The sequence below is a fragment of the Aythya fuligula genome, chromosome 14, assembly GCF_009819795.1.
Source record: "Aythya fuligula isolate bAytFul2 chromosome 14, bAytFul2.pri, whole genome shotgun sequence".
Taxonomy (NCBI): Eukaryota; Metazoa; Chordata; class Aves; order Anseriformes; family Anatidae; genus Aythya; species Aythya fuligula.
This window is the reverse complement of record NC_045572.1, coordinates 18,373,950-18,513,148: the sequence shown is the minus strand read 5'-3', so window position 1 is coordinate 18,513,148 and position 139,199 is coordinate 18,373,950. Positions and strand designations below refer to the sequence as shown.

Genomic DNA, 139,199 nt, shown 5'->3' with positions numbered 1-139,199 from the left:
AACTACTTAATTCTCCTCCTTTAAAGTCCCATTAGGAAGGTAGCAATGTTAAGGATCAGCCTTAAAGAAAAAAACTTCTTGGCATTAAGGCTTTTTCAAAACGTTCAGGTAAAACAGTATGTTCAAGTATGCAGGAGAGGTCTGCAATGAGAAATCGTGTGCAAGAGCTGAGTTTCTTCAGGAACTTGGCAAAAAATTCAAAGAGCACACTAAATTCAGACAAATTGTTCTTTCTGGGACATAAGCCAGATACACTGGCACAGCCTTCCAAACAGATTTTGTGACCTCTATTCATGTTTAGGACATACCACATGTTTCAGGCATATTATTTATGCTGAAAGACACACCTGTCAAACACAGTGCAACACCAAGGGGCAGAGATTCTGTTTGTACAACTCAAGTCATGGAATCTAATGAATTTAAAATTCTTCAAAGGGAAAACTCAGGTAGAAATGCCAAGTATTCCTCTGCTCCCCACCAAGTCAGTCTGGACTCTGCCCATCTGTAGAAACAGGAGCTGTGTATGTGACACCAAGAAACAATTGTTTGCTGCTGCCTTGTGTTCAAAAAATATTGTCGTAAATAAAAGCCTCGTTACTAAATAAAACTTAAAACAAAACAGAACAAATTCACGAAAGCAGAAAGCTTACCTCTAGTAAATAAAGAGGACTCTGGTTCTGGGGAGAGTGGAAAAAGTATCTGGCATCTTTCTAACCTTTGCATAATTAATAAATCCTCTGAGAAACAGCAGAAAACCTAGATGAGAGAAACACATTTGTCTGGTTAGGGCAGATTTTGCTTCTGCAATTAGAGAAGGAACAGTTCAACTCACTGTTACTAGCACACAGGGACCTAAGCTCCTGGGATGCGTAATTGCTGATTAAATACAGGAACTTTTCTTGTATCAATGACACCTGATCTTTCAATTTCATCCAATCTCAAAAACAAACTTTCCTTAGCCATTCACAAAACTATCGACTCCAAATGAGACCTAGTCACTTCCAAGGGAGGGGGAAAATTAAAAAAATAAAATAAAAAAGACAGTCCACAAGACCACAACTGACTCTTCCATTTAAAATACAAGAACAGACAACATCAGTAACTCTGAAGACAAGTATTGTTCTCTTCTTTTTCCCTTCTGGATGATAAAAGTGACACTGATACCAAGAATGACGACAGAAGGCTGTGGCTTATGTGTATCTTCAAAACACAAAAAGCACTCAGGAAGAGTTTGAGGCTTACATTCCAGTTTTATATCTACACGTACATATTTCAGCTGCCAGTAAAGCTGTGCTTACAAAAGCCCCTACTACACTTTACAGAGTTCTAAGCAAATATTTCCTCTTTCCCCCAGAACAAAACACTTACCTAGTACAAGGAACACCCACCAGAGCCAATACTGACCATCAAAGTAACCGGGAAAATAGGTGGAGAACTGAAAAAAAAAATAAATTACAAGTTAAAGCACATGCTAGTGTCTGAACCCAAATCTATTCTCAAGCCCTCTGCACACAAGAGAGTTTATAGAACCCTGCATCTTATTAACTACACAGACTGGAGGGAATGAACTACCTCCACAAACTTTTTTCTACACTTCTGACCAACTGTAACCAAGGGGAATGGAACAGATCCAATACTCAGCCATAAACTCTTCCAATCAGTGGAGCAGAAATACACGAGTGAGTAAATATTCCTATTCACTCCCACGTCTTTGATGCTGATAAGCCATGTTCGTAGTTTCTGAAAGGGGAGAGACCAGGTTTGCAGCAGTGCATCATGTAATTACACTGTTAGGTTGAACAGCATAGCTAACAAAAGCACAGTCAAAAGGAAATCCCATACCTGTGGAACCCTTTGACAGTAATTTCTATTGGGAGAATTGCTGCCTGTTGAATGAAAGGCACCAACACTAGTAGAGCACTTAAGTTCACTACGTCAATGGTAAATGCAATGATTTTGCTTTCTTTCTATTCTAATTTAAAAATCTAACAAATGGCAAGCTTGATACCAAAATTTAAATCAAATCTGCAGTTAAAGTCACTGGTCTCTGTCATACCTCTTAATCCAGCAAACAGTTTTTAACAGCACTGTTACAAGGATGTCCCCCAAAATCTTAAGTTTCTACAGAAAAAAAAAAATGAAGATATATTGTATTTACAAATCCAAGTCCTAGCCTAAAAATACTAGGTATGAAGTGACCATGCTAACACTAATGCTGTCTATTTCTACTCAGGCACAGCTGAGGTTTTTTTGCTTGAAATTAAAAATGTCAGCTGGGGACAGCCAGGGATATCCACATGCCATTTTCACAGCCACCATCTTTCCATGGCTCTGAATAAATCTTTTCTTATTTTTTCTCACAACCCCTCCAAAAGAGTATTTTGACTATATTCTCTCATTTCTTACAGCATCAGTACATGTATATATCATTTTTGTCTTTCTTTCCCCTAGAAATGTTTCGCTTTCTCCCCGCCTCTAAGTTTTAAAAATACTACACCAGCCTTTCTTGCTTCTGTAGGCAGAGGTCTATGCCCAGCAGGACCCTTTCTTTGGATCTGGACTCCTAAAATACAAACCAGCGCTGATCAGTCACATCCTGCCTTTATCTGTGTGATCCAGTGGAGGGGAGCAGAGAAGATCTTTTAGCAACCTAGATATGCACGCTGTTACTATGGAAAATAAATTAAAATAGAAAAGCACGCTTCTGATCACCTGCTGCTTGTGTCGCATGCACAACTCACCAGAGGGCACCAGCGAGCTTCTCTCACCCATGTGACTACGTGGTCACTGCCTCTTCCTTCAGCAAAAAAACAAAACAAACCTCACACTGCCTAGTTCTCAAGTCCCTGTTTCCCTCTTCTCACTGGTCATGCTCACACCAAACCCATATTTTAGAGAATATCGATTTTTCAAAGCAGCACCTAAAGAACTTCATCCTGGAGAGGAACATCGCTATGCTGACTGTAGGGCTGGCTTCACCTGGATAAATGTTTTATGAAGATCAGATCATTGTTACTGCTCAACACACAACCACATTTTGATCCAATACAGTGGCTCTGCCAGAGAGAGACATCCCTGGGTGTGCAATCTTTATTCTCCTTTATTAAAACAACAGTCCCAGCACATAACTACATAAATAGGACAGAATGACAAAAAAGCTCTGTCCTCGTCAAGTGAGGGGATCAAAATCCATTTCAGCATAAAAAGCTAAATTTACTACAAATAAATTCAGTATAAGTGACAAAAATGAGTTGGGGGGAGAAAAGTGGAGAAAAAAAAAAAAAAGAGTACCAGTACATGTTTCTGCACTACGCAACTTACCCTGACAATAAGGATCCACTTGATAAGAGACAGACCAAACCCAGAAATGGCCCCGTATCTTCCTGCAGCTGAAGTAGTCAGACAGAAAGACAGGAAAAATCCAATCCAGTTGAAGAGGAATGCCACTGAGAAAGCAAGAGAAAAGCAGATGATCAAGCCCTCTTTATATACCAAGGAAAAAAAAATCAAACCCTTAAAATTGGCACACACAGGTTTTTCGCAGTGCTACATAAACCTAAGTGTGAAAATAACTATTTTGGGTTCTGAAACAGTCTGGGAAAAAAATAAAGTTTCACCATGTACTTACTGAAGAAAGTTAGCATGAAAATGCCATCATTCCCTATCCTCAGCTGGTCAGTGTCGTCAAAGTCATCCCGTGTCACAAAGTCATCCTCCTGCAAATCAAAAGGAGAAAAGAATGGGTGGATTTCAGTCAGTTCAATCCCTACAGCAACCCCTCACCTGCTTCTTCCAGATAGCAAACTGCACAGCCCTCCAAAAGCAATGCACGTTGGAAGGATACAAAATGCTTAGTTGATGTTTAAGGAAAGTCCCCTCAGGGAAATATATGACTAAACATCAAAACGCTACAAATGCAAGCAGGAAAAAATCCCAAGGATAGGATGCAGGCATCATATATTAAGTCATTGGCATTATTTTTATTTATTTATTTGAAGACAGTCGAGACTGTGAGTGTTGTTATTCTCACTATAAAGAATGCCCCTGCTCAAACAGAAAAATTAAACTTTTCACCTCAGCCAGGAATTCGGCTTCTATAAAGAAGGAGTAGTGGAAATTTAATGCTATCAGGGGTGGGGGAACAGACTGAACAAGATGCAGTGTTGAAAAAAAAAGATGTTTAAAAACTAAAAAAAATAAATAAATACTGCAACAGAGGGAATGGTTTTATCATCTTTTTATCAACTAGACTGACTCCTGGGAAAGTCAACTAAGTAAGCAGCAGGAGTATCAAGAGTAGGTACATTAGATTGCTGAAAATTTAATCCTAAATCTTAAAACAAAACAAAGAAGAAAAAAAACAAAACACTGACAGTGCACAAAGCTATGGTATACTGCCTCTGTCAGCCTGCCAAACTAATCTGGATAGCAAATAGTGGCATTACTGAGATGTCTTACATCATCATTGCTGCCTAGAGGAATTTTTTTTTTAAAAAAAAGCACCACCAACAATAAACACTCACCCCTCAGAACTCTTGGGAGCATATAATATCACTGCCCTAAAAAGCTAAGTAAGAAAAGTCAGGACACTCGATAAGCAGGATTTAAACCAGAAATTCTGCACAAGCAATGTGAGGGACATACAGCCAGCCAAGTGTACTCACTCTTCCAGGAACCAAGGGAATTGTGGCTTCAGCCTTGGTTCTCTCTGCCTCATCATAACTAGGCAGTGTTGTGGCCACGTTGTAAGATGGAGGCTTAGGAAATCCTGACTCATCCTTGTAGTCAAAATAAGCTGCAATGAGAAAGTTATACAGAAGGTAACTTGTCTGCTCCTTAATAACACCATGCTGGGAAGGAGAAATATTTCAGAAGACTTCAAAAGACCCCAGTGCCCGATGCTGGTAAGGCCTCCTGTCTCCTACCCATCACCCTAGCCTCTTGCTATCCCAGAACAAGAAGCAAAAAACAAGAGAGCACTGAGAGCACTCTATCTAATACCAAGTAATAGCAGAGCACTATTTAGCATGCCTGGCTCTACTTATTTTTAAAACAATAACACATGCTGTGCCTTTCCTTCAATAACACAAAAGTAGTCACATTTTTGAATCCCAAATGGTTGGAGTTAGTCAAAGAAGAATCACTCCAAGCCTCAGGCCACTGGTGACCAGTTTTTGCAGAAAAGGATTCCAAATTGTTTTCTGATGGGGGGGGGGAAGGGATTGGAAAAAATCAAAGAGCACTTCTGACCCACAGCCTCAGAAACCCTGAGGAATGGGCACTAAAGGGGCCAGTTACAGCTGTGTGCTGAGGCAGGATGCTCAGCTCGCTGGAGAAGCACAGTATTCCAGCTTCTGTCCCAAGCCAGCTGGCTGTCTGAGAGACTGACGGTATGCTGCCTTTGATTCACAAATCTTTCAAAGTTGACTGTGAGAAAAAACGGTGAGGTTTACCTACGCCAAAACACTCTGACACACAACAGGCACACAAAAAAGCTGTTTTGTTCCAAGCTAGTAGTGAGTTATGTGACAGCACGATGAATCAGAAGTATAACCCTCATGACCAAGCCCTTAGTTATTGAAAATTGCAGAAATCATGAATTCTTTAATCCCTTTTAAGCAGCAAGTCATTTTCGGAAGGAGCACAGTATCATTCAAATGCCAAATGAGAGGAGAACCACAAATGCTCACAGCACTTTGCTTTTTCACTGTCTTCAATCTGCTAAGAACGCTGCGGAATGTAACTTGAACTCCTCCACTTGATGGAAGACTTCAGATGACCGCAGCCAAAATGCATCTCCTAAACCACAAGTAACAACAGTGCCTCTGGATCGATTCTGATCCCTTGCTGCCTCCTCCATGAGGATGCTGCAATGCTGCCTGGCAAATAAGGAGAACGATGAAGGAGGTAGGAAAGAACACCAGAGCAAAGCCAGCTGTTTCCTTTTGCACGTTTACCTGTGCTCTCCGCAGAAATGCTGCTGTAAGGCGGAGGGGCATCATTTACCACCGGTGCAGTCTCGCCTGGCTCCTCTTCATTCTGCAGCTGAAGAGACCACACACAAGAGAAGTTAACTGCGTGCCCCCCGGTGTGTGGAAGCATCCCTCTAGTTTTAGTGGCACAAGCAGCCTCTTCTGGAACAAGCCTGCTCTATGGCACGGGGCATTCGAGAGCTGCTGGCTTCCCTCCAAAGCACTCCCGCTCGAGATGAGCAGCGTGGCCTCTCAGCATTAATGTGCTTTCAAGTCGTGTCCTCGCACACCTGGGCTTTGCTGCTGGACAGCACAGCACAGCACACACTTTTCTAGTACCTTTCCATTTCCCTGGCATTCCCCAAGATTCCCCAGCTCGCCCAGCTCAGGAGCCGCAATCATGTCTGTTCGGGTTGAGGACACAGCAGGAGACACCCAACAGCAGTCTCCAGTGCTGCCCGGGGCTTTGCTGGGGAAGGTTTTTGGCCTTTTTAGTGGCTATGTAATGGCACGTGGAAGGCTGATTCTTGCCATTTCCCCTCAGCCTTTCACACCGTGTGAGTGAAGATGGTTTATTTTGTGCAGCGTGCTTCCCACAGCCTGTGTATAAATAGCCGTGCAGCTCACCAGCCGTGCAGCGTCGCTCGCGGGGAGAAGGTGCGGGGCTGGGGCTGGGATCGCAGACACTGCCAACAGCAACCCAGATGGGCTCAAAGCAGAAGGCACCAGAACAGAGCTTACAGGCTTCTGCCCTAACATCTCCCTCCACTCCTCCTCCTGCATGCTAATGCACTTGCAGCCATCTGGGACGTTTGCTTTCTTTTCTTTGGAGAGACGCTTTTGGCTTCTTCCTAAGCTGGCACTGAAGTCCTTCCCAAGCCTTCAGAGCTCGGGAGGGCTGGAGGCTCTTATTTTGCTGGTACGGCGTATCAGGGGGAAAAAATCAGCTCAGACTTGTAAATGAAGGTCTTGTTTTATACATCACTGCACAGCATCGTGGGTTTTTTTTTTTCCTTTTGATACCTGAGATCAAAGGATCACACTACATCCACGTCCGCAGCCGAAGTCAAAGCCAAAGCTTTTTCAGTTTTGGGGCCCCGCTCGCCCTTCGCCTCCCCCAGGAGGCTGCCCCTGCCCCACATCTCTGTGGGTCGCTGCTCCCTGCGCCAAGGAAGGCAGGAAGGCTTCAAACACACCTGCTGCTGAGGGAGTGGAACCTGGTAATGTTTAAATGCCTTGGGTTAGCCAGTGATGGCACGGGCAGTGCTGCCCGCAGAGCCAGGGATCAGCCAAGAGGGGAAAAGGGCAAGCAAAGGAACAGCCCCGCCGGAGGCTGAGAGGTCCAAGCAAGGGATTCATCCTCCCTCAGCCTAGGAATTCTCAGGAAATGCTCTGCCATGCTCATTCTCGCTCTGTCCACGAAAATTCAATACTTCTGAGCACGTTTTCCTGCCGCCTATCCCAGAGGCAGCCCATTAACGGAGGGAGGCTCTGGCACACTACGGGCACTGCCCGCAGGACGCCCCGTGCTCCCTGCCCTCCTGGAGGGAATCACAGCCTGAGGCTCACGAGTAGGAGAGGAAGAAAACACCCGACCTAAGGTACAACCCCAGGGACGGGGAAGGGAAGAGCTAGATGTGTGAGCACTGCAGGAAGTGAAACAGGAGAGGACGCGGACACCTGGTTCAGCATTAATTCTTACATTTAGGGTCCTTACTATGTTCTCCTTGCAATTGCATCACGCAGAAGACAGCAAGACGAGCCTCCTGCTCGCTCCAAACCACACCAATTCACGGAACAACACAACAAACGCAGCTACGTTTTAAAACTGAGCCCCAGGCTCTGCAAGGTAGGCGGTTAGAGAAAGCAGATCCTCCTTTTAATGGACAAGGCACACAACTGCCTGCCAGCCTTTTTCATGATTCCAGGCATCTAAAATTCAACTAAGTGCTTATTAGCAACGCAGCACGGCTTCATGTGACAGGAAGGATGATTCATCAGCTCTCTCACATGCCCAGCACCGCTCCGGCAGCGCTCGCCCTGCGTTCCCCAGCCCGGCGGGGCACGAACCTGGCGCAGGCACCGCGGGAGCTCCCGGCTGGGTGCGCGGCCGAGACCTCTGCGGGCTGCTGCCAAAAGGCCTCGGAGCCCGGGGGGATCTGGTTAAGGCAGGCTGAGGCTGGCAGGTATTCTCTCTTTGATTCACCAGCTGATTTTCTCTTTTAAAGCACAACTCCTGCATTTTCTGCACCAAAAATGGGCAGTATTTATAGCATTGTGTCCAGTTATCAGAACAAGACATTTGCTGAGATTGTTTTTTCACCTGATTACTGAAATGACAGAAAGTTGCCTGGCAGACCAGGGCAGGGCCCAGGGCCGTGCATTTTCCAGCAGGCAGCAGCCACCAGAGGCTGGCTGTGAGCAGCCGCTGCCTCTCCGCGTCACCTCCCGCAGCCGTGCCCACCGCACCCACGTCCAAATCTCATACAACATTTCCAAATATTTCCACCCAATTTTTAAGGCCTTTCCAATAAATACATTTGTTCCTTCTTCGAAATACTCTGAACTTAGCCCACGGGCTGCTGGCACAGCTTTGCAGGGTTGTTTTCAGCTTCCCCTCACCCCGAGTCCCCAGGCTACACGCAGCTCTTCGCAGGAACTCAGGATCCCTGCCAGCCCTGTCCTAGCAGTGCCTCGCCAGTAAGGGACCTGCCCGGCAGCACACCACCAACATTTTCTGCATTTCAGCTCGTTTCATGTGCTGGCACACGAGGCAGAGCTGCTCAGAAACCCCACGGAGGGCTCCTCGAACGCAGACGGCCCCGACCAGCCCTCGTCCTGTTGTTACTATGGTTTCTGCGAGGCTTCCCAGGCAGCTCTGTAGGTTACTAACAGAGAGAGGATCGATAGTTTTTAAAAAGGTGGCAGGATTGATTTTTTCTCAGAACAACGGAATCATAACCTCTGCAAACCCATAGGCAGAATGGTAATGCAAAAAAGATGTCATCACCAAACTAGCAAGTGCCCAGCCTGCTCCCAGCACGGCCCCTGTCCCTCCCAACACCCCGCACCCTTCTCCTTTTGCATTCCTGGCCTTCTGGAGACAAAGAAACTTTCTGCCCCGTCCAAAAGAGGGAACAGTTCTTCCCATTGCCTTACCTTGCACTGATCTGAAACCCCGACTTTGCCCAGCGCTGTTTCAGGCTCCTCTAACTTCCTAATCAGCGGGGATAATGAGCAGTATCAGACAAGGCAGCCCACGTGCACCAGCCCTCGGCAGCCTTCTCCTTGATGAGCAAATAACTGTTTTCTCCCCAAAGCTTTCAGTTCATTTAACTGCATCGCCCTGACAGCACCCAGCCGCCCGGCTGCTCCTCGCCAACCCCTGGGGGAGCAGGCAGGCAGGAAGGGCCTTCCTCCTCTTCCTCCTCCTCCTCCCGTGTCTGAGGTTTTGTACAGAAGAAGGAGGTTTCCACCTCTGAGAGCAGTAATTAAATTTCACACACTTAACGAAGCAGAAGGCCTCGCTGTAATATTTAGGATCACGCGTACGTTTTTCAGGACACGCATACATCACAGGAAGAATGAATGCTGCATGTTTCATGCACTTCAAAATAGTTTTAAAAATTTATTATCATATGAAGAATATTAAGCACCTTCAGTTTCAAAAATCCTCCTGTTCCATCTATCGAATTTGGGTATTTCAAAAGAAGAGGCAGAATCAAAACATGTATTTTAATAACGCTGTTTTCTCATTGCACCCAGGGCCAAACGCTGGGCATTCACACACAGAGGTACTGTTGGAACTTGCTGTCAGCACGGCCACTTCCAGAAGGCGCTGCCACCCCCGTGCAGGAGGCAGCACGTCTGCTGGGAGTCACTGGGCAACCTGGAGGCCCGCGGGACTGCTCCTGCATCTGCCTCCCAGACGGGGCTGCCGAGCCCCGAGGAATTGCAGGGACGAGGGAACGGCCACAAAGCGGCCCAGCTGAGAGCCCAACACAACCCTGACGCCTGAAATAACATTTAAAACTCGGAAGTTTGCCTGCAAGGCTACCTTCTGCTGTTAGACAAGCTGTGTGGTGGTACTGCTAGTGTTTCCCAAGCCATTTGAGCTTTTGGCAGCGATTGTATGTCAGTTCTGCAATCACCTTTTCACCTCACTTTTTGGTGAGCCTCCATTGCCTCTGTGCCAAGGGGCAGCTCCAGTTCTGCCCATCTGCACGCACAGAAGAAACCAGCACCACCACCCCTGGAAATTTCCTTACCGTTCTTACCAGCTACTTGCAAGTACCTTTGGGAAGCGCATCTTTGGCAAAGGGCAAACCTCGCCAAGGAAGCGATGGGCACTGACAGCATTCGTGCTATCTGCTGGCATTCAGAGACACGGCACGTTCTCAGCTTTTAGCTTTGATCTGTGCCCCTTCTCCAACTAACAATTAATACAAGCTTGAGGTAAGCACAGGGTGCCACCCGCCACCTCCCTTCCCACTTCACGTCAGTCTCCCCAGGCACTCAGCGAGCACTGCGGCCCTCCGTGGACTTAGCGTGCACTCACGTACCCTCAGCAATACATTTCTTCTACAGTTTCGCTGAAAGAAAACCAAACAAATGGAAAAATCTTTGTTCCTTATGTTTTCCATAGCCACCTCACATTACAAAATGATTCACAACCCGTTTTAGCCTTCAACGAGTGGAACCGGAAAAAAGAACCGTGTAAAAAAGGAATGTGTCTTTCTTATTTAACACACCCACCACGGCCTAGGTGGGTTTGCATTACTCATATACATCACATACAGTCCCAAACGCCTCAAGGAAAAAGCACTTAACACATAAACCTAATAAAAGCCTAAGTATTTCTTCCAGAACTACTCCTGTAAAGGAGGCTCCTTTCAATCCTAAAAACAAAACAGTTTTGTTGCTGAGCTCACCGCCAAGGGGATATGCTCAGAAGGCTTCAGGCCAGCAGTGCCCGGAGTGACCGCAGCACCGTGCCACCGCCTTCCTTCCTCCCCAGCACCTCCCAGCCCCAGCCCTGGGGGGCAGAGCCCCGGGGGGGCAGAGCCCAGCACTGCCGGAGGAGCCAACACCCGTGGGCACCCAGCCCAGGGTTTTGTCTTACCTTTGTCCTGCTCTTCCTCAGCACATTGCATCTGTGCCACACCGTTCGGAGGCACAAGCACGGGCTGTTTCTTATTAGATTGCCTAAGGCCTGAGTAAAGCACCAGGGCTAGAGGTTTGGGAAAAATGGCTTTGGAAAATGAACCACGTGCTGTAAGCACCCCTTTAACGCTGCACAGCGAACAGCCACAGATGAGTTTGCACTGCAGGAGGTGCTGGGGGATGCACAGCCCTCCGGCCTGCACGGGTCTGCAGGGCTAAGGAGCAGGGCAGGGGGAGAAACACAGGGTTGGAGCTCAATTACTGATTTCTGTTGTCCTCAGATTATCCTATCGCCTTTTTTTTTGTTTGTTTGTTTTGAAAGCACACAGAGAACTCTGAAAATACTTGGTATGGTCAGTGCACGTTCGAGCAGTGCCCACAGCTCCTCAGAGCTGCTCCCAGGCACACACGTGGATACGCAGCTGGCACCCACGGGGCCCACGCCACACAGCTCTGCCACACGCCGACAGCGCAGCACGGTCAGCCCTGGAGGAACTGCCAAACTGTGCCAACCCCCAATGCACTGCATCTCTCCCCAAAATACAAATTCTCCAGATTTCGAATGTTTGGTTCTCCTCCACTGCCTCATCACCCAGTAACTTACGGATTAAAGGAGCTCATCCTGAACGTCTACACACTACCTACATCTGCTGGATCCTGCATTTAGCCTGTTACAAGCCTCTCTTCATTGGCACAAATGACATTTACACACAATAAACTTCAACGTATGAAAAAACTGACACATCCAGCGCTGGGAGAGATTCTCCCACCTCCTCTCCACCTAAATACCAACTCCACACCTCTGGTTTCACGGCACGCAGGGATTTTTGGAGCAAGACACACATAAGGAGCCAGTAACACACTTTCCAGCAATATGGATTCCCTGTTCTGGAACGGGGCAAGGGGAAAAAAAGCAACTTCTAAATAGCTCCAAGAAATAAATACATCTGTGCATCGGTTTCTCATTCCGCACTCAATTACACCCGCCTTCTCCTAGGAGCTCGTCTTTAGCAGCACAAATCCTCAGGGGCACAGCCTGCCTTTCTAATCTCTGCTGTACCACGCAGAGCCCTGCTCTACAGTAATAACAGTGTCTGTTATGTGTCTGCCTGATGTGTGAGCAGGAGCTGGCGAAAGGACAGCTTTTCACATTCCTCTTTAAGGCAATCAGCAGAGTTCTTATCGGGCAGGTCCGGAGAGACACTAGAGAAGGAGGCAACAGAGTCCTCCAGCATTTCTGTCACCTATCGCCGCGGGCTCAGGAAGGCAGGACACGAGGCCGGGTCCCTTTGCAAAAGGCGTTTATGGAGAGCTTTGTCAGGGTCACACCAATTGTGGGACTCTGGGAGGCGATTTGTAAGGAGACCTGGTTGTTTGTATCTAACGTGGCCGAGACCAACAAGATGCGTCTGTAAGGACAGCCACGCTGCGGGGCGGGGGCACCCAAGTTTCACCTAACTTGTGTGTATCTCCCTGTAAAACCCCGGGACACGGGGATGCGATTAATGCCCTGTCCTGAGTGGGGGTCGCACCTGGTGCTCTCAGGACCCCGTCAGCTATCGCAACACCAGCAGCAAGTCGCGACACGGCGCCAGCTCCTGCCAACACCCACAGGACAGGGGGCAGGGCTGTGGGGTGCAGCATTTTCAGCCCCTGCTTCAAGCAGCGAGGCCTCAGCTCCTGCTGCGGGGCGCGGCACCCAGCGGGGCCCCCACCCGCTCCCCTCCTGCTCCCGGGGAAGGCACCCCAACCCCGCACCCACCCCGGGGAGCTCTTTAAACCCTATTTGGGGCCTGGAGAGCCCCCAGCGCTCCCCGCAGCTCCCCGCCGTGGCATTAAGGCCGGCTGCCAGGCGCTGCGGCTCCGTGCAGGGAGCGCGGCCGGCCCCACACCGCCACCCGCGGCTCCCCTCCGCTCCCCTCCGGCCTCCCCGAGCCCCTTTGCCTCCCCCTTTGCCTCCCCCTTTGCCTCCCCCTTCGCCTCCCCTCACCTGCTGGTAGCGGCCGCTGCCGGGCTCGGCGGCCGCCATGGCGCTGGGCGGGCGGGGAGCTGGGGGGGGGGGGGGGGGAGCGGGGCTGGGCCCGGCCGCCTCCCGACGGGCGCTGCTGAGGCGGAGGCGGCGGCAGCCGGGGCGCTGCGGGGCTGTGGGGCTGCGGCTCCGCTCCCGCCCCCCCGGCACGGCCCTGCCCGCTCCGCCCGCGGCTGCGGGGCCCTGGGAGAGGAGGAGAAAGGCTCGGGAAGGGCCTGGGGGTGTTGGGGGGGTGCCCGCGGCTCGCAGGGATCGGGGATGTGCCTGCTCGCAGCCCCCGAGATGCTGAGGGAAAACACGCGGAATCGGCCCAAAATGAGCCCCGAAGGTGCCCCGGGGAGCCTGTCCCGGCCCTGACGGCCTCACGGTGCCCCTGCCCTCAGCGCCCTGCCCTCACGAGCCGCTGGGCAGCCCCCCCGGGGGTGCAGAGGGGTCCTCAGGGCCCGGATGGTGCCACAGACACAAAGTCTCCTTCCAGAATAAAAGATCACAGGAAAACACACACAAAGTTTGTTTATTCGGAAATTTCTGCACTGAATTTTACACGGGCTGAGGGATTGTCCAGCCTGTATAACCCCTCTTCGTTGTCTGTGCGGTTCATCTGTAGGTGGATTTGTTCAAAAGTGCCCACATCAGTCCCTAGGGCTGATAAGACTTAAATATAAGGCTTAAATATTATCTGCTTGAGGATGAGGAGGGCTGAATCAGCCCTGCTGGGATTCCAAGCTGCCGATGCAGAGAGTTGAAGGAATTTAAACCTGAGGACACGGTCCTGAAGCGCATTACAGCTCAGTATTCGGTACCAGGACCAGGCTGGACTTTTGTTCTGTGTTCTGTCCTTGCAGGAGCAGGTAGCTCACCAAAGTTTTGATGAGGTGAATGAACATCCCCCTCCTCGTACTAAGGGAGAGGCAGAAATCATAATGGATTTTAGCCAGGAATAACCTCCAAAAGTGGCTCCTGAGAACGGGACGCAAAGAGAACGCAGGTTTCTTGCAACACAGACACCTTTGAGGAAGCTGGGACGAGAGCTGAAGGCACTGTCGTACTGTTGGCTTCACCCTTCCACGGGATCCACAGCTTGCACTGAGTCTCTTTTGCCGTAAGCAGCTGTCCTGATGACATGCGCGGATTTACTTGCCGTCGAGGTGGGATTATATCCCTAAGTATAGCTACAGCCCCACTGGTAATTAGCTGTACACTGATTGACTTGGACATCTGGGAGACTAAAATCAGACACAACCTGTGCACAACCTCAGAAAAGATGCTGGACAGTATCCCGAAGTGATGGTGAAATAGTTGGTGCCACGGTCATTAGCTGGAGGCATATCACCACCTAATTAGGCTATCTAGACTGATCAGGACTAACACAGGAGGGCTAATGGCAATTTCTTCCAGCTGCTTTCTGTGTATTTATTCAATTTTCTTCAGTAGAGAAGCTGTGTAGAAAGATAATGCTGTGGTTACAGTGCATGACTGCTTCTGCTTTCATTTCCCACATGGTTTTAGGCAAATCACTTCAAGCCTCTGCGTTTTTTGAATCTTCCTCCAGTGTCATTTCTCGCAAGAGACATTCTGAAGCTTGAAGTCTTTGCTTTTTAGTGACTTCTGTATGGGACATGCTGTGAAAGTATTTGAAAGACATTATTAGAAATGTTAGAGAGTCTTCTGAAGTCCTACTGCTCTACAAGTGTTCTTTAATCATGGCGTATGGCTGAACAACGAAGGGGGCATTTTTAATCTCCACTTTGTAATAAATATTGAACCCAAAAGCTAAATAATAATGCTCAAAGGAAGGACTTTGAAAGCTAAACATGTTTAAGCAAGAAATAAGCAGGACATTTAAACTAGCTCTTTCTGCTGATCTTTTAGTGATAAATGACCCAATTAAGAAAAAAGCAACAACAAATGTTCGCATGAGCTAATGGGTCATGTCATATTTCTGGAGCTCTCCACTTTAATAGCTTAACCATTTGCAAGCAGGCTGCAACCGGCAGGTTAAGAAAAAGTGCCAGCGAAGTGTTGTTCACTTCAAGTCTGGATTATCCACTCATTCACAACACTGGCCTCGAGGAATATGGAAACTGCATCACAAGCCTCATCCAGAGACTGCAGGGATTGAGAGAAACCTCACCGTGCTGCCCACCGAACGGCGACGCGGTGCTGTGAGCCTGGCTGCTCTCCAGTTGTGTCCCTTCATTCCAGGAGCTGTTGGCAGTGTTCCCTGGTTGTCTGTACTCTTACAGTTTTCATGGAAAAACTTTTATCACCGGCTATAAATAATGAATTGAGCCGTACACCCCCAGAGGTACGCGTCTTCATATGCAGAAGGGGAAGGCTGGAGGCTGAGCACTCAGCGTGTTGTGTCTTGCTCGCACTGCAGGCTGAAATGCGCACCAGGACATCCTGAGCTAGAGTTGTCCAATTAGGCTGAAGAGGTCTGTGGAGGGTTAACAATTGCTGTCTAACAGATGTTCCTCCCCAAAACAGCGTGAAAGATTTCTTCAGCTGTGAAAATGTGACAGAAGGGCAAAAAGCAGGAGATGGGCCTCTCATACACTGCTGCCTTCAGTATAGCTGTCAACACTTCTAGCAATCTATTGGTAGGAAATTCAATTCACACTTTGAGACCCTTTGAGATACCTCGATGCTCTTCATTTTCTTCATATTTTCTACTCAGTACCATTTTGTATTTGTATCTTCTTTTAGCTTTTTGCTAGTTCAAAGCTCTGTTGACACAATACAGCATTAGCTCTCACCTCGAGTTGCTTTAAAACCATGTTAGCTGTTGTACCTACAGCAGGTCAGGGCTTCGGTGGGTATTTCTGGTTTTACTGCCTCTTCAGAGAGATAGAATCAGGGATGACCGCAGTGCAAGCAGGCACAAACCCCAGCTTTTTCACCTGAAACCTCAGTATGCATCCACCTTCACGCTGTCCTGTCAAACAAGCTCAGTCGGGCTCTAGAAGCACGTTTGGCCCTCGGCCTGAAGCCCCACGATGGGCCCTTGGAGACCCGGCTGCACAGCACCTCACCGAGCCCTGGCAGGCTTCAGGGTTTCACTCTGATTTCACCAGTGGTCTTTGTTGCCATGTTACTTTGTCAATCTTCTGGAGAAAACACCAGTAACCGATGGCTTCTGTTACTCCTCATCTGCAAAGATGGGAAACGACCGCTCTGTGCGCCCTCCTGCACAGCCTGCTCGCGGGCTGGCTCCACTCCAGGCTGACAAAATCCCTCACTGGGATTGGGATGTGCTGGGAGAAGCCAGGCAGTGACTGAGTCTTGAAAAGGGCAGCTCCCTCTGGGTCCATGCAGCGTGGAATCTTGTTTTCTCCTTCCCTTATAAACAGGGGTGAGAAGGTAGGTGGGACGTGCGGGAGCAGGAAGCGGTGACAGATAGTGGGTATTTAAAAGATGTTTTAATTACGGGACTTGGAGAGAGGCCCTTTATGGCGATAAATTTTTAATTGTTGCTTTTTTTTTTTAGGAAAAAAAATTCCCAGTGCTCAAAGGCAGTTCCTGGAAGCAACAGCTCTGGTCTGCGCGCACTGTTGACTCTAATCACTTCAACACACAGAAAACGAAAATGCTGTGCTTGTTAGAACCTGCTGGTCAAACTTCAACTTCTTCTGCAGAGGAGAAGTACTTGCTTCCTTCCATCTGCTGCTTTTGCTAGGAAGGAAAATCAGCTTGTTCAGACACCAGGAAGTTCTTCAACATTTGAACAGCTAGCTGTGAATGCAGGAACAGTAACATGCATAAATAATCATACCTAAAAATATCCTGCATGCCAGTCACACGTATAACCCAGCCCTGGAGCGATTCCTCAGTAACATAAGGCTGCCGAAAGTATGCAGATACATGGGATGTGGGCAGAACAAGGCAGCTGTGGCAGCAGATGCACGTGCCTGGCTCTCTCATGCTGTTGTAGTTTTTTTCCTCTCATCAAAACATGTTTTGCTTTTACTGGGAGCTGCCAACTGCCTCTCATGTCTTTGTGCACTGCTCCTGTCAAAGCCGTTTGCAAAGGAGATCAAAACGAGAGCCAAGACCTTTCACAATTCACAGAGCCCCATCACACTCGAATTTAAAGCAGACACCTTTGCAAACTCCAGCACTGACCCTGGGATAGTGTTGGCAGCATGGCAGGGCAAGGCTGAGCCTCAAACACAGCAGCTCTCTGTAGCTGAGGGGTGCAAAGTGCAGTAACAGAAGGCTGTGCAGGTAGGTGGCAGGGAGCCTGAGCTGTCCGTGGCTGCTCTGAGCACAGCAAACCTGGCAGCCCGCAAATCACCGCAGAGGGGCATGTGGATGCTGCCCTGCAGCTTGTTGCTTTGGGAAATGGGCTTCCCTGCAGTCAATTCCTGTGCACTCTGCACCTCCGTATTTGCCTTCCTTTTGTGGGGGCGATGCCCGGAGAACAGCAGACACAGGATGAGAAGCGTTCAGACATCAGCCAGGTCCCCGCTGTCCCTCAGCTCAGCACAGCTCTGCCTGGCTCCAACCTGTGCTGGTGCTGCTGAAACCACGGGAGCTGTAACTGCTGCTGGTGTCTGCGGGACCGACGGGTGTATCACACCGATACGATGCCAGAGGGAAAAGAGGGAAAATCCTTTCACACAGAGCCACAGGTGGGGCAACAGCCTGTAAAAAACCCCGGGCTGTCCAGCATGGTGGGCACACGGAGGAGCCTCTGCTGTCAGCTCTTTGCCCAGCACTGCAGCCACGGAAATACCTCCCTGCCTGCCGGCTAACCACTGCTGATGGAAACACGCTGCACTTTCCATTTATTTAGTCTCTGTGGCCTAAAACTCTTTCCAAGTCCGACCGCAGGATCTGGCAGTGGCCTGTCACACCCACCCTTCCCCAGCCAAGCACGAACCAAGCCAGCAGCTCTCAGCACTCAGGGTGAGATAACATCAGGAGCACTCAGCCTTGCCAGGTCATTTACATTTTTTAAAAGGAAGGAACTGCATGGACTGGGTCCTGGGAAGGCAATTTGTATATTATCCGTTTTTCCTAATGAAAGTGAAGTGCTGCCTAACTGCGAGGAGCTTTGTGTTCCCATAAGGGACCTCTTCACTCTCACCCAGGCTGCACGGTGAGCTCGGGCACAGGTTGAAGGGAGCTGGGGCAGCAAAAAAAGGCCTTTTTGGGACACCACCACCGTCAGGAGCAGCACAAACACAGGTCCAAAAAAGCAGCTCAATACCAGCACGGCGCCTGGGCAGCTCGGAGCCGCTCAGCAGGGATGCGGGGCGGCACCGGGAGCCCCAAAACAGCACCGAGGTGCCCTGAAGGAACTCCCTGTGAAACACTCCCAGGGCAGAGGAATGAGAAGCGAGGCCCCCGTCCTTGTGGCACTGCCCTGGGGCTTGCTGAGGCCGGCCCCAGCCCGGCCCCGGGCGCCCAGCGCCGCCCGCTGAGGCGGGGCGGGCGCTAAGATGGCGGCGTAGCGGCGGGGCCGCCATGAAGCTGATCATCCAGGAGACGTACGCGCAGGCCAGCGAGTGGGCGGCCAAGTACATCCGCAACCGCATCGTGCACTTCGCGCCCGGCCCCGGCCGCTGCTTCACGCTCGGGCTGCCCACAGGTAGGGCTGACGGGCTGTCCGACTGACCGTCCGACTGATGTCTGATTGTCTGTCTGACTGACTGACTGACTGTCTGTGCGTCTGTCCGCCCGCAGGCAGCACGCCGCTAGGATGCTACCAGAAGCTGGTGGAGTACCACAAGAACGGGGACCTGTCCTTCAAGTACGTGAAGACCTTCAACATGGACGAGTACGTGGGTGAGTGGCGCGGGGAGCAGCCCAGCCGCTGCCCCTCTCAAAAACTGCAGCTCCTTCGGGTGGCCAAAGCGCTGGGTTTTTGCTGTTTTGCTCATAATTACCGATCTAACTGTGCTGTCTCAAAGCCTCGTTAATTAGGCGCTGCTGCCAGCCCCTTGGAGCGGTGTGCGTGCCGCTGCCTGCGCTCACAGAGCTCCCCGTAGTTACTGTGCATTCGGAGCATCCCAGCTGCAAAGGGTTTAAGGGAGAAAGGATAAAGCTTGTGTTACCACAGGGAGTTAGTGGGGACAATCTGAAAACCTCTATAAGAAATATTAGAGTATCAGGTGTTGCCTGAGCCTACACACATTAGAGGCTGCTGTGTTTTACCTGGACTTAGGTAGTGACCAAGTATGTATCCATTTTATCGCATTTTAACCTGAGATAATGTGCGTTATTAACTACCACCTTTGTACCTGGATTATTGGGGTCACTTTAGCTGCAAGTCCCATAGAGGGCTGATGCGTTGTTACCCATCAGAGTGACCTTCAGGAACAGATACAGGTGCTTGTGGTGACTGCAGAGGAGTGTTGAATTTTGAAGCTGTGACGAAATAGCCTCTTCAGAAAAAAGAGTGCAGAGAGATTAGTGGAGAAGGCCTAGAGATCCAAAGGTGACAAACGTACAGGCTAATTATTTGCTAACTTCATGCTGGTCAAGCAGTTTTCCTGTGAATGATCATTATCAAGCAGCACCAGGGAGTAGACAGTTCTGCGGATTTGTAACATTGAAGGGGAAAAATATACGCAATAAATTATTTCCCAGGCTTGTACACAGTTTTGAAATTGTTCTTGCTAATATGAACTGGGAGGAAGACTGAATAGGCAGAAGCAGACGAGGCACAGTGCGTGCCTGCTTTTCTGGAACATCCATCACGTGTTAATATGAGGACATGCCTTACAGCAGCTATTGTGACAGACTTAATTTTGTTATTTGGGGAAGTAAAACAACTTCTGAAAGTTGATGAAGTCACAGAGGACAGATGAAGAAAACAGTGCTGTATTACCAGAGCCACCAGAAGGGCATGCAAGTGCATGTATAAGTGTTCTGTGTTACAGGTGATATTAGTCCTGTGCGTGCTCTCTTACCAGGTCTCCCAAGGGATCATCCGGAAAGTTACCACTCCTTCATGTGGAATAACTTCTTTAAGCATATTGACATCTTGGCTGAAAACGTTCACATTTTGGATGGAAATGCGGCTGATCTACAGGCAGAGTGTGACGCATTTGAAGATAAAATCAAAGCAGCTGGAGGAATTGAACTCTTTGTTGGAGGTGAAAACCTGAAGGATTGGCAGGAAGCACTGCCTTTCCTCTATCAGCTGTCTCGTTTATTATCTAGAGAGTTCATTTTTAAGGCAGTTCAGTGTATTTGCAGTGAAAGGCACCTTATACACTGGTTCGCTGAGCGCGCATGTGTGCTGGTAGCCTTGTTTTTTTGATGTCCTGCTCCCCCAATTTAAGTGTTTCAATTCAGTAAATGAATTGTTCAGGGAATGGTTAACAGGAGAACCAGGCAGGGCTAGAATTTTACCAAATGTAAAATATATTACAATAACCGGTGTGAACAGCTAGCTGCTAGAATTAACCAACAGAAGCTGAACACAATTTTTTTTCCCATCCTTTTGCCTTTAGATTCTGCCACTTACTTTTGCTTATTGTAGTCCCAGCACAATTAGGGAAGAATCTCTATTGACTTCAGAAGAGGTTCTTGCTGTCATTCCTACCGGAAGCACATTTGAGTTTGAGCAGAGAAATTGCAAGTGTGTTTCTCAGATCCGTTTCTATTCCTGGGAGTGTTGGATGTCCCTGTAATAACAGTGCTGTTGGTTCTGCTTCTTACAAAAACCGTTTCAGCCAGTGACCCACTTTTCAAACTGTCTCTGTCACAGGTATTGGCCCAGATGGTCACATCGCCTTCAATGAGCCTGGATCGAGTTTGGTGTCCAGGACACGGGTGAAGACGTTGGCTATGGACACTATATTGGCTAATGCCAGATTTTTTGATGGTGACCTCTCTAAAGTCCCCACGATGGCGTTGACAGTCGGAGTAGGCACAGTCATGGATGCCAGAGAGGTTAGGAAAAAAACAGACTTCGTACAATAGCTCTAGAGCAGGGCTTCGTGGATTAGCTCGTCCCCATCCAGTCGTGGAGCTGTAGTGCACCCTGCTGGCGGAGGCCAGCCCGTGCTTGTTTTGCCACAGACAGCCAAACACCCCAGTCCTGCTTTCTTGCATCCTGTATCACCACAGAAAGGCCCTTGATCCGTTTTCTGTTTTTTTCTCTACTAACAATAACATTTGCATAACCCTGCAGTACAGTTGGGATCCACAGGGAGCTAAAAAGGCTTTTGGAGAATGTCTTTGGTTAAGAAGTTCTGCTGGTGAAATTACATAAAGTCAGCCAGTGATCCTTACAGTTATACCACATTGTAAAATCCATAGGGGGTGGCTTTTAACTGTCTATACCTTGATTTATTCTCGTTAAGTCTCAATGTAGAAGTTCCTAACGGGAGCTCAGAGTGTCCAAATCACAAAAATGACCCATCAGTCTATGATTTCATTGACAAAACGTAGCCAGAGCAAACAGGACTTGTGATTCAGTGAAATACATCTGGGGAGAACGATAGACCTTCCCCCTGTTAAGGACTGGGGCAGCTCTCGTAGTTCAGCAGGGTGTGGGTTTGCTCTCTCTCAACAAGTCTTCTAGACCCTAACTGCCATACTCTGTGTCTTGGAGTCCAGGTGATGATTCTCATCACGGGAGCCCACAAAGCCTTTGCTCTGTACAAAGCCATCGAGGAAGGTGTCAACCACATGTGGACAGTGTCTGCTTTCCAGCAGCACCCCAAAACCGTGTTTGTGTGCGATGAAGATGCCACGCTGGAACTCAAAGTTAAGACAGTGAAATACTTCAAAGGTGAGTGTTTGAGCAGGCTAAGCAGCTGCTGTAGTTAGTTTTTTAAGTTGCACAAGTCATGCTTTGTGTTAAATGTTTGTTTGGTCAACTCCCCAAACAGTACATTCCTTAAATATATGCAACAGCTGAAACATCCAGCAATAATAAAAGTGCCAAAGTCAGGCTTAGTTCTGTGGCCGTGGGAGCAAAGGAGCAGCGATTCTACTAATGCTGACTTTCATTAGCATCCAATGAATGAAGATTTTGCTTAATGTCTACTGAAGTCCTCTTTTTACCCACTACATTAGGTTTAATGCTGGTTCATAACAAGCTTGTGGAGCCCTTATACAGCATGAAGGAGACAGAAGCAGAAAGAAGCCAGCCTAAGAAGCCTTACAGCGATTAATCCCTCACTGTTCAGAGTAATGCTGAGCCATCTTTTCAATTGAAAACCAGCTGCAAAGAAAGGGAATTGCTGCAGAAACTCATCTTGTATTTGTTCTTAAAATAGCAAAACGATGATGTATTTGCTTCTCTCCATTAAAAGCATAGATGCCAAACACCTGCCTTAATTAACCAAATGAGGATGTGATCCTGTATACTGTGTTCCACAAACTTTGACCGCTAATGTTCTCTGAAGGTAAAATCAAGGGATAAAGTTGTTTGATCAATGATGCAACTGTAAGCATGTGGACTGAAGGCCTCAAAACTCTAATGGGAAGATGTGAAAATACAATGGGTAATCACTTTGGAACGTAGTCCTTGAAATTCTGATAAATACATTGCGTCGTTCCCCCTCTACAAAACACTCCTAGATTGTAATCATTTAAAATGGGGATGGTTCTTGTTCAGCCTGGAGAAGGTAAGGGATCAGCAGGACTTAGCAGCAGCCTGCTTCATAGCTACAAGGTCATCAACAAGTAGAAACCAGGCACTCTCCGCAGTGCACTGGGGGAAGATGGGAAGAGACAACAGGGCATGCATTGAGACAAGATGTTCGCGTTGGATCTAAGGAAAAACCTTCCCTGGGAGGCCACTCCACAGAGCAGGGCAGGTTATGCAGAGGTGGTGCACTCTGTCCTTCAGAGGTTTTCAAGACCAGACTGGATGCAGCCCTGGCTGAACCCCGCTTTGAGCAGCATGTTGGACGTGAGACCATCACAGCAAGAGGGATGCTTCAAGCAGCACTTACCAGTGCGGTGCCATTAACGCAGGTAATGGTGAGCTCGTGCATCTGTTTGACTTTATTTGTTGCCACAACTCTAAAAGAAGCCTTACATGTTCGGTTTCAGGGTATAATTTTATATGCACTGGTGCTTTATGATCTACAGCAGGGTAGCTCTGTTCACATTAAGCATAAATGGCTTCTGTTTGTGCTGCTCAGCACTCCATCATTTGTGTCAGCGCAGAGCCTGAAGCAGTAAGTTCTCTCTCCCCTCTTCCTGTGCTTTACATTGCTACAAGGAAATGCCAAATGAGCCTCAAAGGAAACATTCTGTTCCCTCTGACCTCAGCCTGTGCTTAATTACAGAAGCCCCACAGAGATGGGAAAGAGCCTGTACTGGCAAGACCCTGCCAATGAAACTTGATTCTTGGTTCTGATATGTTAAGTGCTCTCATGTAATGTAAGATAATTGGGGAAGGATTTGTTTTCTTTATGCAAAAATTCTGTGAGCTGTTAATCTATAACTTTCTACAGTAAATACATTAATTTTTTCTAGCTGACGGGATGTGCTGCTCAGTTTTACTGTGCTAGTGAAAAATGGAACAACTTAGGTGGCTGAATGGATGTGTAATGCCAGCTTTGAACAACAGCAACAAAAGCTTTAAAGCCTAAGAAAGACCTGTTATTTTGAACAAGGTTTTCTGTTACATAAAACCAAGGCTGTATTGAAAGCAGTTTGGGACAGTTAGTGCTGCTCCATACCGTAAGGACAACCTTACAACCTGACAACCACCATGCATCACCTCAGGGCTTGCAGCTTGCACGAAAACAGCTCCCCTTGCTCGGAGGGTGCTTGGCATACCCAGATCTGCAGGCTTCTAGCAGCAGGATGCCTCAGGCTTCAGCCTCGCTTGGTTTTGCACAAGCCCAGGTGGCTGTGTTGCTCTACAGCGACCACATGAGAGCAGCTAGGCACAAGCCCCGGCGCTGATTGCCACCCAGAAGCACACCAGGGTGCCCCACACTGACCTCTGCTCTGATACGTGTGCCATAATGAAGACAAACAGGGAGACAACTCCATTTACTGTCTTAAAGTGAATTTAGTGCATGTGAAAGGTGCAGGAAATACAAGTTCAACCACACACAACGTAAACTTTCCCTGTACACTGCCCTGATGCCTAAACCAAGACGAGATCCACTGTCCTCTCATACCCTGTTAATCACTGCCAAGTCTAGTAGACTAACAGCCTCTGCAAAAGGAACTAAATCAACACTCATTTTGGCCAGATATCTAAGTAAAATTTATTTACTATCAAAATTGAATGAGAGGTGTTCACTTTGTTCACTTCAAGTTTCTGAAAAGTTTTCAAGCTCCTGAGCTATCCATCCAGACCCTGCTATTTGTTTTAAACACAGCACATGCAGGTTTAATTTCAAAATATATTTTTAGACCATTCTGCAAGTGGAAAAAAATAAGAAATCAGTGGTTCCCTCCAATAATTACTTTCATGCTCCCAAAACTACTTACTGAGCTTTTAGGGGGAAGAAGGTGGGGGTGGGGGTTGAAATATTTTGAAGGGCAAGAACAGTGGAAATAAGGGATCTAGTCCAGAAGAAGAAAAAAGAAAAAAAAAAAAAAAAAAAAAAAACTAATCAAATTCCTTACATGAAGAGTTTTTAAAAAATAAGTTACTTCTTCATCTGATGAGAAAAACAACATAATTTTCAGTATTTTGAAGAACTCAAATTAACCCTGTGTATCCATAAAAATGTGTTTCAGTATTCAACATACTTCTCATCCTCAGTTCATTGCTTTAGCACTCACCACAGTCAAGATAAAGACAGGCAAGGCAAGGTAAGAGGACAGCAATGCAGATCAGTCATCAAGTTGATACGCATTTCAGGAAATGGTTGTTGGTCGTTTTCTGCCAAAACATTCAGGAAAGGACCCAGCTGTTACAGCCAGGAGGGGGTGTTACGGATAATCGGCTGCTGTTAGAACTGTCAGGGACACAGCAACGAGCTGCTTTCAAAGACACAGCTCAAGAAATGCTATGGAAGCAATGGGCTCAGTCACTGACTACAGAAACAACCTCCTGTGCTGTTTCAGAAAGCTTTCCCTCTCAAGCAGCTCAACTAAATAGCTCCAGAGAGAGCACTGCAGCTAGAGTAAAGCTGCCTTAAAAACCCAGGGGTACTAGCCAAGATCCCTGAAAGCTCAGTCTCCCCCTAAAGAAAACTCCAAAATATTTCTATGAGTTGGGGGCTTGGTTTGGTTTTGAAAGAGTGGCATCTCTTGATACAGATTTTCCCATTTATTTTCAAACTTCTGTCTGGCTGCATCTGCTTTAGCACTGGATATGATTACTAAGGACTTCCAGTGGTGATCCTGTCCACCGGATGGGCAAAATGGTCTCCTTTGGTTCTGCCAACAGCCTCTGAAGAGTTGTATGAGATTCCTGTAGTGCAAGGTAGCATCATTCCTCTATCACATAATGGTTCCGAAAAATCAAACAGACTCAACACAAAAATAGAAAGCATCTGTCTCTGGTTTCTTCAGCTTTTGCTGCTAGAGAAGGCTCCTAGTCTTCATCTTCGCCTTCCCAGAGCTCACCATCAACATGCATAGCTTGAAACAATCTGCAACACAGCCAGGAATTTACATCAGGATGGAAAATGGAAAATTTGGAAAAGAAAAAAAAAAGTGTCAAAAATACAAAAACAGCTCACAATTTTTATACCATAAAACACGCATTTTAACCAACTTTGAGGACTGCAGCATAAGCTAGTTTGCACTTCTATAGCACTTGGTACCAGCAGGTCTTACAACACGTTACAAACACGATGTTTCAGGAACTTGAAAATAACAACAATCTGAGCTGTAGTGAAAGTTATCTGCTCTGCTGCAATTCCAATTAGCAGCCAAGCCTGCCTGCTCCAAACAGCTAACAGTCCTACCAGGTAATACTGAGCTGGGCAAACAATTACAAATATAAGCGGGGGGATCAAAAGTGAAAAGAAATGCCGTTTTTTAAAACCAATCCTCGTAGTCAAGAGAGCTATAAGTGAAGCTAAAGTGAAAGAAAAAAAGAGCAAGAGACACTGGTAGAAATATAAAAAGGAAAATGGGGTAGGAAGGGAAAAAAAACACTGTTGGGAGAAAAAAAGTGCTGAAAAAGATTCTTGTTCAAGAACAGAAAACAATCCTGTCAGCCACATTTATTAGAAAAATAAATAAATAAAACCAGCAGAGTAAGCAGTGGAGTATCGAGCAAAATGCTGGTATTTTGACGTTTGTATCCAGAGCCCTGCATGTCACGGTGATGGGCCCTAACACATGGAATACAAACAAGCTTCCTACGGCCACCACACCTCTCTGTTCTGCCTTTCATTTGTCCAGACAGCAGCAGTGCCCCTTGTCTCTTGACATATCCCTACCAGTGACGAATAAACAAAGTCTACAGCTTTTTAGAAGCAACTTCCTTGCCCAGATCCTTGTGTTGCATTATCACATGCTCAAGCTTCTGCAAGGAAACATCTCAGTGCAAGCTGTCTCTCAGAGGCAGCAAGTAAAGCATCAGGAATAGGCCCAGAAGGCTCCTCCAAAATATTGAAACGGAAACTCAAGAAAACCAAAATTGCTCCTGATTTTTTTTCTTCTTGTTGTCAGATCCTTTTAAGTGCAAATATAAGAAATCGTATCTTAAACCGTATAGCTACAAATTTCAAGATAAGGGTAATTTAGGAGAGACAAAAATGTGTGAGTGGTGCAGAAGAAGCAACACAGGTAAATACGTACCGGTTAAAGCACGGGGAAGATGGGTCGTTGAAGTGCCTGTACGGGTTCACCCTCGACAGAGAACCCATACAAAGCCAGCAGAAGTACTGCATGCAGCCAGTACACGTCATTTTGTTACAACCATCCAGTTTCTGGCAGGGAAAAGAAACAAGAAATAGCAATAACAAAATCCTACCATGTCAGTCTTCAGGCCTGGCTGTGGATGATACCAGTCCTCAAGTGGCATCAGCTAATAACTGCACTTCACCCTTACTCTGTTATAACACTCGTATTTTTTTCACTATTCAGGTGAACTAAGAGCTAGAATCAAAAACTGTAAATCAGTTCTGCTACTGACAATACTGGAAATTACTCTCTTTCTGAAGCTATTTATTTAGCAGTTATAGACTGAAACAGCAGTGGCCTGAAAGACGTGGAAAACAAAGGGATTCATATGGATGTTGAGTCAGCCTGGATCTTCTCAGTACTGAACACCATCAACTGCTGCATTTACTCAAGTCCCTGAGCTCTAGAAACATGACTGCCTCTTCTGTGTATTGCAGTCAGCAGTGGAAAATTCTTTTACCAGTTGCTAGAAATTTACCTTCCCTGGTGAACTTGGAGACCAGGAATCGATCTCTGATCTCTTCTAAATGCAGAACCTACTTAACAATTCATGCTGGTTGCTGTTAGGAGTTACTCTGATTCTTCAGCCCTTCCCCGCCACGCTCACCTCTATAGGAGTACCACAGCAAGGGCAAGACTTGGAGTTCTTCTCTAGCCAGTCTTTACTCTCCATCTCCTCAAGGGCTTTCTGAATCACTCGCTTGCCATAGCGCTGTTCCAAAAATCTTTTAGTTGCCTCATCTGCTTCTAAATATTCATTACGCAAATCCATCAATTTCTCTGAGGAGTAGAATAAACAACACAAAAGCTTTTGTACTATGTTGTAGAAAAAAGTCAAAAGAAACTTAATTAATTAAAAAGCAAGCAAAACATTAGAATACAAAAGAAAAATAGGAGAATATTAGAACCCCTCTATCTTAGAATTCTACTGGTTTACAGTGTTCCATCACAAAAGAGAACAATTGCTGAAATTAGAACAGGTCTACAATGTAAAATGAACTAAAAAAACGAAATACTTCTCCCAAACACACATTTAATGCACATTTGTCACGTTTTCAAGGCACAACAAACAAGAAGCATTCACCCGATCCAACATCAACTCTGACAATAGAAAGAAGTGGATTCACAGGAAAGGATAAAAAAAAGAACAAACAAAATTATTCTTCCCTTGCTGTGGCCTCTCTGAACCTGGCAGTCAGCAGTTTAGGGACTCCCTGAGTCAGGCAGTGCCATGAAAACAACACTTTTTAATTGCCAGCAGCAGACCTATTCCAAATGAATCCGTCTCAGCTGACACGGTGAGGAGTTTCCTCGTTTAATTCCTGACTCTCAGCCTTTTCCACACAACACCTAACTGCTTCTAATCCATTTCGGAAATGCGATGACTCACCTGCAGTTACTTTACACGGTGAGACCCCGTGGTAAGTCATTTTACAGAGAGTACAAAAAGCATAGTTGCAACGGGAACATATGCCCATGGTGCAACCTGGTTCCTGCATGACCGGTGTCTGACAGCCTGGGCGAGGGCAATACACTACATCTGCCATCAAGTCCAAGCTAGACTGCAGAAGCAGGCGGTCATAACGTGCAAACAATTGCTCTCCAACCAACTCTTTAACCTAAGCAAAGAGCAAAGAAAGATTATGTGCATTTGAAATTCTAAGTTTGCTAGCTTTGGCAGAAAAAGGCAATTTGATGAAAAAGTACCTACAGCTGGGATGAGTTCCCTTTATATTCTCCAATACAGATCAAGAAATTACTCCTAGAAAGGTTATTTTAGGAACAGTTAAATAATCAAATGAAAAACATGCAGCATCAAGTGCAACGGGATGTTAATTCAGGCCTCTGACCAGCGCCAGCACTGACACAGCGGGCACCATGTGCTGTGTTACACAGCTTTAACAAGGGCTGTGACTCAGAACGTGAAAACAAAATTCCCCAGGTGTGTGCCCAGCGCTCACCATCCAAAGCCACACCTCGCTGCCTGCAGTTACTGGGCACTTAGCAGAACTCTGCCAGCACAGCCGCATTACCTGGCCAGGAGTAGCGACAGAAGAACACTTGGGCTCAGGGCAGTTGAGGCAGTGGACCTGACCATCCCTGATCTGTATTTCAAAGTAGTCCTTCAGGCAGGCTTTGCAGTAGACGTGGCTGCACTCGGTGAAGTACATACATTCACTGCCCAGCTTCTCACTGAAGCAGATATTGCACAAGTACATCTTACTGTTAAAGCACTTTCTTCTCTGAGCCTGATCAAAGTCCAAGATCTCCCTAATCAGGCTTGATAAAGATTCCACATCCTGCACAGCTCTTTCATCAATGATTTCTTCATCAGCTGCTGCAGAGCCTGCTGCACCACCACAATCCTTCTCGGCATCTAGAGGAACCAAAGCTGTCCTGCTCTGAGCACTCCCTTGATGGCACATTTTTAGCTCATATGGGGAGGAAATATTCAGGTAACTCAATGTTTCTTCCTTCAGGAACTGCATCCAGGCAAACAAGACCACACAGCCTCGATTCTCTTCCCATACGTTGTCTAAATGCTTGCAAAGAGCACTGAGCTAGAAAAGAAAACCACGACTTCAGATTTCTGGAACTTCTGACAACTCATTACCATTTTCCTCTCCCATGGTCTTCATTTAATGCAAATTCAGGAGTTCAATTTCTGCATTTTTTATGTAGACATAGAAAACATAAAACTATGCTCAAAGATGCAGGCTTACAACTCTCAGAAGAGCGATCAAATCAAAACAGGTAGGAAACAAAAGAGACAACTGAAAGAGAGAGGTAATTGTACAGGTCTTGATTTTACTTTTATCTACTACATTAACATCCACCAGAACACTATCAGTTATTAACTTACTTAGGACCACCACATGGTCAAAATGTTAGAAGTACTCTGCAAACCTGTGCTTGGGAGAGCCATTTGCCACTGAGGGTAAAGGCAGGCGGGGAGGTTGACGGGTAGTCTGGTGGGAGCTCAAAATTCAGCACGAGGGGAGGCAGAAAGCAGACGGTGTACTCAAACCCGTTCTTCTGGAGGCTGTCTGCAGAATTGCCTGAATCAAAGACAATTGAGACAAAGTGAGAAATAACAAGAAAATGAAAACCAGCCAGCCACAGCTATTTACAGCAGCACCCGAGATCTCTCTTTTCATTTGATAATTTCTAGATTTGAAATGATTTATTCATCGGCCCTCAGTAACAAAACTTCCCAGTGCCATAAAACATCACGGGGTTTTATGAGATTAAATCAGTAACTACCAGTACTGTGAGATACCAGGTCCTGCACAAACCAACAGGAAAGGCAAGCCCTCAAGAAAGAATAAATAAATAAATGAACTTGATTGTTCCCACAAAGTACTATTATTCATCTCTAACTCTGAAGCTCGCTGAAGAGGTTATGTGCACGAGGGTGGAACTGCCCACTCAGACCCCGAACCCAACGATAGCAAAAGCACAGGACAGGGTCAGTCACTGATAAATATTCCTGTAGGTTACCAGCACATCTAAGCGCGCACCAGGAAAAGCTAATTTAGGATAACAAAAGTCGTCTCAACTCACCACTCACAAAAACTTTGAAGTTTTGAGGCAATTCCAAACAAATTCTTGTTTCTCCTCCTTGTGCAGACTCGGCTCTCTTAAACTCATCCTCATCGTAGATGCTAGCCAAGGCCAGCAGCTCATCCTCCTGAGCTTCTTTGTCTTCCGAAGACATTTAAATTGTCTGCGGAGACAGCACCAGGCTACAGAATCACCTGAGTTAACGCGGCCTGTTCAATAATTGGCTCTGGGTATCTACTTTATTCTACTGCAGTAAGATTTAGAAACCAAAATACCTGATATAAAACAATGTAAAATATAACCCAGAATTTTTACACGTTGAAAAAAATAGATTTAACTTTATAAAACACAAACCACCGACAGAACATCAAAGGCTTCAAAAGTGAAGTGTGTCGGTGGCTGGGGACAGCTGGAAGAACAAAGGTGAAATATGCTGAAGGCAAAAGTATCACAAGAGATGTTTTGTTAGCATCTGAAAGGGAAAACGTCAGAAAAGAAGAAAAATGACCTTGCAACAACAGTTCCTCTCAGCCCTGTTCTAGAAAATGAATTTCTAGAAAATGACTTTCTAATCACAACTGTTGAGGCTCTCAATAAGGCGCCTGAAATCCTACAGAGACACCTTGCAGATGCACCCCCCTAACGCCTCGGTTTGTGTTTTGGTGAAATAAAGCCGTGGTTCAGGCGTTACCTTGGTATTCACGGCTGCCGGCGAGGAGCTGCGGGTGCCCGGGGCCGGGTCCGGGGCGCTGCTCATCCCCTGGGCCAGCGGCGGGCAGGGGCTGCTCGGGGCCCGGCCTCACCGTGCCAGGGCCGCGGCTCGGGGCTGCAGGGCCCGCCTGAGGGCAGAGGAACGACAAAAACCTCAGGGGGAGCCAAGTCCGGCGGGAAGCGCGGCGCGCCCGGCGCTCCGGCAGAGCCCCCTCAGCGCCCCGGAGCCGCCTCACAACCCCCAGCCCGGCTCCGACCGGCTGCCGGGACCCATCTATAGCCTGAAAAAGAAAAAAAAAAGAAAAAAAAAGAAAAAAATAAAAGGTGAAAAGCGCCACCACCACCACCACCCCCCCCAACCCGGGCACACCCGCGGAGCCGCCCCCCGGGCCGAGGCCGCTCCGGGAGCTCCGAGCCCTGAGGCCGAGCCCGGCCCCGCCGCCCCCCTCAGCCCCCGGTACCTCGGCGGGGGCAGCGCTGGGCCCGCGGCCGCGCAGGGCCGGCACCGAGAGGGGGCCGCGGGCGGCGGAGGCCGAGGGGGAGGCACCGGCCCCGCCCCGCCTCCGCCAGCGGCCTCAGCGCCCCCGGCGGCCGGAGGAACGCGGGGCACGGCCCCGGTGGGTGCCGCAGGAGGCCCGAGGGCCGCGGCCTGCCCCGCACACACACACACACCCCCCACCCCACGCCGCTTTTGTCACGAGAAACGAGAGGTTGAGAAGGCAATCCAGGAGAATCCAGTGCATTTATTTCTTCCGGGTGTTTCAGCTCTGGGTTTTTAACACATACAAAGTAATGGTTGCGAGTTTAATGACAAGCAGCACTAGAAGCAAATTACTGCGTAAAACTCATAGAAAAATGGGTTCTGTTCCTGAAAAAAGAAAACAAGCATTCCAAACAAAGGCCTCATGAAGGAAGCAAGCGTACCCCTTAAAAAAAGTGTTAGGAAGTAGTCGGTCAACTTTCAGCATAGGCAGCTGGACTACAAGTCCTCATTCCTTCTACAAGCACCTAATTGAGCTAGAGACAAAGACTTCATGTAGTCTAACTAGCTGGGGAATACATACTTCCATAGTTAAGAGCACATTCATAGTCCAATCTGTTAAGAGTATACAGTTGCTATTCTACACACTAGGTAAATGAGTCTGAGTTTGGGCTGACTATCCCTGAAGCGAGGATACCAGCTAAGGACTAAAGGTACTGCTGCTAGACCACTGCTTTGCATACCTTGTGTGAGTAGTAATTGTTCAAGTGCAGATCAAAATAAAACTAGAGTTGTGTGTTAACACTTAAACAATGGCTAGACTAAGATAAACAGATGAAAGACTATGCTGCAGGCTCCCTCCCCCATCATTTTCCTCATAGTCCTAATATTAATGGGCATCTTCTTAAACACGTGCTATGATCCACAAGAGAAAGTGAACAGTGTTGCAAATTAGATCTGAGCTTTTGCAGTCTCACTTCTTTAAAAGAAGACTGGGCCTGAACATGCTTAAAGGAGACAGCTTAGGGCTGTTTCTGGTAAGAATCCCAGGAAGTTCTAGCTACAATGACTATGGCAAGAAATACTGCTTATTTGATCAAGTAGTTGGCTACCTAAGTATTCTGATGTTAGGCACTGACCAAACCTCTCCAAATAGTACTAAGAGTGCTGTGGTATCCACTTGCTTCAATTTGTATTCAGAACATACAAAGTCAACAACTTAAAGCTTTATTGTAGTTTGCAATAATATAAACAAGTACTGAAATTTAGTCAATGTCCATTTCAGGAAGCTTCTTTTCCGTAGCTGTTGGGGCAGCTGCAGCACTCTGTTCATCAGCAGTCTGGGACCCACTGTTGCCATCTCCCTGGCCTTCTACTGGTCCATTCGGTTCAGATGGTTTCTGCTCCTCCTTTGGGAGTTCAACTTTGGGTTTTGGCTTTGTTACTATAGGATTACAAATACTTGTCAACTCCTGGAAAGGAAATTAAATATTGTTAGAAGTTAAAGAACAACTGTTAATATACAAACATGTTTGCCACATCTACTTTTGTCACCAGCTAGGTATCCAAAGTTGAAAGGTAACGTTCCCTTGTACACATCCAACAGAAATACCTCACCACTGTCCTTCTATTACAGATTTCTCAGTCTTCCTCTTAGCACACAACTAGATTAAGAAACAGGTTTGTGAAACTCAGGAATTGTGTATAAAGACTTACTTTAGTTTTAGCTTGTATGTCTTTAGCTTTTATAACTGGGTCCAAAGTAAGACTTCTCTTGTTTTGAAGATTAAGTTTATTATTCATCCACTCCATAGCTTCATTTGCACTCTTCTCCACTTTTGCTACATCTGCTTCATCTAGATGGTCATACTGCTCATCCTGAAACAGGTTAGTAGTAGCTGTGTAAATAAGTACTTTAAGCATGCAAATTAAAGCTAAGAGTTCAAAGGAATTAGTATGCAAAGTTCTACAAAGACTGAACTAGAAGGCAATTCTGGTTAGCAGAGCAATTAGCCTGCTCACCCACAGATCTAATCAGACAGAAATTGAAGTTCTGCTGCTGCTATTTTCCCCTCCAAGAGCGATCAAGATCTGATTTAGACTGCCATTTTCAAGCCAACGCCCACTTCTGAAAGTGTGGCAGACAGAACTCAGCAGCTAATCAGGAGGTTACACCATCTTTTTGATTAGCCTTCATAAAATTCAAAATAAGCTTTTTTTATTGCATTTTTATTGCATTATTTCCTTGTATTTGCCAGAAATTAAGCATGGAAATACCTTTGCTTTGAATGCATGAACAGTCTTCATGTACTGTTGAATCTGCTTCCCTAAGTCCTCAAATGCTTTTGGTCTTTCCTCTGATTCTTGAAATCTTGCTTGAATAGGCTGACCCAGAGTCTGAAACAAAGTAAAACAGGTATCAAGAAAGCATTCAGAATCACAACAATGCTGCAAGATTTGACAGGACACATCAACATTCCCAAACTCTTCACCACATACCTTCAATTCTGTTAATTTATCAATGTAAACTTGTTTGGGTTGGTCTTCACCATCTTCATAAAGCCAGTTTTCTGTATCTTCCAGCTTCAGTGTGAAACTATTTCGATCCTGAAGCAATCAATACAAAATAGTTAGGCAAGATAACCCTAGTAGACTGCAGACTGTATTAAATGATGCCTGGAATCTTTCTGGAACATTTTTGTAAATAACTTTGAAAGTGTTAATCTACTTTCACTGAAAAACATAAATTCTTCAGTAAAGCTTAGTGGCTGAGACCAGGCTTAAGGAAGAGCTTAGCTCAGTATTGTCACAAAAGCCTGTTTTTCTCATCTTCTGATATTTATCATTACTATGTTCTCAGACTTGGTCATAGAGTGAAACCTATCTTTAGCAAAGGTGCCATGAATCTTACTTGGTTTGTCCCAGTTTTAGCTGATACACATTACCTAGGCACCACAGACACCTTGCCAGCAGAGCTGCTGTTATAATCAATGGAGATACAGTTGAGGTTGGAGTGATTCACCTGATGACATGTAATCATCTACCTTAGAGTGATGATCACAACAAGCTCATTTGGCATGCCAGGGAAAGCTAATTAATACCACATGATTTCCATGCAACCTGTTCAGGTAGCACATTTAGTCAGACAAATCCCACCTACTATACCCCCAGATTGGCCTCTTCTATTTTGAAACCATCCCTAAATACTGACAAGAGCTGAAGTAGAATAGGCTGCCTTAAAGATTGTCCAAGTGTTCCTTGTTTGTTTCAGTCAAAATACACACTGACAGCAGCCTCTTTTCCAAAAGAAATGCAGCAATTGAGCACCATATAACCTGGGTACCATCCACTTGTATGTGGTCCACATTTCGATTATTTTCACAGCCAGAAAGGTTAAAGATATTTCTTCAAATTTAGATTTTAAGTATTAAAGATGCAGTCTAAAGCATGCTACTTAATACAGTCCAAGGCTATTAAAATACAACTGGTCATTGCAGGACAACATTAGAAGATGATCAAGCTAGCAGTACTTACATCTTCAGTAACAAATTTCTCATAAATACCGCAGAGTTTGTCTCTCATATCATACACATATTCTTCTACTGCATTCTTGGCATCATTCCTCTCCTTCTCTAGTTTATCCTGCATTATCATTTTACCCTGCAAACAAGTTGTCAAATTAGTTGGCTAAGAAGCTAATTACCTCACTAGGTGTCTTCACAATACCTGTTAACAAATGCTTAAGTATTTCAAAATCTTTAGTCAAACTATGGATAACAGAACTCTTCTAGACAGTACATCAAGAAAATCTCATTTCAGTTTAATGTTGTTGGGACATCCAACATAGCACAGTCTACCCCAGATGAAGAACCAGCCACCATCATGGTAGCAGCTGCCAAACAGCTTTTAACCGTAGCTGATTTTGGACACAATCACTGAATATCACCATCTTTTCTGCAGAACACATCTCCAGTAGGAGTTAGAGCATTTAACAAGAATACATTTTTGGCTCTATGGGGCACTGTTGTTCACCCCAAAGGTGCTGTATTCACCTTTCCCTAACCACCACTGACATTTACCAAGCTTAATGAACAGCAAAACTCCCCAGATCTACTAGTGACATTTTTTTAGCTTGGGCAAGTACGAGTTTACCTCATTCTCAATGAACAAGTTCAGCATGTCTTTCCCTATCTGCCACACCAGCTGATTCTCAATGGGAAGGTCCACTGTAGTAGTCTTCACTTTAGCCTTCTTGGCTTGAGGCGGCTGATCCACTTTCTTGTCTTTTGAGTCAGCTTGAGAAGTCTGCATTGAAGGAATATATTCAAAGTAAAAACCAGCATCATCAGTTAGTTCAAGCTGAGTATTCATGATTGGCAACAGAAACAAGTATTAACAAGTCAGTACATGTCAGCATTAGAAGTGCACACCGTCATTCTTACATCCCACCTGCCAAAAGGAGTCAGAATTAACACAACTGCTGACCTCTTCTCAGCACACTAGCTACAGTCATGGGGGTGATGCCCCAACCCTGATGCCCCCTTTTAGTATTTAAGTTACTGAAAATTATGATTTCTTTTATGAGCAAGAGTTCACCCATTTTAACAGTACAAGGTCACCTGACAGGCCTGCAATAATCTATTCATGTATTTAAAACTCATTCACAATAAAGACTACAAATATTTCAAATACAAGTTTAGCATCCAAAGCTATGACAAAGGTAGTGGATGGTATGTTCACACCCTACACGTTCTTCTGAATCTCACAGAAGAAAAGTTGTCTTCCAGATTTTTATTTTACCTCCATTTCTTCAGACTCTCCCTTATTTTCAGGTTGGGCCTGCTGTTGTTCTTCAGTCTTCTGTTGCTCCTCCTGGTCTACCTGCATCTTCTGAAATCCATAAAAAGATTCAGTTTAATTTAATGCATATGCAGAGCACTGCTTCAGCTCTTAGGCTGATCACTTTACTTGCACCTAATGTTCTTTAGGCAAAAAAGTACATTCATGTATACCTCAAAGTCATGGTTTCAAGAAATCTGTCACAGGTGTGACATACATAAATCAGTACCTAATCACGCCTGTATCTTAGGTGCTAGGCACACCTACTAAATCCTTCTACAGTTCCTAGAAACTTTCCAGAACCTGACCAACTGTGTTTTATCATGTCTTCCAAGTAGCCAACAGCAGCAAAGTCCATTACCTCTTCCTCTTTTGCATGCTGATCTGTTTCCATAGGCTCTTCATTCTCATCAGATTTATGGACTTCCACTAGAGATGCACTTGAAACACTGAAGATACCATGGATATTTACTCTAACTTTGACTTTCACTTTTGAACTGGATCCATCTGTTTGAGGAGTGACCTTCTGAACCAAGAAGTGAGCTAAACAACCCCAGAAAGAAAAAACACTTGATTAACTTCACATGAAATTAAGTAAGTTCTATTGCTGGCAGCAGATTGCCAGCATACACTCTAAAGATATCAAAACCTATCTAATCGAGGTAGTTTGACCTTTTCATCAGCAATACTAGGATACTGTTATTAGAAATTGTCTATAGTATGCTGTAAAAGCTGGAGTTACTTGTATCAGAATAAGAAACCTCACAGTTCTGAGTATGCCCCCCCCTTTCAAGTTTGCTTCAGCATCAGTAATCTCTGCTTTTAGAATATTTGTCCATAAACTTCATGTTAATCCACATATTTTATTGCAGATTCATGACTTTGTAAACCTGTCCCTACAGCATTTGTAGTAGATTAGACTTTCCAGACTATGTAATTAAAAAGAAGTCTGGAAAGATGTACAAGATGATTAATCAAGTTTAAAACCACAGAATGGCCTTAACTACCTATAGCCGGATCTGGGTAAGGCAGTTCCTTGGGAGAGCTGTAGTATGCCTCAAGAGTGAAAGGTTCCTTTCTGTAGAATGTGAGTACTTTAGAAAATGGAGCAGGATGGTTCTTGGGAAAGACCTCACAGTCACTGCAAGAGAAAACAGTACTTGTTTAGCACGAGGTGCCACTTCTGACAAAGTTAACAAAACATTTCCAGATATTCTTCACAACTTATGGAAAAGCTTAAAAAGTAACAAAAGATCTAGTGTTTTATATGAAAGTAAGCACAACAGCAATGTAGGAAGTGCTAAACTTTGCCATCCTTTTCTCCCCTACTGTCACTAACTTCAGTGAAGGTCTCAAAGTTTGAGACGTTAGATGGACACTGTTCTAAGCACTACCTCCCCTAGTTGTTATCAGTTAGTTTTAAGATGTATGTAATCATGCAAGAAGACTGAACATTATTTTTACCTTAACCCTTCTTCTGCTGGTGAATTCCATCGCAAAGAAATGGGATATGGTATCAAGTCTGTGATAGAAAATTCTCTCACTTTGAAAGCCGGGGATAAGATAGCACACTGAAAGAACAAAGGAGTTATATTACAGAAATTCAGGCTTCAGGTGAATAGTAACTTAATTCAGCAAGTAGCTATTTAAGCTGCTTAACATGTAGGATTACTCTAAGTTAAGGGAGACTAATGCTGATTGATGGACTCAGGAACTGCATAGTAAACACTACAAGCATTTATGTACCCTTCCTTTTCAGGAAGCTGTCATGATCTGCTCACTCTGAAAACATGTTTTAATTTAGAACAATCATGCCATTGAGTTTTTTTAGTGCCAGTGCAAGGAATCAGAAAATGTAAACCAAAGGTTTTAGTGACAGTATCAGTTGGTTTGATTCTTTTTTTTAAACAAACCATAACAAAACCCCTTTTTAAACAGATTACATTCCAACAGCTGGTTTGTACCACAGATGGAACAGAGATAAGCACCTATTAAGCATTTGAAGAGGAAAATAAGGTGATCATAGCAAAATTAATGTGCATTCAAAAGATCATAGCGCTAGTAACTACAGAGTATTTACTATTGCTTATGCCATTTGGTGATTCTGGCCTCAGCTCAGGACAGATTTCCATCAGCAAGAACCCAAGTTTTCATTTCCATTCACATCATTAAGCAATTGCCAGATTACAAGTTTATCAGTAGCCCTGTAAAGCTTTGTTTAACTTAGGCTCCCAAAAGGAGCCTGCAAAGGAAAGAAAGTCCTCATATGACCATTATCATACTACCAGTTTCCAGCTACAGCTGGAGCAGAGTGTATATTTCACCACAGACTACACTGACCCACTGATTTTGCTTATACAAACAGCACAAAGGAGTCACTTAAAACTGCCACTCTCATTTTTCCCAGCCACCTTGCTGGAGCTTATGTGAATCCAGTCTATGATGCACATGAAGTCATCTTCATGTTACCTGTGGACTTCAGCTCAAGTATTTATGGATTTCAATAAAAATATTCACAGCTAAAGCACACAGCACTTTTTACCTGCAGCGCACAACCTCGTGCAACAGCCTCATCTGCATTCAAAGTTGTACTGACTTCTTTGCCAAAAAATTTACTGATCTTCTCTTTTACAGCAGGGATTCTTGTTGTACCACCAACTATTTCTACCGCATAAATATCCTCCTTCTTTAACTCTAGAAAGGAGTCAGACATTAGTTTATTGAATAAACTGTTCTGTTTTAAGTGAATACACTGACATTGTAAGCTACATTATACTAGACCAACCGTTATAAGCTTGTTCTAAATTTCTAAGCAGTAAGAATTTCAGGTCTTAGATTCTGTGAAAAGGTTCTAGAAAGCTTAAAACTAAGCCAGAAAAGGTTAGCTGTGCTAATCAGTCTGCTCAAGTTCTGTCAGCAGCCAGAGGAAGCTTGTATTAAGGACATCTCCTTTCTGCATGCAGAATACACAACGCATACACACTTACTGGCTTGCTCCAGCACGCTGCGAAGGGGTGCTTCTACTCTTGCAAGGAGTCCATCACACATCTCTAAAAATTTGCTTCTGTTAGAAGACACCAAAAATAAAACTATAGCATACCATAAGCTAGTTAAAGCTGCAAATAAAACAGGATGCTAAGACTGAAATAATTTTAAAATGCTGCAGTGTGTACCCTCCCCAATCCTAGCTTTACACTTAGTTATTTCACATAAACTGTTCTAGTAATCTAGGCATACTTGCAACCTTTATAGCCCTTCCTCTTAGTTCAAGGCCACTGAGCTGTCTTTAGAGATCATCATTTCGAGCAGAACCCCTGCACAAGCTTCTCTTACATTTCCCTCCTCCCACCAATCCTGAACACCAGTACTTTATGCTAAGTTTCCTTCCAGAAGGAAGGAACTTGAATGAAGTACGCTCTACAGCTTACCTTTGTAGAAGTATATACATTACCTGTTCATTGTTCCAGACACGTCTATGTCATTCATGAAGCATTCAATGTTCATTGGGAGATCAGAGGCATTAGCGCTCATCAGTTTTTTCAGTTTTTCACATTCTTGGTATAGCCTCAGTAATGCACGGATCTTTGACTTGATGTCTAATTTATATTTCTTCCCAAATTCTTCACAAAAGTATTCAACTAACATTTCATCAAATTTCCTGCCTCCAAGTGTTGTGTCAAATGCTGTAGCAAGAACCTTAAGAAAATTGAACTCTTCAGTAATAGTACAATCAACCATTGCTTCAGTGAAACTGATTAACTGCTAATGTCAAAGCACTGTTTCAACATAGCTTTGAATCAAAGCAAGCATATCACAGCATTACTGCAGATGAAGAAACACTGGCACAGGCACAACAGAAGGATCCACTACTGTTCACCTATATCCTGCCCTTGCCAGTAAGGGATCTTTTGATGAGCCTTGTCTAGAAGGCTAACCCCTTTCCAAATAATATTGTGCAATGTATGAGATGACTACAGGACATAGCTTAATTCTTGCTACCAGTAAAGTTATTTTTGTTTCAGGGCAAGCTCACTAGCAGGTGCCTCACTAATATCTGATGTCTAGCATGAGTTACAGGTGCAGTAGTAGTTGTACACATCCTAAAGTCTTTTTAAAAAGCCTACCAAACCTGAGCAGAGGTTTACCTATGACCTGTAGCTGGTACTACATATGTTCAAAATGTTATCAGAGAAAGCTATCACTAACAGACAAGTGCTAGCAGCTCTACAAGTATTTGACCTCTTTATGAATGATAATTTTCTCAAATGACAGCAAACACATGCTCCAGGAGAAGGATATCCATTACCCCAAATGCTAAAGTGGCTAATTTACAAATACATGCTCATTTTTGATGATGGAATTGCCTGAAGAACACCTGCAGTCCTCAGCTGATTCTACTCTAACATTGTGAGCTTGATACTTCTCACAATGTAGGTTCAGTGAGACTGAATGAGGTTCAGTTTCTACATTTTTAACTGCTTTGCTATCCAGTACTGTTTATATCCAAAAGCTTCTCTTCAATACTTCTACAGCTTCAGAACAGCAGAAACAAGTTTGAGAAGCAAGAACTAGATGAAGTTTCTTCATAAGAGGAAACAACTACAAAGTGTGTATTTTCATAACTTTCGCCTTCTCGTTTCACTTCCCTATGCTTTCACTTTGTTTCTCTAGTGAAGGGAAAAACGACTGGACCTGCAGAAATCCTAACTCTAAAAAAGCTAACTAATAAATGCTAACATTTGTGGCAAAACAGTAGCATCTTGGCAACTCACACTGAAGTACACTAACCTGCTTAGCTTCCCCTTTTTTTCCCTTAGTCATTAAGAAAAATTACTCTTACATGAGCACCACAGTAAGCATTCGAAATAGAAGTTTGCACCTACACCCTTCCAGGAATTTGTTTTCACACTAGATCTTATGACTTGAGTATTTTTTGTTTTGAAAGCAGCACCCAAACATCTGTAAAAATTGAATCCAAGCTTTTCATTCTTTGCCAAAGTACACTGATCAATGTACATTTGCTTCTTCTACATATCATTCAAAAAGCTCCCTCATTCCCTGCCCTACTTTCAACTTCAAAGTGCAAGTTTAAAAATACAAATTGAGCTGCCTGGACATGCTTAGGTAAAGACAGGCAAGCTTGCCTGTAACAGTTAGCGTATGCACTGATGAATATTTCTATTGGTACTTAAAATAGATGCATAACAGATTCTTTACTTTCAGTTTTCCTTTGTTGAATGCGCAGACAGAAACTTGATACGCAGAGTGCCCCATATCCACAAACACAACATTCCGTGGCTTCTCTTCTAGGGCAGGCAGGTCTTGCTTATAGATTCCATATGCAAGGGCAACTACACAGAAACAAGAGTTGGTACAGTTAGGGCATTCAGATTTGTAATTCCTTTAAGTAGTAGCTGGTACAGTAGTAAAGAGCATTAACATTTCATCTTATTTTTCAAGCTACAAAATTTTCTTGTTAAATATAATCCTGATGTAAAAATAACACGGAAGAACACTAAGAAGTATTAGCCCTTCCTAGAAGAGATACTGCTCCATTGAACAGGTATTCCAGAAACGTTTTTATGCCTCTGAAGGAATGAAAAGTGGACGTTGGAAACTTAATGGTCAGTCGTTATTCCAGAGGACATGGATCAGTGACAAATTAGAAACCATTTTATCTAATAAAACTACAGTGTTAAGTGATTGAAAGGGAGAGAAAGTAAGACATTACCTGCAGTGGTTTCATTGATTATTCTCAGACAGTTGAGACCAGCAATCTGTGTAGCATCCATCACAGACCTCCTTTCTGCATCTGTGTAGAAACATGGAACCTGCAAGAAGATCAGATATTCATTATTAGCATTTAAGACCCATCCATAGCAAACAGTCACACAAACATGTAGAGACTGCACAGAGCACAGCAGCTTTTCTTCACACCCCACCCGAGAGTTACCCTTCCAATTTGTTTCAATGTTCATTACATCATTGTTCTTCCCCCTCTATCACAGTTGAAAAGGCAAGAGGTGTGAACCTTCCTTCACTCCCTCTCACAAACCACTCATTTTAGGAGCACAGAACAAGAAACATATCAAGTATTTTGATAAACAGCAGAAATTGAAGGCACTCTGTCATTAGCAAAGTAAGTCCAGCTTTGGGGAAGACATGAATAAGACTCGGTCTGAAGTAGAAGAGAAAGACCCGAGCACAGGTTTAATTGGCAGTTTCGTGCTATTACCAAAGGCCTTTTCAGTTCATGACACTAACAACGTACAGAAGCCTTGGTTAGCACACACTTACCGAAACAACACAGTCAACTACAGGCTTCTTAAGCGCATTCTCAGCTGTCTCTTTTAATTTGGTAAGGAGCATTCCAGTCACCTGTTCAATAGTAAAGTTTCTTTCTTCTTCCATATACATGACCTTCAAATAGAAATTGTATGTACATTACAGTCTTCACTGAAAACAAGCTTCAAAACTAATGCAGCCCCATCTTACGTACAGCAAACAAAATACATAACACTAGAATATGCATTTGAGAATTCATATAGACAATGCTACTTTGGGCACAGTTTTGAGTCTTGATTGCTCAGTGTCTAGGATACCTCCCTCCCTGCTGCTCTGAAGTATTTGACCAGTTATTGCTAAAATTCAAATCAGAGATCCAGGTACAGTTCAAAAGGAAATTTCTGCCACTTTACCTGACATGTAAAGCTCACCTCTTACATCCTTGCAATAGATGAGCAGCAGCTAAATTAATTATGTTGGTCAAATAGCTGCCTTCCAAACCCACCACAGAAAGAAATGCATTGATAAAGTGGTTTGTGTTGAACTGGCTTTGCAAGGAAAAATAGCTGTCTAACTGCAAAATCAGTCTCACCTAGCACTAGGGAAGACCACCTGCATTATTCGCCTTTTATTTAAGATTTGATTTTTATAGTCAGAAAAGAAGAGAAATCACAGCAGGTAGATTCAAAACCAAGAGATAAATGGAAGCATCACTTTCTTCTTCTTGTTCTTTAAAATACTCCAGACTTACCTTGATGCCAGTTGAACCTGTTGGCAGCTGGACAAGTTCATAGGCAAGGCTCGTTTTTTCAGCTTGAACAAAGGGATCTGAGAATGCACGACCATGAAATCTTTTAAAACTTTGTACTGTATTCTTTGCATTTGAAATAACCTAGAGGAAAAGAAATCTTTAATACAACTTGTCAGGGGAACATCTGAATTTCAAACAGAAGACTACACAGCTACACAGAGTTTGGTTCTCAGGCTTCTCTTGCTGAAGATTTGTCATTGGTATCTTAATAGTATCAGGGCAGATGCTAGAAGGCAGCTTCCCTCTGATCTCTCAGGTAACCTACAAGAATTAAAGATTTAAAGTAAAATGTATGCCTGAAAACTGAGCCAAGGGTCTATCAAAACCACAAAGTAGTTAGCATTTCATTCTCATAGTGTATGCATAAGATACAAGAAAGTGTCTTCCCCATTTACCTGTTTCCTACCACCCTACCTTTCTACTGTGCTGCAGCCAGTAAGTTACCAAGTGTAACAAGCATAGTGATGCAGATTCCACATCAGGTCCATCACATGCATGTGACAGTCAACAGGTGGGTATTCTTACAGAACAGGACCTTGTCAGGAAGCTTTAAAAAGTCAGGAGGGCCCCAAGATGATACTGTCAACTCGATTTAACTGACAAAAGGTAAGTTCTTTTAACAGCAAAGATCAGTGCAAATGTAGAAGTGAGAAAATCATTGATGTTTTACACAATATAAGTATCCTAGTCTAATTCTTCCATTTATATTACAAGATATACTCACAGAAAAAAGTCACAATAATGTTCAAGCTGACAATGTTTACCTGTGATTCAGTTCCAGTGAAATGTATTTCCTAAGTAACCTGGGTTTATTTGGTTTGACTTCCTGTAAGTTTATTTTCTGCATGACAAACCTCATTATCTACTGGATTCTCCGTATCAATGCATTTCTTTAAGCTAAGCAGACACCCAACTCCAGAAGAACATCTGCATTGAGTTCTAGCGCAGTTCTGCTTGAGTGCCATGATTGCGTCCAGTCACTTTTGTGTTCTAGACACTGAATCTTCACTAGCTATTTAGGCTAAGAAAAATCAAGCATTTGAGTCAAGCATTTGCATAGTCGCTTCCTGTAGAGCACTCCAAAAAAAGTTTGACTGCCGTTTCACAGCAACACAATATACAATACAGCAGGACCCAAACGTCATGAGCAGAACAAGTCAGCTAAACTTCTTCTTGGTCCTTAAAGCAAATTTACCTACCTACACTAACAGAAACTCTTAAGTATGAGTAAGAAAGCCTAAGAGACATTTAGGCTGTAACTCAAGCTTGAAGAGTCAAGGAGCTATATGAGATAATCAGGTTTGTCCCCTTTCTACTAAAGGAATGCCCTGAAGAGTTGTATGGAATATAGCTACAGTTAAAAAACTACCCTAATCCAGAGAGATAAGCTAAGGTAGGATGAAACGCTATTGCTTGTTACAAATGTAAGTTCTGAAGCCAAAGTGTTTCAGATTTGAGGCAAAAACAGTTTTTCCCCCCATTTCATTAAATACACCCTTATATTCCTATCCAAGATGATAGAGCAGCATTACAAACTGAACAACTGAATTAAGGTCAGCTGTTTGTCACAGTTAGACACTAGGAAGCCAGTTCAGAGCCCTTTTAAGCTTCACATATGAGAAAACCTGTGATAGCCTGATTTTTGATCACTGAAGCTGCTTTCACCCAAACTGCACACTCACCTGGCTTTTAGCTGCAGCGCCAATCGAGCGATTCTTGGGTCCAAAGGCTATACATGATCTAGAACAAGAACAAAGATTGGTAGCGATTGGTACCTCTGCACTGAACATCAGCAGTCAATGCTTTTTGGTAGGAGTGTTGACAATTAACATTTGGTGCATTAAGAAAATTGGTCGCTTTGCATACAGGGAGTCTATTCCTGTGAACTCTGGTATCTATACAAAATGCTAATTAAACTCCTCAGTTTTTAAGTAAACCCTTCAAGCACAGGAAGAAAAAAATGCAGATGAAGACTGGTGCTCATGGGTTTCATCTGCACTCACTGAAAGAAAAATGCAGGTTACCAAAGAAAAACTGTACCTCACCTCAAGCTCTGCTTAGAGCTTGCAGTTCTAAGAAAACAGAAGAAAACCTCCTTTAGGAGAAATTCCTAGTCCCACTAAGCTCCTTGACTTACATATTTAGCAAACTGTATCAACCCTAAAGTAAATCCAAGCTCCTCGTACCACTGAAGTAGTTACAAAGGAAAGGCTGCCATTAGGCAGATCGTTGCTATTAATGAGACATTCACAGCCCAGTGATCTCTGGGCAGCAAACGAGACAGCCTTACAGCAGAATTATGCCACCAGGCTGCCCCAAGAAACAAATTTCAACTCTGCCCAAGGTTTAGAATTGGTCCTCTGAATGGAAACGGTCAGAAACGGAACAGAGGGACGGAGATAATTACCTTGGGTTTTCATTTTGAAAATACATGCACCCAATTTATTAATAGCTTAATAGATGAAACAAGGCCCATCCCCTTAAGCAAATATTACAACCGAATTAACATTTGGGGAATAAACCTTCTAAAGCAATTATTCATGGGATTAGTTAATGAAGAGCAAGGCTCGTTGACACTAGGCAAACCCCAGGGCCCACGCTGGAAGGAACAGGAGCTGCAGTGCTACAGCTGGAAACCTGACCAGCACCGAGCAGGAAGCTCGTTATTAATTCACCTGGCTCTCCAGAAAGAAATTCTGGCATGAAGATGAATCTGTGCCTTTCTCCTGAAGGAAAGGACACGCAGCTGCTAAACGCAGGAGCCATCGGCAGTGTTCGGCACGCCGCCGCTCCCTGCGTTAGGGCAGAGCTCTGCAGCCCTGTCAGACTGGTACCTCGAGGTGGGGGTTGTCTCCAGAAAGGGTTACAGCACCGTGACCAAACAGGCAGGCTGCGTTACAGATCTGGAATAACTTCGGTTCTGGGAGCACACATCCGCGTTAACCACGCTTGCACCTGCTCAGCATGGAGGCAGCCGTGCCCCTGGACAGCCCCACAGCACCAGGGCAGCCCAGAACCGTAACTGAGGGGGGGGGGAGCAGCCCGCCAGCCTCATTCCCCAAATTGCTTCAAAGCAGCCAGGGTAACCCATTAAGTACAAATTACACTATTAATTACACAACTTACTGGAAGTTGAGTAACTCGCCGTAGCATTTTAAATAGAAACATAATCGCAGTGAAGGTCAGCTGAGGTCTAAGGCAGCAACTGAAGGAGGGCTCTGACCTCCCTGCTGCACCTCGCAGCTACCTGCAGGCACTGCCCTGCCTGCCCTCACCACCCCTACATTGGGGGACACCCACAGCCCCAGCAGCACGCTGCCACCACACCGAAACACGGCACCGGCCTCCTAAGGTCACTCACAGCCACTCGGTGTAACTCAAGCACCCTCTTCCTCGTGGGTAAGGAAACTGCCTTAATCCTCCTCCTGCCTCTAGCTTTATCTCCACCACTTCTGCATTTCAGGAACACCACATCCGAGGACAGCTGTGCGGCACCACTTTTGGATGTACAAGCCCAAACCCCACAGGGCTGTGGGAGAAGCAAAGCAGAGCCACGAGCGGGTTCGGTCACAGCACCAGCCAGGCCACTGAGCTGCAAGGGGAGCGTTGGGCAGGGCTCACAGAGCTCGCTTGCTGAGCCAGGCCCTCTGCTTTCAGGACATTTTGGTGGCTGTGCCCACCTCTCAGCACAGGTGTGCCTGCTCACAGCGCTGCTTTCTGCAGGCCCTCGGTGTATGAGGGAATCAGAACAGTGCCTGAGGGCGAAGCACCGCTAAGGGCATCCTCAGTATAATTTTTGGGTTGACCTGTGTGGTGCCAGGAGCTGGACTCGGTGCTCCCTGTGGGTCCCTTCCCACGCGGGATACCCTATGATTTTGTGATTTTATGAATATAAGATAATGTGGAATAGGAAGGGGTGGATAAATTATCTCCTGGGAAGCGCGCTGTGCCCGGGGACTTCCAGCATCTCCCCTCTCCGATGTGGATCCGTGCAGCCTCCAGGTACCCCGGGCACACCTCAGCTCCTGGGAGCCGCTCCGAGACGCCTCCCGTTCAACATTCCCCCGACACCCCTACAACCACTGCCCGCACTGCCGGGACCCGCGAGCCCGGCCCTCACCGCAGCACAGCCGGCGGGCTGGGGGCATTTTCCTCCATTTCCTATTCCCTGGAGCCCTCCCCAGCCCCCTCAGCCCCCCTTGGGCCCTTAACAAAGCCACGGAGCCCCCCCCCTCCCCCACCCCACCCCCCAATCGCCTCACAGGCCCCGACCCCCCCCCCCCCCCCCCCCCCCCCCCCCCCCCCCCCGACCCCCCCCCCCCCCCCCCCCCCCCCCCCCCCGCGTCTCACAGGCCCCGGGCCTCGCCTCACGGAGCCGCCCCCCCCGAGCCCCCCGGCCGACTCACGGCGTGCTGCGGTCGCTGTACTCGTTGGCGACGGTCTCGATGCCGCCGGCGCGGGCCACGGCCACGTAGCAGCTCTGGAAGCCCAGGTCGATGCCCACCACCGACATGGCGCCGCCCGGCCCAGCCCGGCCCCGCCGCTCTGCGCTGAGGCGAGGCGGAGGCGCGGCCCCTTTAAATGCGCGGCGGCGGCGGCGCGGCGCGGAGGGGGGGGCGGGGCTTGGCGGAAGGGGGGCGGGGCGAGGCCGGGCACTTCTGGAAGGATCCCGCCGGGCCGCGCCGCGCGGGACAGCAACGGAAAAAGGAGGGGGGGGGGAGAGGGAGGGGGAGGAGGAAGGGAAGATCTCGCGAGAGCACCGGGGCCCAGCCAATCCCCGCCCCGGAGGGGGGAGGGAGCGCGGTGGCTCCGCCCCTCGGCGGGACGCACGGGGCCGCCCGCGCGTGGCCACGCCCACACAGCGCGTGGCCACGCCCACCCAGTGCATGGCCATGCCCACTTCTTGGATGCCATGCCCACCGCGTGTCTGGCCACGCCCCCCCCCGCGTGAGGCGGGCAGCGGCCGGCCCCGAGGCGCGGAGGGTCCGAGAGGGGCCCTGGGGGGCTCTGAGGGGCCGTGAGGGGCCGTGAGGGGCTGTGAGGGGCTGTGAGGGGCTCTGGGGAGCCTGAGGGGGCTCTGAGGGGCCGTGACGGGCCCTGGGGGGCATTGGGAGGCCGTGAGGGGCTCTGAGGGGCTGCGCGGGGCCGTGAGGGGCCCTGGGGGGCCGTGAGGGGCTCTGAGGGGCTCTGAGGGGTCGTGAGGCCCTGTGGGGGCCTGGCTGCATCTCTGAGTTACAGGGAAATCAAATCAAACCCAGGCTGGACTCAAAGCCTCCCAGCCCGGGGCTGTGCCCAGAAGTCAGTCAGTTTCCACCTCTGCTACCGCTTAAATTTATCACGATTCCTTTGCATCCTCGCAGGCCAGCAGGTCCCTAACAGCGTGAAGCATTGCTCTTAGCACATCACAGCCCGGCCGCTGCCCCATGTCACGGACCCTACGGCTGCATCGGCTCCCAGGGCAGCGCGAGGCCAGCAGGCTTGGGGAAAAAGCTGTTGGTAAGCGATTGACTGGGAAGGTGGCAGGGCTTTTCACTCAGGGAGGAAAAGCAAAGAGGCTTTTTTCTTGCGTGGCATAGGTCTGTCACCTGGTGAGACCAGATCGACGCAGGAAAGCTGCAGCGGACCAAGCACAGTGCTGGGACAACGGCAGGGCTGCTGCCCCTGGGGGCCGAGAGGAGCTGAGGGAGAGCTCTGCTGGGGGAGAGGTCAGGGAACAAAGTGCCAAGGAGCGGCCAGTTCATCCCGACACAAACGTGATTCAGATACTTTACTGACATTGCAAAACATAATGTTTGGGAAAGTTTTTAAATCTGAGATGAAACGTGCTGAAGGTACGGAAGCGCAGTGTGCTATAAACGGGACACTTCCAAATTCCCGGCCCTAAATTTACACTGCTGTGGCTTGTTTCAGTGATACAGAAGACACATGGCAGAGAAACTCAATATTTAAAGCAGGAAGGACTCTTGCCCCAAAGACTGTTGAGTAGCCTCAGCTCCGAGTGCTTGCAATTCCTCGCGGCGTGCTCAGTGACACTGCTTTGGCAGCTGTAGGTGGGCTGGGAATTGCATCATGGTGCTAATGACAGAATAATAATGAAGTGTTTAACCTCGGACGTCCTTGAGAGTATGGGAAAGTGCCAACAAACGGCACCAGCCTGCGCGGAGAGTATCACACAGCACATGCTCAAGGCACAATTAAAAGCCGGAATATCATCGAGTTTCCTCTTTTTTTTTTTTTTCACTTTCATTTTCAAAACGAGTGAAGTTGCCAGCGAAGGGCCGGCTCCTCGCTGCCCTTGCCTGTGGCTGCCTGGCCCCTGCTAGTGCTGGATGCAGCTGGGCAGCCGGAGTAGCAGATGCTGGCCCCAGGGATGGAGGAGGGAGAGGGGCCATGGGCCCGAGCAGGCTGTTGGGACCGGCACGTACAGGCAGCTGGGGGAAAATGCCTCAATCAGCTCAGAATCCGGGCTGCTGTTACATCGGGCTGTGAGATGGAACAGATTCTGCGGCCTTCCCCGCTCTCTTTTATTTTCTCAGTGTTTCTGGTATAAAAAAATTAGACTTGTACTGTACAAAACATGAAAAGCCTGTAATAAATCCTGCTGCCCCTGGAGATGGAAGGAGGGGAGAGGGGCCTGCAGGCACAAAGAGGCTGTTCTGACCAGCACAAACAGCCAGCTGGGGGAAAGTGCCTAAATCAGTTCATAATCTGAGCTGTTGCCATGTTGGGTCTGCTTCTATGGTCTTCCTCACTCCCTTATTTTCTCAACGTTTTTCATATTAAAAAAAATATGAAACTTCTACTGTGCAACGCATGAAAAGACTGTAATAAATCCTGCTAAGAAACAAGCAGGATTTGATAGTGACTGAAACATGTACCGTACACTGAACTCTCTCAGTACATGCTCTTTATTAAGGCTCTATCGTTTCTTACCTGATGACGGCTGTGTTGCAGGAGAGAGAGCAACTGTAAAATGGAAGAGCAAAGAACCGGTTGGGATAACTCTGCTTACTGGATTTTACCCACAGCCTCAAAAGGTAGGTCCTGATTTCTTTACTGCTTATGTTCCTATGTGAAACAAACTGGGAGATGAAGCCCGCCTATGTCACTGTGGTGGGCAAAATGCACAGAGAAGGATGGAGAGGAACTGAAACATGAGAGCAAAAGGAGGGAGAAATGAGGAGTGGGAGGAAAAAAATGTCTGGAATAGCGGGCAGCCCGGTTTGAAAGCACATTGTTGGGCTGCATTTCCATCCATTCCCCGGTACAACAGTAAGGGACTAAAGAAAGAATGAACACAAGTTCAGTTACCTTTTATATCCCCTGTGGTGTGAGCTTGATGCCCCGTACCTTCAGTATGGTGGTGCTCAGCCGCAGGGAAGGGACCTGACTGCTGGGAGGACGGGGATGCGTGTGGCTGCCCCGCTGGAGCCCAGGCGCCAGTCCCACTGGCTTTCCATCTCCACTTCCTCCCAGTCTGGCAAACCAAAAGCTCCTAGACCCACCAAAGAGGCAGAAAGCTCTGCTACAATTCTTTGCTGATGTTTAGGCAGCACGCCTGAAGTGTGCAGGTTTACCTCAGTTAACTTTGGGGATGGGATGTGTTAGGCGTGAAACATGGACGTGTCCCACGGACGTGCCATCTGCTCGGGTGGCCACCAAGGTCCTTACGGTGTTTAAAGCTGTCCGGGTTAAACTGTCCGTCAGCTTCTGAAAATGGGTTACTGCTGGGAGAGAATTCCCAAGAGCTGGTGGATTTTAAGTTGTGTGGGTTTCTGCTTTCAATTAAAGGAGGTGTCTAGTATATTTTAAAAACTCTGTCATGAGATCGAATTATTCAAGAGGACCCAGAGCGTGAAAATCAGGAGTAAATAAATATGACATGCTGGAAATTAGGGGGAAAATCTGCACATTTATCATTCCTTTCACTTGTTTTCCGGCACATTTTGCTAGAAGTGTCCCAGTACATTAAGAAATAGCAAGGCAAAGCTCAGCTCTGAGGTAGCGCAGCACCAGACCACGTGAATTTACGTTTATGTCTAACATCAAAGCAGACATTGCCTTCTTCTGAGTAACTTGCCTTTTTCTTATGCATTTAAATACATAATCTGCGAACCCCTACCAGACCTAAATATTCCTACCTGAACGTATTGCTTGTTATTTTGAATGTGCCGTGTGTGTTGCTACCGAGCTGCTTATGTGACTGCTGTATATGAACATGGGACAGAGAATGTACTAAAAACATAAGGATTATATGTGGCCTAAAACTCGGGTATTTTTTGAAGAAGGAATAATTTTCTGTTCTGTTGCCACCATTTCACTGCTTTGAGTTGCAAACAGCTCCTCTGTATAATGACAGACACTGCAAACATCTATTCCTCAAAAACCAAGGGTATGAAGAAGAGGAGAAGAGGGTAATGCATCTAGGTTAATTGACAGCCCCAAGACTTTTCTGAAACTTATTTCTCTTGGGAACTGCACGAATAAACCTCGGCCTGGCAGATTAAATTCCCTCTGATTTCCCATTATCCGTATGCTAAGCACAAGTGCTCACAAACCGCAGATCTGCCGTTAGAGTATGGGAGCTCAGGCCAGTGTTTTCAGGCTTTGTTTACAGAGGCATGTCTTGTAATTCATTAGCACAGGCTAAACATGAAAACGAATATGAGCTTAAAATAAGCCCGAGCTGGTGTCCGTCACAGGCTATTCTTTGGAGTGCTGTAAATAGCCCTTGCATGTCATCTAATGTATGGTTCATCGTGCTATTCTGGGGTATTCAGATACAGACGGGCTTTGCGAGCTCCTGAAGTGAGGGGAGCTGGAGTATCGTGTTCCCGAACTCTAATAAGAACCACACCACATATAACGTGGTTCTCAGAAAATCCTGGCTTGCTGTCCCGTGAAAAGTTATTCTGGGGCCATTTCCCCCAGCGCAGTTATCTCAAGAATTTGCAGTTAAATGGCTGTTGAAAATAGGTTTTTCCCTCTTATTCTGGTTTCCGTACTTTCAAGCTCGAAATGTGATTAGATTTCATGTGTTTACTAATGAAGCTGTTGCAGGTACTGAGGTGTCAGAGCTAGATAGTGGCCCCCCAAACTAAATCTTGAAGAATCCACTGAAAATTTGGCCTGACCCTTCTGCTGCAGGCTGGGAGCGAGGCACCGCGGGCAGCGCGTCCCTTTCGTCTGCCACCGAGGCTCCTTTGTATGCTGTGGCTGAATTCCCAGGGAAGAAAACCATCTGAACCTGCGGCATGTCCATGTAATGCATTCCAGTGATCTATTTAATGATGTCAGCTTCCACAAGCTGCACAAACCACGGCCCCGCTACGTCGACATGCTTCACGCGCCGTCGGGAGCCATTTCTGAGCTGTTGACACACAAAGATACTTCGTGTTCACTGAAATGTGAGCCGAGGATCTAAAAATACCGCGGAGTTTTACAGGCTGGAGCTGGAACAGTCACGGCGCAGGCACTTGCGAAGGGTGCAGCGAGGACAACAAAACATCCCCATAGTAACACTGCCGGCCCCGCTCCCTCGGGAGGAGGGTGGCTGGGGTCCCAGGCTCACGGGTAGCACAGAACGGATTGGAAGCACTCACAGAACGGATTGGAAGCGCTCAAAATCCAGAGCAGTGTACTGAAGGTGGCAAGTGCCAAACGCACAGCGTGTTAGGGCGTTTCCGAAGCGGCAGTACCAGTACCGGCTTTCTCTGTCTAAAGAATTCTGTCTTGCGCTAGCCAGTACTCCCAACTGTTGGTACATGAGGTTAAGATGATAAGTTCAGTTTGTTTAAATGCCCTGAAATAATAAAGCCCGCGTTTTCTTTTCATTTCTATGGAACTCTGGCTGGACTTCCTTTCAGATTACATGTTTTGGGGGTGCGTTATCCCTCCCAGTGTGGCTTTACAGCAGCTGACCCAATGAAGCCTAACCCGATTTGGGGCTCGAGAAGCTTCCTCCACACGAAGGTTGAGGAACGGCTCCAGCTGACCCATCTATCTTTTTTCTTCCAGCTTTCTGTACTCCCTCTAATTGTCTGTTTATATGGTGGATACCAAAGGAGTCATGAGCCTGCTTCCTCTGCGAAGAAGCAAAGCAACCTGGCCAACAGGGATGTATTTATTACCTTAACGGAGTACTGTGAGTAAACTCAGTTACTGAAGGTACAGCTGAATGGCAGCAAGAAATTCTGGACAGGGCGTGCTTGAAGTCTATTTACTCTATCCCTTATCACTGAGGTGTTTTTCTAGTCTGCAGTTCTGCCTGAATAGGGGCCTTCTGTGTTACTCTGCTAGAGAGCTGGGGGGGGGGAAAAAGTAAAATGCCCATTAAAAAAAATGCCAAGTGCCAGCATCGCTAGCGCTCCCAGTTTGTCACTGTTGTTGTCCAGCAGTAGCACTACCAGCTACTGAGCTGCTCGTCGTTTTGGAAGGCTGATCAGTTTTGTGTGAGTGGCACTCGTAGCAGCAGTCTTGGCGAGGGAGGTTTAACTGTTTATTCGTTGACTCAGCCCTTCCTGAGAAAGCTCTGGCTCCATTCTTCCTGTCTCATGTACAAACCCTTAACAAATATTGTGACACCTTGCTTTCAAGAGCAATGCGCAGGCACAGAAAAGTGCAGAGAGGTGGAAGCACAGTGGGAGCTGCATGACAAGGTAGCTCGAGGTCTGTGCCACCGAAGCTTCAGCACCTTCCATTTTTTTCTCCTGCGTTGTCTGCATACCCCCCCCTTTCCTGTCTAGAGAGGGGCACATTTTGGAAAGCAATTGCCCTGCCCAGCATATTTAGAAATAGGTTAATGATACTGCGACTTTAAATAGCAGCCTGGTGTGCAAGAGCAGGATTTATGGTCCCAGCCAGCTCATTGAGCAGCAGCAGCCCGGATCTGTCCGCCCTTGGCAGGGAGCTGAGCGCCACGCCGTGACTCTGCACATTCGGTCTGTGGAGTCGCATCCCACCCTGAGGGGTGCCACAGTGAGTTACTGAATGCAAGGACTGGCTGTGAGACGCTCCCCCGAGGAGGCTGCAGGCTGTAGGAACCCGCGGAGTCTGAAGTTACAAGCACTCTTTCAAACTTCTCAGGTAGCAGGATTTTAGTGGGTTGCTCCAGTACCAGGTGTGTCGTTGAGGTCTCTGTGTAAGGAGCAGCCCACACGCTCCGTGCGTGTTCTGGCACATGGCACCACAACCCTGGCTGTGCTGGCACATTGAGGGAACGGTGGTTCTGCTGTCACAGCTGCCAGGAACACCAAATGTAGTTGGGCAGAGTACAGACACTGCTATCAGTGTGTAATTCACTCCAAGATTTTAAGTAATTCTGAGGTAAAAAGGGAGCAGGGATTTATTGTAAGCATGGATTATTATAAATAGATCAATCCTAAAGCAGGAAATGCTTCTGTCTGACTTTCTCCATTCAAGTCAGATGCCAGCCATCAAGATTCAGATATTGAGGCCAGACTCTGGTGCGTTTATAACATACCAGGCATCACACAGCACAACGTAGCTATGGTGCCAGATGTAATTATTCACAGATTACCACAGAGCATCAGCCAAAACAGGACAATTATCAGATACCACAAGAAATGCCAGATGGAGAGGAAAACAAGCTGCATACAGGAACAGCCACTAGCCTTAGACATTAAAATTTCAGAGTTTGGAGACAGGAGCTACCATGATTCAATTCGCCACACAGTAATTAATCCTGATGAGTTGGAGCTGCTTATGTCTAACAATTCCTCAGTATCGTACCTTCCCCATGTGACAGTTAATCGGTGCCATTGTCCCCAGCAGATGTGACCTGCTCTGACATGTTTCATGTGTGACACAGCAGGAAGTTCTGGCTCTCATATTTCCAGGCTGTGATATTAGAATCATAAAATCATTCAGGCTGGAAAAGACCTTTGGGATCGAGTCCAACCAGCACAAGGTACCATTAGAGGCAGAACACCTCAGGACGTGGGGTGATCATCAGCTGAAAGGATCAGATTTGTACTGCTGCGTTATGTGTGCCGTATGTTTTATTCTTATGTATCTGTGTTTCCACCTTGTACCTTGTCTTGAGGGAAGTGTAAGCCTCTCTGGCCAAGGTCTGTCTTTTATCCCACTCCTATGTTTCCTAACACAGTAAGGCCCTGATCCAACTGGCACTGCTGGATGTTAGGAATTTAAGGAAATACAATAGATTTTGTTGTTTTATATAATAAATGAATACCGTGCACTCCCAAGAAGCCACATAGCTGTTACTACACTGCTAAGGACCCAGGATGGTTCGCCTGCTTTGGGGAATGCAGGGGGCCAGCGCAATGCCCACACTGCCCGCAGGTTGTCCCTGCAGGAGGGGGTGAATTCTGGGTGAATTCAGAGAATGGCTGGGTATAAAATATCCTGGGGTAAGAAAGGCAGGAGTCACCCCAGCTCCACATTAAGGAGTGTGTTTCCTTGAGGATTTTTGTAGTGAGATCAACATTATTGTTTTAATACCGATCCCGTGAGGTAACAACAAGTTTTGATAAAGCAAACGTTAGGAAGCCCCACTCGTGGCTGCCCTGAATTCAGGATGGGGGCCGCGCTGCCTGTGCCAGCTGGCAGTGATGCCTCAGGGGCTGCGTGCCAGGAGCGTGCCCTCAGAGCACTGCAGCCACCGCTTCGTTTTCTGCCCCTTGACCTCTCCTCCCGTGCCAGGGGCCGTAAGGAGGTGATGCAGGAGCCCAAAATACCAGCTGCTGCTGGCACAGGGCTTAGTGGGGTGGGGGCAAGGCTTCGCCTTGTGGTTCCTAGGGGTGCCTGAGGTGTTTATTCCCTCACTGTTAGGTATGGATGGAGAACGGAGGGGCAGCGCGGGCAGGGGGACAACTTGTCAGCGCCAGCCCCTGAGAAGGGGCTTATACGTGACTATATTTCCCGTGCTCATGCGCCTACACCGCAGCAGAGCCGTTGCCGTGCGTTACGAGGCGATAACGGGCTAAATCCCCCCTTTTCTGCCATTTAGCCCCGCGCTGAGGGCGGCTCTGCCTCGCCTCAGGCCCGCCTCGCGTCCCGGCATGCAGCGCGGCCCCGCCCGCCGCCATGGCGACTCCCATGCACCGCCTCATCGCCCGCCGCCAGGCGTGAGTGCGCCGGGACCGACGGGGGGTGGAGGGGGGGGGGAGCACAACGGGGGGGGGCCCCGCGGCCGCTCCTCGGCCCGCACACGGGCAGCGGGGCCCCGGCGGCCCGGGCACGGCCCCGCAGCCCTCAGGAGAGCGCCCCGCAGCGCGGCCGGGCCGGGCCGGGGACAGGCGGCGCGGTTCTAAAAGTGGCATTTTTGGGTTATAAAAGTGGCATTTTGGGTTATAAAAGCGGTGGTTGTGTGCTCCCGGCGTGGGTTTAGGGGCTGGTAAAGGGGTGTGTGTGGGGAAGCAGCGGCTGTGTGCTCGGAGCTGAGGGCTCTGATTGCCCTGCAGCGAAATGAGGAGAAACCAGCACTTTGGTGGTGTTGAGTACAGTGAATGCCCCCCTCGGCACTCCTCTGGGGGTTTGCTTCTTCATCTCCCTCCTCAGAACAATTTGTTGTTGCTTTTTTAAGAGTGTTCTTTTTTTTTCTGTCTGCTCACAGCCGTTGGTTAACATACGGATGGCTTCTGCATCTTCATTCCTCTGTTGTTGTTTACTGTAGTTCAGTTCTTCCTCATTTTCCAGCAGAAAATAACTTGGAATTTCAAAGCACTTTTGGAATACTGGTTCTTTAGGTTGCTATTCTGTATAGGTTAAGGAGCGATTTCCTACATTCTTGTTGTGTCTTCAGCTGCTTGATGGCTGTTTGCTGAATTGCACCTTGGCTAACCTCTGCGTTTAGGTCGTAGCCACTGACCTGTATTAAAAGTTTACCTTAACCTCATGCTTCTCATTCATGTTAAAACTTGTTAGTGTTGATATGATATTTATAGGTCTGGTTGCTGAGCTATTTTGATCTGTTTTCCTGGTTGGTGCTTTTAGGGCTTGATTTTTATTGTCCTACCTTGCATAAAGTTGCCTGCCCCAGTCATGTGAGCAGTCCCAGAGCCCTGGAAATGCTGAATTTTGTTGTTGTTGCTTTGAGCTGCCCTCCTCCTGTGGAGACAGCTCTGGGCTGGTTTGTGGTACAAAAAAAAACAAAGTGAATGTTTTTCTATGTTGACTAAGCAGAGATAGCATCCTTGTTTTGCTTACATGCAACTCTTGTGGTAGAGCCAGGAGACCAGGACAAGACAAAACAATCTGTTCAGAGGACCTTGATTTGATTTTTTTTGTTTTGTTGGTGCTCCTGCTTCCTGCTGAAGTTTGAGTTAACTGCACCGTGTAGGTAGCAGGGTTAGTTAGTCATACAGTGCTCATTTACATCAACGTTTCTGAAGGTAAATCAGGAAGCCAAATAAACTTTGCGTTGAGACAGTGATGAATGTTCAAAACAAGATTCCCTTTGAGATGCAGCAGAACTGTCGGAAAAAGCAATAGCTAGATGCAAAGGAGAAACAATCGCTACAAAGGAACACTCCTTTCTGAGAGCAGGGTGTTCGCTGCTGGTCTGTCACCTCATGCTCTCTAAATATTAAGTGAACAGTCGAGGATCCTCCTCCTAGCTGAGCCAGGCTGTTAATTTTGGATGATTAAGATGTGCTGGCTGTCAAAAATGAGCGTCTTCATGTTGAAAAAACAACGCAAGGTGGAAATAAGTCACAGCAGTTTCAGTGAGCTGCATGAGAGATACAAAGTCCTGGCTCTGAAACTAATCTGTGATATGGCCTTGAGTGGGTCACTTGGCTGCTGTCTGAGTTTCCTTGTTTGTAAAGGAGGAGCACATCTGTGAGAAGATAAGCAAACAGAGTTTTTTTAAACTTTAGAATTGTGGATTAAGTGCTAGAATATGAAAACGTGAGTTTTTCTCACTTAACTTGCTCCTAAAAATGATCAAAGAATTTGATCACTGAAGACTGAAATGCAGATGTAAAATGCTCTTTTATACTAATTGTATTTGAGTGGCAGAGAGCAGTAAGTAAACAAGAACGTATTCTTGCAATAAATCTTCTGTCAGGCTTTAATAAATCTTAGCGAGATTCAAGTAAGTTACCAATAGGAGCAGCTCTGTTTTACTTGCTCAGAATCCCAGGCTCTTTGTGTTAATTTGGAAGTGTTCTGCAGTTGAGGGTTAGATACGAGGATATGGGAATGAAGATTGCAAGCTAGGCTGGCAGGAGCTTGTACGAGCATAAAGTGAAATTCAGGTGCAGTTGCTCAGTGCGTTGACAGTTAATGTCAGTAGCTCAGCATTAGCTACCGTAGCAGAAGAAGGCTTAAGCTGAAGCTCTGGAACAGAGGAAAAGTGTTCTTTCTACTTTCATAAATAGTTGATATTAGGATATTTTGATAACTGAAGTGCGTGAGTTTGCCAAAATTCTGTGTGTACGTTACTGTTCTTGTCCCAACTGAAGATGTTTAATAGTTAAACCAGAGCAATGTTCATGGGTGCTTTAAACATAGCTGCGTGTATTGTTAAGAATTTGTGTGCTAAAGAAAATTTCTATTTTTTCAATAGGTAGAACAGAGTTGGAATCAGTCACTTAATGCAATTCTGCATTTTTATAGGGAAGCAAACAAGCAGCACGTCAGATGTCAGAAATGCTTGGAGTTCGGACATTGGACGTATGAATGTACAGGGAAGAGAAAATACCTGCACAGACCTTCGAGGACAGCTCAGTTAGCAAAAGTTCTGAAGGAAAAAGAGAAGCGACTGTTATTGCAACAAAGGTAAGATGGGCAGAATGAGAATGTTCGGTTTATTAATGAAAAGGTAATTTTGTGGGTGGGTGGGAAAAATGGTGGTCCAGGCCTTTTTCTGTTGTCTTTTCTCCCAGGCTGTGAGGTGTCTGTTCAGTATCAGAACCGTTGTGTATGTTAGGTGGTGTATGTACACTCAGATCCCACAAAATTAAGGCATTGTTTGTTAACACCTGCTTGTTGCTTGGGGTCAAAAAAGCTTTAAGTGCATCTGAAACAAACAATAAAGTATACTAAGCTAAGGGTAAAGTAGTCAGAGGCTCTCCGTAATAGAATATGGCTTCCTGAGTTCCTCAGTTGCTCGGTTCCTTGAGTTCACGTGTGAGCAGGTTGAGGATTTGAAGACCTGCCTTCTGTCACTGTTTAGCTTGCTGGCATCAGTAGAGCCTGCTGCCTGCCAGTCTTAGAGGAGTTGAGAGGGAAGGAAAGGTGAGACGATGTTTATTCCTTAGTAAAAACTGCTACAATCAACTAAAAGTAGAACTCCTGAGTTTTATTTATGGTTCTGGAGCCAATGTGTGGAGCCACAGGGAGAACAACCAAGTGTAACAAAGCAGCTTTGTTTGATACGCAGCCGGCTGACCGCTCTCAGCTCTGTGGCTTCATAAAGTGTCAAACTCATAGAACTATACATATGTTAAAACGCTAGAGGGAGGCACAGGCCGATGGGTGGCAGCCTGGGCTAGTCACCAGCCTCCCCATAGGTGCTTTGGGGTGTAGCTCTGTGTACGCACACTGGTGCTCATCCCTGGTTACCTAGGTAAGGGCATACGGCCCTAACAACAGAAATATGAGCGGTGCTCAGCAGTACAGGAGGGATTATAGCTTGCTTCAAAGCTTGAGGGTCAGTGACTCTTCCTCTTGTCGATGGGATTTTGTGAGGAGTGTGGAAAACTCTTCCATGTAATAATTCTGCTATTCTCATACAACTGGTATGAAAAAGAAAAACTTGCAAAATCTCATTTCGCTAGCATACAAATGGCCTTGGGTACTTTTGTTGAAATGTAGTTTACACTTAACTCCAGAAAATGTCAGAAATAGAAACATGTTATCAGCACGTGCTGCTATCTAATTGCTAAGTGAAATGTATTTTCAACTTCTCTAATTCAATGGTTACTGTTATTTCTGTGTACATAAGATGGCTTTTAGAAATAGTTTAAGTTGAGGAAAAAGTATCCTGGGTCATAAAAGAACAACTTCCTCACCTATCAGTGGCACGTTAAGCATGTAAGTAGATGATGAGGGATTACTTCAATCACAAATGTTCATTCCAGGTTGAATTACGTGCTGTTTTCCTACAATGGGGAAAAAGGGGATGCAAAGTGGATGTGACTGGTAAACATGACTGAAATATTTAAAAATGATTAAAAAATCCCAAACTGAAGACTAGTAAAAATCTCCTAAAGTGCTTTTTTAAATACCACAAAAGAATGTTTCTTTTACTCCTAAAACATTCTGCACGTGTATGAATACATGGCAGTCTGAAAGACAAATAGCTGGAAAGCAGCCATATGAATAGTTTTGTGTCTTTTGTACCTGAAAGAAATGCACGATGAAAGCTACAGACTAATCCGATCTTCTAATCCTTTGTTTCATTCGGTTCAGTTATTGCTAAATACAGGTACACAGAACTTTTTTTTGTATCTGTATCCCCTCCCCTCTGCTTCTGCCATCCCAAGATGTTGTTGTCTGTATAATGCAAAGGAAAAAAGTAAAGGTGAGTGAAGCATTCTTAACCCAGAAAATCAGAGGTGAATTGCTGCTCCCCCTCCCCGGATTTGTAGATATTGTTTTTCTAGTTTAAATAGCAACTGAAAATAGATACTAAAGGAGCTTTGGGCAGATTTCTGCAAGTGGGATACCAGTTTTCTAGTACTGAACTCAGCTCCTCTGTGCTGCTACATATTTAATTTTCCTACTGCATTAATCAAAGGCATTGTTTTTCTCCCCCTTAATTAGCGCTGGAGAAAGTACTGCAGAAAGGAAGACCAAGAAAAAAAGGTATGTGGGGATCGATGACAAGTTGTACAGCTGCTTCAGGGTGTGATCTTGCACTGGGTGTTGCAGCAGGCAGTTTGGAAGGGGCCTGTGTGGAAATTGAAAGTGAGCATTGCAGATACAGAGTTGGTGTTAAGCTTTTAGCCTGTTGGGGGCATTTGCACAGCAGGTACTTGGGAGAGTTTCTACTCTTCCCTGACCAAAAACTTTAATTTCTTTGTCCTCTGCTTTTCTCCATGGTCATTCTTCTATCTCTGTGTTGTTTTGTTTTAATAATAAGTCGTCTTATTTCTGCCTCAATGTTTATTGAGTAGTATAAATAATTGTGCAAGAATGGCATACTGTTTCTAGCCTGTTCTCTCTCCACCTACTCATCTTGCTCTTCCTTTTGTTTTCATCCCTTTTTCTTAACAGCTGTCTGTCTCTGAAGCTTTGTCTAGAGAATGAAACGTGTATCTTAAAAATAATAAATAAAAAATCCAGGAACTAAACATTTCCTCCTTTACCATCCTCCATCCCTGGAAAAAAAAATAAGTCGAGCCAAGAGTTGTTTTGCCATCCTTCCTCCTTTACATATGCAGTAATGCTAGCATGGGAATCCACTTCAGTCTCTATTAGCAAAATCCTTTCAGGAGCAGCTAGAACCCGGGCTGTAAGACTCCTGCTAATCACGTTGCAAGTTTTACATACGGGGGATGTCTGTACAGTAATCGCCTCGTTGTCTCCTTGCCTTTCGTTGACTGTCCTCTGTCTCTGAATCTGACCAGTTAAAAACAGCCTTGTTTTTTTAAAGGCAAGGCCTTTTGCTTTGTGTGTCAGTCATTAAATGAGCCAGAGCATTTTTTTAAAACATGCTTTTATATGAAGCTCTCATGTTAAATCCGGCTTTATTGGAACACTTGATTAGGATCTTAGTTCTACTATCAGGATGTGTTTTCTCAAGGGCTTCTTTCTCGGTAGTGTTCACGTATTGTTGGAATTATCCACGGCTAGTGAGATCATAAATTAGCTGATTTCTTAACAATATAGTTCAGATCTCTTCCTTCCTCAGCTTTCTCATGTGTTGCAGTCTTCTACTTGGCATGATTTTCAGAGTAGTTGAGCTCTAAACCGCTGCCAAAAGGAAAAGAACAAAAGAATTTGGGTTGGGGGGTTGTTTGACCATTGTTTCTTTAAACTTTAAAAACTTTGCTATGCTTGAATTGTTACCCTGCTTTTATGCCAGTATAAAATCCATCAATGTAAATTCCTTTCCAGGTCACATGGTTTTTATATCTTTAGTATGATAGGGGGAAAAAATAAACACAGAAAATTGAGCGAAGCAATGGATGTGTAAGTTCCAGATTTAAAAAATGCAAAAGTGAGACTTCTGGCAGGAGTGAGCGCTAACCTTTTACATAGTGTGTGTTTGTTTTGATATAAACAGTAATAAGGAAGCTACAGGCTTAACCAGAAAAACAGGAACAGGCAAAACTGCTGTCGGACAATGTTGTAACCTTAGGTGGCACAGAACTGTCTCTGAGTTTACGTTGGCTTCATCACTCCTCTGTGGCATACTTGGTTAATTAATTGAAAGCCCCCTTTATGCTGCCTGTCTGAAGGGTCCTGAATTGAGTCCTAATTCCCTTGTTCCTTCGGGCAATCCAGCATGTGAACAGCCAGGTGATGGTGCCCAACATTGTAGGTTTGATTTAAGCAGCATGTTTAAAATCACCTGGGGCTGTTAGGTGATTGCAATGGAGCCAGAAAGGGTAAAATCTCGGAGAAGGGTGATAGCCAACGTTACCAAATGCAGCAGTAATCCCGTGGTTCATCGTGCATGGAATAATATTAGTTGTTACCATCTGTGAGCTTGTGTGGAGGAGAACGAATGCTTATCTGCTGGAGGAATGTGCTTTTCCAGTGGTACAGCAGACCCACAAATCTGAGACCTCCCAACATATAGCATCTAGGATGTCACCTTACCTAAATAGGACAAGGTAAAATAGGTGAATTTTGCTTGTTCCCATGTCCATCGTCCTTTTGTGACTACCAATAGGCCACCGATTGCCTCAGCTGGCAACAAGTATCTGCTTGCTCTTTTCTCATGGATCTAGCCAGTGCTTTCGTCGAGGTGAAGGTATTGAGTATCGTGTCTGATGTTTCAGATACATGGATGTTTTCGGGGGAAAAAACATCTTGTCAAGGTTACTGTTCAGGGGATCCTCTGATCCTTGCCCGTATGAATGGGTCTGCACATCCAGTAAAAAGTGTTTAGATTGAAACTACTGGTTTGTGTGGGAGTTTGCCCAGAAAATAACAAATGCCACTTTAAAAATAGACACTTTTTTTTCTTATCTTGTTACACCAGTTTTCCACCAACAGTGTCTGTATTTAACTGGCCTTTATGATTTATTTTTTTTTTATAAACAGCCATTATGTCTGTGCACAGAGAGGGAACCCATGCCCTGTGTATTATAAAAACTTCAGTGGTCCGTAGCATATTACAGGCATTCAGATTTGGCAGTTGTCGTGACAGTGGCTGATCTGATGGAAAAAACATTACTCTCTGGTAGACTTAACGTAGGCATTTCCTGAATTTTTATGCTTAACCAAACACTGAGATAAAAACTACAAATCTGCATTATTATTTCTAGCATTTTTGCATAGTATTTGGTTGACTTGGTGGGAAGAAGGGTGGATAAGTACCTCTATATTTTGCTTGGAGAAAGATTTATGGAAGAACTTAATTGTACTTTCTTAGAATTCGTATTACATCAGTTCTGCAAAGACCTTGATCTTGGGAACAGTGGCCTTACAGTAAGAGCTAAACATGGAGGACAGGAAAAAAAGGAGAAAAAAAAAATTAAACTGCAGAGCCTACAGAAATCCACTTTACAGTGTTCCTGACTCCATCTTTATCCTGGACTGTTTCCATACCTTCTCTTCCACCCCGAAAACAGAAGCCTGCTGTAGCGGCAGGTAGTGGGGGTTCTGCCAGCAGTAATCTAAGAAAGGTTTCCGCTGAGCACAATTCTGACGTTTGGGAAATCTCACTGATGAAACTTCCACCAACTCACATTGCCAAAATTTCACTTCTTATTGCAGTGCTAGGGATCTGATCTTGGTTACTTTTCCCCCTGAGGCTTTAGTAGTACAGCACATTCCTGCAACTTTCTTTTATTAACTTTCTTTTATTTACGAGTTAGTGAAGACGCTAGTTGTTACTGTGAACAGGAGGAGCCTTGCCAACTTTCAAACGTAACTTTTTTTTTTTCCCCTGTAGTCCTGTTCAGGCTTTCATGTTGTCCAGGGCAACTTACATCATGTGCATGGTGTCATTCTGCTGTTGCTCAAAATTAATTTGTTCAGAATGGAACGGGAGGTTGGGAGCAGGAGGGGAAGGAAGATTGTTAAATTGTTAGGCCTGGAAATTTTCAGGCCGAATAATTGGTCTTTGAATTACAACAGAGTATAAAGAGCGCTCTGTAATGCTGTCTATAGCAGGCCTGTTCTCATCTGTGTATTTGTTTTCTTTCAGATCTAAAAGTGTGACGAGTTCCAGCAGCAGCAGCAGTGTCAGCTCAGCCAGCGATTCGTCATCTGACAGTGAAGATTCCTCTACCTCCTCTTCTGATGATGATAGTGACAGTGATGAGAGCTCCTCAACTTCCTCATCGTCTCCATCCTCGAGTAGTACTACTTCTTCTTCGGAGTTTGAATCAGATTCTAGTTCCTCGAGCAGTAGCAGCAGCAGCACAGACAGTAGTAGTTCTGATGATGAGCCACCAAAGAAAAAGAAGAAGAAATAATATGTTGTAGCGAAGAACTGTTGCTGAGCAAACGATAACATTCTTCAAAGATGTTCTGAGCACGTGGTTGCCAAGCAGTTTACCTGGTCAACATTTCTACTGCTAAAACTTTCTAAATGTTTTGCATAGTTCATAGGACATGAAAAGTATTAAATGGCACGTGAAACTTACTGAAAGAGTATTTTTGTGGTTTATCCTTTTATGGGAAATTTTACTTTTTTAGTTTAAAAATCTATCATCAGATTTGTTTATACGAGCTAAGGTCCAGTAACCTGGATGTTTACATGCTGGAAAGCAAAAGCTTTTTATCGCAGATCATGCTGTGCATCACATACTGCTACTCTGCTTACGGCAACTTCACTTACATGTAGAAAATCCTCCGATCTGTCAGAAGCAGAAGTTGTACGCTGCTGGCTGTAGAGCACGGTCATTGTTGAAACTGAATGCACAATGTTGCACACAGAGGGCCTTCCATCTCACTGTTAACAAATGTATTATATGCTGCTGAGCTTTTTTTCTGATGGCTTTTCCTGATGCTTCCAGGTCGAGTCTTAATTGCAACATGAAACTTTAAATAGTGTTCATTTGTTAACGATCAATATGCTACTTGTGCTGTACAGAGGCTTTTTTCAACTTTGCCTGTTTCCATATTTCCTGTCTTTGTAGTACTTTTCTGAGACAAACAGAGTCTGTTGTAGCATTGTCTATGTAAGAAAGAGGAGCAGTGCACAGTGGAAGAATTACGACTGATGCTGCTTAGGAGTTTCATCTTTGTGCCTTTTTTTTTGTAAATTAAATGTATCCTGGTGAGAGAAGGGCTCAAGTGGGTGTTTTTTCAGAACTCCCAATAGCTTTCCACACAGAGTACGGTTAGTAAAGCCAGAGAAATGGTAGTGACGAGCAAAAACAGGCACTATTTTTTAGGAGAGAGAAGAAAGGCTATTTTCGTGGGATGCTCAGTAAGGAGTGGAGTTGTCTTTTAAAAGAGGTCCAAAGGACAGCGTTTCCATTTTGATATTTTTGAAAAAAAAAAAAAAGTTCTGTAATGCAAGATTGCCAATCTACGTTGTTGAGCACATGGTAACTGGCATTATAGTCTGCAGTATAATCTGTTCGTTATTTTTACCGGCGTGTGTACATGTCTGTGGAAATCTGGCACGGGAGAAGCAAGTTAGTGCAAAAAAAAAAATAAATCCAAGCATACTGCAGAACAACTCTTGCTGGTTATAAATTGAAATTTATTTGTTCTTTTGGTGGACTTGAGCTGTTGGCATTAGTATTTTAATTTGTGATGCCATCTCCTGAATTTCTTACTGTTGGAGTTACCCTTTTCTGAGGGGGAGGCATCACATGTGGAAGAATTCTTAAATATCTTGGTCTAGGTAAAATATAGTAACTAAACTATTTTTTATATTTTTATGGAAAAGTAGTGTGTAGAATTACTTTTGAATAAACTGTGCTTATATTTAAATGTTTGAAAATATATATGTTGTGTGTTTTAGTCTGTTTTAGTGTGTTTTACGGAACACTGCAGACTGTAAATAAAAATTATCAGAAAGTTGTTGAAGTCTTCTTGAGTAAATGTACTATTTAATGGGAAAAGTTAATAAATTATTAAATGGTATTTGTTAAGTTCATGCTTACTGCAAATCAAAATGCAAGGCCTTTGGAAAACAGTACTTTTATAGGTCTGGGTTTAGGGTCATCTCTCATGGTTTCAGCACGACTGAAGCAGGTGAGTTTGGAAGTTTGCAGCCCCAGCTTCCATTGTAAGGGCACAGCCGGGCTGTAGGGGACTGCAGGAAGAGGGGTGTGGAGCCCATCTGTGTGAAGATGATGTGCTACGAAGAAAAAAGGCTTTTGTTTTGGTTGATGTTGAGCTGAGCAGCAGCGTGGATGCGAAGGGGGTTGTGATGAGGAAGGGCAGTTGTTTCGAAGGGAGAGGACAAGGAAATGAGTCTGAACTGTCCTTGCCATGCTGTTATGACCACGCTGTATGTTGGTTTCTTTAATGCTGCTGGTGTTTGTGTGTAGATTGCTTTGTCAGATGTGCATTGCTCCACACACAAGTGTTACTACTGCTGCCCTTTAAAATGTTTCTGCCAAAAAAGAAAAGATTGTCAGACAACTACTGATGGCAAAGCAAGAAACTGTTCGGGGGCGGCCTCTTCCTGCTTCTGTTTACATTTAGTGCCCATAGTCAGACAAATTGTGTCCATTCATAGAGACAAAAGGAAACACTTGTGCATGTCAGGTTCCATCAGTGGGAGGTAGGACAAGGTAACATAATTGCAGATAGTATCAAGACGTCATTAATTTAGTTTCTGGTCCACTGTTGGCTAATGAGCAGACATCAGAGATGGTTCACTGTTCTCGCTGCGTGTCTGACGTTGCCTGCCATTAAGTCTGAGACCAGCCGTAAGGCTGCCTATGCTCATGTTGTTTTAATGTTTACTTTTAAGTACGATATGTTTGATTTTTTGTGACTTGCCCTTTCTGTTTATCTCTGTATATTCTTATTTTACAGAGTAAAGCCCACCAGCCTGTCAAGAGCCTCACCACTCATCTTTCACTAGATCGCGTCCTGATACCTCATTATAAGGTGCTTTGATTCCATTTTTTTCAATGGGAAAGGTGATTTCTTTGATTACTGTCTTCTAAAGCTCTAGGTTACCTACAAAAAGCCAATAATTAAAAGCAAACAAAAACAAACAACCCCCCCTTGGAATTGTTATTTACCAAGCGTGTATATTTACACGAAACCTGTGTAGCTTGGAACAGGCTCAATTTAATCTTTCCTCTTCCAAGCAAAGCTGCCATTGCTAATTGAAGTGAAGCAATTGATGCAGTCTTGTAGAAAAATAGCCTCGGGAAAAGGCATTGCATTTCAAGGAGAAACGCTGCTAACCCAGGGGAGAGCAAAAGGAGGGAGGGACAGGACAACCTGATCCAGGCCTCTACTGAATCGAACATCGGTCAGCCAGAGACAGGCTTTTGGGTGCTCTCAGTGAAGTTGCATTAAAAAGTCTTTCATGGATTGATGGATTTTATTTATTTAATTATTTATTGGGGGGGGGGGAAGTGTCCTTAATAAATAGGAATTTTGCTATCAAATGGATTTGCTCTATAAAGAAATGATTCAGCATACCTGAACCCCATGGGTTTAATTTGCTTTATGAAGTTACATTTACCCGAGCCGTGCCTTTAACCAGACACTGAGACATCAGTTGTGTCGGAGGCAGATCTTCTCAGCCTAATTTTGTTCAAGATGTGTAAAAATTGTCTGTGTGTAGGGGGGGTGTTAGGAATAATACAAACCATAATGCAGGATATCAGCTTGGAGAAGCGAGGTACCAAAAATGTCACTGGCAGAACATCATTTTGAAAACACTGTGGAAACCTTACAGGAATGTATAGGGTATTTTTATTATTTTCTGTCTATTTGCAGTAGGGTGCTGTGTTCTCAGGGCCTCTGCCTCCTCTACCCCTGTGAAGTGGGAACTTGTAATTGCTTTTATTTTCGGACAGGATTTTTCCCATTTGGCCATATTTTATAGAGAAGTAGAGAAGTCGGTAATATTTTAGTGTCGAAACCCCCTTCGGAGTTAGCAGCCCGTTAAAACACTTTAAATCGTTTATTTTTTGTGTGGGCCCGAAGCAGAGCCGCGCTGCGGCCCGTCAGCGCGGGCTGTGTGGGCAGGGCTACAGGTGCTGCTTTCTACTAAACTCCAACACTTGTGCGCGTTTAGTTACATTTTACTTCACATTTATTTTTCCAGCGCGGGCCCCGACCCCCTCCCCTCACCCCTGAGGCGAGGGACACCTCCCCCCCCCAACCCCCCCACACCCTCCCCTCCCCTCCCCGTGACGCATGACGCGTGACGTCGCGCGGTCACGTGAGCGGCGGCGGCGCGGGGGCTGCCGGGAGCGCTGGGGCCCGGCTGCGGGAGGAGGCGCGGCCCGGCCGCACGGGCGGAGCGCAGCGGGGCAGGGGCCAGGCAGGGCCCAGCCCGCCCGGGGCCGCCCAGCGCCGCCCGACGTCGCCGGCCCAGCCCCAGCCCGAGCTCCCCTCGCCCTCCTCGCCGCCAGCCCGGCCCCGGCCCCGCCATGGAGCGCCGGGAGCCCCGGGGAGCCGCCGACAGCACCGCCAGCACCGCCGCCGCCCGCCTGTGAGGCGCCCCCCGCCGCAGGCCTCGGGCCCTGCTCCCCCCCCCCCCACCCCTCACCCATCCCGGCCGGGCCCTGCCCTGCCCCCCGGCGGCACCACGACCCGGCCCGGGCCCGGCGGAGCGCCCCGCGGAGGTGAGACCCCGGGGGGGGGGCAACCGGGCACCGGGGGGAGGGCGGGGGGGGCGAGGGAGGAGCCCGGCCCCGGCCCGGACCAGGCCCCGGAGGCCCCTTCCCGGCCGCCGCGCCCCCCCCCACCCTTGTGGGCCGCGGCCCTACCGGGAGGCCGCGAACCGGGCCGGTGCCGGGGATGCTGCCGGGGCCGGCGCTGCCCCCTCGGGTTTGGGCCCCGGCAGCCGGCGGCGGGCAGCGCTTTGTTCCTGCCCCCCCCACACACACCCACAGGGCGCTGGGACCGGGCTGGGGCCGCTCCAAGGAGGGATGGGGGGGGGGGGGGGGTGCGGGCACAGCCTCCGGGGGTGTTATGGGAAGCACCGGCCCCAGCACGAGCGGTGCTGAGCTGCGGGCGCTGCGTTGGGCAGGCAGGCAGAGAAGTGCTGGGTGCAGGCAGGCACCGCTGCTCGCAGCCGCTGCCTCTTCCAGAGGGGCCTCGCGCCGTGGCTGCCTTTCAGGGGGAAGCCGAGCGCCTGTGGCTGTGCCTCAGCCCTGGCCCCGCTCCCTGTGGTGCCCGCAAGCAGCTGGGGCCCTGCTCCGTGAGCACCCCCTCAGCCAAACGCGGCCCCTGACGGCTTGAAGTGCTCCCCGTGATGGCAGCCAGGCCTCCCACTCGGCTCCCCGTGAGCGGGGCAGGCACTTTACTCAGCGCCGGCAGGCTTTGAAATTAACTTCTCCTGCTCAAGTGTCTGCCTGGGGTTCTCACCTTGCTGCTGGCTCTTCCAGTGCCGGCCTTCTCACGAGAGCGTTGCTGGCTGCTTGCGCTTCTTGAAAACTCCCCAATGCTCCTCTGAAGCGGGGCGCCTGGCAGCCCCGGGGCGTTGTTGTGAAATAGGGTCTAGTCAAGTGATTGGAAGGAGTGGCATTTCGTATCTGCTCTAATGAGAGAAACATCATTAAACCCTCCGCACGCTGCTGCGCCTTCTGGCCCAGCAGGGCTTGGTACGAACAGCACCAGTCCTGGAGGGGCCGTGCAGGGCATTAAATGTGAGTTGTACAGTGGCTCGTGGTGAAAATCGGGGAGTTCTTGCTCGTCGATACCAGGAGAGAAAATTTTGCCATTGGGCATCGTTAGTACCTCGGCTTTCTTACCGTATCGGGGTCATTTCTGTGCTGTGCAGTGCTTGTGTGGCTTTCTGTGAGGGTGACTTCTCCAGTGCTGAGCAGTGCTCTCAGTTGTCAAAGAACATGGTGGATTTCAGCTCTTGTTTCAAGAGCGGGTTAAGGTCCCTAATATTTTCTTTAAACGTCTTCCCAGTTCTCATTTCTGGCATTTCTCCTCCCTCTCAAACGTTGTGAGAGGGAGACTGAACGCCCCGGGTGGGTTTTTTTCCCAGTTTTGTGCAGGAAGCCACGCAGCAACCCCCCAGAGAAGAGGTGTGTTTTGCATTCTTCTAGCTATAATGATCGCAACTTGATAAAACTTCAGTGAAACGTTCCTTGGGTTTCCAGGTTGCCGTTTTTGTGAGCTGGAATGTGTTTGTGCATGGTTATTTCCCAACTATTTAATGAAGGGATGCCACATTTTTTTTTTTTTTAATCTGCAAACGCGGCTCAGTTTGCATTGTTCGGCCTTTGTAAATAAATACTTGCAGCAGAAATCTGTCCTGACCTCGCAGGCAGCAGATAGTAAGTTGGCAGGCGTGCCTTAGTTCCTCCTTTCTCCCCTGGCTCCCAGCTGCTGGCAGGGATGTTGGGCTGCACTTTGTTTTCCACGCTGGCCTCCCCGGCTGCGGGACGGGGCTGCAGGCACACGGGGACTCGGCCCCCTCCTCCCCCTCGCTTTGTGTGTCACGAGAGTTGCCAGAACTGCTCACAGCTGCGTCAGGTGCCTCTGCTCTTGTGCTTCCTGCTCCTCCTCTTGTTTGGAGAGGTTTTTTGAATCGTTGCTCCTGTTAAGCTTTGCTCCAGATGATGGGAGGCGGCGGTGTTGAGGGCAGGCACAGCAGCGGGTGATCCCTGGGGCTGGCTGCCGAGAGCTGAGGCACGAAGTGAGCAGCTTCCACGGGCAGCTTTTGGGAGACGTGGGCAGAGAACTGGAAGCTGAAGGAGGCCGCCTTTGTCGGCGGAGCCGTGTTGTAGAGAGGGGAGAAAGTTGGTGGGGCAGAGCCCTGCGTGGGGCCTCCCTGTCTGAGGAGGTAGGCACGGAGTCGGGATTTCAGTGGCTGTGAGGTTCCTTCTCTGCTGCAGTAATTGTTGCCAGCCACATAATTTCAGAGCGTTACTCACCTGTGGTTTGTTCTACAGGCACTCTTTTTTGCTCGTGTTGCTGTAGTGTCACAGTTCCCTTCAGCAGGAGTGGAGAAATGAACCCGAGGCCGTCTGTCCCCCCGTGTCGTTCGTTTTCAGTGTCTCTCGTGGAGTTTGTGCCACGGAGGAGCTGATGCTGGTGTCGTCCTCGCTACAGCAGGGAAGCTCCACGCTGTGGGGAGGTGGAGAGGCCGCAGCGTGAGAGGGAGCGTTTGGAAGTGGGTCAGGAAGCTTTAAGAAACCACATTTCAGTAGAGCACTGCTAGGGGTAGGCAAAATACCGCTAGCTCTGTTCAAATGAGAAAGTAATGAGTGGGTAGGTGGGATTGCTAAAGGAAAGAGGAAAGGACTTATCTCGCAGTGACTCTCCTCTTGCGGGACGGATCCTTTCTGCAGCTGCTGCAGATTGACGAGATGACTTTAGCCTTGTGAGATGTTAGGGCTTCTGCCGCTCAGGAAATACAGCTGCAGGGGCTCGTGCTCCTTCCTGCCATAAAGCTTTTCTCTTGAGCTTAGTCAGCCTGCGATGTTAGAGGAGTCCTGTGCTTACGCTTTGTAGTTTCCTCCTGTGGTAACCTGGATTTGTGCTCTCTCTAGCTCTGTAACGTATACCTGCATGGAGCCGTTGCCGTTTCCCACGCCTGGCAGTTGTGCTGCTGCTCTCCGAGATGGGAATGTGAGGCTGTGCCCGTGGAGGTGCCTCACAGAGCACTTAGCCGCGGCGCGGGGCTTCCTTCCCTGGTTTTGTGCCAGCCTCGTACGTGCAGCCCGGAATCCCAGCCTCCCCTCTGGCTGTAATGCCGCTCGCCTCGCGCTCGTGCCTCGCTTGCTGTCTGCCATCTCCCCAGGCTCTCAGATCTCTGCTGCTTTCCAAGTTTCTTTCTCCAGCTTTGTGTTCCAGATCTCCCTTTTCCCTAACGCAGCGAGCTCTGTTTTCTTCCCAAGCGCCGTGTGGTTCTTCAAGTTGTCGTGGCTCTTGCTCTCACTTGAGTCGTTAATTGTTCTTGCTGATGAACGTAAAACCCGGTTTATGAACTGGCAGCAGCACCAGGTACCAACAGGAGAAAAAAACCACCTCATTGTGCCGGGTGCTGCACAGACACTGAATAAGGGAAGTTCTTGCCCTGAAGTCCTGAACTCATTTTCTTCTGTTGACAGCTCATTAGGAACAGTTTGCCCGCACGGCTCTGCTGAGGCACCGTCCCCAGCCCCAGCAGCACCTCCCGGGCAGCTCCTGAGCCCCGTTTGTTGCCAGCTGTTCGCTGAAGTTCAGTTTTCTTTTATAGTTACTGATAATAGACAGTTACGGATAACTTGAATGCGGTGCTTGTCCATGATTTATGATTAAAAGTTTAGTTAAGAGTCAGTTTTACGAACATCACGGGCCTGTGCTGATCACGTTGCTCAGGACAGTTTCCTTCCCCACCCCTCCCTGCTGGCAGCTCTCTGCAACCTAAGAGCAATCTCTTGCTATTTCCACTACCATGATGGGGGCAGAAAGGCCAGACTTAGACAACCAGCTGGAACAGTGCTGCTCTTAAACGTTAGTGCTGTGTTTCTTTTCCCATAAAGGGCTGATGTTTCCCCCACTGTCTGCAGTTCCCAAAAGTGGCTTTCAAATGGGTGTCCTTTAGGCTGGGCTTGAAACTTCCCTCTGCTGTTGGGTTTGGCCTTTCAGCGGAGGGCCGGGAGGCAGCTCCGAGCTGTGGGTGCCCCCCTGAAGCTCTCGGGGCTGGGCAATGTCAGAGGCCGTGCGTTACACCGAAGCAGATCACAGGCTTTGTGCTTTCAAAGCTTTTACTCTATATGGCGCTGAAAGGAGCAGGCACCCAGGTCCTGGTGCACTGCAGCCGTGTGGGCTCCTGGCAGCAGCCGTAAACGCTCGGTATCTCACTGCAATTTGTACATCGTTGGGCATTGTTTGGTGTGTGAGTGGTGGTGGCCACCGCCAGCCTTGCGATGGGTGAGCCCTTCTGGCACCCTGTCACAGCAAGCCCTGCGCCCTCCTTCCCCTTGGCAGCCTGCTCCCACAGCAGCCCCTGCCCTCCCTCCTCGCCTGAGCACCCACTGCTGGTCCCCTGCTCCTGCTGCCCTGCCTTCCCCAGGACCCCCCTGGGGGATTTCCCATCTTCAGGACCCTTGGGAAGCAGCAGGGACGTGCTGTGGGGCGTCCTGCGGCGCTGTGCTGCTCCTCTTCCTCTCAGCCACATCTCCCAGCGCTCGCTTTGCTCCTCAGATGAGGCTGTCCAGGTTTCAGCAGGGCATGGCAGTGTGTTTAATTTTTAGAAGCAAGCGCTGGGAACGCGGTGTTTCTACCCAGCGACCAGGTAAAAAGCACCCTTCGGGCAGGAGGAATTGTTGAAACTTGCTCAGATTCTAAAGTTCTGTGGTCTCTAAAATTCTGCTCAGGTTCTAGAGCTCAGATTCTAAACTTCCACCCTGGTGAGAGTCAAATTGCTGCCTGTCAGATGCTTCCCGTGCTGGCTTTGGCTCTCAAACCTGCCCGCTTTGGTGCTGAGCGCTGACTCTGGTCCTGCCGTCCCAGCGAGGTGCAGCAGGTGCACACCAATCTTCGACATTTTAACCCAAATCTGCTCCAAAACACTGAAGCTGCTTCCCCGCTCCTCGCCACCCATCCTGAGCTTCCCGTAAAGCTCAACAGCTGATAAAACCCAGGGAGCACCTGGGTACGGTCACACACACCTCTAGGTTTGTTTCTATCTTTAATTTAATTTACAGGGACGTTAAAGAGCTTTCAGTGCTGGAAGTGCTTAAATGGCTCTGATCGGGCTTTGATGTGCATAAATCATTAAAGCAAGTGGGATGAGGAGATAAGAGCCTGCTTCACTCGGGATAGTTTGGCTAGGAGCAGCTAACAGTACTTTGCTACGGGGGAGGGCAGAATCCAACCCAAAAAGCCACCTCAGAGCGGTTTCTGTGTAACGCTGAGTGTGTTCGTGGGCAGAGGAGTGTAAACCATCGTTTTCTGAAAAAAAACCAAACCCAACTGATTATCTCATTTACCAGGCCTCCGCTTCTATTAGCGTAATCACTTTCTTATTTAACGATAATTTAAAAATTGCGTGGTCAAAGTCCAGCTGTGAGAAATGGTGCCTGTGTTGGTTACCACGGGGCTCTCAGGGTGTCACACAGGGAGCGGGACCGGGGGCCCTGCAGGAGGAGCGCCTGGCAGTGCCCGGCAGCCAGCGGGACGTGTTTCGGCGTAAATAAAAATAGCAGCTCGATGGAAGCTGCCCTGCTTGAGAAAGCTTTGATTTTACAAAGGCAGCTTTATTCTCCTGACCTCGGGGCCTCCGAGCATGAAGATCGGACGGGATGAGATACGGCGGGTAAGGTTTTTGCTGTCTTACATCTTTTTTTTTTGGTGTGCTGGGTGGTCCCGCGTGGGGAAAGGCTTCTGACGGTTCTGTTTGCGTGGAGCCAGTTCTTGGTGTACGTGTGGGTGGGGGGAGGCCCGGCGGTGGTACCTTTTTTTCTCTTGGTTGCTTTTTTGGAGATTTACAGCGGGACCTTCGTGTGGAGCTGTGGCTGCTGTGCCAGGGGCTGGCCCCGCCGTGCTGAGCGGGGAGGAGTTGGCCTCGCACCGAAACCTTCCTCTGGCTCGGAGAAAGCTGTGAGCCTGCAGAAGGCTGCAGTGAAAAGGTTTTCCTGGAGCAACGATTACTTCTGCTGAAAGATCTGCACCAATTATATTTAATGAGGGGGAAAGAGAAGCGAGGAGTTTGTGCTGGGACACATCCCGAGCCAGTGAGTAGCAGAAACCTTGTACCAGGAGGGGCTTGAGCAAGCAGGCTTCGGCTTCAATTTGTTCGTTGCTTGTAAGCTCCTAAAAGAGGACTTTCTGGCTTCGTTTTTCTCTGATTTCCTCTGATCGGTTTTGTGGTTTAAGAAGTCAGTTGCATCTCTTATGGCCGCATGGGGCATGACCCACACCGAGTGGGCATTGCAGGGACACAACCCACACTGAGTGGGCATTGCAGGGTGCTCTCACGGCGCCCTCGGCACCCCCGGCTGGCTCCAGGCACTCGCATGGCCTTGGTTATGTGGAGGGATGTTAGAGAGCTTTCACTGACTGAAAAGCTAAAGGTGGGTGAAATGAGAACGTTTTAATTTCAGTTTCTCATCAAGAGAACTACAAAACTTGAGCCTTGCGGCTGGCGTAAGGGGGTGAGCTCACACCAAGCGCGGACACAGCGCGCGGCGCATTTAACGTGTTACACAACGAATAGTTCAAGAACTGTGGTGTGTAAGTAAATAACTCACACGTTAAAAATTGCTCTTAGCTTGCACCGTGCTGCTTTGGAGTGGGAAATGGAATTGGGTTAATTCCCAGGCACAGTGACGGGTCTGCCTTCTGGGCCAGGCGCCCGCGCAGGACGGAGCTGCTCAGGGGAGCTGCTTTGTCCGCCGCATCCTTGGGTGCTTCTGAAAGGGGCAGCGGCCGTCCTGCCGTGTTCCTGCAGCACCTGGAAGCTCGTCTGTCTGCCTGTCCGTCTGTCTGTCAGCTGGAGCATCATCGTGTGGAAGCTCTGTAACAAGCAGACGCAGCTGAAGGCCCCGCACGGGCTGTTGCAGTGAGGGTTTGGAAATTCAACTGAATTTTGGCGTGAGTGTTGCAAGGCTGCTTGTGTCTTCCCTTTATTTTGTACTAGAAAAAGTTTAACGTCTTTTTCTGGCGGCAAGATCCATCCGGTCTCCCTGCTGTGAAATCACGCGTGCTGTTCTGCTCGCCTGGGGTGCCCTTTGCCAGCTCCTTTATCCACAGCTGAACGCGCCGCGAGCGGCCGCTCACAAGCAGCTGGCACACGCCTGGCCTGTGCCACCAGCAAAGCGAAGTTCTGAGGCCAGGTAGGACAAAATCATCCAGGTATCTTCTGCCACCCGTCTCTGCACGACACAAAGTGTCTCTGTCCCATTGAATTTGGTGGTTTTCTCAATGACGTGCTCACAGGGGTTGTGAAATACCCGGGGCGTTTAGCGGGCTGGACACACAGTTAGAACTTTCCATCCGTGTTGATGGTAGCTCTGGTCCCTTCCTGTTGGCTTCAATTTTTTTGTTCTTTGGCTGTAAATCTCAGCTGTTCTCCGGTGGGTTTTACCAAAGTTCAGCCAGCAACCTCTCTCATCATCTTGGGAAGCCCAAAGTGGCCCAGGAGCTCCCTAACGGCTGGCGGCGGCCGTTGGTGCCCAGCTGGGCTGTCCCGGTGCGTGCCGACACCTCAGCTCAGGTGACTGCTGGTGCTTCTCCATGCCCTGTTCGGTTGTGCTCTCAGGAATTCACCTGGTTGTGCCCTGTGGCCCCGCAGCACGCCCCGAGGGGCTCTGCCTGCGTTTCTGCAGCGTGTTGGGTCTGACGTGGGGAAGTTGCGTGGCACCGGGGGTGAGAAACGCGGGCGGTCATGCTCTTTGCTCTTTATTTTTATTAAAGAAGTTGCTTATTCCCACTCTCTCATGCTGTTATGGCTGCTCTAGAGGCTGGGGAGTGTTTAGGCTCATCCACGTTCCCAAATAACCCTGTCCCCCAGGCTGTGTTTTGACCCCACACAGCTCAGGGGCCGGCAGGGCCGTGCTGCAGCCCCGGTGCCTCCTGCCTGCCCCTGGTGCCGTGCTCGAAGCAGCGAGGGCAGGAGCAGGGGTGTTGGTGGGTGTACGGCCGTGTGCCCGGCTGCTGGGGCAGTTACAGAGCCCCCCCTGGTTTATTCAGCGCCTGAATTTACGGTCTGAGAACCCGATGTGTGTCAGGCTGGTGTGCAGCACGGGGCTTGGGCCTTGGCTGCGATGAGAGGCTGGAGATAAATGCGTAGTGAGGAAGCAGCCAGGTGAGCTTTCAGCAGGGCTGGAGGAAGCGGCTGTTAAACCTGGGCACCATGTGATAAACTTCTGCTTTCCTGCTTGGTCTGCAGCTGAGGACGGGAACCTTCAGGCAAACGTGAGTTTTCCCTTTTGTCCTTCAGGTGGGGCTTCGTGAGAACACTGGGTATTGTTTCAGGGCCTGGATGGGGTGTTTTTATCACGGGATTTCTGCAAAGCCAGTCCCTTCTGAGGCCTAATGCTGCAGAGTTCGTAACGCTCCCGTGTAATGAGGCCTTGAAGACAGTAAATTAACGTGAGGAAGTCAGAACTATAATAGGCAGATTAACGCCGGCTGTCTGAAGAACTATTGCTTAATAAAATTTAAACGCCAATTGTCTCGGCTTCAAAGCTGGAGCAGGAGAACATGCTGGCACAGGAATTCAGGTAGCGAGTCTGCACGATTAAAGTGGCTGCTGGGAGCAGCATCGCGGTGCGCTTCGTGGAGCCTGTGCGGGCAGGAAGGAGCACACGGGGAAGCTCCGCGCTGCTCCAGCGCCTCACCCTGCAGCGTGGGTCAGAAAGGGATGATTTTGGTAGATCCCAGCCTCATATTGCAGTCTGGGCATCCCCCTTCCCTCTGGGGTCAGTAGGGTTCCCCTGGCTGGGCCATTCCTCCGCGGGGTCGGTGCCTTCATGCTCCCGGTTGTGTTGTGGCTCTGTTTTTTCTGCTTGAGGCCATTCCTCTGCTGTTCCCATCCCCGGGGAGAGCCGGGCACGCTGCTGCATTGCCTGGGTTTCCCTCTGTAGGGACAGCACAAAGGGGCTGGTGCTTCAGGCCTCAGAGCACTCCCCTGGCTGGGAAGAAAAAGGAAACCGGGAACTTTGTTTCAGAGGGCCGGGCAGCTGATGTCTTCCTGCCCCTAAGTGGTTAGCGAAAAGAAAAACAAAACCGATAGCTTCAGGTCTGTGTTTTTCTTTTGTTTCTCTCCAGAGGACGCAGGGAGGATTTCTTCCAACAGCTCTTGAGCTGCCAGCCTTGCACAAGAGCCTGGCTGTGCGGCGCGGTTCCTTGCAGAACCACGAGCGAGCTGCAGTCATTGCTTTATTTTTAGAGCTTTCCCTTGGTAGTGACACAAAATAAAACCGAGGGCTGGGTAAGGTTAATCCAGGGAAGGAGAGGTGAGGGGGCCTGGGCGCTTTCACTACCCTGTAATGCGGTTGCACAAAGTAACTGTGATGGTTTAAAGGAGGGTGGTGTGGGGTCTGTTAACCCTTGAGTAAATAACAGCAAGCTAGCAAGCACATTCTTCTTGGTCAGAATTGGTTTAAAGCTATTTTAGCAGTATGTTTAGGAAAAGGACTTCAAACTTGTTTTAGACAAGCTGAAACGCAGCTGCAGAAGTTCCAAGTGTCCTCCTTAATTTGGGTTGTAAAATTCAGTTTCTGGGAGCTGCATTTACCTGAATTAAAACAGAAGCCTTGTGTCTGTGTGCTGGGTCTTGGTGTGGTGAACGCTGTGCCCAGCTCTCACTCAGCTCCTCTGACAAAATGGGTCTTACGTGAGCGTGCAGAGCCTCGTCAGTCCCACTGCAAGGCCAGGGGCCCAAGGGAGGAATCCAGCCGATGAAATTAAATCGGGTGCTTTGGGGGGGTTCTGCAGCCGCAGGGCTGGCCGGGAAGGGGAAGGGCCCCGTGGCAAACACCGAGCTCTTCCCTCTGGTGGCTCTCATCAAACATTAACCTCGCCTAGGGCAACTTTTTTTTGTTTTGTTTTTAAAAGCTCTGCCACCCTTACGGTGCGTACAGAGGTGGTGTTCTCCAGCTGTGCGTTAGCAGCTCGCTGGGGAGTGTGCAGAGGGAATGCCCCACGTGAAGGACAGGGTGGAATTTCTGGGGAAATCTGGGTTTTGTATTAGTTTTATACTGCCAGTATCAGTACCAGATGAGCAACAGAAGAGATTTCCTAATGAAACCTTGGAAGAAGGGATATCTGCTAGAAACGGGGTTGTATTTTCAAGAAACAACCCACCCAAACCCTTGGCTTTCCCCAAAACACCCAGGTGAGGTGATGGCTCACCCTTTCTCGTGCTCAGGACACATCAGTGCTGCTGCAGTGTGAGCGTGCCTCGCCTCGGGCTGACTGATACCGAGTTAGAATTGCCGAGCACTTCTGGCAGAGCCGCCCTCTCCTCTCGGGGAGCAGGTAACGCCTGCAGCCGGAGCCATCCCAAACCAAACGCCCTCCCGAGGCAGAGCCTCGAGGGGAACTCCAGCCGTGGGGTTGGAGGCGAGAGGGAGAGGAGGAAAGTGGGACGCTGCGCTCTTCTGAAAGCTTTTTATTTTATTTATTTATTGACACATGACTATTATTTAAATTCTCTGTAAACTCCTTTTTGGTTTTGCTGCTTATTTTAGTGTCACAAAGCCGTACGAAGCCAACTGGATGCCTGTGTTACTGCTGCTGTATTTGCAGCACCGTGATTATCCTTAAACTTACCTGGAGCTTGTACAATTTTGTGCAAAGCTCTATTGTTCTTGTAAGAAATGTTTAATTTTTCTGCACTATTCTTTTTCTTTACCATAAAACAGAAAGCTCTAAATCACTTTTATTTGGGAAGCTTTCAGTCGTTAGTGGCCCCACCAGAGCGCGTTGCTGCTTTGTGCCTCGGCGTGCTTCGTTTTGCTGCTGTGGGGCAGGGTTTGGTGGCTGGGCTTGGTTTTGTTTGTGACTTCTTTCTTTACCAACTCTTCTGTGAGTGCATTTGGATTAAACTGTCAGAGTAGCACTTGGGGACTGTGTGTGTGTGTGCAGATACCTCATTCCTTATATACTGCTCCTTCCTAGGGGCAGCATTTCCAGCCCGGGGTGTGAGCCGGGTGTGCCCTGCCCGGCTGCTGGGGCCTGCGTGCTGCCTTCCCCCCACAGCCCCTTTATCATTCAAGGCCAAATGCTGTCAAACAAGGCTGGTGTTGCCTCACAGCCAGCTAGCCCGTGCTGCCTGAGCCACCTGTGGGATCTCTCCTGCTTCTCAAAGCAATTCAGACAGAAAGAGGCCCTTGAGGTAGATGAGGCTGTCTCAGAGGGGTCAGGGTGCTGCGAACACGCTCTGAGGATCCACTGAGGCCTGGCTGTCTCCCTTAGCCTGGCTCAGCTCCTCCGAGGGGTTCTCCGGGGGCCCTAAAGCTGGACGAGACACAAGCATCTGCAGAGTTCCTCCTGCAATTGCCTTTGCTGCTAGCAGTCCGGGTTGAGCAGGCACACCTTGTCTCGTGCTCGGTGCTGTGCACGGGGTGCGTGTGGCTGGGAAGCTGCCGGACACGCCGAGCTCAGAGCCCGCCGTGCCAACCAGCACCGGCTTCATTTATTTGCATGTTTAATGCCCGTGTGATTTTAATAGCGTAGTACACGCTGTTGGTGCTTAAAATATCCCTGCAGAGATGCAGAAGAGTAGATAAAGAAGTCTCGTTTGAATGCGATCCAAATGATCAATTCCACTCCCTTCCTTCCCCAGCAAAACAAAAAGAAAACCCCAACGCGCTCCCTGTACGGCCACAGCGAGTGCCTGTGGGGACGTTTGCCACTTGCTGTGTACTGCAGAGGGGTAGGGAGGAGTGGCAAAAAGTGCCCTGAGCTGCTTTGATATTTCCAAAGCCTGATTTTACGTTGACCTGGCGCACAGAGCCAGCCTGCCTGCTTCGCTCCGAGGGGTGGCTGCCTTCGGGTCCCTTCTGTGCAGCAGCGTTGTACCAAGTGCCAGACCTTGACTTCCCCAGCCCAACGAGCTGCGGTACGTCCGTACAGCTCTGGGAGGGTGCTCGGCTCTCTGAAAGCCAGTGAAGAGCTTTATGTTAAAATTTACCCCCCTGTTTGTAAAATGTAGGTGTGAAATTGAAAATCGGCCTCACCTGATCAGTATAGTTAAATCTGGTATTTGTTTCTGTTTAAATCCTGCACATGTAAGAAATCTGAAGAAGAACAAGCTTCCTAGACCTCCATCCTTCAGAAGGAATTTGCGTTTTGCCGTGCATGGGCAAGTGCTGAGGCAGTTTGCTGGCGGCAGTGCCCTGAGGCCTGCGGTGTGCTCCCACCTCCAGGAGTTGGGCTGAGTTTAGCATAATGGGGGAAAAAATAATTTTCACACCTGTGTTAAAAACCATCACATCCACAGGCTTGGTATCAGCACTGAGCTGGATTATGCTAATGCTTTTACCTTGTTTACAACGCAAATATTCCAGGGAAGTGCAACAAATCCAGCGCCTGGAAAAGCACTGAGTGTGTAAGCTCAGGCTGGGGGTTCCTGTAGGTTTTATTGCAGCAGAGCAGCAGGCAGAATGAAGCCAAATGAGTAAGAAATTGCCATGAAAGACTAAAATGTTATTAAGGTGAAAAGAATAATGTTAAACAGACAACCGAGTGATAGGTAGAAGGCTTCCTAGGATGGGCTAGCTGCTTTTACATAGCTTTCAAATCAGTGCTGTAGCAAACTTTGTTGTTTCTAGACAGCTTCCTATTATTTTTAACAGTGACTTTCAAAGTAGATGACTTCTTCATTTTAGACTGCAGCTTATTTATGTGGAAGAATGGGCATTTCTTCTCTGGAAGCACCGACCGTGCTTTTGGCACACCAGTAGGGTGCTTTTATAGCTCTCTTAACATAAAGAATTACGCTCACAAAACCAGGGCGACATCATCGGTCATCTGATTTTGTTGATTCCTGTGGGTCCCGATGCTTTATCAAGCGCAAAGCTGACAGTATTTTCTCGTTGTGTTGCTACAACTTGGCGTATTGCTGTTAACTCAAACAGCAAGAGCAAACCTCCAAGGAGGATGGGCAGGATGGGAGCTTGCCAGCTTTCTAGTCTGCATTTTTGCAGTAGGCGCAGATCGTGTGGCCTAGGGCAGAAGTGCAGCACTGACAGAACTTCACGGAAATGACTGCTTTGGCTAGAAAGGCCTTTTAGGAGGGAGGGAGGAAGGTAGGCCTGGAAACAACATCAAAGCTGGAGGTCAGAGGATGTCGGGGAATGCCCAGAAAGGTGCCTTGGGGCAGAGCTGAAAGCAAACCACAGCCCGATTCAGGCACTGAACGGGGGCGGGGGAAGAGAAGGGAATTGCAGAAGGCTTGGGGGATGTTGAGGAGAAAGGGAATTGTAGGAATGACTGGGAGATGGACGGGGTGGGCTGGAACAGCTAAATGCTTCAAACAGGTGCAATAGTTAGAAACAGTTATTTGCCTGAGGACTTTGTGCTTTTTTTTATTTACTTTTAGTTTTCCTGCATAAACTCTCCCAGTTAGGCACAGAAGGTAGCTGTAAATTGTGGGTTACAGCTGTTCTAAATGCAAGGCTCTTTAAACTGGGCAAAAACATCTCTTCAGTTGTGAGGAGCTGCTGTCAGCAGCGGGTTCTTAACTGAGCTCTCTCGTTTGGCAGAACGGGTACCGGGGCTCGCTGCGCCTGCCTTCCTCCTTCCTCATTTCCTTCTGTGATCAGGAAATTATGTTTTTTTTGTAGCAACATGAACCGTGAAGACCGGAATGTGCTGCGTATGAAAGAAAGGGAAAGGCGAAATCAAGAAATTCAACAGGGTGAAGAAGCCTTTCCACCTAACTCTCCTCTCTTTGCGGAACCGTACAAAGTTGTGAGTTTATGCCATTTTCACAAACTCATTTTTTTTGTGGCAGTTCTGTGCAATTATTATTAGAGGACTAAAACCTCTATTGGTTGTCTAGATTTTAACAGCAGCTTTGTTTTTTTTAGAAGATAAATATTGATTGGGCATCAGTAAAAGTAACAAAGTTCATTCGGATTTCTTTTGTAAGCTGTAGAAATAAGTGTAAAGTATTGCAGAGTGTTTTGTTCCTTTTCCTTACCTTCTATGCCAGTAGGGACTTTGTCATTATTTTCTAAAAAATAAAAATTAAAATTAAAGATCAAAGATTTTGAAACTGAAAACAAAAGCCTTCTAGTTTTCAAATACAAAAATGACTCAGTGCTGCCTAAGCACATCTTTTCTGTATGCTCTAGGAGGTTAAATTACTGCTTGAAAAGCAAACCTGGGACTAGGAAACCTTGGCAAAAAGATCGGGGTGCTAGCCACAATCCTAGCCTTGAAATGTAGATCAGCTGCACTAGTTGTCAAGTCAATTCACTGAAAGCGAAGTTGTGACTTTTAACACTGAATTTTGCATTTTTTTCTAATGATTTTCACAGACCAGCAAAGAAGACAAATTGTCTAGTCGCATTCAGAGCATGCTCGGTAATTATGACGAAATGGAGGATCTTCTAGGAGATCGATCGCAACAGAAGCTCGTTGGAATTCCCAAACCAACCGTACCATCAGCAACAGATGAGAAATCAAACCAAAGTTTCTTTGGTGACCAGAGACATAATACTAGTTCACATCAGAGTAGCAAATGGACTCCTGTAGGACCAGCACCTAGCACTTCCTCGCAATCTCAGAAACGGTCCTCGGGTTTACAGAGCGGGCACAGCAGTCAGCGCGGCAGTGGCAATAACACTAGCAGTAGTGGCCAGAGGCATGACCGTGACTCATACAGTAGCAGCAGCAGCCGCAAAAAAAGCCAGCATGGATCTGAACACTCCAAATCCCGTTCTTCCAGCCCTGGAAAACCACCTGCTGTTTCTTCGTTGAGCTCCAGCCATTCGAGATCTCATGGAGGCGATCATCACAGCAAAGAACATCAACGGTCAAAATCTCCCCGGGATCCAGATGCCAACTGGGACTCTCCCTCCCGCGTACCCTCATTTTCAAGTGGACAACACTCTAATCAGTCTTTTCCACCCTCACTAATGTCCAAGTCCAATTCAATGTTACAGAAACCCACTGCCTATGTAAGGCCGATGGATGGGCAGGAATCCATGGAACCAAAGTTATCTTCTGAACACTACAGTAGCCAGACTCACAGCAGCAGTGTGAATGAGCTGAAGCCCAGCAGCAAAGCACATCTAACCAAGCTGAAAATACCTTCTCAACCACTCGATGTAAGTTCCTACCTATTTACTGGGTTCTTAAATGATAGTCCCTTTGGGCTTGGATTTTCCAGCTTCTTTAAAATCCCAATCTACGTAACTAAGATGCAGTTTATAGTGAATGCTGTTTTTTTGTTAAATAAAACATCTCTCCTGGTGAAGACCTGTATTTTAAATGGAAAACATGAAATTCTTCCATGTGGATACTGTGATTTTCATTAAACACAGCCTATGAGACATTCTGAGAAAGGCTTAGCTAACCCAGACAGGCTAATTTTCCTGGAGTACTTCTGAAGTCAAAAGTCAGTAAAATAGTAGGATATTCACAAGTCTTTTGACAAGCCTGTATCCATATATTGTCTTTGCTGGGAGCCGTGTTGCCTTAGTCAGGTGATGCTATCTGAGCATATCAGGTTTTGTTTTGGAGCTTGTAGTAATTTCTAGATGTGATTATTATACCTTCACCTAAGGAACATCAGCTAACCCCAAAGCACACCAAAGTGAAAAAGGTTCAGAACTTTGCTCAGGTATGCTGAATACAGAATACTATTGGACTAACAACTTTTAACAGTTTAATAATCCTGGAATTGGTAAGGCACAGACCTTGACTGCAGCTCACTTGCAAGAAGAGGGCCTTTCTTAATAACAAAATGGCCGTGCATTTCATATGAACCGTGTAAGTGCCAGTAGCAAGAAAAAAAACGTTTGTTCCTGGGATTTCAATAAATAGCAGATTAAGATTCAGGAAACAGATAAGGAAAGTCGAAAAATTATTTCCACCTTCTGAAAGACTTGACACGCTGGTGTTAATGCAGTGAAATATGTAGTCATTCTGCTTTCTTCCTGTTGTAGCGTCCCAAATGCAGTAGATTCATAGTTTCATAATTATTGCTGTTTCTAGTTTCGTGCTGTGCTCTGTTTTACTTTGTAAAGCAGTTTGTCATTACTGTGTATTCATTGTCATGCATTTGAGTTCAGATATTATGCAGTGGCTTCTTCCAGGGAAAGATTGAAAGCCATGATTCTTTTTTCCCCTCTTTCCAGAAGTTTTTAATATCCCCGACTGCCTAAGATCACTTTTAACCATCAAGTGAAAACTAAGAGATTATTGTGGCAGTTTTATAGATCCGGTGTATTCGCTTTTCATAACTGGATGTGACTCATCCCATAAAAATTTGAAGCTATCTGATATTAAAATTAATATTGTTGAAAAGAATTAATGAGGTCTGTTGGTATCTATATAGACTCTGTATGAATTATGATAAGGATTGAAGTTTATTCTTAACTGCTTCAAACTCCTGGTATCTTTTAAAGAAAATCTGCTTTAGGAGATGTTAATCTTGAGTTTTGATTTGTAGGCATCAGCATCTGGTGATGTGAGCTGTGTGGATGAAATTCTAAAAGTAAGTTCTCTGCTTTTTTTTCATAAGTTATTTGTTGAAGATACAAAACATTACTAAGGAGGTGGAAAATACTCTCCAGTTGATTAGTTCCTTTTAAATTGGCTTGACTGCAAGTTGTTACAGGAGGGCTCTTCAAATAATCCTCTGAAGCGGGTAGACTGGGGAAAACTGGAGGCAGAGCTGTGCGTGAGCTGGGCACTGTGCACTGCAGGGTGCACACATTATCTCCTGGATAGCCTCATGGCATTCCTTTCCTTCAAGCCCCATCCCCGCTAATCTAACCAGTATTTAGCCATTTCTTCCACCTAAATACAGTCATTACCTTCCAATACCTTTTTAGAGTATAATTATTTGTAGCTACCCAACAGCAGACCCTTCCCTTCTCCTCTACCTGCATTATTTTCTCAAGCCTTTTTACCCCTCACGTGACCTCCTGTTCATATGTCTGCTGTCACAAAGGTATCATTGCCCCATGAGCATTTCCATAGCGTATTTCCTCTGACCTTCAGTACTCCATGGTCCTTGGAGATGCTCTGAATGAATACAAGATGCTTTCTTTCCAGCTTCAGGTATTGATTTTCACCTCTTTTTCCTCAAATTTTATAGATTTCCCTTCCCAGGATTTTTCTTTCTACCCCTTTATCTTACATGTGCTCTTCACAGGCTGAAGTGATCAGACGCTGGCTTCTACTTCAGTTTATGTTCAGGCCAACCAGTTTTATTGATTTGTTCCTTTCTGCTTGTTTTGTTGGCATGTCTATTTATTTTCATGAGTAGCAATTTAAGATTTAGGTTTATGTGCAAAATCTTCGTTACACATTTGGGGAATTAAGATTTGAATATAAAGCTCATTGAAGCGTGAACAATGAACTGAAAATTGAGAGGTTTACCATTTGAATCAGGATTTTAACTTGAAATCTTTGCTCTGCTTTTGTTTTGTTAATAGCTTGTCTTTTTTGTTTTGGTACAGGAGATGTCCCATTCTTGGCCTCCTCCACTGACTGCTATTCATACTCCGTGCAAAACTGAACCGTCAAAATTTCCTTTTCCAACAAAGGTCAGTGCTGTAGTTAAATACCGAATGCAGTTTAAAAAAGTAGCTCCTATTAAAGATTAGCATTTTGGAACTCTTTTAAATTCAATTCTGTATTCTTCTGTGTTTGTTTCAGTGCTGTGCAACTCTTTATCTTGCTTCACAATAACATTGTCGTTCTTATGAAAAATGTCATTGTTTATCCTCTGGTTTACATGCATAAAGCACTCTTCAATGTCTGCGAAGACATGTATAAGCTTTCATTTTTATATTAAATTCTTTTTCATAAATTCAAACCTTCTTCAGGGTACTCCTGAAGCTTTAAAACGCCACTGAGCCTCTTCCCTGTTAGGGAAATACTTTGCAGCACTTTGTGCAGAAGCAAGCATTGTTTACCTCGTCAAGCAAGCAGTGGAGACTGACTGATAAATGTTAAGAAATTCAAACATATTTTTCTGCATAAACTGATTTTTCCTCATAATTTTGAAGTCCAGTTGTAGTTCTGTTAGATCTTACATTTCCAATTACAAAGGAAAAAAAGTTTTTAAATGAGACCTTTTGCTCAAGAAGTTTTGAGATTACTTGCCCAGAAATATGCCTTATTAGCTTACCATGTACTTAATAACTACTGAAGCATTTAAATTATTAATTGGAAAGAGAAATCAGTTGCTTTTTGCTGCTGCTGACAGCATAGGGCATGTTGCCAAGAGACCTGCTTGAGCCGACACCTCTGAGGAAGGAGCTTGCATTCTCCTACCTTTTTGCTCTTGGCTGTTTGCTCCTTTCCCCTCGGGCTGGCTCTTGCACTCCCAGCTGCAGTGCTTTAAGGCAAATTGGCAGAAGTGATTGTTTGCCTTGAACTGCAGCTCTGTAATCTGAAGTGTCTTGGAAGCTGTAGGTAGGCAGGGTAGAGTTTGGGGAGCAACTTCAGCAAGTACAGTTCAGCTTATGATAGCTGACTCGTTCAGGACTTCGTACCTATTGATTAGCAGAAAAAGATTTAAGTTAAGAATACAATGTTTCTCAAGGCTCAACATACATCTGAAACAGGTTGAGGTACTCTGTCCCTAGTTTGGCATAATTTCAGATTGCAGAAATTATGCTGGTCATCTTTTAAAAGTTACCTTAATAATCATGAAGACTACACCTTTTCTGACCAGGCTGCTGTGCTAGAGGACCAGTTGCTGCTATCAGTTTCCTGCTTGATCCAAATTACTCCCCAAAACAGTTCAGTGAAATGTGTTTTAAGATTTTTTCCCTGAGATTTCTAAATGAAATCTGTCTAAACAGATTGTCTTGTTCCATGAATGCTTGGACATCAACTTTCTAGCCTTGTTTCTCTTAACATGAAGATGTTTTGGAGTTTGCATGTGTTTGAAAATCCAAGTAAAGGAGCTCTAATACATGAAACAAGCACAATGGATTACTCTTTCTAACAATCTAGTTGGAAAAGAAGTGTGTTCTCTTTTTGACTAGTTGGTCATAAGAAAATGTTTTCTTGTGAGCACCTGTAATAGTTTCCTCAGTGTGGGCAAAAGGTTTAATCTAGGTGATTTACCCAGATGAGCACTGAATGAGTACAGTTTTCCAAAAGGCTCTAGCTATAGCTCACGATTATTTCTTGGTCAAAAGTTCCAGCCTCTGTAAGTGCACAAACTCCCACAGACTGATGAAAGGTTAAACAGTTCTGTTTCTCCTACTGGCTAGATGTCTTGGAGCTACAGACAGTCCTGTTGTCATCACCCTGTCCTGTCGTGTTTTTGTCTCCGTGCATCTCTTTGACTCAGTGTGGGGAGAAAGAAGCTGTGCAGAGATCTGTAGGCCTTTGCCACATGCAGAGAAACTACGTAAGGTTGCACAGCCTTGTTGATGCTTGAACAAAAAAGGGTGGTTGTGTGTTTGGTGTTTTCTTCTTCTTTTGAATCTATCAACCTGGATTGTGTTTCTTCACCCAGTTTGCAAAAAAAAATTCCATTTATGGCTGCTCTGACTCTTTCGACTTTTTGCCAGCTTTTTTATTTTGTGGCTGCACATCTTAACCATGGAACTCTGTCAAATTCTCTCTCCGTATCCAAAGTCTGTAATTTCCTCTGCCTTCTCCCCTCTGTCATTCTTGGCAGCAGGATCTTCGCAGAATTCCAGCAAGCCAGTGAGCCGTAGGCTTGTGCTGCCTGGACCCAGAGAAGAACTCAGAAAACAAAACAAAGCAGTGATTTACTTTAATCAAGCAGTGCTGCTCTAGAAAAGCTCGTTCTCTTTAATACTCTATTTATTTACAAGTGATATGCTGCAGTATTTCACAGCGTTCCTTTTGTGTGCAGAAGCCTGGCATGTTTTGCCTGCGCACATAAAATAGGGCTTCTTTTAGTGGACTGGTTGGTTTTATTTGTGAGGCTGTTGGGATAAGATCGCTTCTCCTGTGTGCGGATAGTGAGTAGGTTGCAGGGACTCAAACCACTGACTGGGGCCTGTCTGCATTATTATAAATATACCTAATATCAGAAAGTCTTTGACTCAGAAGATAAAACTTCATGAAAATAGGTCAGGGAAAGTTTTATGGATACTATGAAAAGAAACTGATTCCTGACTCTTGGTAAAAACATTATCTGGTGACCTAACACTCTATAATTTTATCCTATGTAAGGGTTTTTTTTGTTTGTTTGTTTTTTAAAGCCATGGGCTCACAGTCAAAATCTCCAAAGCAGGAAGTACTGGTGTGTTTGTAAAATATATTCAAAAATCCAGCTGTTTGTTAGAGGGTGGGAGCTTTTCATCTCAAAGCAAGCATCCTTGCCAGGTTTTGTGCCTGCGTGCCCGTGCGGTGACCTGGAGACATCCCTGGAGAGGTGGGTTCTGTCTCCAGCCTTCTTCGGCGCCTGCCCTGTGCTGAAGTGATCGTAATGGCCAGCGGGCAGGTGTGTCGATCCTTTCTCAAACAGAAACTTTCTTCTGAGAAATAAAAATGAGATCTGACCTGAGTTTTCAGACATTATGTGGGAACGGGTCCCACTCCCCACAGGCTGCTCACAGCCCGATTCGGTACCCCACTGCTGTTCCCAGCAGCTACCAGGTGGTTTTTCTCATTGCAGTTCTTGTGGCAAACTACAAGCAGCAATTTTATTTCCTGTTAAGTGTCGTCACTACCTAACCTCAGTGGTATTCTGTGAAAGAGGTTTCCTTCCTTTAAGATATTTTTAATTCCTTTTTGAAGTAGACCTTTAGAAGATAGTGTCATAGGTAACCTCATGGTTGAAAGTGTATATTCTTATTTATTAATTAATTTCTGAGTTTCTTAAAGAAATAATGTATCCAATGATGGAATAGGTGGTGAGGTGTTTGGAAAAAGTTGTGTGTTTAAGCATAACTCCTCGTTAAAGTGCACTTAACTGAAATATTGCACTGTGCCTTAGAAATAGGAAGTTGACTGACGCGAGCAGTTAGGGGTTTCTGCAGAATTTGTGCTACGTATACTGGTGAGAATGGGTGCCAGTTCCTCGTCTTGTGCTCACCCCAGCACAGATGCTCTGTATCTGTAGATGTGGTATTTTGATTACGATATGGTCTTTACTTCTTTTTTGACTTGAGTTTTATCAGTCCTGTCTAAGTTAACAGTAGGCAAAGGAAATTGGGGAGTCACGCTTGCACTCCGTGAACTTGTGTCAAAGATAAAAATCTGTTTTTGTTTTGAAGGATGTAGAGCTTTGCTTTCTGTTGAAGTCACAACACTTTCTTCCAGTTCGTCTTCTCTTTTCACTTTGGGTATAGTTAAATTTTATTTATATTGTCCCTTTCTTTCATTCGGTTTCTTTCATTAGAGGCGTTTGGAACACCTGAAAATGAAGTCTCCTGGGAAGGTGTGGTTTTGAGAGAAGTGCTGCAGTCTGTTCTTCTAGACCACTGACAAAAAACTTGTCCAAGACAGTATTTCAACTGCTTCTACTTTTGAAATAAAGTTGAAGGAAGTTAGAGTTAATCTAAGCACGCCTTGTTGCATAAAGCTTTTGTTACGTTTGGAAATCGCGCATACAGCCACTCAGCACACCAGTGAGCTGGCTGTTAGGGAAGACTGGTTCGTAGCTATACCAAAACCCCTGCAATTCAGTGTTGTCAAATGTGTGCGTGTGACTTCATGAATTATCTCAATTTTTTCAGCTTTCATGCTTAAAGTCAGCGTTTGTCCTCGTTTTAAAATGAGGTCAGGAGGGTCCTGGTTTGAAGTGGCGAACTGGCTTAGACATTTTTCGGTAACTCGGTGCTCTGCATATTTGTTTATTGAAACAATATGTTAGTGTTTGAAAAGTTTGATAATGTACTTTCGGGAGACAGAATTGTTTTTTTGGAATGGGAATAGCAAAGATCACAGCAGTGCTAAAATCTGCAGGGCTGCATCTTTCAAGGCTGGACTTGTAGGTAACAAGTCTGTTGCGTCTCAAGGCAGGTAATATCGCTGTTCATTGGCTTTGGTACAAGTGAATTGCCTGATTACATGCGGATTTGGCTGTTTATCGGGACGGGGGTGGGGGCGAGGAAGGGAAATGATCTGTTTGTCAGCTGTGCTTGCCTGCGTTTCCCCAGGAACTCGTGCAGAGTGTTCTGAGACGAGGAGTTGGACGCAGCGTTTCTGCAGGGCTCTTCGGATTTCAAGTTTCATTGTCTCATGTGCTCTTCTGTAGCTGGGATTTTTTCATTACTATGAGCATTAGTATACTCATTAATTGTTCATTGAGTGTTAGTATGCTCATGGCTTGTCCACCAAGATGCTGTATGTGTCTGAAAAAGAGAAGAGAAGAATTTGAGTGAAAATATGTAAAGCTAACAGCAAGGCTTTCCCCACTGTATAAGAAAAATAAAAACATACCAAACTGCTCATCTTCATGCTAAACAAACAAAAAGATAGGATTTATGGAAGTTACACAGAGATTGAGTTTCAGATACCAAGAGGTACAGCACAAGGCCCTTAAAACCTGGCACGTAGGGATGGCCGAGCTCCAGACGAGGAACATGAAGTGCTCTTTCTATGTTCTTGCTGTTCCACTAGGGTTGGTGAAAGGAGTTTGGGCCCAGATAAAGAATCACTCTTTGCTTTGTTGTTGTTGTGTGTGTTTTTTGGTGGAGGAGTGGTTTTGTTTTGTTTTTTTAAAGATGAGGTGCCATCCTTTAAAGTCAAAGAATAGCTGGATGATGGCGTGGTTTTTGGTATGTTAAAATTCCCTTTGAAAAAACTCCTGTGATCTTTTTATTCCCTTAGGAGTCCCAACAGTCCAGTTTTGGCACTGGAGAACAGAGTAAGTATATTAAACTTCCTTTAATACGTGTAATGTTTTTGTTGTGATTCAGTATTTTTAGTATCCTCCTAAGATGTCAGACTTTTTAAAGAGACTTTTCCAGACTGGTCATAGCATGGAGTCTAGGTTAAGATTTTCTGTACTTTCTCAAATGTTGACTTACGAAATAGCATTTGATTTTCTTCCTAGTTTCTTGTTGAGAACTAGAAAGCCAGTAACAGCCTTGCAACTCTGTTGTATCTGCTGGGGAAAAAAAAAAAAAAAAAAAAAGAACCATCTTTAATTTGTCATATTATTTAATTCTTGAAAAGGTGTCTTTTTGGTTGATCTGAATGAAAATAGCTGAGTACTAAAAACAAAACACCCTCAGATAAAACCTCTGGATGTAATAGAAACTAACAGATTGCATAAGTTCTTGTTTTAGTATAAAAAGCACATTACGTTTTCCCCTTTGCCATGTTCATTTTCACTTTTTGAACATAAAATCAGAAGAAAAAAAAAAAACAATCAAGAATTCTTATAGCAATAGACTTAATAATCTTGAATTCATGTCCCAAAATATATGTCTGTTTTTTAGACAAAAGCAGCTTTTATTCCTCTTGAATTATATCTTTAATTTGAATATTACTGAAACAAGTAATTTAACCAGGTGACATACATGTACCTAGAAAAATTGAATTAGATTTGTGCTGTTGTCTTCCAGAAGTCTTTCCGCTCCCTGTTGAAGTGATTAAACAGATTAAGTAGTAAAAGCATAATGGGTTATTCTTAGGTATTCACAAGCAGCTTAATCTAAACACCTAATACAGTGGGGAATTAAGGAAACAAAACGTAATTCCCTGATGCCAACAAATAGACGTGCGTTCCGGGAGCAACTGATCTCTCTGTGTGTGAATGGAGAGGCTGGATAAATAAAAGCATTGATCTGGTTTTCAACTCCTGTTTGGGTTTTCTGGGAAACTTTTAACATTTTTGTTCCTGTTGTACTATGCTTAGCAATATACCAGAATTAAAGAAAAGGGAAGAATAGAACCCCAAGCTGAAAAGCAGATTATATCAGTATGTATTTTGACTGTAAGAGTTGGTTTGAGTGAGTGTTTTTTTGGTGTTTGAAGGTTGCTTATCCACTAAAAAGCTGCGCAGGGATGCTGAAAAGTCAGGAACTTGACAGGATGACCTGTATCCCCTGCCCAGCACATGGAAGGCAATACTTTAACCTTGATAGAAGCAAAACATTTTTTCACACCATCAAAACCAAATTAAGCACGTATCGGTTTCAACAGCAAGGTTTTAAATAACTTTCAAGATTTTCTCGGTTAAATTAGTTGTTTTACTTGGTGTTTTGTCTCTGCATCCGCTCACTCGGTTGGTCTCTGGGAGACTGTACCTGGTGTCTGCTGGTTCTTCCTTTCTGCCGTTCGCTCAGCCCTTCTGGGTTTGTTTATCCAAGACTGTTTACTTCTGGCAATCTTGGAGTGACTATTTTCCTGTCTGAGTTTAAAACTATGCACTTTTTTCTTCTAGAACGATATAATCCTTCATCAAAAACATCCAATGGTCATCAATCCAAATCGTAAGTAGCTGTTGAGAAAACATTTCTCAAATAACTGTCAGAATTTAAGAAATTGGGGAAAATAGCTGTTTTGTTACTTGACTGTGTCGGTTCTTGCACAGACTCTTTAGCATACTTGTACTAGGCTGGCAGAAAACAGGGATCGTTTCCTGTAAGCCCTTTTCAGGGCCAGTAGAGTAAATACGGTGTATCGGTATGGGAAACAAACACACTGTGCATGCTTTCCTTTCCCCTGCTTTCGTCAGCTATCAGGATAGGTGTGAAGGAGTTTGGACCTAGGAACTGGCTTGTGAACTGGAAGCGTATAAGAACAGGCAGGATGGGACAGGACGTACCAAACGTGTGCACTGCAGAGCTGTCAGCTAGGAGCAGCTTGCAGCAGTTGCACAGCCAGACAGGATGAGAACTGTTTTGTTATTGGAGGAGATAGTAAATTGGGTTTGGGATCTAGTTAAATTCATGCTACTCGGTCTTTTAAGCGACCAATAACCATCTTTGTTAGTTAGGTACACAGACCCAACGTTATGCATCCTCAGTCATACAACTGAAAGAAAAAATAAAAAGTAACTGGAAGATTCTAGATGACTGTACCCCACCACCTTTCTCAAACCTGAAAATTTATTACCTGCGCTTAAAGATTGTTTCCAAACAAACATGACCATAAAAATAAAGTTTTACCACCCGATTGTATGTTTCATAAAAGTGATGATAGATTCTGAAAACCGGGTATTCTGAGTTAATGCTTGCTGTGATGCAGTTACAAAATGAAGGCTAGTTCTTCTGCTTGTCCGTGTACATATTACAGTCTTAACAAGATTAAAAAGCAAATGACCTGTGGGAAGGAAATAGAAGATAATTGAAGGCCGATTTATTTATTTATTTTAGACTTGCAGTCAATTTCCTGAAAACATGAGGTTTAAGAAGATGCTTATATGCAGCCATTTCAACAAGCAGGAGAAATAGGAGTTCACTGTTTGACTTTGCTTTTGTTTTGGTAGTGGAGTTCTCCATGAAAGGACTGTGCTATTTCCAAAACAAAATGCAAGAACATCTAAGGACAAGATGTAGCATTGTGCATTAGTTGAACTGGGGTGCATAGGAAGAAGGATTAGAAGATGTTTACTGTTGCAGTAGACTTTGAAACAAAGTGATTGTACTCTGTTCAGAAACCTCAGCAAATGACATAAATGTATCTTTTGGAAAAGGATAGTAGTGGAAAACATTGGGAACTAGATCTAGAGGTTGGCGTCTCTTTTCAGGTTATCGGTAGAACAACTATACTGTAAAATTCAGATATACCAGACTTTTAATCCTTTCTCATCTTCTTTTTCCAGATGTGAATCGAACCAGACAGAGTAAGATGTCTTATTTTTGTAATCCATTTTTTTAAATAAGCACAAAGGCAATATACCCCACTATTTGTTTCCAATGTGTTCATGTATTTTCAGTATTGTGAAATAGGTGTGTGTAATTATAACTAGCTTAAATAATAGAGTAATTATATCTGAATAATAATAATAGAAAAATTATAGCTTAATACAGTTGTGCTTTTGCCATGAGATGGGAAACAGCCACTTAATTTTATTTAGCACAGTATTCTTGGTCATTGTATGAGAGAAGTTGAACATCCAGATTTTAGCTCTTCCTGCATTAGTAAAATGTATGAGATTTCCTTCCTAAATTTGACAGATTGAACAAAGGAGTAAAAGTACTAGAGTCTGTATTTGTCTTTAAAGAATGACTTAACTCGCCATTCTTAAACAATTAAATCTTTTAGAATGGTAACTTGCAGATTTCACCCACGCAGCCTGCTCTATAGCATAAACAATAGCATGCTGCAATATAGAAGAATGCTTTGAATGTAATTAAAGTACGTGGAAAAACTTGTCTCACTTTCTCCCTTTTACTTACAGTATGTTGAAAGATGACTTAAAGCTTAGCAGTAGTGAAGACAGCGATGGAGAGCAGGTATGTTCATTCAGTACCAAAGTTTCAGGGAAGTATAGCAAGCACGTTGATAATTTGGTAGTTCAGCAGCAGTCAGTACTCCCAACAGCAAACCGAGCAGCTCCAAGATTTGTAATTAAGAAGCAAAAATCAATTAGCAAGTTTCTAAACAAGCTCCAGGTATTCCACAATACAAACTGGGGGGAAATCATCTGTTTTGTGTGAATAGTATGCTTGTACCTAAAGACTCTTGCCTTTCTGATTTCAAGTGGACTTTCTATGAAAATAAAGAGGAGTGTACTTCATAAATATGTAACGGCCTGCCATTGAAAGATAGAACCCTGCATGTTCTTCCATGCTGTCTAACACATGCATGGCATAAACATTTCTGTGCAGGGACTGTGTTCGGGATGATAAGAGCTACTGTGTTTTTGTTTTACTCCCAGGTTTTATCTGTAACTGGGTATAGCAGCACCTTTATTGCTGTAGATAAGTCTTTTTTTCTTTTTTGTCAATATTAATGTTGTGTGGCTTCTGCTAAAAATGGCATTTGGCATGCTAAATTAAAAATACCTGTAGGGTCTATACTAAGCAGCAGTAGTCCACTCTCCTTTTTTTTTTTTTAAATTTATTTTTTTCCTATTCCCACTTCTATTACTTGATTTGTTTTCTCACGTGAAGAACTTGAAGATAGTGCATTTACTTGGGTACCTACTGGTACTCTGGCCATCTCTAGAGTAGGATCATAGAATTTCAAATAACCTGATACAAAAAGGTGTTATTAAGGATTGAGAAAATAGCATCTCTCAGAATACAGGGGACTCTAAGATGACACATCTGTGGTAAAAACTTGGAGAAAACTCTGATTTGTTTTTCTTTCTGTTCAAGGAAAATTGAGACAACTTTCTCAAGTACTGAATTAAAACACTGTTCTGGCAAAATATTTTAAAATTTTAAGGCTCTAAATTGATGCTTTGCGACGTAACTGTATGTGCAATCCTAAAATAACTTCCAGAAGCTTCACGCTCTTCTTCTTAATTGCAGGATTGTGATAAGACAGTGCCAAGGAGCACACCTGGAAGGTAGGCATTCCTGCTAGATTGCAGCATAGAAAGTAAAGCAGTGAAATTCAGTCCAGTCAGCACTCATGACCTGATCTCATTTCTAAAATCTCTGTCTTTCATCTTCTGTTAGAGCAAAAGGTGATGAAAACGTAATCGGTGATTAAATAGCATTTATCCTGCAAATTATACTAACCACTTTGTGAAGGGGGGGAGGGGGGCAAAAGCTGTTGTTTGTTTCCAGAGTAAGTTGCATTCTGTTGAACTTTTAAGCAATTGTTAATTAAAATGTTAGGTTTCATTCTTCCTAATGGAAGGATTTCTAGGATGTGTTTGCACCTTGAGTAGTGTTTCTTTATTTTTCTTCATTTTTGTTTTCAGTAATTCTGAACCTTCGCAGCATAACAGTGAAGGAGCAGATAATTCAAGGGATGACTCGAGCAGCCATAGTGGATCTGAAAGCAGTTCAGGATCTGACTCCGAAAGTGAAAGCAGTTCCAGTGATAGTGAAGCTAATGAACCATCACAGAGCGCGTCCCCTGAGGTAGGATGTGACATGTATTCAGGCTGTCTTCGTTAGTTTGGCATTCATCCTGAGTTTTAAAAGCAGAAAAATTGAATGTGTTCTCAAAGTGGTTAAAAAAAAAAGTTGAGCTGACACATGTGGAATCATTCCCCCATCTGCACAGTGTTCTTTTGCTGAAGCACCTGTAGTTGGACACAGTAACGGTGCTTTGTGTAAGCACACATTTGATGTTCCAATTTGAGGTGATTTTTACCACCAGTTACCTGGTGGAGTGCAGACTCTAGGTATGGTGACAGTATCTTAAAAAACTGTGGTCTTTTAGTCTGGGTAGCTACGGCAGCAGGTATCGCCTCTGGGTAGCAGCTGCTCTGGCTGAGGGGAAAAATGAGAATTGCTATTTGTAACTATATTCATCAACTCCTTTTATTTTTGTTAATTATTGATCTCAGATGTTTGGTGTACCTCTTGCTTAGGCCTGCAGCACAGTGGAGGTGTCCTGCAGAAAAGATGGAAGAAATGTAAAATGCTTGATATAACACTGCTGTTTCTTTTTTTAAATTTTGTTTTTAGCCAGAGCCACCGCCAACAAACAAGTGGCAGCTGGATAACTGGTTGAACAAAGTAAATTCACATAAAGTGTCACCAGCTTCTTCTGTGGACAGCAATATCCCGTCCTCACAAGGCTACAAAAAAGAGGGACGGGATCAGGGGACAGGCAGTGGGTACGCTGATCAAAGCGGATCCAAGGATTCGATTTCTTCTACACCAGGGCGAGATTCCAAACCCACCCAAAAGGGCTCAGAGGGCAGTCGTGGCAGGCAGAAATCACCTGCGCAGAGTGACAGCTCAACACAGAGGAGGACTGTAGGTAAAAAGCAGCCCAAGAAGGCAGAAAAGACATCTGTTGAAGAGCCTAGAGGAGGTCTTAAAATAGAAAGTGAAACCCCAGTAGACATGGCAACAAATATACCTTCAAACAGGCATAAGGCAGCCACAAAAGGTTCCAGAAAACCTAACATAAAGAAAGAGCCCAAATCTTCCCCTCGGCCTACAACAGAGAAGAAGAAATACAAGGCTTCGAGCAAATCTGCCCAGAAATCCAGGGAATTCATAGAAACAGATACCTCATCCTCTGATTCAGATGAAAATGAAAGCCTGCCTCCTTCGTCACAAACACCCAAATATTCTGAGAGCAATAGGACTCCTGTTAAATCTTCCATGGAGGAGGATGACAGCTTTTTTCGGCATAGAATGTTCTCTCCTATGGAAGAGAAAGAGCTTCTTTCACCACTCAGTGATCCTGATGAAAGGTACCCACTTATTGTGAAGATTGACCTGAGCCTCTTATCAAGAATACCAGGGAAGCCTTACAAGGATGCTGACGCGCCCAAAGTGGAAAAGAAAACCGTACCAGAGAAGCACACAAGAGAATCCCAGAAGCAGCCTTCTGACAAAAGCTCTACAAAAGGCAAAAGGAAACATAAGCAGGTGATGACTCTGTACATATAATTTTGCCTGTTATCTTAGCCCCTTATTGCCTTGCTACGGGGGTGAAGTGTATAACCCAGCAACCCACATCGTACCTCACTGTCATGATGCTGAGTAATTCAGGAGATGACTTTGGCCACTGTTTTGTGTAGAATATGTTGATCATTCCTGTGTCATTGTACTAGGGGTTATTTGAGTTTTCTTTTGGAGTGAGGAGGGAAAGGGAGAAGGTTGTACATGGAGGTCTGCGAGCACCACAGTGAGAGCTCGTGGAGGTTGCTGCTGTACCTCTGAGCACTGCATCCTGTGCTCTCCTGCCTCCGCTCCACCTGCCATTAGTCCCTGTTGCACTGCGGGCCAGCTCAGGCAGCTAATCCAAAGGAAAATCCACCTGGCCCAAAAAAAAAAGTCTTAATGTGGATCACTTCAAACAGCAAACGATGCATTTGCATGGGAGCTATTGCCAGGATAAGGGACGGGCAGAAACAGACCTGGGGCACAGCAAGAGAAACCATAAGCTCAGGGGCACTGCTTTACTGGGATTGGAAGTATCCCTCCATAACAGTGAGGCTTTTCAGAAAAGCAATTAATCTTCTCAATTAAATAAAAAGCAGGAATCCCAAGGGACAGTAAAATGGACAGGTATTAATGAGGGATCTGAACAGAGTTAGCACTGCTGGGAGAAAAATGGTAGGGGGTAGCTACTAGTATAATTTTAAACTGCTTTTGGAAAAAATCAGAAGAAGATACACAGTCTGTGTAAAGAGCAAATCTGTGACTGTCATTTGCTGTTGTGTTTTTGTGATGGTGATGCTCAAGGTTGAAATATTGGTGTGACTAAGGTGTAACCTTCTGGGTTTGAGTCTGGGTTCTGTACCAGGTGACGTACTCTGTGGGGCCCTAAGTTCTGGTTTATTCTTTGTATTTCTACTTCCAGTGCTTGTTGAAGACAGCTTTGAAATGCACCCTCAAACCCTTTGACTTTAGGATTAGGTTTATATAAAAACCTGGTATTCAACATCTCTTCCTTTACAGCCAGCAAGACTTTTACTGTTTCTGGCGTTCGTAGGACACCTGCTTTAGGCTCCCAGCATAAAATCTGTTTCCTGATCTCTTATTGAAGCTTTTGGCTTTTTTTTTTTTTTCTGGTATTTCATGGTAATACTTTTGTTCTAAAATGTACAATTTGACTGCCACTTTTTTTATACGGGTTGGTAATTCAGAAGTCAGATTTTGTTTTTCTTTGTGTTCCGATCTCAGGGTTCAATATCTGGTCAAATATTTGATGCAGGCTAGATGCTTTGGGGAATGTTTTTGTGGTCTGTACAGATCTTACTCTGTACACTGCACAATACTACTAAATATGAAACATTTACAGCTTCACTGAGATGATAATGTAGACATTTGCCTGGATGTATTTCTTGTTTGCTTTATTCAGAATGAGGATGAAAACAGAGCCAGTGAAAGCAAGAAGACAAAACTGGAAGAGAAAGCTCCATCAGGACACAAGACGTCTAGCAGTAGAGAGTGAGTATCTTGGCTGTTTTCAACATGACAGCTCGGGGTGATCAAGAAGACCGATCTCCCCCCCTTCCCTTCCCTCCACAACAGTGTCTCCTCATTATTATTTGATGGGTAAAATTTCATTGCTTCTTATTCTTGAGACGGATTTAGTTCAGTTTCTGCTAGTAGCTGGTGGAAATTGATTTCCATAACCAAAAACATTGACCAAGCACATTTTTTTACTTAACAAAACTAAGGTAAACCCTAAAGTGAAGGGTTGGTTTATTATGGGAAGTACACTTCCTGTTTTTTTTTTTTCTCTGACGTATGGTGTGTTTTTTTTTTTCTAGAAGTAAGCTGTGCCTCTAGGTTTTTGATCTTGCAAAATCCGTACTTTTAAGTTAACCTAATCCGTTAATTCTCCGTTTAGCAAGTATGTAAACTGAGAATAAATTACTTAACTGCCATGTGGGATGCTGATGGCACTTGAGACTTGGATCCATGGATTTAGTTCAAATTTGCTTGACAGATTAGCTGAAGTGTAAGCGTCACAAAAAATAAAACATTGCAGACTTAGCAAAAACAACATCCTTCAATACCCTTTTACTTACAGGTTATTTCTGCAATTTTGTAAATGACAGGATAAAGGGAATGGTTTTAAATTAAAAGAGAGGAGATTTAGATTAGAGGTTAGGAGAAAATTCTTCACTCAGAGGGTGCTGAGGCACTGGATCAGGTTCGCAGTGAGGTTGTGGATGCCCCATCCCTGGAGGTGTTCAAGGCCAGGCTGGATGAGACCCTGGGCAACCTGGCCGAGTGGGTGGCATCCCCCCCATGGCAGGGGGGTGGAAATGGGTGATCTGTACGGTCCCTTCCAACCCGAGCCGTTCTGTGATTCTATCTTTTTTCCTTTTATTCTTGATATTTGCTTGTTTGCCAGTGTGGTTGTCAGAAGGACACTTTGTTAAATGCAACTGTATTTTTATTAAAATACTCTGTATAAATAATTACTTAATGTACTGTACTCTGTAAAAAGGGGAGCCAGGAATAAGTAACCATAGCCCTCAGCAGTGAAGTTGAGAAAGTTTTCCACTTCCCTGGCTTCCAGAGCTGGCTTATCTGGACCATCTTTTTTCTGAATTGTTAGGCTGACTAGTCTGCAATAGACAGGCTGGCGCTGACATGGGCATTAATTTCTGACGTGGTGTTTAGGGTGTTTTTTAAGAACTGTTGCAGGGATGTGGTTTTATGGTTAGAACTTGCCTGCTGCATTTTCAGGTCAGAACAGATAAAATGGTAAAAACGAGTTCAATCAGGCTTCGTAACATCCAGTCACTGTGATAATTGTTCTTTCTTTCTTCCTGTGAATCTGGCTTGGTGGGGCTAACAATAAAAATCTTGTTTTTTGGGGGAGGAAGAAGGGACAAAAAAAAAAAAAAAAGAATTTAGAAGAAAATGGGCTTTTTTTTTCTTTTTTTTTTTTTTTTTAATAAAAGACAAAACTGAATGTGTTCATTTTGCTCAGGTCTCTAAAGCCAAGTGCTGTTAAAGAGAAGGATTTACTGCCGTCTCCTGCTGCCCCAGTCCTCCAGAAGGATTCCAAGCAGGAACATGGGTCCCGAAAGAGGACAGTCAGCCAGTCGTCATCCTTGAAGTCCAGCAGCAACGTCAGTAAGGACAGTAGTGGTGGCAGTAAAAGCAACTCATCTTCTAAACAGAAGAAGATGGAGGGAAAGGGTTCTAGCAGTACTAAAGAAACCAAGGTAAAGGGCTTATTCTGGGACTGCCTTGAACTTGTCAAACTGCAAAGCGAAACACATGCTCAGTGTGATCTAAACAGTAATTCACAGTTCAAGTTGAAATGTAATTAGTTTTAGATTTGCATTGTTTCATGTCATGGTGCTTAGGTACCTTGGAAGTCCATAAATTAGAAAATAACTTGGGAGAGATTGTGGAATACTAATGCTTATTCCTACCAAATGCTTATGTTAATTGGTGAAATGAGTTTAGACATCTGATTACAGATGCTGCTTATTTGTTGTTTAATTTGTTAATGAGAAATATCACTACAAATCTGTTTACACAACAGTAAATAGAATAATGAGGTTACTCTTATGTCATTGGAGCAGATACAAATCTTGTCCTAATTTTAAGAGCAGAAGCTGGGTCTGTGTTCACTGCTAGGATGCAAAGTTATGGCTCTCATCTTACTGCATCCTTGGACTCCAGAAAGGAGCTTTTAACTCCAGCTCAGGAAGGTACAGAGCCCACTGTAATTAGATTAGATAAAAAATGGGTGCAAAGATGATACAGGAAACTTTTTTTAATTTAAGAGATTTAGGTTAGGAAGATACTTACATGGTGGGATTCAAAAATATTACAGGAAGATGATGCACTTAAGTCATGGAAATGTAATGTGTTTTTTCATCAATACATAAATGTGCATTACTGGACAGAAATTACTTTGTGAGAACATCTGACTGTTTAAAATGTATCACTGAATACCTGTGATAAGCAATTTCTAATGTATAGCCAATTTTTGAGTGTAGAATGTTTAACTTGGAGGGATTTCAGCTCCATCTTTGGGATTCCAAAGTATGTTGAAGATGTTGGTGCAGTCTGTCTGAGAGCTCCCTGCAGCAAAGCCCCAAAGCCTCCTATGGGCTCTGGAAACTGCAGTAGTTGAAGCAGCTGCTAACCTCAGTGGCTGGGTTTGCAGTTTCTGAGAAGTTCAGAAGCAAGGTCTAAGGCGTTCAGGAAGGATAATTGATTGGGCAGGAGTAAAGCAGCAAATTGCCATTAGCAATGGCAGAAAGTAGCTTAGTCATTGGGGTGGAGTTCATGAAATATCTGAAGTGGGAGACGTGCTGTGTTACTTCAGATGCCATTGCAATGAGATTTGAGAAACCTGGCGAGGTTGTGTGCATCGAGACACTTCCAGGATGCCTGTAGATAATGAAGTTGCATCACAGACTGCTGCTCTCTGTCCTTTCCTTATTTGTTAGCATAGAACTGTCCCTAAACCAGCTGTTAACTGGTGTGCTGTTTATCCTTTTATGCCTTGGATATGCTTAGTCATGCCTTTCTTAAAGCAGCATACTGCATTCCACTGCATGTTTTGGTATTGACTCCAGGATCCTTCTGATTAGCAATGATCTGATAAGGGTAGGTTATGAAATGCATCTGTATAGCTGGCCTTTGGTCTTCATAAAGCCAAAGAGCTGAAAACACATGCGAAGCTGGAAAGCTGCTTTACACTTGAGCAGAACAGATTCACTTACAACACACAGAATGTTTTAGTATCCAGCCTTCAGCCTGAAGTGTCACTGAGCTGTGTGTAATTTAAGGGAGCAAGGACTGTGTTGTGAGGACAGTTGTCATTTCTCCCTGAAGATGTTGTTTATCGTTGTGAAATCCTGGTGTTTTCAAAGCAAAGAGATTCAGCAGTTTTCTCTTGAGAAAAATGAGAAGTCATTAAAATATTCCTAGCATCTATGATGGGGTGGGAAAACAGGACCTAGAAACAGCAGTGTGGGAGGTTCAGGGAGGGATTTCCTGGACCTAGGTGTGTCTAGGAAACCTTAGCTGCACTCCTTCCTCTGAGGGAGAGCTCCTGGTTTATTAGAGCCAAGAGCCTGATCACAGCCTCTGTGTCTTCCTCTGTGCCAGCATGAGGTGAAAGCCTTGTGGAAGCTGTGTTACTGTATGGCAGCAAGAGCAGCTGCAAAAGTGACCTTACTGTGAAGTAGCTGTGAAGTCATAGCAGAAACTTACATAACAAACGCTTTATTTGCAGACAAAGAAGACTTAATTGTTCTTTAAGTTTATGATTTGGGAACAATTTTCCTTTCAGGAAAAGATTCTGAACAATTCCTCAAACTGCCCTCCTGTGTCTGCTCCATCTACAGAGAGCTCAAAGTCTAGAAGAGCAAAACTTGTTTTTGATGACAGGTAAGAAACGCAGAGGGATCCTTTCCCTTTGTGGGGATGCTAGTCTTGGAGCACAGCCAGTCCCGTGTGGGGAAGCGTTGTCTTTTTGCTTCACAAAAGACGTTAAGTTCAAGCTCGTGTTCTGGATAGCTGCAGTGATGTGCTTGTCTGCCTGCTCTGTGTGCCACTTACATGGTAGACAGTGCAGTCCTTGAGAAGGGAGTCCTTGAGAAGCCTGTCCTGTACCTTCCCCTAACGAGGCAGGGCCAAGCAGTAGACTTGCATCGCTCAGGGTTGTTCTGGTTTTAAATGCTGATGGGTCCATAGCACCCTCAAATTCTTGTTTTGTTTCCTTCTCTACCCCACACTGTTGATCAAGTGTTTGGTTTGCTAGGCTATCAAATGCAATCCTGTGTACTAAACATCTTGGTCAAAATACTATTTCAAATTACCAACAAGAGAACTAAATTTAACTATTTGTAACAGTTCTATCATACTGTAAATAATCATACAATTAACTATTAAAAGTATTTTTAAACAGTTTCAGCATACAGTAGCTCCTGTAACTTGAGTTAGAGGAAAAAAAAAAAAAAGAAATGTCAACATTAAGAAACTTCAGTTGTAAAAGGAAATGCATTGTGGATGGTGCTGAGTCTGTAAGTTTCTCTCTTCTATTGTAGGACTTACTCAGCTGATCATTATTTACAGGAAGCAAAGAAGTTAAAGCATAATGCGGATGCACTGGTAAGTAAATCTGCAATATTTCTCCGGTGTTTGCACACAATGCTGGGGTTTGTTTACTGCTTTTGCCAGATGGTTCCATATCTGTACTGGGACTTTCTGGTGTATCCTCTCAATTCTTGTCTTTAAAGTTTTTTCCAATCTCCTCAGTCTGACAGGTTCGAGAAGGCTGTGTACTACCTAGATGCCGTAGTGTCGTTCATTGAGTGTGGGAATGCATTGGAGAAAAATGCTCAGGAATCCAAGTCCCCGTTCCCTATGTATTCAGAAACTGTGGAATTAATCAAGTAAGCAACGTAGGGGATACACAAAAGTCAAGTGGGTGGGAAGGAGGTCTGGAAATAAGAACTTCTGGGTTTCAGAAAGGTTTTCCCACCACCGTTTGAAATCCCTTATTCTCCAGTAGAACCAGATCACTTACCACTTTGTTCCAGTTGCTGAGGGTTAAACTGGTTTAATGAATGTTGAGATCCTTTGTTCCAAGGTTCTTGATGTCTCCCAATAATAAGTAACACGTGAAAAGCAAAATTTTCCCAATTATTATCTTGTCATATTTTGTTTAGAGTCTGGGGGAAGTAACTGAAATGGTGAAGACAGTTGAAATTAGACATTGATAAGAACTTTGATGGATAAGTGATAGTACAATATTTTGTTGTTTACTTGCTGATACTATATTTGTAGGTACACTATGAAACTGAAAAATTACTTGGCACCGGATGCTACAGCTGCAGATAAAAGGCTAGCAGTGCTTTGGTATGTGTATTCTGAACTTAAGACAACACACTGATTACTTCAAGTGCAGTCTCCATGAAATGCTGTATTACACGGACTTCTCAGGTGGTTTTGAACAACAAAAAAATGTCCATTTTTTTGGACTGTGCAGAAAGATTAATGCTATATATCTGATTACGGTAAATTTGGGCAGAGAGGCTCTCTGCATGTAGTTTTGGGACTATTAATGAAATTACTGAATCTTTTTCCAGCTCTGTCTGATTTCCTTAAAATGATGTCAGTTAGTGCTTTTATTTTAGAATATGATTTCATTGATGCGATGTCTATTGCAGCAATGAGGCAACAAAGTTGTTATGTGGCTAGAAATGGTAGAGAGATCTTTTGAACTTTTATCCTCCTTAATGTTTTGGTAAAATTACTGTTGATGAATTGAGCTCTCCGTTTTCTCTCTTTGCAAATTGCAATACTCAAAAATAATGGATTGCTGTTGAGTTTGATGTGGATCCAGCTGATGGGGGGCTGTTCGGTGACCTAGGTGCTTCAGAAAACACCGTTGTTGCATTAACAAACTGTTTTCTGGTTTGTTTTATCTTTTTTTTTTTCTAAGATGGGATTATCAACATGCACTGCTTATTCATTTGAAAGAACTTGTAGCTCTGCTTTGTGCCTTTTTTGCAAAGATAAACTTGAAACTAAGGTGTTTGACTGGATTTGCAAGGAGTAATGGCAGAAAGGATGAGGGTGCTTCCTATGTATTCACCCAGTGATAAGTCAAACTTTAGAATGACTGAACAATTGTCATTTGCCATCTGGACCAGTGAAATGGCTGCAGCAAGCAGGGGAGCAGAACCAACCAGTATCAGGTGGAAAAGAAAGGGGAGGTGACAGCAGAATACACCAGACTCAGCATGTCATGACATGAGCAAAACAAATTAAATGAAACTCTTGTCTAGCAAGTAATTTAGTGTTGTCTCCTGGGCTCAGAACTGGAGATTAGTTATATCAGCAAAATCATGGAAAACTATAATTTCCGCTCAAGGCAGAAAGCTGCTGTGGCTTTCACTTCCTTAAGAAGTTAAAAATGGGTTTGGGTTTTTGCTACTTGGGACTTGACAATTGGCTTTTCAGAGTAAGGAGAGAAAGCTTTTAAAAACACAGCTGTGAGATTTTTGAACTTTGCTGAGATGTGATACACTTGCCTTTAATTGTAAACGTTTTGCTGTTCTGTCTTTGTTTAGTCTTCGGTGCCAGTCTCTGCTATACCTAAGGCTTTTCAAACTGAAAAAGGAAAGTGCATTGAAATATTCTAAGACTCTGACTGAACATCTGAAGGTAATTGCATATGTATTTTTCATTTTTAATCAAATTAAAGTTCTACATCACTAAAAATTCCTCTATGCAGTTTACAGACTGCTGCGTGCAAACTTCAGTATGCTCTATTTAGAACTGAAAGTATATTTGAGCTGAGTAGCTTAAAGCTGTGAAGATTCAGCATGACTATAATGACATCAACCCACTGGTCCTAACATGATTGATCTCTATTAATAATTTGATGTAGCTTTTGTCTTTAATAAGTTTAGTAGGCTTCAAAGAGAATTTTAAAAGATTTTTCTTTCTGCAGATATAACAAAGCTGAAACCTCACTTTATCTTCACTGATTTTTGTCTTAGTCATCAGTACAAGGGATATTTTTACCACATTTGAAAGTACTTTGCTTGATATTATTCAAGATTTTGATTATTGTTTAAAAGAAAAGCCGTAAGAACTAACTTGTTCAAAAATGACCAATTAAGCAAATAAAATGTGATTAAAGTATAAACATAAATCAGGACAATTTTTTTTTTTTTTTTTTCCCCAACAGAATTCCTATAACAATTCTCAAGCACCATCACCCGGTATGGGAAGGTAAGTAATAAAAGTTGGTACCAGTATTTCCCAATGCATCTGTTGTTCATATAATTATCATAGATCATTCTAACAATATGTCATAGATGCATGTAATTCTAATTGTAGTAGATTATTTTATTTTGATAAAGAGTTTGGAAAACTGTTACTTGTGATATTGCTGTACTGAAACTTAGGCAGTTCCTTGTTTGGGAAGGAAAAGAAAAAAAAAAAAAAAGTAGTGGGTCATTAACACACAAAGTGTTTGTCTTTGTGAATTTGTTGTTTTATACAATGCTTTTTCCCTCAAAGCAATAGCTTTATTGGTGCTGCAAGCCCAGATGGCTACAAGTACAGGGTTGTCTGTTCCATAGTATAGCCATTTAATTTATTCTTTAAAACTTAACAACCAACCTTTTATAGATTACTCTATCAAAATTAAAAATTCCAGAATTTAGGGGAAATGGTCAGATTTGCATCGTGTTATTTGAAAATGTAGCAGTATGGCAGCATAATTAACCATGTTGTTTTATTATTATTATTATTTAAGCCTCAATTAATTTAAACAATGAGTTTAAGACTTTTTAATTAAAAGATGGTGAGGATTGGTTTTGGTTGTTAAGCTGAAACACAGGAGTTGGAGGAGCCTTGGCAATTTTTACCAGCCCATGCATTTCATCTGTTGCAGGGCAAACCCTGACTTCTTGATGTGTGAAGTGGGAGTGTTTTAGCATCCCACATTCTGAGGTGTAGGAAGAGAAGTCTTAAGCATTATTCTTACAGCATGACGAGCCTGAAGTACACATGCATGCATTTTACAATTTAATATTTTTCTTTGGATAAGCAGCAAGCCTGTTGGTATGCCGTCTCCAGTCTCTCCAAAGCTGTCTCCAGGGAATTCAGGAAATTACTCTTCTGGGGCAGCCAACCCTTCAGGGAGCGGGTCTTCGGTGACGATCCCCCAGAGGATCCATCAGATGGCAGCCAGCTACGTCCAAGTTACATCCAACTTCCTCTATGCCACTGAAATATGGGACCAAGCCGAGCAGCTGTCTAAAGAACAGAAAGGTAAGGCTTGTCATAGGCAGGTTATAACCTCAGATGTGTCAGGCTGTGCTGAAATGCTAACAGGTTTGATTCTGGAGTTAGGGTTAACAGCACACGGGATGCTTAGCTGGGTCCTCTGCAAAAGAAAGGCAGAAAGCGATGCCCTTGATTATGGTGATTTCCCAGGCTGGTTGTCTTGGTTGTCAGGTGGTGCTGGTGGTGTAATGTTTCCTAATGGCTATGTTTTAAATAAACAAATCCTGATTTTCCCATAATTTGATCGCTGCAGGAAGAGGAACTTGGTGTACTTCCTTCTCTGAAATTCTTATCTTGAGTAAATACACACGTTTGAGGGAAAAGACCAAAAAAAGTTTAGCAACCATTTAACCATAGTATAATTATTCTCATCAGCTAGTCTTATGGGAAAGAGTAAAGAAATTGACTAGCAAAGACCTTTTTCCTTTACTTTTATTCTTCAAACGTTCAGCCATCTTTCATTTCTTCTGTTTTAATCTGACAGATTTATGTTGAAAAGATTTTTTTTTTTTTTTTTGTGATGCAGTGTTTCCAGTACACCAGCCAACGTGAAAGATTGTGCCTAATTTAACTTGCATTTCTGTTGTTTTAGAGTTCTTTGCTGAACTGGATAAAGTCATGGGCCCTCTGGTTTTTAATTCAAGCATCATGACAGACCTAGTGCGTTATACCCGTCAGGGACTACATTGGTTGCGCCTGGATGCCAAGTGATATTTTGAACTGAAGGAATGGAAAATAGAACACATTTTTCTCGCTGCCTCTGATTTATCTCCACAACACTGTGTCATGTCAATAAGGAAGACTGCCATAACACATTGCTTAGTTGACACTAAGAGCAAGGAATGCTTTGAAATGTCTCCCATCCTCATTTGTGTTTTGTGTTTTAACCCCAAATTATCTGGTTAATGGACTTCTTCAGTATTCCCGTTTTAAGTTATTTAAATATTTTAAAATTTGCAAAATATAAAGGTGTACTTCTGCTAATCTATCATGGATAGATTGGATCATTGGAATTCCAGTCATAATACATAAGTCAGTTTAAATCCTATTTATTTTAATTTTTTAATTTTAATTTTGAAAAGCCCGATTTTGGGGCAGTTTTTAGCTGTTTCTTCCCTAAATTTACCCTTTCGAGTACTTAGCAGAAATTAAACATAGACACTTTATTTAAGGACTTTGTGAGCTTTGTTACTCTGTAATGTCTTGTGGTGGTAGAGCCTGTAAAAGGAAGTAGGGTTGATAGGTTCTAACGTGTAGGAACACCATACTTTTCATGCCTAATGCCTATGAGTCAACTAATAAATGACAGCTAGAGATTTATTATTGCAGAATTTGTACTAAATAGAAAAGTTCCAGATATTCTTCTACATATTAAGATACTTCGTTTAAATGAATTTTAAAGAAATTTATATGGAAAATATTTAGCTGGATCTGACTTGGGTTGCTTTCAAGGCAGTTTCAAAACATTGATTAACACTATAACAAATCACAAAACATTACAGTAATTTGTATTCGATGTAATATCAAAGTAATGGTGTAGGAATGAACTTCAGTCTGATAGGTGCGATGCATACAGGAAAGGTTTCTGAAATGGACAATCTTGTGCTTTTTTGTATCTCTTCATTTAAAACAAGTTTTGTTTCCGTGCTTGTCATTTTTCGATACGTTCAAAATCAGCGAACTTTGTGGTTAAAAAAACCAAACCGACAGTAGTTAAATTCCTACCAGAACCGTCATTTGCATCTTTTCTATTGACTGAGAAACCAGGAATCGGAAGTAGAAATGGAGGTCCATTTTTTCCTTTTAGGGTCTGATGGTTAATGGACACTACAGCATGACAGTGCAACAGCCATTGTGGGGTGGGGAGCACGCCTGCTATTACAGGGAAGCTGTCTGACTGCTTTGATGCAGAATGGATTTGAAACTTGTATTTACCCCATGTTAACGAAGGTCCCATTAATGCTTGATGTGTTTGACGGAGCAGAATATTCGCTTGAGAGGAGCGATGTGGTGCAACAGAAATGGTTCGTGGAGTTGCAGCTGACTGCTCTCAAAACGTGCAAACCAAAGTACCTGTCCACGCAAGGTGCTTGTCTGAGTCAAAGGTTTAAAATGCTACTGCTTTCAGTATTGCTTAGTGCCCCTAACATGTCTGGTGTGCCTTATGCCTTACTTTTAGATGAAGATTTTATGAACTGTTTACAAGATGTTTTACAGCAGGACCAGGTATACTGTATGCAGTGGTCTTCTGCAGTACTTTGGTAAAATTCCATTTCCTTTGTAAAAGTAGTGTCTGTCACACAAACGGACTTCTCAGCGCAGTGGTCTCCTGTTAAAGAGTCAAACTCTGAATACTTTGGAGTGAGATGGTGGAATGCTGCTTTGTTTTATCTCCCACTTAACCCTTTATTCTGTACCAGATATGAACGTGCATGTTCAGGAAAATTATTGCACTAAATTTTTGTGTAGCTGTAGTTAAGTGCCAAACTCATGGCAACCTCGGCGGAAGGAATAGAATTCTACGCTACTTAGTACTGCAGTATGTCCTATGGGCTTTAAGAGTTTAGGAGTTTTGCAAATTAGTAACCTACTAAAAGGTAGCTGCATATTCGTAGAGCTTCCTTTGCGTTCCAGCGTGTTTTGTACTTCCAGAAGAGCTTTGCTACATACAAACCGATACGTGGGTGACGGACCTGCGAGGTGGTCACTTAGAGCCGAATTTCCTGTTCAGGTCTGTTGGAGCATCCTTTGTATTGAATCACTGTGCAAGATCACATTTCTTTTAGTGTTTGCTGTTAGAGACAGAACTCTGTACCCTCAGACTCTGCATCCTGGTTAATGGGACACTGTCAACTATTTTTTCCTTTAATACTCTAAAGTGCCTAGCACACTTTTGACGCTATATAAAAATACCTTCTTAGAAGTTGCATTCATAGTTTATTTTTTTGTGTAGTGCTGCACTAGCCAGCATGGCTGTTTTTTGGCTTGCTCTTTTGTGCACAGTTACCATGACTGTCAGCAGGAATGGTCTCATCTCTGGGATTTTTTTTTTTTCTTTTACTAGAGTCCCACAAATACCTTTTGGTGTCACGTGCAATTGGTCTATAAAAATGTATCGCTTATCCCTAGATCGGTGAATCTTAAAGGATTGTCTTCAAATGACCAGAAGACTTTCCACATTGTGTCAAAATGTGGACCTAAACTGGTTGAAAGTGTCCCACCTCAACAGTGTACTTCACAGTGAAATACCCTCCAAGAGTGCTGTCCCGGATTTCTGTCTGTCTGGGAGATGTGCAGTGGTCTTGTTCATTGAAAAGAAATGCCTTACTCATCTGTGGCTATTTCAAGCAGAGAAACTTAGATTTCACACTTCCAAAAGCATATCTATTTTGGGATTTACCGTTATTTCAAAGAGAGAAGTTAAGTATTTATCAGACTTCATAGCCAAAAAATGCAAATACGTAATAAGCTTCCATCCCTCTGTCCAAATGCAGGCTAACAATCTAAATCTTTTTTTTTTTTTTTTTAACCTCTACACAACAGCGGTGGAAATGTATGTCCCTTCAGCACTAAGGCAAGTCGCACTATTGACTAATGAGGGAATCCCTAACTCCTGGCTTCCTAAACGATTCCCTAGACGATTGTATATTAAATACATATCAGCGCTGTAATTCTAATTCCCTTACTGAACGCGGTCCCAGTTGGTGAATCTTAAAAATGGCTTAATCAGACTAGGCTTGCTCAGATATCAATATTATTTGAATTTGCTGTGAAACTTGCAGGTTCCTAGGTGATAAGTGCAACCATTTATATTTATAAACAAATCTTTAGGACACCAGAGTAAAACAGCCCGATACTTTTATTTTGATTTGAAACTATTAGCCATAAAGCAGAGCGTATGGATGGCTCTTCTTGGCTTTTGATGGCAGTATGCAATTTGTATTGTATGTGTCTTTTAATATATATGTATATATATATGAACTCAGTCTGTCCAAAGTATATGTTATACTTGTTTTTAGATTATGGTGCAACTGACTATATTGATATATTATTTATTGAGTGATGAGTCACCGTCTTACTGGTGATAAATCTTGCATATTATACAGGAGTGCAATGTATATTCCTTTAGATTGCTGAGGCTTGATTGCTGTGATAACAAAAAAAAAAAAAAAGCCCTGAAATGTATTTATGAAAGGCCCCAACATACAGAGAGTCAGTACTTTATGGAAATACTGTTGTGCTTGCCTGGGGCAAGTAAAATAAAGCCGTAGGCAGATAATTATGTAATTTTCCAAAATGGGAAACTATTGGAAAGAGAGACTACCTTTGCTGTATTTAATGTTTCACTTACCTAACAGATATTTACTGTCACTGCAGTGTTTATATTAAGGGCCTGAGCAAGTCAAGTTTGAATTACCCATTGGGGAGTAAGCAACTTCCAAATTATTACATGTCTGACGAGTATTTCGGTCAGGGTTTAAATTACTCCATCTAAGGAATCAGTATTACGGAAAACTGTGTGTTTCCAAGCAACAGAGTTAAGATACCTGTTAAGTATAAAGAGTAGCCAAAGCTTTTGGTAGCCAACTCAGACAGATACAGACCTATTCCAGGAGGCAAATGTCCTAAGTATGAAAGTTGTGTAAACCCAATCAATCAGGGAATCGTGATCTCTGTCTAACCCCATTACTTCTCAAGGAATTGGTCTCCGATGCCATTTGAAACCAGCAGCGTTGGGGGCAGAGAGGGAAGGGTTGGCTGTACAGTGAGCGAATTCCTGTTTCAACAGGAGCTCTGGGCTTCGGCGGAGCAGCCTTGGCTCTTTGCTCTCTGCCAGTCTCAGCTGAGTTTCAGTGGAATACACTATAGTGAGCAATTGGAAATGCTGCCTTACAGCAGAGAATTTATACAGGCTATCTGTATGTAAACGCTTACCTGTTTTAATTTCATCTGGAAACTTAATGGGAACGTATCCGTTCCTGTCGGAACTCTCCATGTTTGCTAACGGAGCTGATACAGGCAAATTGGATTGCAGTGTTCCCTGTCTTCAGTTTTTGTATGCAACCCTAGGAATTGATGCAGTCGGGTGCACAGTTACTTCTGCAGCGGTTGGCGTCGGCTGCGCTGGCATTATACATCTGAACACTCAACTCTAAGGACCAGGCATGACTTTTGCAAGCACAGTTCCTGACATTTGTATCTGGTCCCCCTTTTAAATTGTTTTAAGAAATTTTGTATATGGAGGATAAAGTGCTTATATATTTATTAAAAATCCTTTATCTTATTTGAAATTATTATTTGGTGAAGAAGGGTTTTCTTTTGGGGGAGGGTTTGCGGGAGGGGGAAGGTAACTTTTAAGCTGTCACTTATAAATGAAGCCCTTATTAATCATACAGAAAGGTACTGTTAGTAACTAATGGGATGTCTCTGTTTTATGCTTTGTACATGACAAGTCCATGTGTTACATTTTGTTTCTATCAAAATATTTAGGCATCTGTCTTTCAACCAAAACCTAAAAAAAAAAACAAACTGTGATTTTATTTGTTGCAATACATTTGAAATTTCAAAGGGTACTTTGGGGCTCAAAATTAGGATTTCTAAGTCAGTATGTGCATTTCACGTAATAAAGCTGTTAATGGTGAGCAAAGTATTATATACTAACTAGATTTTTTCCACATCTGTATAGTATATTCTATGTATTTTGTGGTATTGAGATTATAGAAAGTTTAGTGTCTGAAACATGCGTTTAATGTGTATTTTTAAACAAATTTATGGCAATTAAAATATTTGGAGAAAAGGGTATCACATTTCAATTTGTAAAGATCTTTTTAACTACTGTGTCATTAAAATGCTTTGTACAATGCAAAACTGTAACTGGAGAAACTAAGTTTAATAAATATCAAATAGATTTTCTGTATTAAACTTCATAAACACTGTGTTCGTGTCTGTTGGACAGGCTGTCTCCTCCCCAGTATTGCATTTTAAAGCAGTTTTCATCTTTGTTTTAATGCTATCTGTATAACAAAGGAAGCTAACATTCAGTATTTGTGTCTCAGACCTGTTGATATTCGTCTAATCAAAAGTGGCTTCGTTTCTCTCAGCCCTCTGAGTTAAGATGGATCTGATTTTAATAAATTTATTTTGAAATAAGAAGATCCTTCAGTGGAAGAGGTCAGTTTAGGACTTACTTGGGCAATTTTGATTAGAAGTAATTAAAAGTAAATACATTTTCTAGTTATCACCAGATATATTTGGCGTATTGAATCTGCTAGCAGTATTATTATCAGTTTGTTTGTTCCCTCTTTCCGACAGGCCTTTATTTGAAGTACTGATAAGAGTTCAGCTGTTGAGACTGAAATGAGATGGAAGCGTGATCTACTTTAAGCACTTGCCAGGTTGAAGGATAAATGTCTAAAGTCCAGTTTGAAATAAGCATTCCTACTTGAAATGCCTGATGTGCACTCACCATACACTTTGCTCACAGGATACAAGGAAAAACCCAGGTTGTTTACTGAATATAAACTTTTAATCCACACCTTAAAAAAATATATATTAACAGTTATAAAAAAACAAAACAAACGTGAGATGCAGGGTCCTTTTATTGAGCTTGGCCAGAGAGTCATCCTCAGGCGTATGCTGCAGAGGTACAGCCTTGGTTACTGAATGCTGTCCAGCTCTTTGAAGTCCTTTTACCAGTTCTTACGGCAGAAATGTCGAATGTGCTTGTTGCTGATTCACTGTCCTAGCTTTTGAACGGTCAATAAATATTTCACAAGTAGAGCGGAGCATTGTTAGCAGTAACAGTGATGGGTGTTCTTCATCATGACAGGTCACTCGGAGGCGGATCTCAGGAAGCAGCGGTTTTTCCTGGAAAACAAACCACCGTCAGGCACTGACAGCTGTGTAGGGCTCCAGCAGGTCTGTCTGTCCTTAGCAGGGCTCAGCTATTACACCAGTGTTTGTACTCAGCTTAACGTGACTCAGTTTGCCTCGATTCATCTTATGTTCTTTGCTTTGCATGGTAACTCCAAAGTACGTATTACCCAGGGCTATATGGCCAGGCTCTAGTGCAAAAAATATACACAACAAAAATGCCTTCCTGTCTATTCATCTTCCTGTAGCTGCTGTTATAGTTCATCCGCGCTAATTGTTAAAACCAAATGGTGCATTTCAGGTGCATGCAGAGTAGGAACCCGACTGTTATTTCCTGTAGTATCTGTGTGTAGATGGATCTATTTTACCCATTTTCCATTTGCTTTCTGGTGTAAGTACAGTAAGTGCCACACAAAATCAGCTTTCAAGCACTAGGCAGTAATTTTAACTAATCACTTTTTATATGTAGTTGGATAACTTATGTTTGCTTTAGTATTTTAGCTTTGAAACAGTGAGCTTCAGTAATCACTTTACAGTGCTTACCATTTTAAGGATGGATTATTATTTAAGGCTTCTAAGTGGCTACCTAAAGCTGTCTGGGACTCTATGGTTGGTTGCCTTTTTTTTTTTTTGAAAAGATGGTTATTCTGGGTTGCAGTGAAACTACAAAGGCCTGTCATCAAGGGCATTTGGACTCTGTTCTGTTTGTACTGCTTACAAAAAAGGTCTAAATCTATTGCTCCATCCATCCCCCTCCTATCTTTTTTTTTTTTTTTTATGCCCAGAATTAATCCCATGTCTTATTTGAATGAGAATAACCGGGAACTTCCTCTCCATAATATAATACCAAGTATTCCTGAGCCTTTCTATTGACCAGGGTTAGTTACCTGCATAGCATTGTAATGCACTCGCTGTTATCCCTGCATGAGGCTCCAATGGGTCTCAGTGAGACTCCTCTCCAGAACGGTGTCATCCGCCTTTGCCTTGTTAGGTGGGGCTGTGGCTGGTGCAGGGAAGCACAGTGCATCTGAAACAGATTGTGGCACAGCTGTCAGGAGCACGCAGCAGCTGTAGGCAGGTGGTCATTTGGATGTTATGGTCAATCATATAAATTTTAAGTGAAAGACTGTAAATCTTTCTTGTTTTCAGATTGTAGAGCGCTCTGTTAAAGTACAATTGCTTATATCCTAACCCTAAAGAAATAATTATAAAAATCAACATTTTTAATTGTCTTGAGAGGGAAGGCAGAATTATTTGCTAAATTACATCTCAGAGCAACCCAGTATTCCCTCTAAGCAGTTAGTTACTTCTTCAGGATGTTGAATCTGCTAAAAAAGCTCTGCTCTTACTTCTGGCTCTGGCAGTTAGTGTTATTCATGTAGCTCCTAACACTTTCCTTCACTGCCTGGCTGTTTGCGCTAGCATTTTAAATAGTTCTCTCTACTTACCTGGCTGAGCAGCAGTGAGCAGAATAAGAAGATTGCCATGACTTTCAAACAGTGCATCTTCACAGTACGGGCTGCTGCTTCGGCTGGAGGAGCAGCTGTGGGCGGAGGAGGTTGGAAGAGCCCTGAATAGAACTTGCCAAGCTTCAGCCAGATTTTTATAGACTTCATTCTCTTATCATTGCATCAGCTGTCAGTCATTACAGGAACAAAGTTCATTTCAGAGCAAGAGGGAATTACAAAGTTAGCATCTACCGAAGCGATCTGGTTCAAGGCCTGTCTATCTAGCTAATGATTTACTCTCCTTCCACTTGTACTTTGTCTGGTCAGCTTACCAGATTTGCCAACTGTTCCTTTTTTTAAAACCTAACACGTTACCAGAACTCCATCCTGCACTTGCAAGCAAAAGGGTGGGTGGCCCAAAGTGTGTGGTAAAGATCAAAAGCCTTATTATAACAACCTTATTTAACTCCTCTGACATTCACAGTATGCGCAGCTCTGGGTTTGCCAGCTGGCAGGTAAGTATTGTCCTACCGAGTTTATTTGGAGCAGCAAATCGTACTTTTGGTTCTGCTTCTCGTTCTTGGTACATGAAAGAATCATAAGCAAGTTACTTCTAACCTGTCTTTCCATGAACGTCGTGCTTAAAAAGTGGATGCAGTACTTTTCATGTGGGTTTTGAAGTGTAAAAAGTGTGTAATTCCTGATAAATCTTAGACCTCTTCTTACAAGGATCCCAGTCTGTAGTTAAAGATGAGCTAGGCAGCTAACCCTAAACGCAGGAGATGGCTGTCAGGACTTTCTGGAGTTGAGTTGCTCCACGTAGCGAGACCATGGTTTCTTTAGACGAGCTGTCTCTGCTGTGGTCTGCCTCTATCTTACAGCACAACTCGGGAGTGGTCTTCTAGAAGCTGCCAACAACAGCTCCCACTGATGGGGACAGATTAGCGTTAATTAGAGGCACTCTTACACTTTTCTGTGGTGAAATGAGAAGAGACTGCAGCAGCCTGGAGGAAATGTTTCAAAAGAACTACACGCTACCTTTCATCTTGCCCAAAGTCTCCGTTCAGACACACACTACTCCCACTTGGTCTCCCGCTGGGAAGTGGGAGAGGTGTTTGTAAGATCACTACTCTGTCGCTGCACCTTGCCAGTACTCCTCCTCCTCCTCGTCTCTGATATTTTATGCATCTGGCTCCCAAATCTGTCCGCGTGTTCTGTATCTGTCAAGGAAATGGTTTATGAGCTTGCAGAGCAACACTACCAGCTCAGCCATGGCAAGCACTGCGTGGAGGCTGGGAGGCACCCTGCTTTGAAAGTTACTTCAAGTGGGAAGATAGCGTATAAAATAATGAGTTGTTTTAGCTAAATTATAAATCTAAATATGAAAGCAACAGACTACATTTTCTGTGATTGCTTAACGTGGACGTATAAGTGCCAGCGTGGAAGGCAAGTTACTGAGATTAAGATAATGCCTGCCATGTTGTCAGGTTCCTGCCTACGGATGATTACCCCTTAGACCAAATTTCACTGGGATTAAATAAAATCTCTTTGCAGCATATCACCTGCAAGCTATTATTGGAAGAGTTATTCCTTTTCTGGGGCTCCTTACTGTTTCCCTGTTTGTCTTACTTCCTTGTGGGAAGGAATCAAACCCCTTCTTCATTTCACCTTCCTTGTGTTCACACAGGGAAGGAAATGAGACAGTAAATAATTGCAGATCAAATAACAGAACTGGAATGTTTCTTTTACATCTGGCTGTGAATTTCTCAATTGTTTTTCCCATTAAGTCCTTTCCTTCCATGCATGTGAGTTCTAATTTCTGCTGTCTCTCTAGGCACTGTAGTAGAACAGAGACGAGAAAAGAAACAGTGGTAGTCTTGGCTGCGTATTTGGAGCACAGGATGTGAAATGACAGCTCAGCTCTGACAGCCGTGTCCTCAGTAAGTCATTGTTCCTCAGCTTTTTTGGCTAGCTAAGATTAGTGCTGTGTGATGATGTGTCAAAACTGTTGTGTGTCCTAGGTTACTAACAGTGTCAGCTTGTAGTTACAGATGCCTTTGAAGCAGCAATCTGTTTATTCTGTGCAAGAAAATTAAAAAAAAAAATTGGACTGCTTGTTTCCATGTATGCAAATCCAGTGCAGTTCACTTTCTACCGCTGGCTACTCAGAAGCCAAAGCAAAAATGTTGGTTTAAACAACACCACCAAAAAAAAATAAATAAAAAAATTGCTGCTTTGCACTCCTAATATTTAGCAAAGGGACAATAGAAATAATTGGATGATTAAGATGGTAGCCCGCTGTCTCCTATTTGCCAGTACGAAGCCACGGCCCCCTTGAACATTTAGCAGAGGGAGAACAGAAACAGATGAGATTGGGAAACTCAAACACGGCGTTCAGACGCTGAAACAGCCCTGAGCCCAACGCCCCGATGCCACGCAGCGGGCAGGAGCCATCGCTGCTGGCAGCGTGTGGAAATGCCAGGTTCTGCATCTCTGCCGCGCCGGCTGGACCCAGGGGCAGCTCGGGGCTGAAGCCCTGCAAGCTGAGGCCACCTCGGGGGGGTTGCGACAGGCGCTGCGGCCGTGGGAGCAGGCAGGAAGCAGCCCCCGTCCTGCTGGCACTGCGGCAGGGGCCAGCTGCCCATGGTGCTTGCGGGGCTGCAGCGCCGTGGGTAAACTCGGCGGCAGGGGCTGAACGTGCCACGGTGTTTACAGGAGCCTGGCAGCCGGCGAGGCCAGAGGTCAGCTGTCTGTGAACGGGGGCAGAGACCGCATCGCAGAGGCTGCGAGGAGCGGCGCAGCCTCTAGGGTTCCGGAGAGGGATTGAGGAAGTACTGAGGCTGTACCAAGCCTACGAGTCCTGTTATTTAGGCTACAAGCGGCTGCCGGTGCTCTTTGGGGCTAAGTAGGATGCAAATAAGAGTTGTGAGCAGAGCCTGCCTCGGGACATCTTTGCCACCTCCCAGCTGCAGCCAGTTCAATGCTCCCGTCTTGCTCAGGCTGCCTGCACAGCACCGCTGAGCCAAAGCAGCTCGAAGCACGGGCTGCTTGTGGTGCAGCGGGAGCACTGGTACTACTCCCGGTCACGGCAGCCTCTGACTGTGCTCGAGTACAAAACCATAAAGCATTTGACTGCACGATTTGCATGCCCCCAGCTTCCTGAAGTGAGGCCGAGCATCTTTGTATTCCCAGACGGCTCAGCCCTGAGCCCGCAGAGCACCTACCCCCGGAGAACGTCACTCTCCCTCTGCAGATAAGATAAATGCTCAGTACCAGCTACGGGACTAGCACAACAGGGAGATAAATGAGTTACTTTGCTTGCAGCACGAGCTTGAGACAATCAGCTCAAGACTAAGGGAAAAAAAAAGATAAAGAACTGAGCCAAACGGTCTGGCCTGGGGAGAGCAAAGGGTGTCACACTTAATGCTAGGGGGTGAATTTCCTAGGCACAGATTTAAAAGCAAACAGTAGCAATAAAGCTCCTGAGATCACCCTCAGGTGTCAAAATAATCTTTTTTTTCTCCTTGTAGTTCCCACGAAGAAGCTTCTAATTCGGCTCGTTAACACTAAGCAGCCAGCAGAATGGCAGCTTATCGTGCGATTAACGTTAATAAAGATGATAACCAGGTAGGTGTATGCGGGGCAGAGTCCACGCTCAGCTCCGAGCCGTCAGCCAGCTCATGCAGTTTTGGGCAGTATCAGATGGGCTGTTTGTTTTCTCATGGGTATCACGGCTGGAACGATTCTATTTCAAGCAAAAAGTGGCTGGAGAGGGAAAGATCAAGGGATCAAAGAGCTTACCCTGAGCTGTCATTTCTAACCAAGGAGAGCTGAACACAGCCCTTGCTACGCTAACTAGACTGGGAAGTGTCTCAAAGAAACGGGAGGCAAAGAGCCTGGAAAGTAAAGTAAAAAGTAAAATAAAAATTAAAAAGTAAATTAAAAAGTAAAAAGTAAAGTAAAAAGTAAAGTAAAAAGTAAAGTAAAAAGTAAAGTAAAAAGTAAAGTAAAGTAGTTTGAGCACAGGGTACCTTAACCTGATCATCCCTTTGTACAGAGTGAACCAGAGACATTTCATACGACTCATCTCAACACGCAAAGCCACGGGCTTCACACAGTCATGAGACAAAGTTAAAGTTTATTAGCCAGCACTTTATCTCCCCGTCATCCCAATCACATGAACTCGCTTAGCAACAGGACGCCGATAACGCGGCGCTAACATCTCCGCTGACATCTCCTCGTGGCGCTGGCTACTTGTCGTTCTCGTAGTCGGCGGGGTTCTTCCTCTTCAGCCTCTCGAACTCCTGCATGCCCCAGGAGTACAGGAGGTAGGCGCCCACGAAGGCTGCAAAGAGAGGAGAGCGCTGAGGATGGCGAGGGGGGAGGCAAAGCTGCGCCAGGCTGGCTCACGAGACACCTGGTACAAACCCTCCCTGTTCCCCCATCCTTCCCCAGTCCCCTTTGGCCTCCCTTTTCCCCCTCTGGCCTTCCCCAATCCTTCCTGTTCCCCCCCAGCCTCCCCTAGTCCCTCCCATTCCTCCCCCCCGACTCTCCCAGTCCCCCTCAGCCTGCTCCAGTCCCCCTATTCCCTCCCAGCCCCTCCCATTCTCCCTTAGCCTCCCCCCCCAATCCCTACGACCTCCCCCAGGCCCTCTCATTCCCCCCCAGCCTCTCCTGGCCTCCCCCAGCCCCCCCAATTCCCCTCCCAGCCTCCCCCATTTCCCCCAGTCCCCCTCAGCCTCCCCCACCCCCTCCCCTTCACCTCCAGCCCCTCCCATTCCCCCCCCAGCCTCCCCCTGTCCCCTTAACCCCCCTGAGTCCCCCCCCACCCTCTCCCCTTCCCTCTCAGCCTCCCCCATTCCCCCCCAATTCCCCTCCCAGCCTCCCCCATTTCCCCTGATCCCCCCCTAACCCCCTCACCACCCCCCCCAATCCCCCTCAGGCCTCCCCCTCAGCCCCCCCCCAGTACTCACGGGGCACCACCTTGAAGACCTGCGAGCTGAAACGCCGCCACACGTTGGGCAGCCCGTGCGACAGCACGTTGGGGAAGGCTCGCTGCTCGAAGGGCGACAGGCTGTAGGTGACGACGTGCCGCACCCGCGCCAGGTTCCCGAAGTGCCGGCCCATGGCGGTGTCACCTTGGCGACCGCCGCCTTGGCCGCCTCGCCGCCCGGAAGCGGAAGCGGCATCGGAGATGCCGCTTCCGCTTCCGGGCGGCGCGGCGGCTGCGCGGGAGGATCCCCCCCCCCCCCTCAAGGGGGTGTCTGTCCTCCCCCAAAATGTCCGGGTGGAGTAAAAAAAAAAGACAAAGTAAAAAAAAGTAAAAAAAAAAAAAAAAAAAAAAAAAAAGTAAAAAAAAAAAAGTAAAGACAGACAAAAAGTAAAGTAAAAAAAAAAAGTAAAGAAAAAGTAAAAAAAGAAAAAAAAAAGTAAAAAAAAAAGTAAAGTAAAAATAAAAAAGAAAGACAAAGTAAAAAAAAGTAAAAAAAAAAAAGTAAAAAAAAAGTAAAGACAAGCAAAAAGTAAAAAAAAAAGTAAAGAAAGACAAAGTAAAAAAAAAAAGTAAAAAAAAAAAAGTAAGGACAGACAAAAAGTAAAGTAAAAAAAGTAAAGTAAGAAAGACAAAGTAAAAAAAAGTAAAAGTAAAAAAATAAAGGTAAAAAAAAAGACAAAGGTAAAAAAAACATCGAGTGACGTCACGATGAAAACACGAAGTGATGTTGCCACAGTAAAAAAAAACACACCAAATGACATTGTGATAATCAACACCAAGCGATGTTGCAACAATAATAAATGTTAAATGATGTTGACACAGTAAAAATCACTGATCTTGCTGCAATTTTATAAATGAGGCAAAAGAATAATGTGAAGGCGGTGCGCGCATACCCTCACAGATGTAAATCTTGCACAAACTGCCCCGTGGAAAACACTGCGTGATGTTGGCACAGTAAAAAGCAAACAAACACTAAACGATATTGCCACAATTTTATAAGTGAAGCAGAATAATAACATGAAGGCCGTGAGCACATCCCCTCACAGATGTAAATCTTCCCCAAAATGCCACGTGGAAAACACTAAATTATGTTGCCACTATAAGCAAACAAACAAACAAACAAAAAAACACACTAAGTGATGTTGCCACAGTAAACTAAATAAATAAATAAATAAACTTACCGCAATTTTTTGAGACAAAATAATAATGTGAAGGCTGTGAGTGCATCCCCTCACAGATGTAAATCTTCCCCAAAATGCCACGTGGAAAACACTAAATTATGTTGCCACTATAAGCAAACAAACAAACAAACAAAAAAACACACTAAGTGATGTTGCCACAGTAAACTAAATAAATAAATAAATAAACTTACCGCAATTTTTTGAGACAAAATAATAACATGAAGGCCGTGAGCACATCCCCTCACAGATGTAAATCTTCCCCAAAATGCCACGTGGAAAACACTAAATTATGTTGCCACTATAAGCAAACAAACAAACAAACAAAAAAACACACTAAGTGATGTTGCCACAGTAAACTAAATAAATAAATAAATAAACTTACCGCAATTTTTTGAGACAAAATAATAATGTGAAGGCTGTGAGTGCATCCCCTCACAGATGTAAATCCTCCCCAAAATGCCGTATGGAAAAAGAAACACTAAGTGACACTGGCACAATAAAAAACACTAAATGACATTGGCACAACGAAGAACACTAAATGATGGTGCCACAGTTTTATAAATGAGACAAAATAATAATGTGAAGGGACGCGGTTTTAAACACAAAAGCATTTGGTGAGGCTGAATTCCCCCAGTTTGAAAGGGGGTAGTGGGAGCAACGCTCACTAGGCAGGGAAGCTTCTTTTACACCAATCAAGCCCAATGTTGACCTGGGCTGGGATTTTGTTTGACACCAAGGTTTTTGCCTTGAGCTCTTGGTGTTTTCCAGCCGCACCTCTGATCAGAGCCAAAGCAAGCACTATTTTTAGGTAGCAGCCCCAGTCAGAGGCCTCCTTTGGTGGAAGTTATGTGACCGCTCACCAGGCAGCGTTGTGCCTCCACAGGGTACTCCAGAAGGCATACTCCTCACTCACAGAAGCACCACAGCAGCACCGACTGGTTCACATCTAGGAGGGGAAGCACTGCCCGTGTCGTGTCACAGCACTGGGAAGTCACACACAGCCCCTCGGGTTCAGGCCTTTCTCCGCCAGGCTGAGTTCCCAAGCCCTTGGGTGCTGCACGGGTCAGGCTTTAACATTAGGGTCCAGTAGGAAGTCAGGGACTTTATGCATTAATACATTTGGAAGCCCTTTTAAAGGCTAGTCTTCGCAATTTAAAGAAAAACAAGAACCACACAAGACAGTGTTACACTACATCCTTCCGTTAAAAATCCACATCAAAGCTGTCTTTTGTGTGAGCCTCATCTTAGCATGGGTCCCAAAACCAAAACAAGCGTTTTGAGCAAAATTCTTGTAACTAGAAAAATCTAGGAGAAAACACGTTAGTCTTGGTGAAGCTTTTGTTTAAAAACATAAAGAATTAAGGTGCTGTTACCTACACTCTTGCTGTGAGAGGAAATGAAGCTATGGCCCTACATCTTCACACCTCATATCAGACTACTAGACTTTTACCAGCATTTAAATAAACTAATTTAATAGCCTCCTAAAGGCCTTTAAATGACAGTGTTGAACATTTCCACATATCTCAGAAGCGTGTGGCAGCATAGTTTTACATGTAGAATCCCATACCCTAACACCATGACCAGCCTGTATATTGTGCTAAAAAACAGATCAAGATTTCTCAATAGCATATCTGTAAGCTGTTGCATGTTTGTGTTCAAATAGTTCAGTGATTTATTTTTTTTAATCTCTTTAAATTCTTACCATCCATTGGTGAGAAAGCTTGAGGAGCATGACAGAAGAAAAGCAAGGGACAGCCTGATAACTTTTCTTTTTTAAACAGAACTGCAGGGAACAGTTGTCTTCTTGCTAGGGGAATTAGAAAAAAGGTGTTAGGGAAAAGAGTGAGAAACCGAGAAAGTAATTTTTTTAATATTAGAGTCTTCCCTCTTTCCTTAGAGGCTTGCCAGAAATATCATTACAACATTACATATTGAGGAAGACTAGCAGGCACTGAGCTTAAGTGGTATGCATGATAGGCATTTATTTCCTTTTTTTTTTTTTAATCTATAACAAAACAGCTTAAAATAGGCATCTGGTAGTTGAAATCTTTCATATTTTAAATGCAAGATTATTCCAATAAAAAGATATTTACATTTAATTTCACATTGTAGAAAAGTTGAGTGGCTACAAAAATAAGTGCTATTATGTAAACACCTACTAATCACATGCTAAATCCTGACCGATTTTAAAGAACTGTTAGACAAATGCTGCAGGTATTCTGATAATTCAAAATACCCAAGCTAAGTGTAAAATGAATTAGGATTCACCCACTACCGACAAGTGCACTTAGTAGCTATCATATCTTCATATTCTTTGTAGACTATGGAGCCGTCGGGCTCTATCGTTAGCACGCTCAGTGGGCTGTACTCAGCAGGAACACAAGAGGGCTTCGGAACAGACGAGTCCAATTTCTCATATATTAAGTTCTGCACCATCGTATGCACAGGAGAGCCGTAACGGTGCCCCACGACCCTCGGACAGTCCCCTTTGCAATACTGAGGGCTGTATCTGTGTGGCGCTATTATCCATTTGTCCCATTTTAGCTGGCTGAAACTCAGACGGAAGCTGTGAAGCTCACACTCATTTTGAGGAAACAGAAATTGTTTGAAATATTCACTCAAATTGTAAGGTGGAGTTGCTGGAGCTTCGTTCAGGTTCTCATCTCTTCGACGCCGAGAGGCCCTTTTACTTTGAGGATTCTCTCTTCTTTCGTCATCGATAATATCAGCCAGCAGACTGCTCCTTTGCCTGGGCCGCACTGGGTTTTTCCTTCTACGTCTAAGTGAGTTCCACCTGTGATAAGCTTGCTCACTGGTATCATTTAAGTAAAGGAGAAGAGAAGGGGGAACCAGAGCCATATTAATATAACTGTCCTGTTCAGTGCCATGTTGTGGATCACCCATCAGACAAGTGAAGTTCACAGCCATATGAATATTCCTCCTGTTAGTAGCAATTAGAGGCTGGAGAAAAGAAGTCACGTCAATCTCCACCCACTTGCGTTTTCTAACTTCAAAGTGCAGGCTAAAAGCTACAGCGTGAGAAACACTGGGACATACTTGGCTAGAAAAATCATGCTCCTTAACAGACAAGTGGCACATGCATGTAAAGGAAGAAGTGGGAACAGATGTGTCAAATGAATAGAGCAAGACAGACTTGAGTAAGTGCTCTAGAGCAGTAACACGATCCAGGTTGAAGAGCAAATCCCCCGAGTGAAGGTCTCCTGAGAAGGGAAACAAAATTTTGCAGTTACTGTACCTCAATTTGCCATGAAGACATACATACTGAAGTTGGTTCAGATTCAGGCTACTACTTTAACTATTGCTGTATTTAGGATATGTAATCATGCAATTAACTGACAGTGTATTTTTAAAGCAGTAGACTATACTATGCCAGGAAATTTTAGCCATAGACATTTTTTAACCAATCCTCAACCTCAAAGTGCTATTACTGTGTATGAGCGTGATGTTTGTGTTCTAGGTTATCTGGCTGTCCCAGTGGAGGAATCCAAGTCAGGAAAACTCAGACAACTCATCACCAGTCACGTAAGTAGAATTAGAGGCCAAGGATTTGGTTATGATTCTTTCCTAGGGAAAGCACAAGGCAAGGAGAAAGAGTCATCCTGTAGCAGGGTTCTTGTGCTATAGGCATTGGAAGGGAACATAATGCCCTTCCTAGCCACTTTTTCCTTGATTTCTTATGTTGTTTAGAGCTGATTATAAAATTTCCTCTAACCAGAGGAAAAACGTGGTAGGCAGAAACATCAATATGATCTTAACCACAGTACCTTTTCTGTGTCAGCTCCCAGACTATGGGGAAGTCTTTGTCTAATGCCATTTAAAGAGAAGCACATTACAAAGAGCTTGCACAGTTTAAGAGAAGAGCCATCAGCATTAAAACAGCAACAACTAACAGAGTACGATATTTTTCTGCTATACTGCAGGCATAGAACGTGCCAAAATTAACCCCAACCAGCTGAACCTTTGAAGTTCAGGTCACTGCACACCTACCTGTCATTAGGTCCCTGTGGCTGTGCTTGCATTCCGAACACGGGGTGAAGAGTCGAACAGTGTTATAGAGGTGGCTTTTGTTGGCCTTGGGGATTCCCTCCTTGGTAGCAGACATCTTATAGAGCCTCTTCATGTACCTGAGGGCTCTGGAGTCTGGCTGTAGCCTCGGGGCCTCGCTTTCCCAGCTCTGGCGTCCCTGGTCAGACAGCACCTTGAGAAGGGGTGGCAGGAGGGCATATCCACGTCTCACACCTTTTGGCAGCCTCAACAATGGGTTTAGCTCACTGGTGGCATCCTCAGGAGCTACCAATAACCCAGAGATCCTGTCAGATACTGCACTGTCCCTGGAGCGGGGGGCACACTGTATGCTAGAAGAAAGCCAGTGAATATAGCAATAGAAACAAACACAAATCCTCCAGGTACCCTCCATACTTCTTAGGGCTACAGCCAAAAAAAACACCTCCACTAAAATATTCAAGAAAAAAAGAGTCTGTGAGCGTGAGCCCTTATATATGTTGCAGCTGTGGCATGGGAGGGAGGTTTCTTTCTCATTAGAAACCGAGGAGGAAGACCTGCAGCTGGCTGCGGAGCCCACATGCTTGTTTGCATTCAGGGTAGAGTTGCTGCACATGAGAGCATTTTGTAAGCAAAATCCTTACTCTCAGCGTAAACCTTTCTCACGTGGTAAATGGCAATACAAGAGCGTTCGTTTATCAGCCTCCAGAGGGAGCCGGGGAGACAAGCTAATACTGGCCAGTCTAACTGAATGCCTGTTATTTGCACAAATTTTGATATTTGCGAGTTAACTGTTAAGAAAATGTCAGTAATAATGCTAATTATCATCGCTAAGTATATCTAAAATGTTAAATATTATTGTCATCAGTAATAATAAGATAACAAAAAAAGAGTTAAACTGGTTTTCATTTGCTGTTAATGTATTTCTCAAATTTTGCTTCTCAGTGGATGATAACATCCACCTGAGAGAGGGGTAACTGTGGCTGTGGTACCCTCAGGCTCACTCCCCTTCCAGCACACATTTACCTCCAGTCTTAGCTGAGGCAAGCAATAAAGCAGAGTGGTTTTTTCAGTCAGTACCAGCGGTCTGGAGTGTGCTCCAGGACACTCTAACTGGAGTAACACTGGTTGCTTCAGGAGTATTGGGAGCTTCTGTTATGCAACATAACTAAAGGGATGGGGTTTCTTTTATTTAATCAGGAAAATGCATAAGAAAGTGTGTTTTCATGGCATTAGTTTTTAGAGCTACGCTATCAGTAATCTAGTGAAATGTCACCCATAATCTGACTTTCACATCACAAGGCTTAGTTAAGGAGTACTTGTTCAGAGAATGCTTAATTAACTTAGAGAAATGTCAGTCTGGCATTCTTTGATTTGCAGTGGAAGGTGAATTCAGATAACAATCTATCTTCTGAAACAATATTGCCTTTTTGTTAGGTTTGTTAAAGCTGTTTTGATTATGATAAGAGGGGGATACTGTCACATCTAAGGTCAGCTATGTTTAAACTGCTTTGAATAAGTTGATCAGGGGCTTTGTTCATTTTAAAAATATATCCTTGCACCTGACAGGCTGATCTGCTCCTCCCTTCTGGATATGAATTAGTCCCCCTTCACGTTAAGTTCAGACATGTAACAACAGTTTCTGCTGTTCCGTGACAATTTAAGCTGCTTTCTAACACTGCTGTGCTACAAACCACGTGTGCATTCCTGCTCTCTCCTTTGCTGATTCTGATCTTATCACATCTTGTGGGCAGTCCATTCAGGGAGCTGAAATGATTGGAAAATAATCCAAGGAGAAGTGAATGTGTGCTTTATTGTGCTGAAATCACTGGACAACCTGAGAACAGCTAAGCCTATCTCGAACAATTCAAGGCTCAGCAGGGCATGAGTGGTACTTCTGAACGCTAAAGGCGGAGCAAATCCTTCACTATTATTATGTGTGGTGGGTGCCAAAATAATCTTGCATATTTTTATATATACACTGCATGGGAAAGAGTGTTCTTGAACATGTAGCTTTAGAAATGTTTACTTAAGTAAACCAAGAAGTTCATGAAACAGGTGAAAGGTCACAGAAATTTGTAACCGAGGATTTAAGCCTAGCCCTGACCAGAGATATTCTGCTCTTCTGAAAAGTTCAGTGGCCTGATCATAAAACTCATCCAGATTTATTAGCTCTTTTGCTGGAAATCAAAGCAGAGAGCAAAATCAAATGCATCCAACTTGAGCTGATGCCTCATTGAAGAGGCACCTTCACGGAGCACGATGACAGGGAGGAATCTAAAGGTGCTCTGGGGCCAGGGCTGGGAGCTGCTGGGGGCCATCAGCCCGATGCCCCTCATCCTCGGGTTACAGGTAGCGTTAATCGGTGTCTGGGGGTTTTAATGGACTCAGGTTTCTCAGCACTGGGACAGGATTCCTGAAGTGCTACAGACAGCAGATATGTGTGAGTGAAGGCTTCACATCCTTACACCTGTGGGCAGTTGGGCACAGTCATTGGAGATATTGAAGGTTCTTGCTTAGTCAAACACAATGTCCAAGGAGATCAGTTTCAGGATATTTCTTTAAGATTGCTATTGTTTGTTGTTCTTGTGTTTTACATATCTGAAACATGTATTCAGTCTGTTATTAATCATTAGATTGTTGCAGCAGAAACTGTTTTTTTCCTTTTTCTTCCTTGGGAAACACTGAGTACCCAGTCTGTACTGTCATAAACTAACAGCAATCTTTAAATTCCTATAAAAGAGAGCTGAAGAATTTGTGGCTTTACCCTGTAGCTAGATCATTACATTTGTTTCTTACCACAAGGGAGCAAAAGCATTAATCACAGGTGTAGCTGCTGTGCCCTGATAAACAAAGTGTTTTCCTTTTGGCTCACTGAGCTGATTCAGTGCACTTTGAAATACAAGAAGCATCAGGTGCTCTCTGCAGGGTCGGTTAATGATGTTGCAGAAGCTCAGCTAACTACCCGTACAGAGGTAATGCTGAGCTGCATGTCTGCAGTACAGATGTGAGCTGCAGCAATTTCTAACAATTTAAAAGGAAGAAATGTTTTCTGTTACTTCTAATCGCTTCTTCCTGCCATAAACCAAAAAGATCAAACACATTATTTTAATAAGCTGGTGTGTGTATACGTGTCATTGTTGAACAAAACAGAATTAGGGCTAAAAAATATGTACCACTGATGTTGTGACTATAGTATAAAACAGATTTTTTTTAATTACTGATGATAGCAGGCTCTGCTCAAGCCTGCCCATTTTTATTTCCTAGATGAGAACATTAGTGAGTCCTTAAGCTGATGCTAGCCAGAAGTTTGGGCTCTGTTTGCCACTCTGTGCCTGCCATTTGAGCTGTTTTTAACAGCCACGGTGGATGAGGTTTTTCCCAGTCATTATCATACTTAAATTGCCCTACAGAGGACTCTGTTTCCTAGCTGAGAGGTCAGCCTTCCCAGAGAGCTCTGGAAAATAAGTGAAACCTACCCGGGGATGTAGGTGAAATCTATGGAAACCAAGGCTCTGATGGATAGTTTATGAATCCCTTTTTTTTTTTTTTTTTTTTTTTTTAACGCAGGCTATTTCTCCTACTAGCTATGCAGCTTTCATGTATGCTGTTCCTGCTGCCGTCCCTTTGTGCTTTACCTTCCAGCTGCCTGAGGTGGCACGGCCGTGCTGACCGTGTGGTGTAACACCGGGGCTGTGACCTTGTGGGCGCCTTGTGAGAATTAATAAATGTTCTTGACAGGGCAATCAGTTAGCTGGTTCATTTGGTGCATGAGTTTAGTGACTTAACAGGCAGCAGTGTGAGAAAGGTTTTTCCTCGTCCTGTTGTGAACACAAACGATCAGCACGGAGCAGCCTGGTGGCCTCACCCAGCGGCTCAGGCTGCTGGTGGCCGTTTGGTACCCGTGTCTTACCCCGGTCAAACCTCTTCAGTTCTGCAGCAGTGAATGTATGTGCTTGTGGAGTGCTCTCCTAGAGCTCTTCTGTGTCGAGAGTTTAGTTTACAAGTCCTTCACACCCTGTTTCTGTCATCCACGTGATGATTGGTGAGGGATGCAGATATGCGGTGCCACGATGTCACCCACGATCCACCTGCCAAGCAAATATCCCATGGAAACCTGCAGCTTTCTCCTCGTAATCAGATATTCTTTAAAAAAATAATGAGAACTCATTGTCTGAAAAGAAACAATGGCTGCAGAGAGCAGCTACCACAGTGCAAGGCTCCCGAGGGACCCCCCATCAGAGGACACCTCCCCTTGCCCCCCCTCTGTGCAGTAGGCACCCAGCCCGACCAGAGGGGTTACGGCTTGGGGTGCGCGGCCTGCAGGGACTGAAAGCTCCCCAAGGAGCTCACTGTGCATGGGCCTTTGGAAATGAGCTAGGGGGATTTGTATGCACCCTTATAAATATGACAGACCATGTGGTAGCTGAATGAAGTAGTCTTTTAATATAATTAAGTTTTTATTGAAACAAACCATCTGAAGTTAACCAACAGCTGTTAGTTCGCACACAGCGGTTCTGTTCCAGGCAGGAGCTGCACGCTTATCCAGAACGTGGCTCCAAGGCTTATTTGCACAATGCATTTAATGCAGCCTGAGGGCTGCAGCCATCAAGCATGGCTTTTGCTGCCTTCTCCTCCTTGCCTTTCAGCTCCATGTTCTTGCTTTTTCCCTTGGATGGAATAGCATTTACCTGGCCTGCGAGCTGAATGCCACCTTCCCCAGCTGCATGCTCTGCACAAAATTGTGCGGCTGCTCAAAACACATCTCTGGTAAGGAAGCAGCTGCGAGGGGTGACTGCTGGCTTTGTCAGGTCCCACAGCCTGGCTTTGCTGTCATGTGGGGCTCTCCAACGTGACGTAGTCAGGTATGTGTAAGGTGTTAAAGATGTCCAGAAAGTTTTTGTGAAAAACATACGTGGTTACAGTGAGCTCTGCTTTTTTTTCCTGCTTTTCATAAACATGCAGACAGGAGTGCAGGAGGTATTCCCCTCCTCCTTGTTTTTAGAAAGGAGAAGGCAAAAAACCACTCAGAATAACCTCTGACAGACCCAGGAGCTGGGACCTTCACTCGGTGTTCTTCTTGCCCTGGCGTGGACAGCTGAGATCTCCAACATCCATGGAACAGAGAGCTCAGCTGGGGCTCTGTGCTGTCGGTTGGTCCCAGTTACCCCTCCCGACGTATTTGCCTGCCTGGCAAATTTTCGAGCAGAAGCTGAAGGGGAAGGGAACCTCAGAGACCAACCCCAGAAGCCGGGGAGCCCCCGCGGCCCTTCCATAACACAGCCCGGGACGCGCCGGCTGCCAGCTGGGGCTCCCCGGAGGCTCTGGGCTCGCCTCTGGGCTCCGCAGCAAGTCCCGGGGGGGTTTCGGGGCTCGGCCCCGCTGCCAGGCGTGGCCTCGGGGCTCTGCCCCCCTGCCCCGACACGGGAGCCCCCGGCGGCCGCCGCCGCCTCCAGCGCGCCCCGGGACGCGGCTGCGGCTCCTCCGGGCTCGGGCTGCGGCCGGGACCCCCGGGACCAAACCCGAAACCATCCCCGGGACCAAACCCGGGACCAAACCCGGGACCCCCCCGGGACCCCGCAGCCCGGCTGGGGGCGATGAGCGGGGCAGCAGGGGAGCAGCCTGCCCCAGGTAGGTGGCGGTGGGGGGGGACCCTCGGTGCCCCGTGGGCTGCCGAGAACAGCCGGGGTTGAAAAGCGATTTTCTCGAAGGCGGTGTGGTCTCGGTGGCCAAAGGGATCCTTTCAGGGGTTCCAGCACGCGGGGTCGCAGGGCTGAAGGAGCTGTGGTGTGTGTGCTGCCGTCAGCGGGAGGCTGCTAAATCTCTCTGTTAAAGACCTGAGCCGCGTAATTATTTCCTGCAGAAATCACGGGGGCAGGAATTGCCTGGACCCTTCTTTTCCTGTTGTGCAGAGACCTGCTAATAGGATTCTTCTCTCGGAAGGAGAGGTCTCAGCAGCCCCCAGTGCCGGGACTGAAGCAGTGGCAGGTAGAGGTGCATGTGGTTTGGGGGAGAGCAGTTCCTCGCTCCATGCCGTGGTGCTCTGTGCTCAAAATGCTCCCGGAGTGATGTGTTTGGGACGGAGGAGCATCTCCCAATGGTATGTGCCGAAGTTTGGGAATTAATGGGAAAATATTGAAGTTAAAACTTGAACATTTTGGCGTGTATTCGGAAACAGAAATCCGAGATGAATGAACACGGGGTGGGGAGGTGACTGAGGGAGAAAAGTATTTCCAAGCGCGTGCGGGGGGGCTCACAGAAGATTTTCCAGCCATTTACGAGTGGCGAGAGAAAATGCAAATGCAGGTTTTTCTGAATTTGCCTGGGAGGGCTTTGTACGCCCCGGTTCTGCCTCCTTTTGGCTCTATTTAGTGCTAAGGTGCAAGTCCCAACACGCAGAGGGGCAGATTGCTGCTGGCAGCGCTGTGCCGGCCTGCCAGGGAACCAGGGCTGGGCACCACCGGGGGCACGGGGCAGCCCGGGGGGAAAGGGGCAGCCTTGGTGCCCCCCAGCCACCACCCAGGGGTCTGCCCGGCTGGCTCGGTGCTTAGTTTAGTGTGCTCGTTTCCTCCTTCTGACTTGGTCTGATAATTTGCACCCTGCTTCCTTGCTTCATCCAGACTTGGGGGAAAAAGTGGGTAAAATGAATCCTCTGGTGCTAAGAACAAGCTTAGGGGAGAAAATGCTGCCTTGCCTATTTTCGGTCGTTCTGATCCGTCCCTGAACAAGTTCATTTCCCACGCCTTGGAGAAGGGAACTAATTTTTGTTTTGCATGAATTTGCATCAGGGCTGTGCCTTTTGTTGTTCCCTCTGAAAGCCTTCCCAAGTCTAGCCCATTAATAAGTCTCCAAAAAATGCACACGCTTTGATTTTTAGTAACCTCAGTGTCTGCAGATTGCCCTCAACCTACCGGAATCTCCAAGAGCTTCCAGCTGTGGCTGGGCTGGCTGTGCCAGGGGATGAACCCCCTGCCTTTGTCCCATGTCACCCTCGTGGCTGGTTCCAGTTGGCCTTGGCCAACTGGGAGCTGCAAACTGGTGCTGGCTGAGCGCAGCGTGAGGGCCTGCCAGGAGGCTGCTGGTGTAACCCAGTGAAACCGGGGCTGAAAAGGAATTGCAGGGTGGGGCAGGCACAAGTGCAATGGGAGTTCTGCGACTGTTCTCTTAAAATAGCTTTACACATGCATAATTCTGATACAGATGACTAAAAGCAAAGAGGAGGGGAAAAAAGAACTAATCACAGTTAGTTCCTCTTTGCTTATGATGTTTTCTTAATCTTGGTTATTAAAATCAAGTCTTAATTTCTTCAGAAGTTGTTTGCAAAGGAAAAGCTGCGTTAGAAATATGTTCCAACCTGCCATCAATGATGTCTCGTAACTTTATTCAGTCTTTAAAAAACACGTTCCAATTCCTGTTCCCTGCATCTTCATCTTCTGGCACGGGGATGCCAGGCACCGTTTGTGCAGGTACGCGGAGGAGATCCAGGTTTCCAGCTGGCACTGGGAGTGCTGGCCCAGCACGAGGCCGGCTCTGGAGCTGGCTGCTTTGCCCACTCAGACAAGAGAGGCAAATGTAAGCGTGCTTTAAAAGAGGGTTGTATTTTTCCCAAGGACATGCAGAAGATGAATTGCATTTGGGTATTTTCTGCCCGTTTCTTTGAGTCTGGTTTAGGTCTGATTCAAAACACTGAAATCAAAGTGAAAGTGCCATTTACTTCAGAGGGCCTTGAAGAAACTTTTTGAAGAGTTACAGTGTGAATTTATGTTTTTGTGTCAGACTACACACATTTTAAGATGTGAATAAATGTATTTAAATATTCCATAGTCTGACAACCAAGCCTTCAGGTGACTTGAAGTTAACAGAGTGCCTGTGCTCTCAGAGCCATCCATCCTTACATCAATACGGCCGTGGCCTTCCTGCCAGAAGATAACTAAGTTCAGGGGGGTGTTGGTTGTGAGGTGACACGTGTACTTCTGGCTCCTCATGCCGGGACACAAAGTGACCCATGCTGCTGGCTACATTAGGTTGGGGATCTGTGTGAACTTCTGCTCGCCCCCAGAACCTCTGGTGCTGCCCCTGGCAGCTCTCAGCCTACAGAGCAGTAGGAATGAAAGAAGTGGTCCAAGCCCAAATGCTTCCGAACTGCAGCACAGCAATATGTAAAGTGCTCGAACTTGGAAAGTCTTCATACATTGAACGTATGGAAATGTGGAAGTGAGTGAATGTAAATAATCCATGTAAATAAGCAGCTGTAAATTAACAAAGATTGAAAACGCAGACTTGTCAACAGCAGACGAAGTCAAATCCGAGTTAATCCAACCAGTCGCTTTCTCTCTGTCCCCCTCCACACCAGCTTTCCAGCTCACCTCCTTTAGCAGGCGTTTCATTTGTATTTTTTTCTGAGATGCCCAGTGACAGTTCTGGGGCTGCTTTGACCAGGCCGTTACATGTCTTGGGGACGAGTCTTTCACACTGACAGTTTGAGGACCTGCAACGTACTCAGCTTTCTAAGCTGAGCTTTCCCTTTTCCAGGCCGAGTTCTTGTACTGTGTACTAGCTTTTAGTAACGACCAGTTTTGGACCTTTAAACATAGACTGTAAGCTGTTTAGCAACGTTACCTCATTGCTGAGTCAAGAAATCTTAATACTTGTCTTTATTAGTTACATTCCATTTTGTATCTTGGTCTTTCAGATTTTGTCCTTCTCTGTCTGAAGAGCCCCAGTTCTCCTTTGGCTCTTGCAGCGTCCCCCTGCCTGTCTTACAGCTCTTCCTCACCACCCTTAATTCCGAGTGCCGACCTCTGTGCCAAAACAAGCCCAGGCTGCCCGAGTTTGCATGTGGGTTGCCTGCATGCAAAGTTTAATATGTCAAATTTCGACTGAATTTATGCAAAGTGATTGTTCAGGGATTTGAATTTGTTCACAAATTGAGAATATTCAGATTTCACAGATACATCATAACCAGTATCTGGTGCAGTTGTTTGTTGCCAGATTTTGCCTGAACTCTACACCACAAGATCCAGTGCTTCATAAAGAAGGATTATCAGCATATTTTTTTTTACCTTTTGAAGTCAATATGTTACTCTGAGCCTTGCCTTAAACAGCTGGAAAACTTCATCTGACAATTCCACCCCCTAGGAAAAAAAGCTAACCCCCCAAACCCGTGGATGTCTCTCCAGCTGGAATATTCCAGTCAAATGGATAAACATTTGTCTTAATAAGTACCTGCAGCAGGAAACACGAGGCAATGCTGATACACGTGGGACCTTTCTAGAATATACAAACCTGTCTATTTTTCATCCCAAATGCACAGTGACATCTCTCCTCCTTAGGAGTTAATTCTCACTGCAGCATTCCGTTGCGTGGAGCTATGTAAGATTATTTCTTGTATCATGGGCGTTCCTGCACCTGTCCCTACATCTGTTGTACAGACCCCAAGTTTCACTAACAGGGGAGGATTATGATCAGTATTCAAAAATAACAGCTTTTTGCTACTCATCTGTCCAGGAGTAATAATGTACTGTACTGTACAGTGAGTCTCTATCTAATACAATTTCAATTTCAATCCTGTTTTGAAGCAAATGTTCCATGTTGATTTGTATGCTAAAAATATGAATCAGCTTTTTTGGGTCTTTTTTTCTGGAAAAAAACAAAAACAAAACAAACAAAAAAAAACTATTAATATGCAAGTACAAATAATTGTTTACTTTAAAATTGTCAACAAACTTTCCAAGTGTTGTAAAACGAGTGGTTTAGATAGCAAGCACACAGTTTGAGCTGAGTTTTGTAATAATCTTGGAGCCCATAAAATGTAAGGGCATGACCTGACGATCTGTTGTACTTCTCTGAACAGTCACCATTAATTTCTGAATTTCTACTGTTCTGTATTTGAGATAATCACATCACATTAGATATTTGTTGCTACAGCTGAATGTTCTGGCATCTAAAGTATCACAGGCCATTTCTACAAGGCTGGATGTTGAAGACTCAGGAATGACTCGGCTTCATAACAGATACTGCAGAAACCAAGCGATTTAATGCTTCCTGTATATTGCTGACATTATCAAAGCTGTCCTGAGAAGTGACCAGCATCTGAGTTTTCCAAGCTGCCCAGCTCAGTTCTTCACACCACCAAACCTTGTAAGGAAATGATTGCAGTTCCAGTGGGTCCGATTGAGGAGATTTGTACAAGCCTTGAATGCGGCGCCCACCCCGCTTTGGCACGTTCAGAACAGCAGCGATGTGCTGCCCCGGGGTCTCGGATTGCCGATACTCCCTGCTATCTCCAAGGCTGATGGGGAATTTCAATCCACAGCAGCCTGGCTGGTGCCAGGAATGCCTGTTCTGTCGGGTCTGAGGGGAGGTCGTCGGCACCGATTCCCCGCAGCGGCAGCAGGCGCATGTTCCACATTGCTGGGGGATTTATACATCCAAGGGCCCTTCCAGCCTAAGGTCAGATGAGCACATACTGCTTGGGGTTTTGTCTAATCCGGCATACCACGGTCTTTCTGCTGGTGGCAAGTGTTCAGTTTGCACCTGTCTGTGCCTCCCCCCTCCTCCTCTTTCACCCATCCCTGCTGCTGAAGACTTTGTAGAAGTCGATCTAAGGCAACTCAGCTGCAGGACCCTTAGGTGTATGAGTGCCATCCTCAGGCCTCTGCTGCTTTAGCTGCCAGGAGACCTCAGGAGGAGCTCACTGCCCAGAGAAGTCCCCTGCCTTCAGGTGCATTTTGCAGCCCTCACCAGGCTAAGCACTGCTCAGTTACACCACTGATAAGGTTGACACATTGGCAGTTCCTTGTTGGCTTTGCATACTCGCAATGCCTCAAAATTAAATCTTTAATTTGTGGAGGAATGGAACATTTTATTTGGCACAAAACCAAAATATGTACTTTTAAATTTATTATTTGAACTTATTTTGCTATAAATTGAGCACTAGAATGTAGAGGGCGTGTGGAAGTCCTGCTACCAACACCTGTAAGGGGACGCTTACATCCATAGTAAGGTGCATGGCAAGTGCCATGGGCTTTAGAATTGCCTCTGTGGTATTTCTAAGGTATCTGAGTCAAAGGTGTCTGAGGTGGCACTTCAGTAGGGTCAGGAGCCTATTCTTGCATGGTAAGGGAAAATGAGCTTGCACATGTAACCTTAGGTCTCTGGGGCTTAAGGACCTGAGACCATTACCTGAGCTGACCCTTGGAAATGCACCCACAAAGCCTGCGTGTAGCACGATTATCCAGCACAGGAAATCTGCTCTAGTGAATAGGGCAGGCAGCTGGGAAATAGAAGGTTTATCCTCTTCCCACTTCTGCCAGTAACTTACTGCAGGAATGTGGGTAAATCACTGTGTAGCCTCAAATCTGCCCACAGAATAGCTGCCTTTGGCTCTGCATCTGAGAAGTGCTGGGTTCAAAACACCTTTGTGTATACTTACACATAGTGCAAGTAATTTTGCATAAATTATATAAAAGAGACTGTGAAATAAGAGGGATTTCTTCATATCAAATGAAAAATGAAGTCAGTGGGATTTTCTAGTGGATTGTCAGTCATTAGATGAAGACTGATAGAATGTATTGCTGGGTAGCTAGGAAAATTGCTCCTTTAATATATAAAATGAGATTTAAAATGCAGAAATCAGTTGTATCTTCTTGTATATCCACTTGTAGGAATTTCCAGAGCAGACACTTCCTGTGCTTCTTGCATTCCTGTTAATAACTTCTTATAACTTTACCATATGAAAGACATCTTGAAACTTGTTCCTCTTTTTTTTTTTTTTTTCCATAGTGAAAACTCCCAAAAAAGTTGTGAAATTTGCATTGTGCAGAGCTTGCAGAATAAGGTCCTTATTAGCAAAA

General features: G+C 45.0%; 9 protein-coding genes across 9 annotated transcripts in view; 3 read left to right on the top strand and 6 right to left on the bottom strand.

Annotated features, from left to right (window-relative positions):
• Positions 1-13,205, bottom strand: part of NDFIP1 (Nedd4 family interacting protein 1) — a 15,016-nt gene extending 1,811 nt beyond the window's left edge. The window contains exons 1-7 of the mRNA XM_032196879.1: positions 13,126-13,205; positions 5,958-6,045; positions 4,665-4,795; positions 3,629-3,716; positions 3,322-3,446; positions 1,369-1,435; positions 651-756 (exon numbers count right to left, since the gene is read on the bottom strand). Coding sequence (XP_032052770.1) covers positions 653-756; positions 1,369-1,435; positions 3,322-3,446; positions 3,629-3,716; positions 4,665-4,795; positions 5,958-6,045; positions 13,126-13,164 — 642 coding nt within the window. The 5' untranslated portion in view covers positions 13,165-13,205 and the 3' untranslated portion in view covers positions 651-652. The remainder of the gene's footprint in view (positions 1-650; positions 757-1,368; positions 1,436-3,321; positions 3,447-3,628; positions 3,717-4,664; positions 4,796-5,957; positions 6,046-13,125) is intronic.
• A 5,384-nt stretch (positions 13,206-18,589) lies between these two features.
• On the top strand, positions 18,590-23,620 carry GNPDA1 (glucosamine-6-phosphate deaminase 1). The gene is made up of 6 exons (XM_032196942.1): positions 18,590-18,760; positions 18,856-18,957; positions 20,088-20,270; positions 20,888-21,072; positions 21,742-21,916; positions 22,204-23,620. The coding sequence occupies exons 1-6, from the start codon at positions 18,637-18,639 to the stop codon at positions 22,299-22,301; spliced, it is 867 nt and encodes a 288-aa protein (XP_032052833.1). The 5' UTR covers positions 18,590-18,636; the 3' UTR covers positions 22,302-23,620.
• A 1,743-nt stretch (positions 23,621-25,363) lies between these two features.
• RNF14 (ring finger protein 14) lies at positions 25,364-31,741 on the bottom strand. Its single transcript, XM_032197008.1, has 9 exons — positions 31,701-31,741; positions 31,220-31,520; positions 30,529-30,691; positions 29,872-30,023; positions 28,998-29,525; positions 28,355-28,583; positions 27,572-27,744; positions 26,860-26,990; positions 25,364-25,700 (listed from the first exon to the last, which is right to left on the bottom strand). Exons 3-9 carry the CDS (start codon positions 30,680-30,682, stop codon positions 25,643-25,645), a joined length of 1,425 nt encoding a protein of 474 aa, XP_032052899.1. The 5' UTR covers positions 30,683-30,691; positions 31,220-31,520; positions 31,701-31,741; the 3' UTR covers positions 25,364-25,642.
• A 221-nt stretch (positions 31,742-31,962) lies between these two features.
• HSPA4 (heat shock protein family A (Hsp70) member 4) lies at positions 31,963-48,219 on the bottom strand. Its single transcript, XM_032196751.1, has 19 exons — positions 48,062-48,219; positions 45,338-45,395; positions 43,596-43,736; positions 42,857-42,979; positions 42,291-42,390; positions 41,777-41,910; positions 40,011-40,255; positions 39,547-39,623; positions 39,102-39,253; positions 38,024-38,130; positions 37,567-37,700; positions 36,921-37,102; positions 36,521-36,610; positions 35,873-36,025; positions 35,255-35,380; positions 34,220-34,327; positions 33,998-34,117; positions 33,437-33,598; positions 31,963-33,192 (listed from the first exon to the last, which is right to left on the bottom strand). The coding sequence occupies exons 1-19, from the start codon at positions 48,166-48,168 to the stop codon at positions 32,986-32,988; spliced, it is 2,526 nt and encodes an 841-aa protein (XP_032052642.1). The 5' UTR covers positions 48,169-48,219; the 3' UTR covers positions 31,963-32,985.
• Positions 48,220-56,715: 8,496 nt separating this feature from the next.
• Positions 56,716-66,428, top strand: ZCCHC10 (zinc finger CCHC-type containing 10). The gene is made up of 4 exons (XM_032197218.1): positions 56,716-56,764; positions 59,259-59,420; positions 61,410-61,451; positions 64,969-66,428. Exons 1-4 carry the CDS (start codon positions 56,724-56,726, stop codon positions 65,237-65,239), a joined length of 516 nt encoding a protein of 171 aa, XP_032053109.1. The 5' UTR covers positions 56,716-56,723; the 3' UTR covers positions 65,240-66,428.
• A 3,061-nt stretch (positions 66,429-69,489) lies between these two features.
• Positions 69,490-114,757, top strand: AFF4 (AF4/FMR2 family member 4). Its single transcript, XM_032196690.1, has 22 exons — positions 69,490-69,541; positions 83,159-83,285; positions 83,858-84,649; positions 85,996-86,040; positions 87,011-87,097; positions 92,322-92,358; positions 93,883-93,931; positions 95,266-95,286; positions 95,845-95,899; positions 96,923-96,960; positions 97,321-97,483; positions 98,036-98,953; positions 100,392-100,480; positions 101,982-102,219; positions 104,310-104,407; positions 105,067-105,130; positions 105,278-105,414; positions 105,809-105,880; positions 107,098-107,191; positions 107,721-107,764; positions 108,591-108,811; positions 109,419-114,757. Exons 2-22 carry the CDS (start codon positions 83,163-83,165, stop codon positions 109,535-109,537), a joined length of 3,504 nt encoding a protein of 1,167 aa, XP_032052581.1. The 5' UTR covers positions 69,490-69,541; positions 83,159-83,162; the 3' UTR covers positions 109,538-114,757.
• An 899-nt stretch (positions 114,758-115,656) lies between these two features.
• Positions 115,657-117,222, bottom strand: LEAP2 (liver enriched antimicrobial peptide 2). Its single transcript, XM_032196639.1, has 3 exons — positions 117,148-117,222; positions 116,587-116,726; positions 115,657-115,693 (listed from the first exon to the last, which is right to left on the bottom strand). The coding sequence occupies exons 1-3, from the start codon at positions 117,202-117,204 to the stop codon at positions 115,657-115,659; spliced, it is 234 nt and encodes a 77-aa protein (XP_032052530.1). The 5' UTR covers positions 117,205-117,222.
• A 4,043-nt stretch (positions 117,223-121,265) lies between these two features.
• Positions 121,266-122,324, bottom strand: LOC116494806 (cytochrome b-c1 complex subunit 8). Its single transcript, XM_032196894.1, has 2 exons — positions 122,121-122,324; positions 121,266-121,492 (listed from the first exon to the last, which is right to left on the bottom strand). The coding sequence occupies exons 1-2, from the start codon at positions 122,272-122,274 to the stop codon at positions 121,398-121,400; spliced, it is 249 nt and encodes an 82-aa protein (XP_032052785.1). The 5' UTR covers positions 122,275-122,324; the 3' UTR covers positions 121,266-121,397.
• A 3,268-nt stretch (positions 122,325-125,592) lies between these two features.
• On the bottom strand, positions 125,593-127,759 carry GDF9 (growth differentiation factor 9). Its single transcript, XM_032196611.1, has 2 exons — positions 127,330-127,759; positions 125,593-126,542 (listed from the first exon to the last, which is right to left on the bottom strand). The coding sequence occupies exons 1-2, from the start codon at positions 127,757-127,759 to the stop codon at positions 125,593-125,595; spliced, it is 1,380 nt and encodes a 459-aa protein (XP_032052502.1).
• Between the last annotated feature and the right edge of the window lie 11,440 nt (positions 127,760-139,199).

Excerpts from the sequence above, each read along its gene's own strand:
- GDF9 (XM_032196611.1), bottom strand. The coding sequence starts at position 127,759 with ATGGAGGGTACCTGGAGGATTTGTGTTTGTTTCTATTGCTATATTCAC. Across the intron at positions 126,543-127,329 it reads CCACAGGGACCTAATGACAG|GAGACCTTCACTCGGGGGAT; the intron begins GTAGGTGTGCAG and ends TTCCCTTCTCAG.
- LEAP2 (XM_032196639.1), bottom strand. The coding sequence starts at position 117,204 with ATGCACTGTTTGAAAGTCATGGCAATCTTCTTATTCTGCTCACTGCTG. Across the intron at positions 116,727-117,147 it reads GCTCACTGCTGCTCAGCCAG|ATGCACTGTGCTTCCCTGCA; the intron begins GTAAGTAGAGAG and ends AATCTGTTTCAG. Across the intron at positions 115,694-116,586 it reads TGCATTACAATGCTATGCAG|GAAAAACCGCTGCTTCCTGA; the intron begins GTAACTAACCCT and ends TTTGTTTTCCAG.
- RNF14 (XM_032197008.1), bottom strand. The coding sequence starts at position 30,682 with ATGTCTTCGGAAGACAAAGAAGCTCAGGAGGATGAGCTGCTGGCCTTG. Across the intron at positions 29,526-29,871 it reads AATGGCTCTCCCAAGCACAG|CTCAGTGCTCTTTGCAAGCA; the intron begins GTTTGCAGAGTA and ends TTTCTTTTCTAG. Across the intron at positions 25,701-26,859 it reads TCTTCCCCGTGCTTTAACCG|ATTGTTTCAAGCTATGCATG; the intron begins GTACGTATTTAC and ends GCTGTGTTGCAG.
- LOC116494806 (XM_032196894.1), bottom strand. The coding sequence starts at position 122,274 with ATGGGCCGGCACTTCGGGAACCTGGCGCGGGTGCGGCACGTCGTCACC. Across the intron at positions 121,493-122,120 it reads GGTCTTCAAGGTGGTGCCCC|CCTTCGTGGGCGCCTACCTC; the intron begins GTGAGTACTGGG and ends CTCTCTTTGCAG.
- AFF4 (XM_032196690.1), top strand. The coding sequence starts at position 83,163 with ATGAACCGTGAAGACCGGAATGTGCTGCGTATGAAAGAAAGGGAAAGG. Across the intron at positions 84,650-85,995 it reads TACCTTCTCAACCACTCGAT|GCATCAGCATCTGGTGATGT; the intron begins GTAAGTTCCTAC and ends TTTGATTTGTAG. Across the intron at positions 95,287-95,844 it reads TGTGAATCGAACCAGACAGA|TATGTTGAAAGATGACTTAA; the intron begins GTAAGATGTCTT and ends TTTTACTTACAG.
- GNPDA1 (XM_032196942.1), top strand. The coding sequence starts at position 18,637 with ATGAAGCTGATCATCCAGGAGACGTACGCGCAGGCCAGCGAGTGGGCG. Across the intron at positions 18,761-18,855 it reads CACGCTCGGGCTGCCCACAG|GCAGCACGCCGCTAGGATGC; the intron begins GTAGGGCTGACG and ends GTCCGCCCGCAG. Across the intron at positions 20,271-20,887 it reads AATTGAACTCTTTGTTGGAG|GTATTGGCCCAGATGGTCAC; the intron begins GTGAAAACCTGA and ends TCTCTGTCACAG.
- HSPA4 (XM_032196751.1), bottom strand. The coding sequence starts at position 48,168 with ATGTCGGTGGTGGGCATCGACCTGGGCTTCCAGAGCTGCTACGTGGCC. Across the intron at positions 37,103-37,566 it reads TTACCCAGATCCGGCTATAG|CTCACTTCTTGGTTCAGAAG; the intron begins GTAGTTAAGGCC and ends GGGGTTGTTTAG. Across the intron at positions 35,381-35,872 it reads ACTTGTTCATTGAGAATGAG|GGTAAAATGATAATGCAGGA; the intron begins GTAAACTCGTAC and ends ACTTGTTTGCAG.
- ZCCHC10 (XM_032197218.1), top strand. The coding sequence starts at position 56,724 with ATGGCGACTCCCATGCACCGCCTCATCGCCCGCCGCCAGGC. Across the intron at positions 56,765-59,258 it reads CTCATCGCCCGCCGCCAGGC|GGAAGCAAACAAGCAGCACG; the intron begins GTGAGTGCGCCG and ends GCATTTTTATAG. Across the intron at positions 59,421-61,409 it reads CGACTGTTATTGCAACAAAG|CGCTGGAGAAAGTACTGCAG; the intron begins GTAAGATGGGCA and ends CCCCTTAATTAG.